This window comes from Doryrhamphus excisus, linkage group LG10, assembly GCF_037039965.1.
Source record: "Doryrhamphus excisus strain RoL-2023G ecotype Guam linkage group LG10, RoL_Dexc_Guam_v1.1, whole genome shotgun sequence".
Lineage (NCBI taxonomy): Eukaryota > Metazoa > Chordata > Actinopteri > Syngnathiformes > Syngnathidae > Doryrhamphus > Doryrhamphus excisus.
The window spans coordinates 5,163,709-5,285,604 of record NC_136366.1 but is presented as its reverse complement, the minus strand read 5'-3'; the positions used below and the strand labels follow the sequence as shown (position 1 = coordinate 5,285,604).

The 121,896-nt window shown below is 41.8% G+C and overlaps 4 protein-coding genes across 6 annotated transcripts; 2 read left to right on the top strand and 2 right to left on the bottom strand.

Annotated features, from left to right (window-relative positions):
* Positions 1-216: 216 nt before the first annotated feature.
* On the bottom strand, positions 217-2,717 carry LOC131119940 (cystatin-like). Its single transcript, XM_058064830.2, has 3 exons — positions 2,432-2,717; positions 414-515; positions 217-341 (listed from the first exon to the last, which is right to left on the bottom strand). The coding sequence occupies exons 1-3, from the start codon at positions 2,681-2,683 to the stop codon at positions 252-254; spliced, it is 444 nt and encodes a 147-aa protein (XP_057920813.2). The 5' UTR covers positions 2,684-2,717; the 3' UTR covers positions 217-251.
* Positions 2,718-4,789: 2,072 nt separating this feature from the next.
* xpo5 (exportin 5) lies at positions 4,790-28,658 on the bottom strand. The gene is made up of 33 exons (XM_058064640.2): positions 28,453-28,658; positions 26,622-26,743; positions 26,484-26,556; positions 26,283-26,420; positions 25,303-25,485; positions 25,195-25,221; positions 23,568-23,753; positions 23,411-23,487; positions 23,304-23,336; positions 23,135-23,225; positions 21,669-21,752; positions 20,236-20,361; positions 20,066-20,156; positions 19,862-19,978; positions 18,429-18,544; positions 18,194-18,349; positions 16,833-16,871; positions 16,670-16,759; positions 16,380-16,579; positions 16,213-16,315; positions 15,957-16,138; positions 15,772-15,872; positions 14,415-14,511; positions 14,199-14,334; positions 12,381-12,479; positions 12,259-12,305; positions 12,067-12,185; positions 10,389-10,448; positions 10,161-10,255; positions 9,975-10,082; positions 8,325-8,462; positions 7,301-7,465; positions 4,790-5,771 (listed from the first exon to the last, which is right to left on the bottom strand). The coding sequence occupies exons 1-33, from the start codon at positions 28,552-28,554 to the stop codon at positions 5,622-5,624; spliced, it is 3,651 nt and encodes a 1,216-aa protein (XP_057920623.2). The 5' UTR covers positions 28,555-28,658; the 3' UTR covers positions 4,790-5,621.
* A 2,935-nt stretch (positions 28,659-31,593) lies between these two features.
* tp53bp2a (tumor protein p53 binding protein, 2a) lies at positions 31,594-76,338 on the top strand. Of its 3 annotated transcripts, XM_078793885.1 has the most exons (21): positions 31,594-31,666; positions 31,928-32,101; positions 46,981-47,128; positions 48,505-48,618; positions 51,289-51,359; positions 51,915-52,016; positions 53,121-53,295; positions 53,539-53,720; positions 53,798-53,962; positions 58,763-58,810; positions 62,290-62,479; positions 64,125-64,175; positions 65,160-65,252; positions 65,339-65,460; positions 65,532-65,910; positions 69,265-70,094; positions 72,098-72,235; positions 72,322-72,455; positions 73,347-73,513; positions 73,604-73,803; positions 75,634-76,338. In XM_078793885.1, the coding sequence occupies exons 2-21, from the start codon at positions 32,057-32,059 to the stop codon at positions 75,673-75,675; spliced, it is 3,396 nt and encodes a 1,131-aa protein (XP_078650011.1). In that variant the 5' UTR covers positions 31,594-31,666; positions 31,928-32,056; the 3' UTR covers positions 75,676-76,338. The 3 variants fall into 3 exon arrangements, with proteins under 3 accessions (XP_078650011.1, XP_078650012.1, XP_057914451.2); XM_078793886.1 differs by lacking the exon at positions 58,763-58,810; XM_058058468.2 differs by lacking the exon at positions 64,125-64,175.
* Positions 76,339-83,596: 7,258 nt separating this feature from the next.
* LOC131108123 (semaphorin-4G-like) lies at positions 83,597-114,490 on the top strand. Its single transcript, XM_078793887.1, has 14 exons — positions 83,597-83,745; positions 91,870-92,021; positions 95,228-95,290; positions 95,413-95,511; positions 96,497-96,587; positions 96,656-96,769; positions 98,126-98,286; positions 100,115-100,290; positions 101,725-101,863; positions 104,670-104,892; positions 104,966-105,081; positions 105,160-105,314; positions 106,417-106,475; positions 111,640-114,490. The coding sequence occupies exons 1-14, from the start codon at positions 83,601-83,603 to the stop codon at positions 112,542-112,544; spliced, it is 2,598 nt and encodes an 865-aa protein (XP_078650013.1). The 5' UTR covers positions 83,597-83,600; the 3' UTR covers positions 112,545-114,490.
* The last annotated feature ends 7,406 nt before the right edge of the window (positions 114,491-121,896 follow it).

Genomic DNA, 121,896 nt, shown 5'->3' with positions numbered 1-121,896 from the left:
GCTTGAGAAAAATCACATCCAAAACCTGCTGTGCTTGCTTTGCCTCCATTACAAAAAAGGCACCACTGATATCAGCTGTAAAGAGCCACAATGTGTGCTCCACAAAACACCAAGAAGGCGCCAATAACATTTTTTGTACATCGACTCAAGTACTTTTCCATCTAATCCCTACTTTTTTCCGCCCCCCACGACAGCTTATATGAACACACACAAACACAGCACAGTGATAAGTTTACTTAAAAAGGCAGCAATCAAGACGTGAGAGGTTGACACTTGGTTTGAGAAAGCACATAAGAATCTTCCCAAGGAATTTCCGTAACAATGAAGCTGCACTGAAGCTCCTGGAATTGAACCACATTCATAAAAGACAAAACTTGTCTTGACTCGGTTGGAGTGTGTTGGGTGAAACTTGCCTTGATTAAAAAGTGGTAAGGACAGGCTTGGGTAGTGTTGGTCCTGCAGACCACAATGCGATCCAGTTGCATCACCAAGTAGTACTTCAAACCAGCCACCACCTGCCGGCAAAGGGAAAACATTCAAATAATATCTCCTTCGGGATTCACTGAAGCATAAATAAGGACTCAATGATCTACCCGGCACTTCCTGAAGTCAAAGCACATCTTAAGATACAGTGGAAACAAAATGTATGAAAATCAATCCATTCCAGATATTAAATATTAAACATTTGAGAATAGTTTTACATGTAAAAAAAGGTGAAATAATGAGGAATGGCTGGAACTTGATACAGACTTAAAAGGAAAACTGCACTGTGAGCATGTACATGTACATTCATAATTACATGAAATATGTAATTATGCCATTATTTGCCAATTTTTAGCATTAGCGGAATTCCTTCTTGGGTGCATTGATGGCACATAACCTAAAAAGGAACGCTACACAGTGTTACTTTTCCAAACTCCAAAAAAACCACAGCAACTCCAATATGTAGCGTTACTTTTGGCTAGCAGCCTGAGGCGGGGTGTCACTACACCAGTAACGTAGTTCTTGGGTGGAATAATTAAAATGTGGCTGTAGTAAATTCTCTTTTTACATCTTTAGAATGCACACAAAAGCAAAAGGCGTGTGTTCATGTCTCATAAGGATTGTGTTTGGGCGGCGTTTTGGGGTTTCTCACCTTCATCAAAGTGCTGGCACTCAACTTTCTTTGGCCCCATGGCGGGTTATTTAGGAGCCACACAAATGCATGCGGCACCGAGTCAGCAATGCCATTTTGCGGGACAACTAGCTTTCACAATATTGTACCAAAAAATGAAAGCGTAGGAAAACAGAGGTAACATTTTGGGCAAATTTGGCAAAAAATGTCAGTCGAAATCTAGCGCCTCTCTTGTGACTTCTGGAGTGACATGAAAGCACGTTATCGATCTTACGCCGTGTTAGGCTTCTACGGTGTCACTTTGCCATCCGGTCTGATACCACTTTGGTCCGTTTACAGCTCTTGGTCAGGGATGACACAAGGGGCATTTTTTTTTTTATGGCGCACCAATTCGACTATTTAGATTCCTTCATTGTGGGCAGACAGTGGCCATTAGAGACATAGGAGGTTGACGAACCTGGAATTAAACAATGCATTAGTTACTTCCACTGTAAATGTTCATTCAAAAGACATACGAGTAAATAAGCCATTAAAGCCATTAAAATAAAATTAATGCTTGTGTTCCCAAAGCGACCCGAATTCCCGATGGACAGGAAGTGACAGCTCATCTGTGTTATGGCCCAACAGTAGTCCATATTAAAAATTACTATTATGATTATGTTATTGTGTGAAATAATTTTAACTTACAATAACTTCCGGTTCTGGCGACATCAAGTGGCCAAGTAGAATATTTCTTCTGCTTTGTAGTTTATTCAGTGGACCATTTTATGCTTGAACATAATTTAGGCTAAAAATATGCATTTTTCCGTTACCAATAGGCCGCATTCCACCACAAAACAGCGGAATTATTATTTCCAAAAACCCCAATAGTGAGGAAGCAGTATTCGATTTGCAAAGTAGGTTTGAATAGACTATTTATATGAAGTGGTCATTTATTAAAACCGGATGTCCTTGAGCGACTTGGAGGGACTTTTAGACCAGCCAATCCCTGCTTTCCTTACTAAAGAGTGGTCAACACTGCACTGCTTGCCATTCCATGTAATTAACATTCACACAAATTAACAATTCAGAGGCTCCAATCACCCAAACGTGCATGTTTTTAGAACGTGGGAGGCATCCAGGCTGTCATATTTAAAAGAAAGGGATATAGTTTTGTTTCTCGTCACTTATCGTGTTATTTTGTGATCCTGTGATTAGTAGACAATCAGCTGCACGAGAGCCCCGTTTAGCTTACATGCTGGCAAGCTAGCATGAATAAGCCACGCCCATTACTTTACGTCATACAAACCGTCGGGAAACACCTGAACACTTTTTTACCTGAACTTCTGCTGACGTTATATTCAACATTCGGTAGAAAAAGTGCTGCTCCGGGTTGACTCTGTTGAATTCCGCCACGGCGAAATGAGCCGCCGCTAACACCTGGTGGTCGGTCACCGGCACCTGGCGGGGTTGGCCGGTCATCCTGGCTCGACCGTCGGTCTGTACGCCGAGAAAAGCCACAAAACACAAAACAGACGCCCAGACCATCATAGTGTGAACCCGCCGGGCGAGCTTCCAAAGTGGCTCCATGTTGGTCAGGACGGGGGAGGAGTTGGAAAAGACTCACCTGTTTGGCATCAGCTCATTTGTGACATCAATTGAAAGTGTGCGCGCGCGACCAGAAATGCCAAGTGTTGCGTAGCAACCGTTGTTGCCGTGCTGCCGTCAAGGTAGCACAAAGTGGCGTAAACGAGGCAAGGCTTGATTTACACGAACTTTCATCCAATTCGTCAAGTCACGTCCGTGTCTCACAAAATTTGGGGATATTCGGGTGACATTTTAGGGTGAAAATGCACTCTAATCTTTACATGTGATTCCCCTCTTTCAGTATCTAATGACATTTAAATGTATATGTAGATTCATGCCCCTTTATAAATGTTGCTGTTGGTGAAAATTAGAAGACCATTCTTGAAAAGATGTAACCAAAAACTACATTTTAGACTCGCCACAGAGTAGTAGTGTGGGTTGGATGTACATGGCATAATGAAGGTGGGTGTTGGAGGGCATTTACAAGAGATCTTTTTATAGACGTGTGAAAAAAAATCACCACGGCTAAATAATTGATTCATCCTTTGAATTAGCCATAAACTATCCTGAATTAGAGAATTTAAAAGTGATGCAAGGTACACTAACACTCAAAATAGTTACATGCCATACAACAAATAACTACCTTATTGTCACGATTGGGCTTCACCCCTTCGTGACAGCTCTTAGTTTCCCACTTTTCCTTATTTCCTGGTTCATGCCCTTATTTTGTATTCACTTCCTGTGTTGGTCTGTTGTGTTTTCCGTTGCTTTCCATTATATCACGCACCTGTTTACCATTTTGTATTATAACTATTCAGTTCAGGTGCGCGCTCCTTTCGTTGTTTGGGTCATTGTCGTTTTTATGTTGGTCGCAATAAATACATTTTTACCTGCAATTGGATCCTCATCTCTGCATCCTGGGGTACTGTACAATTTGTTAAAAACTAAGACTAAAATGTATTTCCACAGGAAATAGCAGTAGTGTGTTATTGTGGTAAGGTAGCTAGTATAGTAAATAGCTCCGTAGCGTCCCCAAAGGCCGGAAGTTGCAACGGACTTTGATGGTGTAACTAGCTTCATGCTAGTTACACCGTCAAAGTCCATCAAAAGTATCAAAGTATCACCATCAAAGTAAACCATCTTTCATAGATGGATTACTGTGATAATTATGTACTTGTATAATGTACATACAAACAAATGAGCAAATAGGAAACAAAAAGACTTGCTTGTGATTGTATTTTACAGTAGCTAGCAAAAGCAGATAGCTCACTAGCGCCCTCAACGATTTGGAGTAGTAACTGACTTCATCAAATTGGAAAAACACATTTAAATCATGTATGAAGTCGCTTTGTAATAAAATTATACATATACCGTGCACCCCCCCCCCAAAAAAAAACAGATAAGAACACTCTGAAGTTATTAAGTTCATTCATTCATTCATTAAGTTCATACCGCTTATCCTCACGAGGGTCGTGGGGTTGCTGGAGCCTATCCCAGCTGTCTTCGGTCGAGTGGCGGGGTACACCCTGGACTGGTGGCCAGCCAATCACAGGGCACATATAGACAAACAACCATTCACACTCACATTCATACCTACGGACAATTTGGAGTGGCCAATTAACCTAGCATGTTTTTGGAATGTGGGAGGAAACCGGAGTACCCGGAGAAAACCCACACATGCACGGGGAGAACATGCAAACTCCACACAGAGATGGCCGAGGGTGGAATTGAACCCTGGTTTCCTAGCTGTGAGGTCGGCACGCTAACCACTAGACCACCGTGCCGCCCCAATGCAAAATGTAAATGTTTTTTTTTATATTATTTTTCAAGTGTTACTGGGAAAAACAAACAAAAAAAAGCAAACAAAAAAGGATTGTATGCATATTTTGTGTGTATTTTTTTTTTTAAATATGTCTGCACCAACTTCACCACAACAAATTCCTAGTACATGTATGATCATAACTGGCAATAAAACAATTTTTGATCAGGAGTGGCGTTATGTGTCTCTTGACTTTTCTACAAAAGAAGTAAAAATCACAAGACATTTTAACAAATTATTCCTTTTAATATAAAAACAAAATACCAACCACACTACACTAAAAAAAAATGTTAGTGTTGAACAACGTTCGTTTTTTATTGAAAGAAAAAACTGACAATCCTTACAGAGACAGTGGAAGGTATTTCATTGAAAACTAATTTGAGTTCTAGGAATCTGAGGGACTTTGTTTTTTTTTTTGGTGCGGTATTGGAGCTGCCTGCTGCATGCAATGAAGTGAAAGTGGGGGCTACGTCTACATTACGGAGAGAAAAACCGTTAAAGTTAGATAATAGTAAAAACAATAGCTTGGACCGTGTAGGAATGTCACCATTGCACCTTTTAGGGCACATGTTGCTGACCATGACGCATTGGCACATGGGAACATAAACGATTTAAAAAAACAAAACAAAAAAAAAGTAGTTGGGCCTTCCACAGGGAACGTAAACTCACCTGGCCCTGACTGAGTACTTTGCATTACTCGCATTAATTCTAAAAACTTTTGAGCTTATCTCCACTTTAGCAACGTGGTGAAGCCACGTTCCGAAAAATTCCACCTGAGGTATCCAATACGATGAATCGGATTGAGTGGAGTCCACTCAGTCAAATTCAATTCATATTAAAAATGTGAGTGTTCTTCATCTATTTCTGAAATAATTGCTCCATTTTAGCTCGAGGGAATATTTCCTCACCAAAGATTTTGATGCAAAACATAATCAGGAGCTGAATGAGTGATTAGTGTGAAAATAAGACATTTGCGCTCTTGACTTGACCTTGTGAGACCTTGGGAGTCTCCGGTGTGATCGTATGAAGAACAAGGAAAGGATCAGCAGTCATGTCAGGTTGGTTGGTAGTGACACGCCTCTTTTGAGTCCCATTCAATGATGAAGAGGTGCTGCTCTCCGCTTACAAAGAGTTTTTCTCCGGGTCAAAGAGTGCCGTGAGCCCTGCCGACTCCTCGCTGCTCAGCACATCCTTGTCTGCTTTCACTTTCTTGAAAAGCGATGGAAGATTCCGGATATGGACTTCTTTCTTGAACTGCTGGCACAGAGCTTTCTGTTGGCAGAGAGATTTTTTTTTTTTTTTTTTTTGTGCTGATTATCACACAAAATTGTCCAACACGCCCTTGAATCAATCTGCAGAGTAATGACTTGGCCAGTGGTCTCAAACTTGCGGCCCGCGAGCCAAATGCGGCCCACAAGATGCTAGTTTGAGGCCCCCACCTTGATACCAAAGTTTAATGCACATCGGAGACAATTAACATGATTTTTGCCCCGCCCATACTGTTACCTTACCCTGTTACCCCGCCCTGTTTTGCTTTGGATTAGAAATGAAGCTAAAGGCTTATGATGTTGGGTACAAATAAATGCAGGAAATGATTTGGAATAAAAGGGAAAATAAAGCATCTCATCAAACATGTTGTTAAAGTTACGACGCTGCTCCCAGATGGAACTGAGTACGATGCTAACTTGCTAATTGGGTAAAATTATTAAGTTTCATTAATGTTCATGTTAAAGGTTAAATAACTGTTAATACGGTACATTTGAATCTGAAAAAAATCATTTCTCTACCAACTGTATGTGGTTTCTTACGTTTTTCTTATTTGCTGTTTTATTATTATTTTACTTATTTATTATTGATTAATTGATTTATTGTCTTTATTCTTAATTTATTTATTTATTTTTATCTTATTTTGTGTATAGAAAAATAAAAATTAAGATATTTGAGAACAGTGGAATGTTTTATCAGATATTTTGCTGTGGAAAACCGGAACCAAAGTACTGAAAAAGTGTAGGGTATAGCAGAAGCAAAAGCATTGAAGATGTTTTTTTTTTTTTAATTGATTTTTTTCCCCCAGTTTTTAATAAATGCGTTTTGGGGTTTTTTTGAAAACCTGATGCGGCCCGGCTTCACCCATTTAATGAATATTTTTATGTTTTTTTTATCATTCCTGTGACAAATTGTTCAACTACAATATATATTTTATTTTTTTTACATTATCAATTTATAATATTTTTATGTCATTTTTTCAAATGTATATTTTTTAATGATTCATTTCATGAATATTTTTGTTTTTTTTAATCATTCCTGTGACAAATTGTTCAATTACAATATATGCTAAAAAACATTTTAATGCAATATTTTTATTATTTTTTTTACATTATCAATTTATAACATTTTGTCATTTTTTAAATGTATATTTTTTAATGATTCATTTCATGAATATTTTGATTGACCTTTCTTGCTAATAATCTTGAGGTATGTTTTTTTTATCATTCCTGTGACAAATTGTTCAAATAAAATATATGATAAAATACATTTTAATGCAATATTTTAATGTTTTTTTTACATTATCAATTTAATTGATTTATTACAATTTCAAGGTATTTATGAGAATTTTTTTTTATAGATTTTTTTTCCAGTTTTTAATAAATGTTTTTTTTTTTTGAAAACCTGATGCAGCCCGGCTTCACACAGAACCTAGCTCCGGTGGCCCCCCAGGTAAATTGAGTTTAAGACCCCTGGACTTGGCATTAAAATGTAACAAGGCAACACTGCCACCCGGTGGTCATATGCGGCATTACCCCAACAGTTCCTCGGATGAGCTTCCTGAACTGGTCTTTCCTCTTCTTCTCGCCAACTTTCTGGGCGTTGGGGTCCAGCAGCCTGCGGTCGTAAAGCTCCAGGGCCTCCGTGTTGATGTCGGGGACCTGGTTCATCACCAATCTCAGCTCCGTGTAACGAGGACGCTGGGAGAGGAAGACGTACATGTTACTGATACCCGAGTCACACATGGGCCGTCAGAATGATAATTAACCCACGCACGCACGGGGAGAACATGCAAACTCCACACAGAGATGGCCGAGGGTGGGATTGAACACGGGTCTCCTAGCTGTGAGGTCTGCGTGCAAACCACCGTGCCAATTTAACATTAGTTTTAAGAAAAGTACTGAGTAAGAACAAGAAATCCCTAATTAATACTGGAATATTTTTACAATGGCGGCACGGCGGACGAGTGGTTAGCGCGCAGACCTCACAGCTAGGAGAACAGGGTTCAATTCCACCCTCGGCCATCTCTGTTCGGAGTTTGCATGTTCTCCCCGTGCATGCGTGGGTTTTCTCCCACATTCCAAAAACATGCTAGGTTAATTGGCCACTCCAAATTGTCCATAGGTATGAATGTGAGTGTGAATGGTTGTTTGTCTATATGTGCCCTGTAATTGGCTGGCAACCAGTTCAGGGTGTACCCCGCCTCCTGCCCGAAGACAGCTGGGATAGGCTCCAGCAACCCCCGCGACCCTCGTGAGGAAAAAGCGGTAAAAAATGAATGAATGAATATTTTTACAATGTGCTGTGAGACAATAAAAGCAGCTGCCTGTCACAAATGGCCCTCAAGCTGCAATTTGGACACCCGTTGAAGTGAGGAAAGAAAAGAGAGACACGTCCAACGGAGACTCAAACCCAGATCTTGTAGCAAATTATGAGACAATGGAGGTAAAAATGCATGCACCGCGTCACAGTACAGAGGTGCTGCATTCAAACCCTCTCCCAAATGTGGCGCCAATGCTGACACTTTTGTCCTTCTGGCCGGTCCTGCTTGAGGCTTACCAGGTTGTCGTAGATGTGCATGGCCAGCTGGGAGAGGCTGGAGTTGCAGACCTCGTGCTGCCCGTGAGTCTGGAGGCCCTTGAGAACACTGACGTAGAACCAAGTGACCGCCTCTGGAAGAAGATGACTTCCGATCACCTGAGCAGACAGCAAACACATGGAATGAAGATCCTTTGTTGTGATACTAATAGTGGCCAGGCAGCCTTTAGTAGTGGCCAGGCAGCCTTTAGTAGTGGCCAGGCAGCCTTTAGTAGTGGCCAGGCAGCCTTTAGTAGTGGCCAGGCAGCCTTTAGTAGTGGCCAGGCAGCCTTTAGTAGTGGCCAGGCAGCCTTTAGTAGTGGCCAGGCAGCCTTTAGTAGTGGCCAGGCAGCCTTTAGTAGTGTCCAGGCAGCCTTTAGTAGTGTCCAGGCAGCCTTTAGTAGTGTCCAGGCAGCCTTTAGTAGTGTCCAGGCAGCCTTTAGTAGTGTCCAGGCAGCCTTTAGTAGTGTCCAGGCAGCCTTTAGTAGTGTCCAGGCAGCCTTTAGTAGTGGCCAGGCAGCCTTTAGTAGTGGCCAGGCAGCCTTTAGTAGTGGCCAGGCAGCCTTTATTTACTCATCTGGATATAGTGATAGGTGTTTATTAGAGAGGAGACAGTACATTTGGGTTACCTGCAACATAACAAACCGTACTTGTTTCTTACAGAGAAGAGCCCATATTTCAACATATACTTACACCTAAATCTTTTTCATATTATGGATTCATATTCTTGCAGTATGTTGCTATATACAGTATGTTATACCATGAAATCAATCGGATTGTAGGGATATTTGTTATAAATTACAATATAATCTGCATTGTTTAAATATATACAATTACATATTAAATGTACTCTGAACCTTTACCATGAAATACATTTGATGTAATTATAATACAATATGATATTCATTAAATTATTTATTTTCGTTCAAATGCATTTGATATTGACTCTGTCTGTTTTTATGTCAAATATAAATTAATAATAATAACAACTATAATAATAATTTCAGTATATTATTATATATGTCTTTAATTTATTGTAACATTTATTCCATTACAAAAACTGCATTACAATAAAATGTTTATGTAATTTTTTAAATGTATATTTTTAATGATTCATTTCATGAATATTTTTGTTTTTTTTTAATCATTCCTGTGACAAATTGTTTAATTACAATATATGATAAAAAACATTTTAATGCTATATATTTTTTTTTTTTTTACATTATCAATTTATAACATTTTATGTCATTTTTTAAATGTATATTTTTTAATGATTCATTTCATGAATATTTTGATTGACCTTTCTTGCTAATAATCTTGGGGTATGTTTTTTTATCATTCCTGTGACAAATTGTTCAATTAAAATATATAATAAAATACATTTTAATGCAATATTTTTATGATTTTTTTACATGATCAATTTAATTGATTTATTACAATTTCAAGGTATTTAAGAGAAATTTGAGGGAATATATTTCTTTTTCCAAGTGAATAACACAGCCAACAATGAAATGAGGCTATGAGGGGCTTCCTTTAAGAGTTCAAGGTCACCTTAAGGTCACCTTTGGAAGAAAACAATGGAGTAGAAGACACACGTTTCTTTTGGCCTGTGCTGTCTGGGTGCTGCGTTACCTGACGCAGGAGTGTCCAGCAGATGATGGACGCCGTGCGGTGACAGTATGTGGCGTCTTTCCATGACAGCGACGTGAAGGAAAAGGACAACATGGTCATGTAGATGTTCTGCCAGAAGACAAAAAAAATCATAAGAAGTTGGAAGTTGATTCCATAAAGAGACAACATGAGACGAGCGTAACCGACCTCATCCTTCATAAGGCTTTTCCCCAGCTGGGTGAGCTCCTCTGTGGGCGGGGCAGTGGAGGACGCTTGCGGTGCATCCATCATGGCGTCCTCCTCTGCACAGCAATGGTACGTTTCATCCCAAACATTTCCAATATAGGATGATTTCAAACACGACAAGCACATATTCACCCATTCATAAATTGCTAATATCACACATAATATTTATAATATAAGACTCCATCTTACCGTCTATTTCCTCCTTGTTTGCAGCAGGTTCGGGTAGTTTTCGTGAAATACAGCTTACAGCTGGAAAGACAAAATAACAATGGATCAATCAGTCCTGGTGGGGTGAACTTGCGGTGTCAAGAATAGGGTTTGAGCACGTCATGATGCAACCCGTACCCGAAACGGCATTGGGTCTGCATATGTGCAAGACCACGGCAGTACTTCCGCGACGTCACATTATTCTTGAAATGTATGAACACAAACGCTCAATAACCATACGTTGAGATTTTTAAAAATATTATTATACTTATTTATATATATATTATTTATATATACTATACTTATTTATTTATACTATATACTTATTTAATTTAGCTTTTAACTCTTGCTCCTAGTATACTCTTTTTTTAACTTGACTTTTAGCTAATGATTATTTTATACCTTATACCTTTTGTTTTGGATCTTAACCAAATGTTTTTATAGTTTTACACATGCTTACTTTAGTTTTTATTAATGTTCTTATATATTTCATTTTTATGTTTATTTCTATATATACTTTCTATATTCTTATTTTATGTTTTTATATTTCTTATCCCATATATCCAGTGTTTCCTCAGTGGGGGCTCTCTTAAAAAAAGAATTAATTAATTAGAATTAGTCTTTTTAGAAAAGCTTTTACATAGTTTGCCTATTTTAATGCATATTTAATGGCTATATAATGGCTTTGGTAATTTCCACCTCCACTGCTATTCTTATTTTAGTTGTTCTTATTGTGTTATTGTGACTTTTGCTGTTAACTTTTATTCTTCTATTGTAACTGTTGCACTTTGAGCTCATTCATTTGATGTAAAGTGCGTTATAAATTAAATGGATTATTATTATTACTGTACTTATTCTGTGACAAAAAAACAACTTTAATTTAATTTTTTGCCAGCCTTAAAGGGAACCTCATTTCGCGACCCTTTATATCGAGTTGTTGACTTCTATAGAGCAGCGACACACAATAACACGCACAGAAAACTTTCTAGATCTTCCCGAATCTGCTTACCCACGCCGCTGTGATTGGCTACACTCCTAAACAACACTTTCCAATTTCACGGGTATGGATAATAAATGAATAAAGAGCAGTGTTTAGCTCACGATCTACTGGTTGGAGACCCCTGACTTACCGTGTATGAACTCAAAGAGCAGGCACCGCTGCTGCTCCTCTAACCTCACCTGCCCAAAGAGGAGGAGTACTCATTGTCGAGCGCACTTTGTCAGACGTCCGCTGGTGCCCTGGAGCTCAGGTGAACCGGGGTGGGCCGTGGTTACACAACATCGCGAGTGGAAATGTTTTTTGCGGGACTATCGTGTTCCAGTCAGTGAGCACTGTGGTTCTCTCAAAACGCTGTGGGTTTAATTTCGCTATAAATCTGTGTTAAATATTGATTACTTTAATTCATGATACATTTAAGCCACCATTTTTAAATTTGTGACATAGTTTCAATATTAATTTAGTTGCTAAACAATCAAAAAAACTTATTGACACACATATTTAATGCTCGGTTAGCTAACGGCGGATTAAGAATTGAACCTATGTTTAAATGTTAAGTAGCGGTTAAAATAACCGGGCTCAGATTTTCCCAAAACAAGAGCTCGTGCTATGTTCAGGGTCCTCCAATTGAAAAAGCAAGGAAAGGAAGAGAAAGAAACGTACTGATAAAGTCCAGCACCTCCCTGGTGAGCAGGCGTACCAGTTGCTCCTCCAGCATCTCCTGAGTCACCTGACTCTCCTGACACACCACCTCTTCCTCCTCCTCCTCGTTTTCCTCCCCGCTAGGGAAAATCAATCATGTCCCTCAATGTTAAGATATCTTTAGCTGCTTGCATTATTTCATGTCACACTTACTTGACGGCAGCTCTCTGGTTTACCACCTGCCACTTGGTGTTTAAACGCTGAAGAAATGATCATGTGATGAGAAGGATCGAGCTTCATAACGCCATAACGATTCATGCAAAAAAGGACAACACCTGAAGGATGTAGTTGAACAGAGGGCCGAGCAGCGGGCAAAGGAGACTTTCGTGATATTCCACGGGACACGACAGGACCATCTGCCTTAGAAACAAGCGTAGTACGCGTTAAGGAAATATCTTGACATCCTTAATTAATTATGATATCCAATTATTAGGCACACCCGCACAAAGTCATTTCAAATGACTACAATTTAGAACCTGGGATGACTTAAATATGCACCATGGATGTTACATTGCAAAAAACATATACAAAAATAGATTTTATATATATATATATATATATATTTAAAAATAAATATATGCTGATATATGCAGCAAATAAACCCACAAATAATAATTAAAAAAATAACATTTTTGTGGCTTTTGACCAAAAGTCCATGTGACAGAACACCATAATAAATATATATAATTCATACATAAAAAAAAATAATAATTACATTTATTTATTTATTTAGTCAAAACAAAATCCACTTTTTTATCGCCATTGGATAAGTTGAAGTTGTCAAGTTGAACTTAACACTTTTTTGGCTTAAAGTATATTGTTGTTATTTTGTGGTTTATATTTTTTGTTTGGATTTCTTTTTTCAATTATTATTTTATTTCCTTTTGCACTTTAATATTTTTTATTCATTATATATTTTTTTCTTTTGATAGTTTAGTATTTTTTAATGAATTTTTTAGTTAATTATTTTTTATTTTTTTTATTAGTGAATTAATTATTTTATCATTTGTAAGTTTATTTTAAAAAAATGTATGTATTATATATATTTATTATGGCGTTCAGTCACATGGACTTTTGGTCAAAAGCCACAAAAATGTTTGTTTGGGTTATTTTTTTAAATCGCTTTGGGGGGGATATATATATATATATATATATATATATATATATATATATAATAAGATATGCCTTTATTCGTCCCTCATTTGGGAAATTTGCAATTTATATATATCTATTTTTGTATATGTTTTTTGCAGCATTGCAATGTAACATCCATCGTGCATATTTAAATCATAATAATAATTTAATAAAGAAATTCAAACAAAAAATATAAACCACAAAATAACAACAATATACTTTAAGCCCAAAAAGTGTTAAGTTCAACTTGACAAGTTCAATGTATCCAATGGCGATAAAAAAGTGGATTTTGCTTTGACTAAATAAATAAATAAATAAATACAATAAAAATATCTAATAATAATACATACATTTAAGAATATATTCATAAAATCATAAACATTACTTCTAATAAAAATGCTTTGTGTGCACGCCCTCGTCAGTAGTGATGTGCGATACCGCTAATTTATTTTCCAGTTGGATACTGAATAAAATTCAGGGTGGTATCTGCGAAACCGATCCAGTGCCGATGATACTAATGTGTTTGGAAAATTGTTAAATATTGTCTATTTAGAATCAAACCATAACCCATAAAATGAAAAAAACATATTCACTTATTTCGACAAAGTCTCAGTGATTTGGTTACTTTGGTTTCCACTGCGTTGCCATTAATCCTATACATGATCTCACATGACTCAAGGATCCGAGTATTGATATTTTGCTTTGAGAATCGTTTTTACAGCCTAAAGATTTGTACAAATCTTTTACATTTGTGGGTGCCACTTCAATACTATATAATACAGAAATGAGGGTACATGACAACAATCCTATTGACAGTGTCCTACCAATGAAAATTATTATTATTATGTTGTCAGTCAGGCTCTTACATTAGATCTTATTGGCTTATGATTAGGTGTTTAGATTATGTGAACCAAATGAATCAGCAGGCTAATAAACAAAGCAAGCAAAAAGAGGATATGAATAATGGGGCGAAGTCTGTGATCCGGCACGTGGTCGAGGGAGAAGAACGCAGAGGCGGATATTTCTTCAGCCAGCTTGTCGATGTTGAAGAATTCCTGCTGTAAGGAAAGCCCTGCATTCCCCAGGAGGTGGAAGCTGCAAAGGTGAGGTATGATTACGTCTCAAACCATCATGGAATCAATACGGGAGGAAGAAAATGGGAGCGTTTTCTTTACCAGGCGTCATACTGCTGGCTGAAAAATCCCTGCATGCGCTCCAGGTTTGTTTTAAAAGTAGGAGTATCATAAGCGTCCACAAGAGGATGAGCCAGACCTGAAGAACATAAAAACAAGCACAAGGTTTGTTTAATGTTTAACCAAAAAGTATATCTTTTCAAGGGATGATGCTATAGAATACTATAGAACAGGCGGTCCCAAACTTGACCAACTCAGGGCCCACTTGAAAACCTAAAAAATTTCCAACCTTTGTCCTATAAACAGGATATAGACGAAATGCTGCGTTCTCAGAGTGCTTAACTTAATAATAATAATATTATATACAATAATAATATTATTATTTATATATAATAATATAATATATATCATTAATATAATATTATATTATACTAATAGTAATTAATGTTATTAATATAATGTATGTTATAATTATAATTTTATATAAATAAATAAATATTTAATATAACTAATTATTTGTCATATTATTATTATTAATATAATAATAATAAAATATATATAATAATAGCATTATTATTATTATTAAGTTAAGCACTGAGAACGCAGCATAATAAAATTATATATAATAATGTTATTATTATTTATATAATACTATTATTGTAATATGTTGTTATAGTGTTGTTATATATATACACATGTGTGTGTTGTATACATTCGTTATAGTTATTATATATTTTATATTATATTATATAATAATGTTATGTAACGTTATTTATATAATAATATACATATATTATTATTAATGATAATAATATTGTTTGTATAATAATAATCACTGTCATAATTATAATCATAATCATCATAATATTCATAATCATAATACGTTTGTGACCTTCTCTCCAGCACCCTGGAATAGGCTGAGGAGCGTGACCCCCCCCCCTTTATTTGAAACGCCCCTTCTTGAAAGGGGGGGACCACCACTCTGGTCTTTTTATATATTTTTTTTCATTCATTCATTCATTTTGTACGGCTTTTTCCTCATGAGGGTCGCGGGGGGCGCTGGAGCCTATCCCAGCTGTCCTCGGGCGAGAGGCGGGGCATTCCCTGGACTGGTCGCCAGCCAATCACAGGGTGTATATATTTTTTTTTCATTCATTCATTCATTCATCTTCTACCACTTTTCCTCACAAGGGTCACGGGGGTGCTGGAGCCTATCCCAGTTGTCCTCGGGCAAGAGGCGGGGTACACCCTGGACTGGTGGCCAGCCAATCACAGGGTATATATTTTTTTAATTAGCAAAAATCTGCTGAATTTGCACTGAATTGATGAGGAATTACTGTAGTAGTAGTAGTAGTAGTAGTAGTACTAGTACTAGTAGTAGTAGGAAAAAATGGCTGACCAAGAACCAGATTTCTGTCTCCGTCCATCACGTCGTGCGCTCTGGTGTAGGTCTCGCTGAGGCGAGCTCTGTTCTCCGGTGTAAACAAACTGTTTTGAGTTCTGTGGCGAGAAGGAAGCGTAAGTAACCAATGAGCTTAAGGAACATTTTGATGAACAGGTAAGTAAAGAACGCCATCCACGTACCTGATAAGAGCTAGTAGATTAGGCAGAAAAGCCAAAAACTGTGCGGCGCAGGGGTTTCTATAAATGGGGGCTCCTGATGGCGTGTAACCTACCATGAAGCCTCCGGCTTTGGCGGCATCAAGATCGGCAGGCCAGCGTGCCCGCTTGGCCGCACCCAGCATGGCGTTCAAGCAGAAGCCAAGCTGAGAGAGTGACGGATGTGGCGTTGAGACCCAAAATATTAATGTTTTGAAATGTTTTGCTTTGAGATGCGTACCCGCCCCCTGTTGAGGCCAGCTGTGTCTGAGTCTTTGCGCTGCTCGCCGACCACCTGATCGGCTCCCACAAAGGACAGGAAAGCCGCAGGGTTGCTAAGCACCCTGGGAGGAGATATAAATGTCATGCGGCGGCGTCAAAATAACCAAACAGAATCCATCAACTCACTGCTTCATCACGTCTGAGGTCCAGTCGGCCATCACGGAGGCCAACAGTTCATCTATGAAAGCCTTCTGCTTGTCAAAGTCCTTCAGCTCGTTACTTATTAGCACAAGAGACTCCATCAGTGCGCTTTTCTCCATGTGTGTCAGAGCCGTGTCGCTGGAGAACATCTCCTTGACGTGGTTGTAAAACATGTCAAAACAAGGCTGCAACAAGGGCAAGAAAATAAAAAAGAAATTAAACATTTATCCGTTTGGCTTAGCTTAAAGCGAGATGCTTTCAATGGCGTTAGCTACCAAAATGAACTGCGAGTAATCCCTGCATATTTTGATGATGGAAGAACAGGCGTGCCTCCTCACGTTATTCACGGCTCGGGTGCGTGGCCCCTGTGTCGGAGCAAAAAAAAAAAAAAGTTTGCATGCGGGAAGCTCAGAAAAACTAAATATTTTGGACACCAACCTTATTTTCCTGAGGCTCAAATGTAACAGTTTCAAACAGCTGCAGACACACAAGGAAGAGGAAACAGTTTAACACGCTTGTTGGACTTTTATACACAAGAGTACATCAGCATTGAAACACAATGCCCAAAACACAACCCTGAGGAACACCTCTCTTTTTACAGAAGAAATAAATATTGAAGGTATTTGCTCATATTTTGGCTAGCTAACATTCATTCATTCATTTTCTACCGCTTTTCCTCACGAGGGTCGCGGGGGATGCTGGAGCCTATCCCAGCTGTGTTCGGGCGAGAGGCGGGGCAGTTGTTTTTTTTTTAAATTTTTTTTAATAGTTGTTTTAAAAATTTTTTTGTTTTATTTTTTATATTTATATAAAATAAAATGTATATATTTTTATATTTACCTCCTCTCTTTTTACAGAAGAAATAACTATTGATGGTATTTTTAATATTTTGGCTAGCTAACATTCATTCATTTTCTACCGCTTATTCTCTTATTCTTTTTTATAGTTTTTTTTGTTTGTTTTATTTTTTATATTTATATAAAATAAAATGTATATATTTATATTTATTTTTTGTTTTGACAGTACAGTTATTGAATTTTATGTTTACTCTTATCACAGAATTTCCAAAATATATTCATCAATCATTGCTGCTTTTTTTCATGTTTCTCACAAACTCAGCCATGATGCATTCACTGTCTTTAAGAAAGTTGGTTATTTTTTTATTCATTCATTCATTCATTTTCTACTGCTTTTCCTCACGAGGGTCGAGGGAGTGCTGGAGCCTATCCCAGCTGTCTTCGGGCGAGAGGCGGGGTACACCCTGGACTGGTGGCCAGCCAATCACAGGGCACATATAGACAAACAACCATTCACACTCACATTCATACCTATGCACAATTTGGAGTGGCTAATTAACCTAGCATGTTTTTGGAATGTGGGAGGAAACCGGAGTACCCGGAGAAAACCCACGCATGCACAGGGAGAACATGCAAACTCCACACAGAGATGGCCGAGGGTGGAATTGAACCCTGGTCTCCCAGCTGTGAGGTCTGCGTGCTAACCACCGGGTCGCCAATGGACAATTTGGAGTGGCCAATTAACCTAATTGCAAGGAGAAGCTCTCCAATCTCGTTGTACATCTTGTATAATGACAATAAAGGCCATTCCATTCCAAACTAAGTGCGTTAAGGGTTCAACACGGTTTGAATAAACTTTGTGTTTCCTGACACATTTTGCATCAAATTTTTTTTTTTATAGCTTCGCCTGCAAAATATTATACTTATCTATCACCATGTACTGATTTTCTACAATCATGAATATTCATTTCATGCAAAGCAAATTCAATATCCTGGACTGACCTTGCAAAGGACTTGAGGCAGCACTTGCAGTCTGTGTTTGACGAACGGGAAGAGTGCCGACACGTTGGTGAGCACGCAGGACATGATGAGAGGATCTTTGGTGTTGTACTTGAGCACGGCCTGCAGCAGCTCCATGCTCTGATCCACGGGGAACTTCTACACAGGACGAAAGGACGCCGAGGATTTATCTAACTTGTCGTCCTGATGTTATTTCACACTTTCTGGTACTGGTTACCTCCTCCTCGAGGCTCTTCAGGAGCTGGGAAACCACACACTCCATGAAGACGCTCTCTGCGTCCCACTCCAGCACAGGAGGTGAGTGGAGGGAGCATGGGCCCTCATTGGTCTTAGCTGGAGGAGCAGCATGAGAGAAATAAGTTGGGAATTCACAAGAACAAAAAGAGTGTTTTACTAAATAAAAGCTCTGATTTGGGCTGCACGGTGGTCTAATGTTTAGCCCGTTCAATCCCACCCTCAGCCGTCCCTGTGTGGAGTTTGCATGTTGCATGCATGGGTTTTCTCCGTGGACTCCAACACAAAGCTGCCCAGCGGATGCCTGTCTGTAAATCATTCACATTCATTCATTTTCTACCGCTTATCCTCACGAGGGTCGCAGGGGTGCTGGAGCCTATCCCAGCTGTCTTCGGTCGAGACGCGGGGTACACCCTGGACTGCTGGCCAGCCAATCACAGGGCACATATAGACAAACAACCATTCACACTCACATTCATACCTATGGACAATTTGGAGTCGCTAATTAACCTAGCATGTTTTTGGAATGTGGGAGGAAACCGGAGTACCCGGAGAAAACCCACGCATGCACAGGGAGAACATGCAAACTCCACACAGAGATGGCTGAGGGTGGGACTGAACTCAGGTCTCCCAACTGTCAGGTCTGCACGCTAACCACTCAACCGCCGTGCAGCCAAATTTGGTATTATTATTCATTCATTTTCTACCGCTTAGCCTCACGAAGGTCTTGGAGGATGCTGGAGCCTATCACAGCTGTCTTCGGGGCGAGAGGCGGGGAACACCCTGGACTGGTTGCCAGCCAATCACAGGGCACATATAGACAAACAACCATTCACACTCACATTCATACCTATGGACAATTTGGAGTGGCCAATTAACCTAGCATGTTTTTGGAATGTGGGAGGAAACCGGAGTACCCGGAGATGCATGGGGAGAACCTCCACACAGAGATGGCCGAGGGTGGAATTGAACCCTGGTCTCCTAGCTGTGAGGTCTGCGCGCTAACCAATCGTCCACCATGCCGCCATGTGTGTAAATCATGCGACGGAAAAATACATCGGCGAACCCATGCGTGTATCGGCCGATACCGATTCAAGTAAAGAACGCAAATATCAGCCGGTCGATTTATCGGTCGATCCTTATTATCTAGCTCAGGAAATAGAATTGAATGGAAAATAAAATAGAATAGAATAGAAAATAGAATTTTCTCATATTGACACTTGTTAGTCGATGATAAAAAAGAAGTTTATAATATAACTCCAAAATAATAAATAGAAAAATACATTTAAAATGGAAAACAAGCTTTTGTCAGTGCAGTACAAGAACATGGAAGGCCCCGATGACTGGGTTTGCCTTGACCCCCCCAAAAGACGCCCCCGTAATAAACCCACAGAGTGACAAGGAGTATATACGTACATGCAGTACTGTCGCTGTCCAGCTGGAATTGCAACCACAGGGCGGCCATCTGGAAAGCCTGCGAGGGGACGAGTCGACACGCGCACCTCACGCCCTCCCCCAGCTGCGCCCGGAAGGCTACGGAGGGTGGGCGGAAGCACCAATACAGTCAATGAAACTTAGAAAGATACAAAGAAAGAACACTTGAAGAGCAAAACGGCTTACAGTTAAAGACCGAGTTGAAATCCTCATCGCTGTCAAAGTCCACACGGGAGTACTGACAGCTCGGGTGATCGTTCCTGGATGGGAAGCCCTTCTGCAAAGGAAGATGGGGAAAAACATGAACGGACCGCCGGTTGGGCTTTTGAGTGCTGAGGCGAGGGCAGCGCACGCACCTTGACGAGGTTGGTGGTCGCTGTTCTGAGGTATTTGACAGCCACGTCTAAGACGACGGGCTCCTGGGGGAGGCTCTCATGTCTGAAGACGGACGCCCAAGTGGGCAGCGTGGACAACTTCAGAAACTGGGAAGGAGAATGAGGCGGATTGAGGTTGATGGCTCACACTGCTTTGGCATACAGAAGCTGGGAATATTTACATCTGCTCACTACCAAACTATATATTTTTTTTTAAACTGCTTCAAAAAAACTACAGCAATCCCTCACCACTTCATGCTTAGAACCCCAATTCAAAAATACACTTCAAAAAAACTAAATATGCTTACTAGTAAATATGAACATTAAACTGAGCACTTTCAAGCATAACAATGGCAATATTAAAACTGCAAGTAGTGACGAGTGAGCTCGAGCACGCCGGTGCCGCTCGGGGGTACGCGCGCGAGCAAATTGGGCGCACAGACCATCGGGAAAAAAAACCCTGTGCGATCGGATAAGGCATAAAGGAGATACGACACTTATAATTTTCAACCAGGAGGGGGGGTGACACCGGTGCCGAGGCGGGTACGTGGTCATGTCTTGTTTGACGCCCCAACCAGCCATAAAAAAATTTTTGACGATTGGACTGTGCGGAAGGTACTTACTGCAGATATACATTTCCACCAGTGGGTGGCGCTATAGAGTCTATGCCAGGGGTCTCAAACACGTGGCCCGCAGGACACTAGTTTGTGTGTTCATATGGGATTATATCACAGGCCAGACTCATAACTCAACTCATATATAATATGTCTTCTAATAACATAAATCTTTTTAATTTGTTAATTATGAGACTCCACTATTTTATTGTTCAACGTGAAGATTAGGAATCATGCTATGCTAGTTGTAATTAGTAAGCGTACCTTCTGTGCCTGTCACATAAGAGCGAGATAGGATTGTTTCCCATTAGATTCAAAAAGCACCACAAATTGATTTCGAGTCCCAGGAGCTCTAGGACAGTGGTCTCAAATACACGGCCCGCAGGCCAAATGTGGCACGCAGGACACTAGTTTGAGGCCCCCGCCTTGCGCAAGTTTGATATGGATGCTGTATGGTATCATGTACCCAGAAAAAATTATTACGTTTGATTCATGTTCATGTTAAAGACTAAATAACTGTTAATAGTTATCCTCCCTATCCGTGTGGAAGTGGTAAGTTTTTGGCTATTTAAGTTTAAAGGAAATAACTTGAATGCTACCGTTTAGGTTGCTAGCTCTCTAGTAGCTCTCTACCAACAGTGATAAAGGAGGGATTGCTGAACCAGCTGGTGGAAAACTAAACATTAGTGAAGGTGTTATTTTTAACCCAACACTGGACAGTACAGCATAGCGAACAACGTTGTACTACGCTACCAATAGATGGGCTGTTTTGGACAGACATTGCCGGTGATTTTCTCTTACCAGGCTGGAATGTGTGGTGAAAGCCAGCAAAGCTTCAAAGTACTTGCTGAGATTTGCAGGAACCTCCACTTTGACATCAGAACCCTGCAAAGATCATTTGTTATTTGTGTGCTGGGAACAAACTGATTAAAAAAAGCCATACATCATTCCCGTTGTTTTAGTTTGTGAGGGCTGTTTTCCATCCCAAAATAAAACCTCCTACAATGGGATGGTACCAAGATGGTAGAGGTTGAGGACTTTTTGTGGACCTGTATGGCTACTGGAGCCTTTTGGAATCTACCTTGCCAAAAAATGCTACACAAACATTATTCGATGTTTTTTCTACATTTATTTTCATTCATTCATTCATTTTCTCACAAGGGTCACAGGGGGTGCTGGAGCCTATCCCAGCTGTCCTCGAGCGAGAGGTGGGGTACACCCTGGACTGGTGGCCAGCCAATCACAGGGCACATATAGACAAACAACCATTCACACTCACATTCATACCTATAGACAATTTGGAGTCGCCAATTAACCTAGCATGCTTTTGGAAATGTTTTTGGACAACATGTAAACTCCACACAGAGATGGCCGAGGGTGGAATTGAACTTGGGTCTCCTAGCTGTGAGGCCTGCGTGGTAACCACTTGTTCACCGTGCAGCCCCACTTTGGGGATTAATAAAGGTTTGTCTCAATTGTACTTAGATATACAGTATAGCCAATGAAAAGTGTTTTTTGGTTTGGAACGCTACCATGACATTTGAGTGTCAGCGCTCACATTCCCATTCCCAAATTGTCCCACTATGGACAATTTGGAGTGGCCAATTAACCAAGCATGTTTTTGGAATGTGGGAGGAAACCGGAGTACCCGGAGAAAACCCACGCATGCACAGGGAGAACATGCAAACTCCACACAGAGATGGCCGAGGGTGGAATTGAACACTGGTGTCCTAGCTGTGAGGTCTGCGTGCTAACCACTCGACCGCCGTGCAGCCCCCATTAAATGATTTAAAAAATGTACTCAGATAATCAGTTTTCAAATTAATTCATCAAGATGAGTCACCATTTGGAACTACGTTTGAAATATGCTCATTTTTACAGGATTATATGAAGAGAGAGATAAATGTAGGATACAATGATATATATATATATATATTGGTATGTTGTAAAAGCTCACAATCAAGTGAATATCGTCTCAAGTGTATTTACAGTATGGCAAAGTTATGCGTTAATAACAAGTTCACAGAAATTCCCTTTTTTTTTGACACGTAGTTTGGGAAAACGCTGTGGCTTTGCCGCTAATGTTGAACCACAAGCAACAACATTGAACAGAAAAGGATGAAGAAAAGGCTATTTTGGAAGGTTTTGAATAATCCACCGGATATCCGGTCTGACAAGCGATAGATGCGGTTGCATCGGCGGCAACCTCATGGATCTACAAGAATCAGCCACACAGAGCATGTCAAGACCCGCATTGGCAAACTTACCACCAGAGAGATCAGCTGACTTCCCAGAGCACACAGCACTTGACACAACCTCTTCAGGAAGACGTAGCGCCGCTCCACCACCTCGACCGTTCTACAAATACAACCGCACCACCTGATGTAGCGGGAAACATCACCGACCCCAACCTGTGTCCTCGTTTCGTCTACTTACTGTCCTTCCGAGGACGTGGGCCCGTCTGCTGACCTGTAAGGAGACAGATCCTGGATGAGGCCCTGGCAGGCATAAAGAGGCACGACTCGGACATAAGAGCTACTGACTGGGCTGCAGAGAGAATGTAATTGATGGCCACGTCATCAAACAGCAGCATGAAAGGCTTCCTTTCTTCGAGCCTGCCCTGTGAGACAATGACACAGTGATCAGCCACGACGACGCTAAATAACCACCATATCTTCAGAGTCCTGACAAGAGACAAACCTTGCGGCTGATGGCGATGAGGAGGCACTCGGCCGCCTCCAGCTGCAGCTCTGGCTCACTCAGCAGCAGACACAAGCTCTCCAGCAGACGGCAGTTTCCCGAGGTGATGTACACCAGAGATACCCAGTCGATGTAGCCGGCCAGCGTGTTCAGGGTCGCCACGGCAACTCTGCAGTAAGCTCTGGCCTGGAGAAAGACCGAAGAGGAACATTTAGTGACATTTGGACACGTTGTTTTGATAGCTGGTCATAGGCCCCTTTTTGGGTTGGTGGATAAAACATCCACATGGATGTAGCCTGGCTAACTTTTATAATGGGAAGTTAGCATCTGCACACATTGCTAATGGTTCGAGACGAGTTGCGTCCCTCTCGGAATTTTTCACTCACGTTGTCATCGGGAATTATAACGTTCCTTACATTGATGAAGGTGGTGAAAATATACTCATACAGCCCGAGTAGCACGCACACAACCACACGAGCCTGCTTAAAAGCTAACTAACCCGCCGCTAGCTGCCATTCACGCTCCGTGTTTGGGTCGGGAGGGGCCTGTTTAGTGTTTGTATCCTGCCACCATTGAGTCATCTGCTGGGGAAATACTCCCACCCCCCATGAACGCACCACCTCCTCACCATGACATATACTGGACATTCATGTCCAGTATATTGCCTTTTTATCCTTCAATTCCGTTATTCCGCCTGGAATTCTGTGAGCGGAAAACATAGGGCCCTAAATCGGTGTATTATTATAATTATTTATTGTACATTTACATAGTGTTATTTACATCACATGATGAACTGTACCAGTAACATGAAACGGCTACCCTGATTTAATGGACTATATCCCAACATAGTTACAAACGTATTGACAAAGAAATATTAAATGATATGTTATTAACATATATCAATAATTAATACACTTCAATTAATACATTAACACCTACATACTAACCTGTATACATTTACACAATTCATCAATAGTAATAATTATATTCATAAATAAAATACCTGTACATGGATCATTTTAAGATTACATCATTACTGAAAACATTCATTATTATAGCATGCTTATTTTACTACTACTAATAATAATAGCATTATTATAAGTGACTTCTTCAATAACAATAATATTTTAATAAAATATATCAAATTAATAAATATAAATATTATATATTATTATTATTATTATTGTTATATTATGATGTCATATTATTATATTAAGTTACTTAATAACATTACTCAATTACTCAATAACAATAATATAATATTTAAATATTATATATGAAATAAACATTATTTATTATTATTATATCATATATTATAAAATATTATATATTAATATAATTATAAAATATATGTCTACAATAATACTTAATAAAATGGTAATTGGGATAATTAAAACATATTTATATTTTCTAAAATGTTTATTGTTTAATAACATTTATGACATAATATTTATTCATCATTGCATTTGAACTTAAATATTCATTATTCATGATGTTATCATTAATAACTAATAATATGATATAAGCATAAAAAACAGTTAAGAATAAAAAGTGGGAATTTCGTAAATAAGAAATCAACAAAAATAAATAATAAAACCAAAGAAAACTGTAAAATTTAACTGCTCACCTTGAGTTCATGTTCTGGTGACCCTTTCTGGAAAAACAAAAACAGAACTCAGGACACGTGATAACCAAAGTGCTGAGTTGATATGCCTAGAAATGGATTTTTAATTACCAGTTTTCGGTAGTCTTCAATATTAAGATGGAGAATGGCCATCAGGAAGCTGAAGATGCTCTCCATGTTCTGCGAGAGCGTCTGCTGGATGTCTCGTCGCCGCTGCTGCGGAAGGGTCTGGAAGGTGATCACGTCCTCCGCCAGCCTCAGCAGGATCAGCATCACCAACTCCGTCTGCGCCTCCTGTGACGATGACCCATTACGGCTAAATGCTCCTACAGCGCAACCTCCAAACTTGCACAGTTGGGATTTGGAGGAGCAACATGCCTGGACAGCTGCACAAAACTTGGTGTTCAAGCCTGAGATTTGAACCTCTGATCTTTTTCTTTGGCTTTTCGTGCTTTCTTTGTAACACCTAATCCGCGTTACGTGACATCAAAGGAATGACTTTTGCTTTTTATTTAGCTTTTTTCAACACACAATAATGTGCTAGAAGTTAAAGGGGACCTATTGTGTTCATTTTGGGCCCTTTGTATTGAGTTGTGGACTCCTATAGAGCAGCAACACACAATAACTCGCACAAAGAAAACTTTCTACATCTTCCACAATCTGCACCTATCCCAGCTGTATCTCCTTGGATTTCCAAAACGGTCTGTTTCAATTTATTCCACCCACGGCCCACCTCCGGGCACGCGCACTCTGCTGTAATTGGTACCACTCAGCTTACCGGAACACGCCCATATAAGGAAGTCCGTGTTAGAAAAAAATACAACAAGAAAATACAACCAGATTACTACATTCAGGAAAGTGGAAAAGCATCATAGGTTCTATTCTTTTTACACTTACACAAAAGGTAAGCATGTTAATGCTTAGATGTTTTGTTATTACACTTGTTTTTCACTGTTGAACTACAGCAGTTAGCTTCTTTTTACACTTATGTACAGTTAATAAAAAGGGTTATGACAGGACCGTTTGACCCAGGAACGGATTGATCCTATTTCCATGATTTTCTGTTCTATTTTCATTTAGAGTGGACTCACCCCTTGGCCAGACAGGCTTTCCATCTCTTCGAGCATGTTGGGCCAATTCTGGGGCCATTCTCTCTTGATCATTTCCACGACCACGCGGGACAGAACATCTTTAATGTAGCTTTCCTCCTCCAAGATGGAATGCGTACCCTGGGTGCAAACAGGAGTCAGCTCAATCCTGACGTCCAAACAGTACTGCACACGTCCACTTACATTTAATAGCAGCTGCATGGTGCAGTCTTTTACTTGGACTTTTTCTTGTTGTTGCATATCGTTCCATCGGAACCTGCAAGGAATAATAATTCAATTCAGAGTGCTCATTGTCATCAAGTGAATATTCGATGCACTTACTTGATGACATGCTCCAAAATCTGCAGCCCAAAGTGCCTGATGACAGCTGGATGGGCTTTGTCTGCTAATCGTAAGCCACAGGGGACACACAAGGCACTTTTCTCTTTAAACTCCTCAAAAAACTGCAAAAGGAGACAACAACATTACCGTGAATGCATGTTGTGATGTAGCCCTACATGCACACACACACACGCTAGATTCCTATGTTTGTTGTCTGCTAATTCACTTAAAATATTGAGCATTATCAATTAGTTAATTTATTTTATAGTAATTCTGGAGGCAAAAATGTCTATCACTTTTTTTCATACACATTTCATGAACACTGACATCCACCATCTTTTATTACAGTCTGATGCATGAATGGGTTGAATTTGAGCTCCCCCCCTTTTTTGGTCCACTCAGGACTCAGTCTGCATTTTAATTTAACCCATGAGGTAACAGTTTTTTCAAGAAACTATTTACACCTCCTGGTGTAAACAGTAACTACATAATGCATTACATTTGGATGATGAGTCTAAGTTTAACCAGTCATGATGTGTTATATATATATATACTATATTATATATATCACTATATTGACAGTTACTATGGTATCACCTTGTACTTCGGTACAGGACAAAAAATAAAATAAAATAAACCCATAAACTATATTATGGAAAGCAGGAAGTGAACATATAAAGTTAAATAAAATAAATAAATAAAAATTATAAATAAGAAAAAATAAATAAATAGATAAATAAATAAATATAAATTAATTACATTTTTTAAATTAATTAAAACAACAACAACTTAAATTACAGTAGGAAAGCAGGAAGTGAACAAATGTAACAGTTACTGATTGTAAAAGTACCAGATGGAGGGGTAGGATTTAATAAGCTTTGCTTCTTCCTACTCCTTTTGGACATGTGGAACTGTGAACTGATTATGTGATGCATTCAATTGTAATCTGATGCATGTTCAAATGAAATAAAACCATGACCATTACCATTTATCCCTATGGTGTGTTAAATTCAGCAATGTTGTTTGTTTCGCAATTTTGCAAGGTTAATACCAAAAGGGAAGATTAACCGTCATGATAAAGTAAATAAAACCTTCAAGTTGAAACAGCCTCAATGCACAAAATAGTCATCAAACTTCCATGTTGGTCATATATAATGCAAACAAAGCAATGAGCAACTTTATGCTGAGGCTCCTTTCTCCTCGCGCCGTGAGGCGTTCAGGCACACTCGTAATTGTGTTACACGCCAAATGTTTATCGTTTTTATTCACGTACAGCCAAGCTAGGCCCTATGACAACCACATCATGACTCATAATTATCGGCTGCTTGTCTTGACACTGCCCTTGTTTACAGACATGTAAAAGGACAGCGATGGCTGACAGCCATACACGCCAGTTATCTTATTCGGGCCGAACGCACATTTAAGACATTTTTTCCATAGTTTTATTTCCTAATTACTAATTAAATCTGGTCAAATCTGTCTTTTAAACCATCAGTTGTTACATATACTAGTCGGGGTGGTGTTTTGATATGTTTGGGTTTCATTTTGAAGCGAGCTGAAAACAGTCCCTTTAATGCTAGCGTTTGAATGAATGTAAATCAGCATTGGGTGATGATAGCATGCCAGGCTAACTCACCAACATCTGCTAATCAACGCGTCTAAATCAGCCGTCGTAAAAAAGCTAATAATGTAAATACATTAAGCTCCCAAGCATGTTGAGACCGTATTGCTATTTACCTACGAGGTCATTTTCTTTTATAAGCAATAAGTGTAAAACACAAGACTAGTTGAGCATGCTAGCAAGACAGCTAGCAAAGAGTAGAGATGCTACCTTGAGGGCCTCCAGGCGGTAAATTTGGCTGGATTCTACGTCCATGGTCACATTCACAGCTTTGATGAGCTGCTCGCATATTGCAGCCACATGATCCGCCATGTTTCACGGAGCGTTGGGCACCGGAGGGTAACGATATGAGCCACGACCAACCACCTGCTGTCGGATGCTACTTGCACGCTCAAAGACACAGTCAACGTGCAAAAAATGTGTCCCTTTCGCTTGCCGTAGAGTGGCGTTTCTGGGAGTTGTAGTTCTGTGTACAGATCGTCTATGACGAAGAGGACTGCGAGTTGATGCAATGACTTTCTACACTTCAACCGTACAAAACGACTTCAGAATTACTACCCTTTAATGCAGGGGGGTTCAAACTTATTCCAGCCAGGGCCATATAGTGAAAAATGAAAATGTGGTCAATGTGATATTTTGTAAAGCAAAATATTGAGATATGCTGAGAAGTTATGCAGTATACAGTGCAAGAATGGTAAAATGGCCCATTAATAATGGGTCGCGCAGGTGCTGGAGCCTATCCCAGCTGTCTTCGTGCGAAAGGCGGGGTTTAATAGCATCAACTTTGCATATGTTTTCAATTTTCGCTATTTTTTTTAATTTTTTTTCAAATGTTTAAACTTTCTTCTTCAATAATATTTCGTTAATTGTCTTCCAATAATATTATGACTTTATTCCCATAATAGTCTAACCTCTTCCCTAAGTATTTTTTTGTTGTTTGTTTCTCACAATAACGAGTTTATTGTTGTAAAATTACATCTGTTTTAGGTGTTGTGTTTTCCCAAAGATTCTTGTTATTATGACTTTATTTCCATAATATGATATGAGGAGAAATATACAAATATATAGCAAAATACAAATTAATAAAATTAATAAAATAATGAATACATAAAATAAATTTGCTAAATACAAGGATGAAGAGTCTTGAACCAGTCATGATGTGCTATATATATCACTATATTGACACTTACTATGGTACCCATTATGTCATTGGATGGTCATATCACATCGTACTTTGGTATGTGACAAAAAAATTAAATTTTTAAAAACTAAATACAAATTAATAATAAATTAATAAAATAAATTAATAAATAAAACACCTTTGCTAAATACAAGGATGAAGAGTCTTGTACCAGTCATGATGTGCTATATATATCACTATATTGACACTTACTATGGTACCCATTATGTCATTGGATGGTCATATCACCTCGTACTTCGGTACGAGGTACATTATAAAAAAAAACTTAAACTGTATTATGGAAAGCAGGAAGTGAACAAATGAAACAGTTACTGATTGTAAAAGTAAACTGTATTATGGAAAGCAGGAAGTGAACAAAAGTAACAGTTAGTAATTGTAAAAGTACCAGATGGAGGGGTAGGATTTAATAAGCTTTGCTTCTTCCTACTCCTTTTGGACATGTGGAACTGTGAACTGATTATGTGATGCATTCAATTGTCATCTGATGCATGTTCAAATGAAATAAAACCATTACCATTCGCATATTTTGACTTCATTCTTGCAACAATGTAGCTTTTTTTCACAACCTATTATTTATTTTTAGTGGAATATTTTTGCGTGCCAATACTTGTTTCAGTATCAATGCTTTGACTTGATTATCAGTGACAAAGCCTAACGACAATGTTTTGGCTCAATTTCAATTACTATTTCACCCCCCCCCCCCCAAAAAAATAGGGCCCTCAATGTGTTGTGAAGTTGGTGATGTATAAGGTTGAAAACGTATTAAAACACTTGCTCTGTATTACTGTTGTCAATATACTAGTATTAATTGCTAAGGACTCCTACCACCCAGCGCACAGACTGTTTGCCCTCCTACCCTCAGGGAGGCGCTATAGGAGTTTACGGACAAGAACCACCAGGTTCAGGAACAGCTTTTTCCCAACAGCTGTCTCCTTGATGAACTCTGCCCCCCATTGCCCACCCCTTCCACTACTTACATCCCCCTGCTGATCTATGCCCCCCCCAATCACTTCATGCACTACTTCATTGCACTATTGTACATATTGCACTATTGTACATATTACTATCTTGTTGCATTCATTGATCATACTGTTTATAATTTATATAATCTGCAATAACCATACTCTAGTCCAGGGGTGGGCAAACTACGGCCCGGGGGCCACATCTGGCCCGCCAAGTGTTTGAATACGGCCCGCCCAATCTTTCCAAAGTATTTCATTTAAACTCAACATACAACCTGGCATCATGGCCTGAGCCAACCTTTTGATGGTTTTATCAATTTCGTTTTTTGACATGGTCTGTTGTTTACAAAGTGCTCCTGAAAAAAGGGACACGAGCACATAATAATAATAATAATAATTATTATTATTATTAGATTATTATTAAATTATTAGATTATTATAATTATTATAGTTATTATATTAATGCTAATTATTATATTAATTATATATAATATTATTGTTCTCTTTGCATATTTTACATAATAATAATATAATAATTATTTTTTTAATTTTATTGTAATTATTATAATATTTCATTATTTTTAAAATATTTAAATATAAATATAAAATAAGAAATAATAATAGCAGATTGCATGACAATTTTACAGATACAATAATACCAGGTGGACTGTTACGTGTAAAATATATAGTCTGCCCCCCCCTCCGTAAATTTTGTCATATCAATGCGGCCCGCGAGTCAAAAAGTTTGCCCACCCCTGCTCTAGTCACTTCACTGCAATACTGTACATATTACTGTTATTATATATTGTCATATCCATACTGTTTATAATCTGTATAATCTACAATAGCCATATTATAGTCATTTATATCCCTGTACATATCCTCACTGTATTATAGTCATAGCCTGTTATAGTTTTTTTACATAGATCTGTCCATTTTTTTCCTACATTTACTTACTACTAAGGTACATATAAAATTGCACTTCTGGTTGGATGCTAACTGCATTTTGTTGCCCTGTACCAGTGACATGAGCAATAACAATAAAGTTGAACCTAATCTAATCTAAACTAGTATATCCATACACATAAACAGTAGAGGGAGTTGTTATGGAGCGGAGAGGGGGCGGGGCTAGGATTCCACAGCGGCCTCCTATGCTCCTTTCCTCCTCCTCCCAACACGTCACTCTGGGATCGGCTGTGAGCTAACGAGCACCGCCATCCACCAGCGGAGTTTGTACCTCTTTACCTTCGCCTTCTTGTGGGTAAGTAACCCTTAAACACACCTAACGAAACCGGGTGTATTTTAATTCATTTTAAATATGTCGCTAAGCCGAAAAATGTTATTTTGAAAGCGTAACTTCACCAAGGTGACGAATGTGTGCGAAGTTGTTAACGCGATGCTACTCAACTCCAGCGGAAACTTTGATAGGCCTTGTTTGGTGTGTTGCAACAGGTCCGGTAGTGATTGTGTATGTGATTATATGATACATATCATTTGTTTTTGTGTGTTTTTATCATGGCAGAACAAGAGAATCCAGTCAGGATCCACACAGCCAGGAGAAAGTCGCCTTGCCCAAAGCGGCTTCAAAGAAGGCTGTGGGGATTAAAGTCGCTCCGCTTTCGTCGAAACTGCCAGTGGTGCGGATTCATGCATGATTGTTAGCTCAATGCGGTACGAAGCCAAAAAAATGATGCCGGTGAGTTTAAGACTTTTGTTGTCTACTAGCTTCACATTTAATTCCTTTTTTTGGAATATTTAACAACCTTAGGACGACATTTGTGTACACTTGACGTGGCGAATCTGCTCACTGCAAACACAGACAGTTGTGAGCTACCATTGACGTAACATCTTGTGGATGCCCAGCCACTGTACGTGACGTCATATATTTGTTTGGTGACATCATGTTGACAATGTCAATCTTTATTAATAGATCTGTATTACATAAAAATGTATTTTATTGTGGCAAAATGAGCAACCTTGATTGAACCACAGCAATCGACACATACAGTAGTTAGATTAGGGTTTCTCTGCTAGTGTCAATCAAAATTGAGTGTATTAGCATAAAGCATAGTATTGTTTCTGGTAAATGTGTCACTTGTTTGACTCCTCAGCAATGTTAAGTATGTTTGCATTTGCGCTAATCTGCTACATCAGGCTCATCTCCTTGGCAGCATTTTTGTCATAATTATCATCAAGGGTCCATTGGAGTTGCTGCAGTGTTGTCGTTGTGTGCTTAAGAACATTTCCATGAGGGATTTGTTGTTTTGAGATTATTGCAAGGAAATTAGTGTGTGGTTGTGAGCCCTCTTGTAGTTGTTGTATGCATCCTGAAGTAATTTTAGTGAAATATTACGCATTGATGTTTAATCAGTCTGTGTGAAACACATTTGTGAGAATTAACTTCGGTCGTGTGAAGCTTTACAGCGTTTCTCGTACTTATTTGTAGCGCACCGCCACAAATGCATTCCGACCGCCACATACATATTTGTTGCTACTTGGGGTATTTTTGGGTTCACGAGACGTGCCAATACACGAGATTGGTTCTCTGACGATGAGACAAGCTTTTACCATTACTTTGAAGAAAAGTACAATAAAAAATAATATGACAATTTTGGCTTTTTTGCCCAAAACTGATATGTCGATATTGTCCAACTCTCAAATTCTGAAACAGATATCAGCCGATACTGATGCCGATATATGTAACACAACATATCTCCTGTGGTGGAATGAACACGTGTTGTATACAGCATTTTTGTAAGCATTTTATAACAAATCTGATACCGATATCAACCGTTCTTGCATTTTTTAAGCCAATAATTATAGATACCGAAAATTATTGGACATCCCTAATGACAATATATTGCAATCAACTAATTTAATTCAAACTATATGACACTGTTCTACACTCTATGCCAACGGCCCCACTGAGACACTAGCCACGTATACATGGACCCAAATATTCCAATTGCATTCGGTTTATTTGCTCAAACGGAAAGAATGTAACCTTTGTATACACCTCATTCCCAAAGAAAAGTGCCAATCCGAATGAATATATAATGGGATTCACATTTCCCCAATCCGATTGAGGTATCTTGTACCCGCTCAAACGGAAAATTGTCAGGGTGCGTTCTTCTTTGTGGTGTTTTTCTTCTTCTGTTGTTTATTGGCGGTTGGCAAGCAGCTTTCGTGTGCATTAGCGCCATCTGTGGAACAGAATCTAAACCCTTCTATACTTTATTCATAAGTCCAGTTTTATTAAAAAAGAAAATATATATTTATATAAAACATGTCACGAGTTTAATTATAAAATATTAGCAAGATTGGTTCTTTCACGCATGATCAGATATGATGTAACACGCAACTTGAGACAATCGGCACTGGACTGCTGCGGAAAGTTTGTTTTTGATCCAAACTAATTTCAAGACTGGATGGACGAAAAACTGGCAATACGGAATTATTCCAACAAGTGAAAGAAAAACTTGGGGAAGTCGGTATCATGTGATGTTGGCGTTTATGTTTTACTGCGCATGCCCCATTGACTATTCTGGTTGATTATAGCGGCGCATGTAGACATGCAATTGGAATATTCCTTTCCATATGTACCATTGTTTTGGGAAAGGTCATTCGGAAAGAGAAAAACTTCTCATGTAAACATGGCTAGTGAGACTTTATGACCGACAAAAGGGCTCACTCCATTCATGCCCTTGTCCTATGGAACAAACATGCCAAGGTACCAATGCACAAACAGACAGGAGACGAGGAAAAGAGACACGCATGCATAAGGCAATATATTAAGCCTGGCAGAATTATCCAGTTCATTTTCATTTTTTTGTGTGATTAATTAGTGAATTATTATTTCAGGCCCATGAGGCATTTTTTAAATGTTTGTTTTACGAGCTTATGTGACACACTTAGTCGCTATCTGTTAGCTATGCAAGTGAGCTCCCCTGCCGTGCATTTTGTAGGATTCTCTTTTGCTCTCAGACTGGTGTTTCCAGTAAAACAGCTCAACCAGAGCGCAGCGACAAGCTTGTGTTTGCAGGACGACTTCCTGCTGTCAAATGACCTCTGCGAAGCTACTTCTACACGTCGTTTGTTATCGCCGAGCGTGCGGGCGGTAATAAAGATTGTCATCCTTTCAGGATTACTTTAATTGCCGGGCACATTTACCTTGAGGCCGTCAGTGTAGAATTTATTTAGGTGTGTTTAAATGAGATACAGCCTCTGGTTGTTACCTGATAAAAAAAACAAAATGGCATCTATATGGCCACGCTTGGTGTCATGTATTGTCTGGAGATGACATAGTCCTGCTTGTACAGGCCAAGGGGCTCGGAGCTGAGGAGAATGCAGTGTTGTAATTGCTGTCCCCGGGATGGTGGTAAATAGGAGGCGGGGGTTTGTCAACACAATGAGCTGCAAAGACTCTTCAGCTGTATATTGTAGAGGGCAGATTGCATGTGGTCCCTGATAAGCGACGTGCACCCCCCTCGCTGCACAATACCAAGTCATGTGCTTCTGCTGTAATGTCCTGTTCAATAATTATATCAATTTAATAATGTAAATAGGGTCAAATGATCACCACCATAAAACTGTACAGGCAGTTTAACGTTCTAAGACTAGGATGTCGGGCTGCAACAATCAAAGAATCGATGATTAATCAATTGTCCAATTGGAATTTGATTGTTTTTGTAATATCCTTGTGATTTATTATTATTCAATTTGCTTAGTCCATAACAGCAGACCTATTACCTTTGTGTTTTAAGCAAAAGAAGATATTCACACACAAAAGCTTTGGCTTTGTTCATGTTCTGCAAGTTCTCTATTTCATGTCCAAATATGAGCTGGAAACCCCATATTGCAAATATACAACATAAGGTGGCCAGAAATATTTCAGTATTGAACAAAGCAAAATTTGTTCTCTGGTTCTACCATATCTTACTTATTGTGTGGAAATATGGGCTATAAAAGCAATCTTCACTCGCTAAATGTACTGCAAAAAAGGTCAGTAAGGATAATTCAGAATGCCGCCTACAGAGAACATATGAACTCCTTATTTCTAAAATCACAAATACTTCAACTTACTGATATAATTCATCTTCAAACAGCTAAAATAATGCATAAGGCTAAAAATAACCAATTACCTAAAAATGTCATCCAGTACTTCTCTACAAGAGAGGAGAAATATGATCTCAGGGAAGAACTAAATTTGAAACACTTACAGTGAAGAAAATAAGTATTTGAACACCCTGCTATTTTGCTATTTCTCCCACTTAGAAATCATGGAGGGGTCTGAAATTTTCATCGTAGGTGCATGTCCACTGTGAGAGAGATAAACTAAAAAGAAAAATCCAGAAATCACAATGCATGATTTTTTAACAATTTATTTGTGTGATACAGCTGCAAATAAGTATTTGAACACCTGTGTATCATCTAGAATTCTGACCCTGAAAGACCTGTTAGTCTGCCCATTAGAAGTCCACCTGCACTCCATGTATCATCCTGAATCAGATGCACCTGTTTGAGGTCGTTAGCTGCATAAAGACACCTGTCCACCCCATACAATCAGTAAGACTTTAACTTGTAACATGGCGAAGACCAAAGAGCTGTCCAAAGACACCAGAGACAAAATTGTACACCTCCACAAGGCTGGAAAGGGCTACGGAGCAATTACCAAGCAGCTTGGTGAAAAAAGGTCCACTGTTGGAGCTATCATTAGAAAATGGAAGAAGCTAAACATGACGGTCAATCTCAATCGGAGTGGAGCCCCATGCAAGATATCACCTCGTGGGGTCTCAATGATTCTAAGAAAGGTGAGGAATCAGCCCAGAACTACACGACAGGACTTGGTCAATGACCTGAAAAGAGCTGGGACCACCGTTTCCAAGGTTACTGTAGGTAATACACTAAGACGTCATGATGTGAAATCATGCATGGCACGAAAGGTTCCCCTGCTTAAACCAGCACATGTCAAGGCCCGTCTTAAGTTTGCATATGACCATTTGGATGATACAGAGGAGTCATGGGAGAAAGTTTTATGGTCAGATGAGACCAAAATAGAACTTTTTGGTCATAATTCCAATAAGCGTGTTTGGAGGAAGAAGAATGAAGAGTACAATCCGAAGAACACCATCCCTACTGTGAAGCATGGGGGTGGTAGCATCATGCTTTGGGGGTGTTTTTCTGCACATGGGACAGGACGAGTGCACTGCATTAAAGAGAGGATGACTGGGGCCGTGTATTGTGAGATTTTGGGGAACAACCTCCTTCCCTCTGTCAGAGCATTGAAGATGGGTCGTGGCTGGGTCTTCCAACACGACAACGACCCGAAGCACACAGCCAGGAAAACCAAGGAGTGGCTCCGTAAGAAGCATATCAAGGTTCTAGCATGGCCCAGCCAGTCTCCAGACCTGAACCCAATCGAAAATCTTTGGAGGGAGCTCAAACTCCGTGTTTCTCAGCGACAGCCCAGAAACCTGACTGATCTAGAGAAGATCTGTGTGGAGGAGTGGGCCAAGATCCCTCCTGCAGTGTGTGCAAACCTGGTGAAAAACTACAGGAAACGTTTGACCTCTGTAATAGCAAACAAAGGCTACTGTACCAAATATTAACATTCATTTTCTCAGGTGTTCAAATACTTATTTGCAGCTGTATCACACAAATAAATTGTTAAAAAATCATGCATTGTGATTTCTGGATTTTTCTTTTTAGTTTATCTCTCTCACAGTGGACATGCACCTACGATGAAAATTTCAGACCCCTCCATGATTTCTAAGTGGGAGAAATAGCAAAATAGCAGGGTGTTCAAATACTTATTTTCTTCACTGTATATGCTAGGACTATGTTAAAAAGCCATAGCATTTCAGTATGTGGAATCAAACTATGGAATGGATTGAGTAAGGACCTCAAACAATGCACAACGATGAGCCAATTCAAGAAACAATACAAGCAGTTGATGTTTGCTAAATACAAGGATGAAGAGTCTTGAACCAGTCATGATGTGCTATATATATCACTATATTGACACTTAGTATGATAGTCATATCACCTTGTACTTCGGTACGAAAAAAACAACCTTAAACTGTATTATGGAAAGCAGGAAGTGAACAAATGTAACAGTTACTGATTGTAAAAGTACCGAATGGAGGGGTAGGATTTAATAAGCTTTGCTTCTTCCTACTCTTTTTGGACATGTGGAACTGTGAACTGATTATGTGATGCATTCAATTGTAATCTGATGCATGTTCAAATGAAATAAAACCATTACAAATGTTTTTTCCTCAAAAGTATTGACACATGGCTCAAATCTTGGCTATAATGTTGTGTATAATGTTTACCTGAGGAATAGTACTCCGATTATGTCTCAGAACAAGAGGTTGCTCGCCATGGGTGGCTCCAGGAACTATAAATGTAGTTTTTGCCTATTCACACTGCGTGACAAAAAATTACAAAATTTAAAAATTCAAAAAAACCTTAAATTATATTAGGAAAGCAGGAAGTGAACAAATGTAACAGTTACTGATTGTAAAAGTACCAGATGGAGGGGTAGGATTTAATAAGCTTTGCTTCTTCCTACTCCTTTTGGACATGTGGAACTGTGAACTGATTATGTGATGCATTCAATTGTAATCTGATGCATGTTCAAATGAAATAAAACTATTACCATTACAAATGTTTCTTCCTCAAAAGTATTGACACATGGCTCAAATCTTGGCTATAATGTTGTGTATAATGTTTACCTGAGGAATAGTACTCCGTTTGTCGTTTTTGCCTATTAACACTGCGCTTTCAAAAATTGAACAATGTAGAACTTGATTACAAACAAGATATAACATATAAGGAATGTCATCTTGAGAAAATAACATTTTTTGTACATGTCAGGTCAGCCAATGTCTTATCACTTCCGCATTCTTCTACCATGTAGATTCTGAAGTCGATAGACCTCCCTCTCCGAGTACATTATCTGTCCTTTCTGGTTTACCATGACACCGCAACAAATCTCATCAACTTAGTGACGGTGCGCCATGTTGGTGAGAAAATGAGGCGACTCTGTGTGAAGCCAGAGTTTGCTATGTGTGTGTCAACAGAAACCCGAGCTGGCTTTTTTTTCTCTGCAGGCTGTGTGGTGTTTTAGTACGTACTTCAGCAGACAGTCATCATGTTTAATCCACAACCATGTTGTGACTTTTTACCTGAAGAAGAAGAGTTGTCAGCATGGATTTTATTGATTATTTTCACGGAATTGCGAGCACTTATCAATATAATGTATTCTTTGCGCTGACTACTGTAGTATTTTTCGAACAACACAACAACACATTAGCTTGGTATCCAATTGAGAACTGGTCCTGCCTCTTGAATGCTGACTGGCTTGTACACATGTTGCCTGTAGTGGAAATCAGAGTGTAGCATCCATGTTGTACAAGTCTAGAGGAGGGCGAGATGACTCTCCGCCACCGCTATGATCAATTCTTTAAGTAGTATCGGTATCAGTAGTATCGGACCATCCTTCCATTTATTTAGCCGTATTTACCACTGCTTCAGTCATAGTGATGTGGGAAAAGATCCCTCACCAGCTGGACCAAAGTCAGCTATGTGAATCACTACACTACCAGGGGATCACGTCATTGTACAATGGGCCTAATTGGCCATGATGCCAAACTGTGTGTGTTTGGATGGGTAAAATGAAGCTTTTTGACTGTTTGTGTCAAAGGAACTGTAAGCCATTCTGATGCTTCTAAATCTTATTTAATAACAACACACGAAGCTGTTGGCTTTCAGGGTATTGGTTTTGTGCTGTCACAGTGTTATTGTACATGTATGGTTTTATTTTGAAGGTGTAACTTTACAAGCTACAGGAAGTGGGTGTTTGAGGTTGTGAATATACAGCGCACACTGAGGAATACGCCTTGTCGCCTGATCGAAGTCACACACACACACACACACACACACAAAATACACCAGGTTTCATTTTGCTGTATGATACACACAGGCTAATTAAAAAAACATTTGTGTTGTTTCAGGGTCTCCCGATTATGTGGGCACAGATTTTAAAGATAACATGTAGAGTTAAATATCACCGTATTGTAGCAGTAGCCATGTGACCCAGACCATTTAAAGGCTCAGGATACCTTTGCAGGTGTTTATGAGGGCGTGACACTATGACTTTCCAAGATTGAAGTTTTCTGAGACACTGCATTTTGAGTTTTTATTATCTATAAGCCACAATCATAATCATTTCAAGAAATAAATGTTTCACTCTGTGTAATGAATCTGTATAATATATGGGTTACACATTTGAGGTTCTCATCGAGAGTGACCAGGATGGATAGGATCATGAACGAGCACACCAGACGGAATCAGAGGCCAGACTGAGATGGTTGGGACATGTCCAGAGGAGAGATAGTGAATATATTGGTAGGAGGCGTTGAGGATGACCAAAGAGGAGGTTTATGGGATGTAGTGAAGGAGGACATGAGAGAGACAGATGCAGGGTTGAATGGAGGAGATTGATTTGCTGTGGCGACCCCTGAAGGGAAAAGCCCAAAGAAAAAGAAGACATTCTGAAATGAGTGACCAAAAATATCAAACCTTTTCATGATATTCTATTTTTTTAAAAATATAAACCAGAAATGTGTGCAGGAAGTGTGCAAAAGCTAATTGTTTTCTTGCATTTTCCTCCTCGACTTTCCCTCTGTTATACCCTTGTTGGTGAAGACAAAAGTCAAATTTCTGCCGTCGTGCCTTTTTTTTTTTTTTTTTTTTGAAGGACTCTTGATGATATGTTGGAAGACTGTCAACTCCTGAAGCTGTGACAGGGACAGCTGCGATGGCCGCCCAGGGAAATGATGCTGCACTAGCACTGACATGCAGTAATCACTTTCAGAGGTGACTCTCCCTGGCAAAGGACCTACTTGATTAATTTGCCGACCTCAGCTAGATCTAGAATGGAAAACGGCACCTTGAAGATCGGCCTCCTGAGGAAGCGACAAGGATATGGCTTTTCTCATTGCCACCACTTTCTTCCCCCAGGCCATATAGCGGATTTAATGTGTTTGTATGTGTGGAAGTTAGCCTTACTGAGGTTTTTATTAGGGTGATCCTCTGTTGGTTCTTGATACTAAAGTAAACTTTCCCTGTATGTTGGCAAAAATCAACTACCATTACGTCTTATCTCACTGGGCCCCGTTTTCAAATGCCATTTGAAGATAATGAACCACCTTCTGACATTGTGTTCTGAATGCCAGAGGATGGCCTTTCGTTTGCTAGTTATCCTGTTGTTGCAGAGTAAGTCAATTACCAAACAATCCCCTCGCATGGATCTATTCCTGCAAATGGGAAGCTGCGGCGTCAGGGAGGTTTAATGACTCTTAACTCAATATGCCACCAATTTTGGGATTGAGAGTCCTGAATGGTGCGGAGTTGACCCTGACAAGGAGAATGTGGGCTTCCAGGCTCGACAAATGGATTCATGCGATATTAGGATTGATATGGGTTTTGTTAGATCCGTGCTCTTTAATTTGTCTTTCAAACTCCGCTGATTCGCTCACTTTGCGACATAAATCATCTCTGCACCGTGTACGTTCACCGCGCCTACGCTCTGCTGCACGATCGGAATAACCGGAGAGATACTGCTACTGCACTCGTACAGAGCATTCCCTCCTAATTAGCAGCGGTTACACTGTTTATATTTGAAACTCTGATCGCCTCACAGTCAACAACAACAACCCGGAGAGCCTTGAAGAGCCTGTTCCCTGTTTGCCCCGCAATCAATGGCATCTGCTTCAGGCCTTCCAAGTGGGAGTTGAATGCCAAATATCCATCTGAAGCCCTTTTTGAAGGCCGAAGTGGCCACCATATTTGGCAAATGCCGGTCCCTACTCTGCATAATTGGCTTTTTAGGATGTTGCAAGATTGCCTAGAGCCTGTTTATGACCACCAAATGGGATAAAAATCTATCACCATCACTTCTTAGCCCACCACTTCATAGAGGGCAGCTTCATAAACAGCAGGCTTTGCTACACTTCTTAAATAAAGCCTGGAGTACTGCCAACTTTCAGTCAGTCAGCTACAGTGGTGGGAGCTGTAAGTTTGATTGTATTCTTCAGTGAATAGGCGAAGCTCACATCATATCACAAGCTCTTAGCATATTGGCATACATATAGACCTGTTACAATAACACATTTTACAGCTCAAAATTATTCTCAATAAGCGATGTTATCTGCAATATTTTTTGAGACCATTTTTCCATTATTGTCATGAGAGTTGGGTGGCACGGTGGTGGAGTGGTTACCGCGCAGACCTCACAGCTCGGAGACCAGGGTTCAATTCCACCCTCGGCCATCTCTGTGTGGAGTTTGCATGTTCACCCGTGCATGAGTGGGTTTTCTCCGGGTACTCCGGTTTCCTCCCACATTCCAAAAACATGCTAGGTTAATTAGCCACTCCAAATTGTCCATAGGTATGAATGTGAGTGTGAATGGTTGTTTGTCTATATGTGCCCTGTGATTGGCTGGCGATCAGTCCAGGGTGTACCCCGCCTCTCGCTCGAAGACAGCTGGGATAGGATCCAGCACCCCCCACGACCCTCGTGAGGAAAAGCGGTAGAAAATGAATGAATGAATGTCATGAGAGTTTGAAGCACTAAATAGTACTCATGTATAGTGTACCTGCGTCAACTCTTTACTTTGGAAGCAGAGTAACACGGCTCACAATTACAAACCCTATTGAAATCGTGCGAGGCCACCACTACATCACACAGCAACGCAACAGGTCGATAACAACAAACAAGACACGACCACCGAATAATGCAGAACAATAACCAACAACTACTCTATGTGAGCGCTAAACATGACTTCACAGCCATTTACAACAGTCAGCAAAGCATGCTAGTAGAGCTAGTACCCAAATCCCAGCATCAAGGCCTCTGTCTAACACACTTCCTTGTTGGGACTTCATGAGACTTAAGATTGTTACAAATCGTCACAATCAAATGGGAGCTTTTAGTGTGTATCCGGTGGAAGCCCACCCCTTGTTTCAACACATCAAATCTAGAGTGTGCTTGCTTTTTCCCTTTTTAGATGTGTTCTCACCAGCGGCGTCTTATGGCCTCACAGTTTGATGTCACAGCCTTTTATCTGGGAGAGAGACACTCTCTCGTCAACGTTATTGTTGTGTCGAACGGGGTCCTGCACATACATGTAAACACAGTTTGGTTTCATTTCCTACAATCTGTTGAATCCAATACAAGCTTGAGTGATTAATGAATGACTATATGATGTTGTTTCTACTGGTAAACATTGAGTGGAAAAAGTCCAAATGTCAATACTTGAGAGACTCCATTGCGGTATCTTTGTTGGTGCTGTTCTCGTAATGTTTACTACATGTTATCTAGTTGAAGCTTACTGTAGAAATACTGAGTCAGTGTCCCAGTGAACGGCTGTATTTTTATATTGCAGATTAATTTAATCCCTGAGATACGGTCCCAGTGCCTCAGCCTTATAGCGGCTCTACTTTTGAGAATATCTCGAGTGAGTTTATGACCACATCGCTGCATTATGATTGCCAGTTTGTTATTTTTAATCTGTCAAGCGCCGTCACAGAATGTCACAGAAGCTCTGGACGAAGTAGAAATCTACCTAAGGCGCTTCATTATCCTCGGCGTTTTAGATAATACGTTCTGTTCCAGTAATTGTTGCATAAATACTCTGCTTGTAGACAACCGCTTGTGCCAAATCAAAGTGCAGAATGACGCCATTGTTTGCAAAGCTTTTCCTCCTAATTAAATAGACCGTGGGAGGCAAAATATGATACAAACCATTCATTGCCGGAACTTCAGAACCTTTTCTTGATCGTACTTGACAAGTTTTTTCCATGTTTATGTTTTAGGGTTCAACATTTAGACTTACTGGCAAAATTAGCTTCTAGGTTGGAAACTGAGGGACTGTCAAACTGAGGCAAACCGCTGTGGTTGGTCCCCTTTTTAAGAAGGGTGACCGGAGAGTGTGTTCCAACTACAGGGTGTTTGCACTCCGTACGAGGTACGACCTTTTGTAGTATAAAGTCTTCCAAACAAGCCGTGTTGGGCACCGTGGCAGACTTTGATACGTAAGATGAATGAAATCCTGTTGTCTTGAAGAGAAGGAATATTTAGTATGTGGGAAGGTATTTACTCGGCGGACCAACCTCACTATAAACACTAAACTGGCGATAAACACCGGCGGAGGTTGGCGGAAACCTTGGAGCATGAATGGAAGCTATCAGGGTTGGCTTGGTTTAGCATGCTAGTGTGGTTGCGTGTGTGACTCGGAATGGGATGACTATATCTTCACCGCTTTAATGTAAGGAGCGTAACAGGATGCCCGATAAAGAGGTGCTAGTTCTGTTTGAGGACAGGAAGTATGTTTCATTCTTGTACCCAGCTCTTCTCAACACAAAGAGGACATATTATCAGTCTTCAAAATAAAAGTATTGTTTGCTGTCTGAGTAAACAAAATTTTCAATGGAATTGCATGGGTGACTACATCTTCCTTATTCACAAGCACAGGCATTACAGTTTGTAGTAATGTGTGCTGAAAATTTTGTTTTCAATTTCTCAATTTTCTCTATCTCTAATCTCAATGTTCTCGATCAGAAATCACTCCACACTCTTTATTGTTCTCTGGTTCTTCCATATCTTACTTATTGTGTGGAAATATGGGCTAATAACTATAAAAGCAATCTTCACTCGCTAAATGTACTGCAAAAAAAGGTCAGTATGGATAATTCATAATGCCGCCTACAGAGAACATACTAACTCATGAAGTATTGGCCATGGCAAATCTAGTAAGTAGACACTGCGCTGTGGAAAAAGTCATGAAGATTATTGATATTGATAATTAAGTGTGCATAACCACATTTTTTGCATCTTGATTTTCCCAGAAGCCAAACATTGAAATGTGTGTCAACATCATATTTGACTATGTGCATATACAGTTCTGCAGTGTCCTCAAGTAACAAGCTTAAATGGGTCAGACCTTATTCCTAGACACAATCTAATGTTTGTCCTTGAGGGTTAAGAATTGTCTTTCCACGCTGTTTTTTTCCCACCCTCAACTGCCCCTCCCCCTCGCTATGTTGTCTGCCCTCCACTCTCCAAATATTAACAAGGGTCATTTGAATGCCCTACATTGCTGGGTAGTTTGGATGATGTCAGCTGCCCTGCTGGTTTGGAGCTGAGTAAAACCAAATGAAATGAAATGAAATAACGTAAATGATTCCAGGGTTCTCAGGCTGCAATCTGTCAATAAAAGAACCGAGTCGTCAAGGCACGTATGCTCTGTTTGGGCAACCAGTTCCACACATGTTTGACAACCGAGACGGTGTACTTAAAGCGAGGCATGTTTTGGTGAAAATCTTTGATGAAAACTGAATCACTTTGGAAAAACTGAGGTTCCACTGTATTGTGGTTTGCATGGTTTTGTCATCGTTCTCTTGGGTGGCCGTCAACCAGTTAGCTATTTACGTCTTTCTCTGTCATTATATTACTCAGTGATGACTCACTGCTGATTCACGCTATCAATGGGGGGCCTTTATGCACGTCTTAACGGAGCAGACTGTTTTCAGTCAGGTACTATGTCTCATAGCCTTATGTCTTCTAGCGCTCTATAAGATTTGTTGCTGAGGAGAGAAAAAACATGACACTTTCCCTGCTCCATCGTCCAACCATCGTAGGGGGAAAAGCCACTCATCTTAAGCACAATTGCTCTTTTCACCGCACCGTTTAAAAGCTATCCAATTTACTTTTGTCTCCGGCTAATTCCTTCAGCTGCTCTGCATACCCACTCCCACAAAGCCTTTGTATCCGTGACCCCGTCGACCTGATGTTCCCACCATGGCCCCAGCAGGCACGGCCCCCTCACCGCACCGCGGCGTACCGAGAATAGAAACATGTAACACCTCCGACCTGGTGGTTGTGGGGGTTGTAGAGCTTGAGCGGATACTGAGCTTTTACACTGACAATGATGTGACTTCTTCCGCCGCAGTCCCCAGCAGTGTGGTGGGCTCCAGCACCGCTTTTTTTACTTTAGCCTCATCAAAGCTGTCTCCCCTGCCGTGTGATCAGATTACATCCGAGAGCATATTCCATCCAGCGTTGGCCCAAAAGCCTCTTAAGCATTTAGATGAGACTGGATTAGATTTGCTTTATTGTCATTGCACGATACCATGAAACGCAGTCTAACGTCTAACCTGGTGCACAGAGCCTTTTCAGCACGCAGACGTGAATAGACCAAACGGCACAAAAACACGCTTGGATTAATAAATAACAGCAATATATGGTCAAATGAGTATGTATAAGTATACCGTAAACATCTGCCAAAGCTATGTCGATGAAACAGTTGGCCCTCGCAATAATTGAAGTTTGATTATCACTCCCTCCCTATATTGTGGTTTTCACAAATGACTTATCAATAAATTCTTGGTAATGGTTTTATTTCATTTGAACATGCACCAGATTACAATTGAATGCATCCCATAATCAGTTCACAGTTCCACATGTCCAAAAGGAGTAGGAAGAAGCAAAGCTTATTAAATCCTACCCCTCCATCTGGTACTTTTACAATTAGTAACTGTTACATTTGTTCACTTCCTGCTTTCCATAATACAGTTTTTTTTTAATAATGGTAAATTAATGAATCATTATTAATTAATTGGCCAAACAGTTATTCTCCCATTATGTGTGGAAGGGGTACTTTTTTGGCGTCCTGAAGATGATAAAAAATAAATCAAGGCTAACTGGTTCGCTTTCTAGCTTGTTGGCTCGCTAACCCGCTTGGCAGCTCAAATCCCTGAGTCCCATTCATTCATTCATTTTCTACCGCTTTTTCCTCACAAGGGTCGCGGGGGTGCTGGAGCCTATCCCAGCTGTCTTTGGGCGAGAGGCGGGGTACACCCTGGACTGGTGGCCAGCCAATCACAGGGCACATATAGACAAACAACCATTCACACTCACATTCATACCTATGGACAATTTGGAGTGGCCAATTAACCTAGCATGTTTTTGGAATGTGGGAGGAAACCGGAGTACCCGGCGAAAACCCACGCATGCACGGGTAGAACATGCAAACTCAGAGGGTGGAATTGAACCCTGGTCTCCTAGCTGTGAGGTCTGCGCGCTAGCCACTAGGCCGCCGTGCCGCCCTCCCTGAGTCCGATTCATGTGCAAAAATACTTTTTTTCCATTTGTGTCATAAAGCTGCTCTTAATTCCTGTGCAAGAAAGTTTTTCTTTCGTCATGCATTTACTCATCAACAAGCCGTCATAAGAGTGGAAGTCTGCTGTGGGAGCGTTGGGAGAGTTGGCACAGTGGTGACAACACTAGTTAGCAGATGCATGGCACCGGGTGAAGTAGAATTCCGGGAGCTGGTCTCTTGATTCCTTCCAGGAATGCAGGCCCCACCTACTGATACTACTATCAGTGAAAGACACACACACACACACACACACACACACATAACGGCTTGTAAATAAGATGGCAATGAAATAATGATGTTGTTCTGTCTGCTTTGTGTTAATATAATTACTGAATTTGTTTCCCTGCAGATGTTCCTGACTGTTTACCTCAGTAACAACGACCAACACTTTACTGAGGTTCCCATCACCCCGGACACGGTATGTCGCGACGTGGTGGACCTGTGTAAGGAGCCAGGAGAGGCCGACTGCCACCTGTCGGAAATGTGGCGTGGATCTGGTGAGTGACATTAGAACCGATGCCGGAGGCATGCAGCTTTTCTGAAATGGCGCATAAATGGAGATCAGCTGTTTAAACTGCAAAGCAATTTATTTTGAAAGGCCTCTTGACGGTCTCAAATGCAAATTGAGTCCGTAATCCCTGTGACAAACTCAAGCACCCAGACCCGTCTCATGTGTTTTCTGATATTGAGGACACGCCAACATCGGGAACTCAAGGAAGGAGCTGCGTCTCTGTTTCCACGGAGACGCTGGCTACTACAGTGAAGAAAAGTGCCAATTATTGTGTTTGAGTACTCGCATAAGTAGCGTGAAGAGCGGCTGCTCGGAAGCCTTTTTCGCAATGCAGAGTGAGCTTGTTAAGATGTATGGCCTGGAGCCTCCTTTGTCTGATAATATTTCATGGACGTCTGCCTGACTGCGACGTGCAAGTCCATTTATATCAGGAGTCTCAAACTCAATTTACTTGGGGGGGCACTGGAGCTAGGGTCTGGGTGAGACTGGGCCGCATCAGGTTTTCCCAAAAAAAAAAAAAAAACGAAAAAATGAAAAAAACTTCGCTTTGGTTCAAATTTTCTACAATAAAAGCTCTGATAAAACATTCCACTGTTCTCAAATATCTTAATTTTTATTTTTCTGCACAAAATAAGATGAAAAATAAACAAATCAAGAATAAAAAAAAATCAATCAGTAATAAATAAATATAATAATAATAATAAAACGGCAAATAATAAAAACTTATAAAAACCACATATAGTTGGTGGGTAGACAAATTATTTTTTTCAGATTAAAATTAACAAAACATTATTAGAGCCCTGGGGACATGACAAAACACGACTATTGTCACGTTTTTTTTTAAATTTACAACATATTGCACAACTGCAGGGTCTTGAGACACATGCTAACTCGCAAACTAGAGAGCTAGCGACCTAAACGGTAGCCTTCAAGTTATTTCCTTTAAACTTAAATCGCCAAAAACTTACCACTTCCACACGGATAGGGAGGATAACTATTAACAGTTTATTTAACCTTTAGCATGAACATTAATCAAACATAATAATTTTTTCTGGGTACATGATACCATACAGCATCCATATCAAACATTAACATTAAACTTTCATATCAAGGCGGGGGCCTCAAACTAGTGTGCTGCGGGCCACATTTGGCCCCCGGGCTGCGTGTTTGAGACCCCTGATTTATATGATGGCGCAGCCTGAATGAATTGCTTCCTGAATGCATAATGATTATTTGGCTGGAAATCAGCATGAATAATTGACAGTTCATCAAATCTCTAGAGGTCATGCAGATTGAAAGCTATGCTAATGATGATGTATACGAGGCCCCCGCACTCCTAACACTCCCATGTTGTGTCCGCAGAGCGAGCTGTAGGCGACGGCGAGAGGATGCTGGATGTGCTCCAACGATGGGGGCAACACAGACCAGAGGTGCGCTTTTTCCTGCGTCACAACCGAGCCCCAAGCAGGGATTCGGGTAAGTCTAATGCAGCTGAGAATGTCCCACGCCCCCCCCCCCCACTCGCCGCTCACCCCTCTACACAGCACAAGAGGCCTTATTGAGTGCCAGGTGTCCCAGTTGAGTCGTCATAAGCTCGTTACATTTCTCTTTTCTTAAGATCACAGAAAATGCAAGTATTTTTGGTTGTGTGCGATCCTCTCAGTGCCTCGCTTGCGTAACTAAGCCCCTTTTTGCCCCTCACAGCTTGAGTCTGGCCGAGAGATTAGAGGCTTGTTTTCCCTTCCTGTTATCTTAGCCCCTCTTATTTTCCCACAGCAGGTTCGCCACTCCTCTCTGCCTTTGTGGCACAATCGCAGAATGCTTGTGTTATTTTTAAAAGTAACCGTTTTAGCGCTTCATGTAGCTCTGTATTATAGTCACCGAAACTAGAAATGGGTGCGGCCCCCGAGGGTTGCTCACAGAATGCTTACTGGCCTACCTAAAGTGGAGCCCCGGTGATTTACATACCCTTCACAATAAGTCAAATGTAGAATGAATGTTGAAGTATCCTAGAAATGTGTTCATTTATTAACTCACTAAGGATTCAACCGGCAACCTCAGGTTAGGAGACGACCACTCGGCCACCTGACCCCACCCACCTTGGACAGAATAAGTAGAATACCGCATGTAATGTTAGCTCCATTTTTGCTACCTATCCTCACAAGGGTTTCAGGTATGCTGGAGCCTATACCAGCTGACTTGGAGCGAGAGGCGGGGTACACCCTGGACTGGTGGCCAGCCAATCACAGGGCACATATAGACAAACAACCATTCACACTCACATTCATACCTATGGACAATTTGGAGTGGCCAATTAACCTAGCATGTTTTTGGAATGCAAACAACCATTCATATCTGTGGACAATTTAGAGTCAGTTAACCTAGCATGCATGTTTTTGGCATGTAGACAGAAGCTAGGGTACCCCGAGAAAACCCACACACGTACGGGGAATGTAATGTTGGATTTAAAAGTGATTTTTTTCAGCCTCTTTGTGGAGGCGGGGCTACTACTGAGTGGATACAGAGTACTTGCTGTTACCCCTCTTAAGTCAGCATACGCTAACATGATGAAGGCTCAGAAGGGATGGCTTCTAAGGTGAATGCCACAGCCGACAGCCACACTGTGGGGGTATTTTGGTTTTAAACAGAATGAACAAGAGAGCCGGTTGCACAACATTCGCATGTGTTGGAAAGTAGTGGAACACAACCAACTTGTATGTACACCTTAAACGCAACCATCCTTTTCGCTTTTCCCAACCGCGGAAAGAAAAGTACCACTGGATGTGCAGAAGAGCCTTCGTTCTGACATCCGGGCGCTGACTGAGGCGTTTGGTCGGCAATGTAAAGATAAAAAAAATAACGTCAAATGGTGCGCTCAAAGACTTGTGTCAATCATTATGTTCGATCATTATCATTATGTTCAATCATCATGAAAGAAATGCAACCTTTCAATACGGTTATATACTGTACAGTAGCCTGCATTTTAGGCCATATCATTCTTGAAACAATGTTGATGATATTGATTATCAGCCATAATTAGTAGCACGGTGGTTGAGTGGTTAGCGCACAGACCTCACAGCGAGGAGACCAGGGTTCAATTCCACCCTCGGGCAGTTTGCATGTTCTCCCCGTGCGTGCGTGGGTTTTCTTCCCACATTCCAAAAACATGCTAGGTTAATTGGCCACTCCAAATTGTCCATAGGTATGAATGTGAGTGTGAATGGTTGTTTGTCTATATGTGCCCTGTGATTGGCTGGCCACCAGTCCAAGATGTACCCCGCCTCTTGCCCGAAGACAGCTGGGATAGGCTCCAGCACCCCCGCGACCCTCGTGAGGATAAGCGATAGAAAATGAATGAATTAGTATCACAATTATCAAGCGGCAAGTAACAGAAAATGTCATCTTTAATGTGTTTTTATGACAAACCCAGCCAATTAGTGCAATTAGTTGCTAACCCATTTTGCTTGATGGCAGCCGTTTTTTTCAACCAATCCTGCTCAAATTTTACACACGTGCTTGTCAGTCCCCCAAAGAGGTGTACTAAACTGCACAGCGATTCGACTCAACGCCCCAAAGTTCTAGTGGGTGTTTTGTTGAGTGCAGATTGCAGCGTTTTTTTTTTGGCACATTTCCCCCCCATTTGTGTGCACAAATACATTTGTGCACACAACATCAGTTTGTGTTCTACAGCTTCCCTGTCTCTAAGAATGCTTTGCAATGAAGTGCAGGTTTCAAAATGTCTTATTTCCCTTGTGAAATGTCTTGTGTGTATCAGCCCGCCTATTTAACATCCATACATAATTGCAGGCCAAGGGTCATGTAAATCCATTATGCAAGCACAAAGGGGTTTGGTCATGGGGCGGGGCTTTATGGGATCTAGACAGGCACAAATGTATTCATGTAGGCGGACGTACGCTTGCGGGACCATCCCCACATGCCGCTTGGTTATGTATGAAGTCAAATCTTGAGATTATGTTACGAGGCACAAAGAATGCTGTTGTTTCCCTGAAGAGCTGCAGCAGCAGCAGCAGGTCGCCTTTACCTCGCTTTACACAGGAAGAGGCGTGCATGTCAAGGGGAGAAGTTACGGCAGTGTGCTACTCGGCCGCATGTCTGACTGGATGTTGCATGGTGTCTCTTCCTTAGGTGGGTCCAGAGGCTCGGAGGCAAAAAGGAATGGGGTGAAGGGCCCACCAGACAGAAGAATGGAGAATGGGGTGAGTACCTTAAATCTCTCTCGGCACTGTTTAATTATTATTATTAGCTGGGATAGGCTCCAGCATACCCGCGACCCTAGTGAGGATAAGCGTCATAGTTCATGTCCTGAACTCCTGCTTCCATGCCAGAGCAGAATTGTGCGGACCGGACTATACTCTGCTGGCTACAGATACGTAGTGCGCCCCATTTCTATAATTAACCGTCAATCAATTCTACAGAATTCTTTCCAGTCAATGAAGTGATATTAAAGTACTTTGTCCCTCATTAAAACTACGGTATGTTCACTGCTGAATGAGACCTAATGATGACTTTCCTTTTGTTGTTACAAAGCATGTGACCCACTATTTTGTTTCCCTACTCAGTACAATAAGGGAAGCGTTTCATTCAGCTTCCTCTCCACAGTATATACATGCAAATGAGTTACTAGCAAACAGGGCATACATACAAAGACTTATTGTTTGTTTAGGTAGTTGAGCTGAAGTGAATAGCTTTGTTTTCAATGTACACGTATATGACTTGTTTATGACTCATTTTGTCCATCCAATCCCGTGCAGGTGGCACCACCCAGGATGGACATGACTTTGGCCGAGCTGCAGGAGATGGCTGCCAGGCAGCAGCAGCAGATCGAAGCCCAGCAGCAACTCCTGGCTTCCAAGGTACAGAGAGAAAGAGAGAGAGAGGGGTGAGAGAGGAAGATGAAAGTCCAGACAGCAGCTGCTAGAGATGATTGGATACGCAGGATGAAGAGTTGAAATGGTGGTGATAAAAGTAACAATAATGAAAGGAGATTAAAGGAGGGCCGGCGTTTAAAGGAAAACACATCGGAAATTGTCTAGTTGCCGCGGTGTGGAGGTTGCGAAAGAGCGGTGAGATGATGGCTGCAGGTGAATTGTTTGGAATTTGAGAAGCCTGAGACATTCTCACGGTGCATTTTAAACCTCTACAGGAAGGAATACAATATAAGACGAAATATTACATGTAGTGTGCTCTATCCACATACAGTGGAACCTTGGTTAGCATCATTCATCTTTTCAGGAAAATGGTAATGGTTTTATTTCATTTGAACATGCAATTGAATGCATCACATAATTAGTTCACAGTTCCAAAAGGAGTAGGAAGAAGCAAAGCTTATTAAATCCTACCCCTCCATCTGGTACTTTTACAATCAGTAACTCTTACATTTGTTCACTTCCTGCTTTCCTAATATAGTTTTAAGTTCATTCATTTGTTTTCTTCCACTTTTCCTCACGAGAGTCGCAGGGGGTGCTGGAGCATATCCCAGCTGTCTTTTGAGGCGGGGTACACTCTGGACTTGTGGCCAGCCAGCACATATAGACAAACAACCATTCACACTCACATTCATACCTATGGACAATTTGGAGTGGCCAATTAACCTAGCATGTTTTTGGAATGTGGGAGGAAACCGGAGTACCCGGAGAAAACCCACGCATGCACGGGGAGAACATGTAAACTCCTCACCGAGGGTGGGATTGAACTCTAGTCTCCTCGCTATGAGGTCTGCGCGCTAACCAATCGACCGCCATGCAGCCAACATTTAAGATAGATTTGTAAAAATAAATGTATATATAATATTTACACTGGGCAGACTTGCGTTATCTGTGCATGAGGCATGGAACGTACTGTACCTTGAAGCCCTCGTGAGCGCCGACACGTGTTAAGTAAACCAACAATGACACTCCAGCACACATGTCCCTCAAACAGCGTCTCAGGACCTTGCGTTCCCTTTCTTGTCCCTTCAGGAGCAGCGCCTGCGCTACCTGAAGCAGCAGGAGCAGCGGCAGCAGCAGCAGGCCTCTGAGCAGGAGAGGTTGCAGCGTCTCCGCGACAACATCGACAACCAGGAGAGTCGCCTTAAGAAGGTCCGAGCCCTCAAGGGTCAAGTGGAGCAGAAACGTCTCAGCAATGGCAAACTTGGTAAGCGCCCCCCGTCCTGGGAATATTAACTGCTGAAGTTTGTTATGTGTACATGTACGGAATACAGTGGAAGCTCCCAAGTGCCTCTGGTGGAATTTTCTCATTGGGAATAATTTGTAATTGGAATTGATCTGTTCCAGGGTCAAGCTGTTGCCAGTATAAAAACTTCAGTACAATATATAGAGACTGAACAACGTACTTCATACCTCACAACGGTCAAACTTCTTTACACTTTACCCGCAGTGGAAGAGATCGAGCAGATGAACAACCTTTTCCAGCAGAAGCAGCGAGAGCTAGTGATGGCTGCCACCAAAGTGGAGGAGCTCAACCGACAGCTGGACTTGCTGAAAAACGGCAAAATGGAAAGCCTCCACGACAACCAGGGCTCTGTGGCCGAGCTCGACCGCCTCTACAAGGAGTTACAGGTGCGTCACGTGCATTGTATGGGGGCAGCGCCTTATTTCCAGTCGGTGAGCTTTCGGTTTCTGTTTCTGTGTGGTAGATGAGGAATAAGCTCAACCAGGACCAAAACTCCAAACTGCAGCAGCAGAGAGAGAACCTGAACAAGCGCAACATGGAGGTGGCCGCCATGGATAAGAGGATCGGTGAGCTGCGCGATAGGCTGTGGAAGAAGAAGGCGGCGCTGCAGCAGAAGGAGAACTTGCCTGTAAGAATCTCTCTCACACACACACACACACACACACACACACACACACACACGTTCTATTCACATAAAACCACCTGAGTGGGGTTTACACTTGCATGCATTTGGAGCCCACATTGTCCCGGAATTTGCATCGGCAGTATGGCTCATTTATTTATTTATTTTGTAAGCGTAAAGACTATTTCGCACACTGTTCGTGACCGCAAATGGCGTGCGTTGGCACACATTTCACACAACACACAATAGCCACGTTTACATGAGGAGTTTTTCTCTTTCCGAATGGAATCTTTTTCCAAAAGCAACGGTATACATGGAAAGGAATATTCCAATCGCGTGTCTACATGCGCCGCTATAATCAACCAGAATAGTCAATAGGGCATGCGCAGTAAAATGTAAACATCAACATCACGTGATACCGACTTACTCCAGTTTTTCTTTCCCTTGTTGGAATAACTCCGTATTGCCAGTTTTTCGTTTGTCCAGTCTTGAAATTTAGTTTGAATCAAAACCAAACTTTCCGCAGCAGTCCAGTGCCGATTGCTAGCCTCCAGTTTTTTAAATCAAAGAACGTCTCGAGCTGCATGTTACGTCATATTTCAGCATTCGCTGAAAGAACGCACCCGGGAACAGGAAAAGATAAAGTTCAATCTTGCTAATATTTTGTAATTAAACTCGGGACATGTTTTATATAGATATATATTTTCTTTTTTAATAAAACTGGACTTGTGAATGGCGTATAGAAGGGTTTAGATTCTGTTCCACAGATGGCGCTAATGCACACGAAAGCTGCTTGCTAACCGCCAATAAACAACAGAAGAAGAAAAACACCACAAAGAAGAACGCAGTTTAACAACTTTCCGATTGAGCAGATACAAGATATCTCAATCGGATTGGGGAAAGGAATATTCCATCCATATATTCATTCGGATTGGCACTTTTCTTTCGGAATGAGATGTATACAAAGGTTACATTGTTTCTGTTGGAATTGGAATATTTGGGTCTATGTAAACGTGGCTATTGATCTCGCATCGGTATGCATTGTCATCACCACTTCCCGCATCCCAGTCGTGGCATCATTTGGTCCGCTGTGTCCCCGTGTGACTCCATGCAGTAGCAGGTATCACGCCTCGCTTCTCACAGCTGCAGATAGAGAACGTGCAAAAAGCAGGAAGGCGGCAATAAACGAGAAAAAAAGAGGCAGCTTATAATATCAGAGAGGTAATTCCTAGTCGACTAGCAGAATTGGCTTTGGAAAAATTCTGATCAGAAGGAAGATCCATGATCATTTCTGAAGTCAATCCATTCATGCTAATGAGACGCTGATGCAGGCGGTCCGTTCACTTTACATTCACTACTAGTTAACGGAAATGATGCATGACAAAAAGTGATGCAGTGGTAACGCAGTCCTGCACCGTTTACACATACATTGCACATTTTACCACCAATTTCCTCATTAGCGCTCCAAATTTCACACCACTGCAGGGGCAAAGTGCATGCAAGTGTCAACACCCCTTTTACTGTTCATACTCTACTGCCGACCATAGCTTTGATTATAGCTCCGCCTAGTGGATGAAAAGCTGACATAAAACCGCCCCATGCCTCAGATTCCCCCCCTCAGAGGTGCCCAGTGCCAATTTAAGGCTTCATACACTTTCTGCGTTCCCTCGCTTAGTGAGAACCTCACAGTCTATGCGGCATTGTAGTGTTGCAATCTCAGGTTTGCTGAGCCGCACGCTTTCGAGTCCCATTTGGCAGAACCGACTGCTGTAACATGTGAGCGGACTTCCAAGTGCAGGGCTGACATTGCAGACAGGCCATAATGTCAGGGGAGATGCTATCTTCTCTACTTGAAAGAAAACAGGAAAGGGGCAGAGAGCGGCTGTTTTCTTAAAGGCACACCGTCATCGGCTTAAAAATGTAAACAACGTGTCTAACTTGATTTTGAGAGAGAGCATGGACACACGTGTACGCAACATGATGTTTTATATCCATTTCGTATGAAAAATGATCATGGATTTTCATGTTATGACGCTTATTCCTGCAATTCAAAGCTTTTAGAATGCAGAAAGCAGTGCTTCTCAACTGGTTTGGGAAGGTTTCATCTCAAATGTCTCTCATATTTTATATTTCACTAAAAAGAGTTGTTGGGATTTGAAGTAGCATAAAATAAATAAAATACAACAAATTGAATTAACATTTCAGGATCAATATGTTTTTAACTCCAAATTATTGTATCACGGCAGCACGGCGATCTAGTGGTTAGCGCGCAGACCTCACAGCAAGGAGTCCAGGGTTCAATTCCACCCTCGGCCATCTCTGTGTGGAGTTTGCATGTTCTCCCCGTGCATGCGTGGGTTTTCTCCGGGTACTCCGGTTTCCTCCCACATTCCAAAAACATGCTAGGTTAATTAGCCACTCCAAATTGTCCATAGGTATGAATGTGAGTGTGAATGGTTGTTTGTCTATATGTGCCCTGTGATTTGCCGGCGACCAGTCCAGGGTGTACCCCGCCTCTCGCCCGAAGACAGCTGGGATAGGCTCCAGCACCCCCCGCGACTCTCGTGAGGAAAAGCGGTAGATGAATGAATGAATGAATGAATGAATGAATGAATGATTGTATCAAATAGTATCAGTAAAGGTCTTCTGTTTTGCTCCCATTAACATTTTTTTCTTACTTGCCAGTTTAGGAGACAGATAACTTCTAATACAGACCCTTTCACAGCTTTAACTTGTTTTTTGCGACCTTGAACATAACCGAAATGTGTGAGGTCGATGCTAATTTACATTGAAAAGCCCATACAGCAAAGGCGTCAAAGTCGTTTTCATCCAGGACTGCATGGCATATTCATGAATAGAAGATGAATGATGACACAGTAGCCCATGCATTTAATTATTGCTTTTTTCTCTAACAAAATGATGGATAACTTGATTTGAAGGAGAAGTCAAGTGAAAATGTCAATTATCTATCTTTCATAAGAAAAATGCTTAATATTCCAGTTTAGAAGAACTGCGGGCTGTACCATTTGTTTGTCCAAATGAAGGTAAAATGCCTTATGATGTGGTATGTCCTCGAGATCGACCGATATGTTTTTTTTTTTTTGGGGTCCGATTCCGATTTTTTTCCATCAGCCTTAGCCGATGGCCGATTTTGCTTGTGCCGATATTTGTGGCCGATACTGCTTTTGCTGCCTCAATTTACATGAAAAAATGACAATGATAACAAATATTCCAGGTCTCAAGTTTAAAGAAATATTTATTGAAATATAAACACTGAACACAGTAAGATTATTTCAAGTTTAACTGTTAGAGGCGAATTCAAAGTTGAAAACGTACCCTTGTTGTGATTCATCATTGTTGCAGTGTGGGAGGGGCACCGCGACTGCGTGTGTTGCAGGGTCCTCCGGCAACACAAAGCTGCCCGGCGGATGCCTGTCTGAAAATAATGCGGCGGAAAAATACATAGGCGAACCCACCCACGCGCGTATCTGCCGATACCGAATCAAATAAAGAACGCAAATATCAGCCCGATATATCGGCTGGTCGATGTATCGGTCGATCTTTAGTATGTCCACAGGTATAAATGCTACTTGTGAGGTTGGGAGGTATAGAATCGTTATCATGTTGACATCGTAAAGGCTTTATTGCAGGGGTCTCAAACTCAATTTACCTGAGGGCCACTGGAGCTAGGGTCTGGGCAAGGCTGGGCTGCATCAGGTTTTCAAAAAAAAAAAAAAAAAAAACGCATTTATTAAAAAGTGAAAAATATACAAACTTTTTCAGTGCTTTGGTTCCGATTTTCTACAATAAAAGCTCTGATAAAACATTCCACTGTTCTCAAATATCTTACTTTTTATTTTTCTGCACAAAAGATGAAAAATAAATAAACAAATCAAGAATAAAGAAAATCAATCAATCAGTAATAAATAAATAAATAAACAAATATAATAATAATAATAATAATAAAACGGCAAATACTTAATAAACCACATATAGTTGGTGGGTAGACAAATTATTTTTTTCAGATTAAAATGAACAAAGCATTATTAGAGCCCTGTAGACATGACAAAACACGACTATAGTCACATTTATACTCTTTTTATTTACAACATATTGCGCAACTGCAGGGTCTTGAGACACATGCTAACTCGCAAACTAGAGAGCTAGCGACCTAAACGGTAGCCTTCAAGTTATTTCCTTTTAAACTTAAATAGCCAAAAACTTACCACTTCCACACAGATAGGGAGGATAACTATTAACAGTTATTTAACCTTTAACATGAACACTAATCAAACGTAATAATTTTTTCTGGGTACATGATACCATACAGCATCCATATCAAACTTGCACGGGCCGCACTAACATTAAACTTTCATATCAAGGCGGGGGCCTCAAACGGGCCGCATGTTTGAGACCCCTGCTTTATTGGAAACATCTGTGTCATTTGAGCTGCTATTTCTTTGGGAAAAAGCCTGATACTACTCTTGGAAGCTTATCATTATCACCATGAAGTAGGACTCGGAGTGTGACGCACTAGGATGGGAGGCCCTGGAAAGGCAAAAGGTGATTCACCCCGCCTGCCTGGAATGACAATGAGCACAGCTTTTTACCCAGCACAAAGACGCTCTCCATCCAACAAGTGTTTGCTAACATACAGCACACACTGCTGACTGAAGGAAGGCTTTTTCTCTGAGTTGGAGAAAAGATTGTACTTGACAGGAAGTATATATATCTATACATTTTTTTTAAAGGGGGAGTTATTTGCTCTTTTGAACTGTTGCATGTTTGTGCTTTTGTTTTCTCAAGAATGGCTACCCTGGTAAAGAGAGGGCTTCAAAAGACACACATCCTCAGGTAATCCAAACTAGCGTCGGCACGGAACATCTGTTCCATGTTTCCTCTTGGGCCTTCAGTGGTCACCTTGCACGGGGTTTTATTGACCATGGCAGGCATAGTGAGTGACGGTTGCAAGAAAAGGTATTCTGGGAGACATTTTCGAGTTGAAAGTCCATGATTATGAATGATCGCTTACAGCGGACTGACGTTTATGGATACAAGGTGTCTCTCGGGGGCCGGCTTTTAACCACACCATGGCTACGTACAAGTTGTATTCCTCGTCATTTCCTACAGTAATGCCTCCTTTATTGCATTAAATGACTTCTAGACCAGACCAGGACAAGTCCACTTCTGCAAAGTAGGGTTTCTTACATATAGATGAAATATGTTTGGAGTTAGAACATAGAAAGGCTGTTTACGACCTTGTAAAAACACTTTTAATTGTTATTCAAGCCCTCCTAGAGCAACACCTTAGACCAGGGGTGGGCAAACTTTTTCATTCATTGAGTTAACAAAATTGTCCAGGGGACCAGAAAATATATTTAACACAAAAACACTATTTTACACTTACAATTCTAACATCCGGCATTGAATTAGTTGTCTAATTTTATCTGTAAAACGCACTTTAAACATCCGACCACATCAAATTTATTCATTTATTTTTCTACTGCTTTTCCTCACAAGGGTCGCAGGGGGTGCTGGAGCCTATCCCAGCTGTCTTTGGGCGAGAGGAGGGGTACACCATGGACTTGTCGCCATCCAATCACAGGGCACATATAGACAAACAACCATTCACACTCACATTCATACCTATGGACAATTTGGAGTCGCCAATTAACCTAGCATGTTTTTGGAATGTGGGAGGAAACCGGAGTACCCGGAAAAAACCCACGCATGCACGGGGAGAGAGATGTTTGAGGGTGGAATCGAACCATGGGGTCCTAGCTGTGAGGCCTGCGCTAACCACTCGTCCAACAAACTTCATTTCACTTACCAATACAAATACCAATCCATCATTTACAGTATATCACACCACCATGTGACTGGTGGCCAGCCAATCACAGGGCACATATAGACAAACAACCATTCACACTCACATTCATACCTATGGACAATTTGGCGTGGCCAATTAACCTAGCATGTTTTTGGAATGTGGGAGGAAACCGGAGTACCCGAAGAAAACCCACGCATGCACGGGGAGAACATGCAAACTCCACACAGAGATGGCCGAGGGTGGAATTGAACCCTGGTCTCCTAGCTGTGAGGTCTGTGCACTAACCACTCGACCGCCGTGGAGCCCCCACATCAAATTACGACATTTATTTATTTTACTGATTAAGACATCCAACATGCAAGTCATGTTGCCAGCTGGGATGTTAAGTTAAAATACTGGCGGGCCGGATTCAATCACTTGGTGACCCGCATGTGGCCCCCGGGTCGTAGTTTGCCCACCTCTGCCTATTACACATATTAAGAGAAAATAAGATATGATGTAGACTCTCACGTACGCATGGGAGGATCAGGTTATTACTGAGTACTTCCTGCGGGGGAAATTGTCTCATCAATGGGACTTAGCAAACATTAGAGGGAGGGGGCGATGAACCTCGCTGTAGTGGCAAAGGAGTTTTGTGATGTTGGCTGATGTTTTTTGGGGCGGTTTGGTAGACAGCGGCGTGTTTTGCTTTAGCCATAAAGAGATGGTTAATGGGCAACTTCCCTGCCATCCTCACTACAGGCCAGTTTTATCCTTCATGCTATCCTTGTATTCTTCCGCTGTTATTGGCCAGTCTCGTGTTTACGGACCACAATTAAGGCTGACATTTCATAACTGAGGTTGATAACTGAGGAGCATCTGCATTCGTTTATCCTCCTCTTATGAACCGCTTTACAGATGCCACATCTGATACTACATGTATGTTCCGATAAAGGCGTTAGCCATGTCACGTGGCGGTGGCAGCCATCATGTCTGGAAGCTTAATTGTGGTCCGAAGGAGCACGAGAGCTTGAGGGTTGAAGTGGGTTCAAAGGTTGCCTAATAAAACCGTTTCTCTCCTTCTCACTCTGCCCTTTAAAACTACAACCCTAACGTTCACATTTCAGCACTCACCAATACATGGTTGGGATCAAGGCCAACATTTGCAATGTTTATTTATTTATTTTTTTAATTAATTATTGTGTAATTTTCTGACATCTAATTTAATGACATCTTTTTTTGTGCTCGTCTTATGCTCAAAAATTTGGTTCATTTCTCATGTTATTACTTTTTTTTTCTTTATATTTTACCTTTCTTTTTGGAAATGTTCTTATTGTAATTATGACTTTACTCCCAGCTAAATTTTTCAAAAATTATGATTGTTATAATATTACCATGTTTTAAAAAAAAAATCACCTCTTTTGCCTTTATGCAGCAAAAATGAAATTTTTTTCCTTATAATAATGAGTTTATTTTTGTAAAATTTTGATTTTTATTTTCTTAGTATTTTGACTTTCCCTTCATAAAATTGCAGCTTGTCTTTTATTGTTTTTTTCATTTTCAAACAATGTCCACTTTTTTGTTGTAATTATGACTTTACTCCCAGCTCAATTTTTCAAAAATTATGATTGTTATAATATTACCACGTTTTTTTTTTTTTAAAAACACCTATTTTGCCTTTATGCGGCAAAAATGACAACATTTTCCTCATAATAATGAGTTTATTCTTGTAAAATTGTGATTTTTATTTTCTTAACATTTTGACTTTCCCTTCATAAAATTGCAGCTTGTCTTTTTTTTTTCCATTTGCAAACAATGTCCACTTTCTCTTTGTAGATTTTCTTGTTGTAATTATGACTTTATTCACACAAAAGCTACTTTTCCTGAAATGACAGCTTTCGTCTTTTTTTCCCTCATATTACGACTTTAAAAAAAATAATGTCATTCTTTATTATTTCAGTTTTATGCTACTAAAATGTCATTTCCTCATTCTTATCAAATTCAGACTTTTTGTCATGAAATTACAATTTTTTTTTTACAACTTACTATTTCGTCCTTGGGATAATTATTTTTTTTCATTTTTGCTTTTGTATTTTTTTGTCAAATTATATATTTGGAATGTGCCACAGGCCGCACTTTGGACACCCCAATTTGTTTATCCTTTTTACAAAGTTAATATAAATATTAGGTGTCCTGCATCCTTTACCTTTCAGTATGCGTCTCTTGGTGGAAAATGTTTGAACCCCCCCTGCGCTAGAGGCTAGCAGTCTAGGAAGGCATTTCCCCAAACTGCGTCTACATAATTGTGCACTCATGTCACATGAATGAGATGTTTTTTTTCTTAAAAAAAAAAAAAAAATATATATATATATATATATATATATATATATTTTTTTTTTTAATTCTTGACCAAAGATCTGCAAATGCTAAATTATGAATATGCGGGGATCCGCTCTACTCCACCTAATACAGGATAAGAAGTTGACCGTAAAACATCTTTCTTGTGTTGCTGTTCCCCCCCCAGGTGCCGTGTGACAGCCCAGCCGGGCAGCAACAGTCAGGTCCATCTCGCGTGGCGGCGGTCGGCCCGTACATCCAGTCGTCCACGATGCCTCGCGGTGGCTCTGGCAGACACGAGCTGCTTGTAAAGCCGGCCTACCCCGACGGCACCGCCACCCTGCCTACTCACGACCTCCAAAGCAAGGCAGCAACAGGTGAGAAACAAGGACCCAGGATCAGGTTTTTCTTATTTAGGGCATTTCTGTGAGGGGAAAAAAAGGTATGTTTGTTTGTTTTTAATATGACAAGCAGGAGCAGCGAGATCTGATGCTGCACCGGGTTGTGACGTTACTCTGAGCTCAGAAGGTAGCAAAGAAGATATCTCATGGGTGCTGTGTTATGCCTGAACATCATCAGCTCTCCTCTTTTTCACTTCTTCTGAAGAGTGTCTTTTTATCTTGTTTTGCAGTGGCTCTTTTTTGCTCAACTGTTAGCATGTTTACTTTATCAAGGGGGTGGCAAAAAAAAATCCAAAAGCAAACCAGGGTACTCAAAATATTAAGACCTCAAATTTTCTCCAACAGACGCCCTCAGCCATAAAATAAGAAGAGGTAGCACGAGTTGGCTAGAGTTATTTTAACGTTACTCTGATTGGAAATACTGCATGTTCCACCACAACAGTGAAGTTGAATGCGAGTTTTATTGTAATACATAAACACCAAAACCAACACAGGAGTAAATGCCTTGCCCCGAATAATAGAAACCTGCTTACATCTGCACTAAATAAACATCACTGGCCACCACAGCAGAAAAGAGCCTTTTACCACACTTCATTGGTTTCAGACCCGACTGCGATAAGTGAATTTCTGCAATATTAAATTTAATATTTTGGTATTAAGAGTATAAATAAACCTGTTTAAAACCTTCTAAATATGCCTTTCAACATTATTAGAGCCCTCTAGACATAAAATAGCACCCCTATAGTCACCTATTACCCAATATAGTAGACATAATAAGATAAATTGACATAATCCTTGTTCTTTTTGTGTACTTCCGGTTTGTGTCCAGTATTACCGACACCTAGCGACCAGTGTAGAACACTCCATATCACAATGCGTTTTCTGAATGCCTTATATTTCTGTTTTAGTTTTACCATTTTTGTCCTTGAAAATGCTTACTTAAGGCCAGAAATGCATCACATTGAGTGAAATATGCACATTTTTGGATTAGTAGGCCGCATGCAACCACAAAACATCCATGATTTGTTTATATATTTTGAATATTTGCGGTGGAGTGAAGCTGGGATGCGGCGAGATTTGTTAGTGATTTGTTCCAGAAGTGTAGATGAAAACCAAGATGTATGTAAACCAAGGACATTTTCCCATAGGAAATAATAACACATGAAAATGTAAACAAAAAAATAGAGTTTTACATGCAGAAAAATAATGTGAAATAATTCAAAATGAAGCGTGGATGGAATTATTATTGTTATTGTTGATGTTTCGCCCATTCTTTATCTAATGGCTTCCACCTGCAGCTGTCTTTGGCCCCATGGTGGGTGATTCAGTAGCCACAGTCACTCAGTGGGTCAGCAGCTCATTGGGTGTTTTGTTTGGGCACTCCATTTTGGGAACAATACAGCAACAGGGCATTGTAGCAGTTGGTTACGTGCAATATTCCGCGATGGCTGCATTATTTTTTTTTCTTTGTTTTTGATTTTTTTTTTTCTCAGTTTGTTGTGTGCATTTTTTTTCATTTTCTTTTGGATTTGTAGAATAGTTTGATGGAACCCATGCTTCAACCAGCTTTAAGGCTGTATTGTTTTTTTTCCTCCCTTTATTCTGAATGCATCCTATCCAGAGACCATGTTCTTGCTGGAGCCTCTGAAAGCGCTCCGGGCCAAGAGAAAAGGTAGAAAAAATACCTTTTTGGATGTGCATTTGTGCTTTCTTTTGCTGCCAGTGTGGAGGTTGCCAGAGTTTATGTGTATGTTTGTGTTCACAATAACTTAAAAAGTTCGGAATGGATTTGAATTTGGAATTGACAGAAATAGGATATGGAGGAAGTAATGACATTTTGAGGGTGATCCGGATTACTGTCTGGATTTTTTTTTTTAAAGGATTCTTTAACATGCGTGGGTTTTCTCCGGGTACTCCGGTTTCCTCCCACATTCCAAAAACATGCTAGGTTAATTAGCCACTCCAAATTGTCCATAGGTATGAATGTGAGTGTGAATGGTTGTTTGTCTATATGTGCCCTGTGATTGGCTGGCCACCAGTCCAGGGTATACCCCGCCTCTCGCCCAAAGACAGCTGGGATAGGCTGAGGATAAACAATATAGAAAATGGATGGATGAATTAGTCTTTGACATTTCGGAAAACTTGTTGGAAACATGTCCTGTATCTTGTCCCCAAAAGTGGTCTGACCATTTTTTTGTGGATTTATATGCACAAATATCCACCCTCGGCCATCTCTGTGTGGAGTTTGCATGTTCTCCCCGTGCATGTGTGGGTTTTTCTCCGGGTACTCCGGTTTCCTCCCACATTCCAAAAACATGCTAGGTTAATTGGCCACTCCAAAAATTGTCCATAGGTATGAATGTGAGTGTGAATGGTTGTTTGTCTATATGTGCCCTGTGATTGGTTGGCCACCAGTCCAGGGTGTACCCCGCCTCTCGCCTGAAGACAGCTGGGATAGGCTCCAGCACCCCTGCAACCTTCGTGAGGATAAGCGGTAGAAAATGAATGAGTTCTCCTCCTATTTTGTGTGGAAGTGGTAACGTTTTGGCTTGTTATTTTGTCTTTCCCCACCCTCGGCCATCTCTGTGTGGACTTCAAACCAAAAGGAATGGCTCCATATTTTATGAATCCTCCGCTCTGGTTTTTTATTCCTCAGGGAACCAGTCATCCAAAGTGGAGTCCAACACAAACGGCCATGGTCCAGCGTCAACACTCCCACGGATGAGCTCTCACTCCCACAAAGTCCAAGGTCAGAAATCTACACATGGCTTTGCCGAGAAGACCAGATAGGATCACACTGAAAGCTAACTGTAATGGATTGTGGTCTGTGATTAGATGACGCTGAGCCCAAGCGGGACAGGAAAGTGCGTCCATTTTCCATGTTTGAGCCTACAGAGATTCCTGCCACTTCACTCCGCAAAAACCAGAGCAGTGACGACTTGGTCAGGGATGCTCAGGTAAAAAAAAAAAAATAATAAAGCTAATTCATCATGCCTATCTATGGGGTCTCACTCGCCTATGTTCTCAGTCTGCTCCCAAGGCTCCAGTCAAGATCCCGCCACCTGTCCCGACCAAACCAAAGGGCCCAAATGTCGCCCCTTACGGCAAGGCGGGCCTCAACACGGGCACCTTTCCTAAAGCCAAGCCTCACAGCAACCACCCTCAGCCCGCCCACAGCCCTCTGCCGCCCTCTCAGAGCCAGACACTCCCTTTGCCCTCCAAGCAGGACGCTCCACCCGCGGCCACCGTGCGACCCTTCACCCCGGAGCTACCCTCCTCCAAAGAGAACAACTTGAGCAAGCCGCAGACCGTCGCAGCCAGCTCCATTTACTCCATGTACACGCAGCAATCTGGCATCCAGGGGGCCCTCGGCAGGTCTCAGAGTCGCACCAACGGCTTCATCAGCAGTAAGAGGCTCCCCACTTGTCCACTCGCTGCTTCACATTGGCGTTGGATCTTTTCTGTGCCGTCTAAAGATATAACATTTACAAGAGGCAGCTAACTCATGCACGATGGGACACACTTATTAAAACGGCTTCAAAAACCTCCAACAAGGTTTTATGGCTTCATAAGCATGTAGTAACAACTACATTCATGATATCCTGTCATACTACAGTATTTTACTCCTTTTAAGCATTAGCGGAACTTCCTTCCTGGGTGCATTGATGTCACGTAGCAACATAGAAAGGAACGCTACACCTAGCGTTAACTGCTAACACAGCAGCAGCAGCAGTGGTGGCAGCTCCAATATGTGGCGTTACCTTTGGCTAGCGGCCTGAGGCATTGCAGTGTGGCACCACACCAGTGACGTAGTTGTGGGGCGTAACAATGTTAATAACAATAATAATAATAATAACAATGTGGCTGGAGCTTGGTTAGTATGCAGGTCACATGATGGAAATGGAGTGTTGTTGGTGCTTTTTGGAGGTTTTTTTTCCAGAAGGCTTTCTATGCGGAAAAGGTGCGTCCCATTACGTGGCTTTTTTAGCTGCCTCTTAGTTGCTGTTTTTATATCTTTAGAACTGAAAAGAGATCGTATGTGTGTACATGTGTATATATGTGTGTGTATACGTGTATGTGTGTGTATATACATATATATTCATATGTGTGTGTATATGTGTATATATATATGTGCGTATGTATGTGTATATATATATGTATATGTGTATATATGTATATATTCGTATATGTGTGTGTATGTATATATATGCATGTGTGTATATGTGTGTATATATGTGTGTGTGTGTATATGTGCATATATATATATATATATATATATATACACACACACACGTGTATGTGTGTGTGTATTTATATATATATATATATATACGTGTGTGTGTATATATATATATATACGTGTGTGTGTGTGTGTGTGTATATACAGTGAAGAAAATAAGTATTTGAACACCCTGCTATTTTGCTATTTCTCCCACTTAGAAATCATGGAGGGGTCTGAAATTTTCATCGTAGGTGCATGTCCACTGTGAGAGAGATAAACTAAAAAGAAAAATCCAGAAATCACAATGCATGATTTTTTAACAATTTATTTGTGTGATACAGCTGCTAATAAGTATTTGAACACCTGAGAAAATGAATGTTAATATTTGGTACAGTAGCCTTTGTTTGCTATTACAGAGGTCAAACGTTTCCTGTAGTTTTTCACCAGGTTTGCACACACTGCAGGAGGGATCTTGGCCCACTCCTCCACACAGATCTTCTCTAGATCAGTCAGGTTTCTGGGCTGTCGCTGAGAAACACGGAGTTTGAGCTCCCTCCAAAGATTTTCGATTGGGTTCAGGTCTGGAGACTGGCTGGGCCATGCTAGAACCTTGATATGCTTCTTACGGAGCCACTCCTTGGTTTTCCTGGCTGTGTGCTTCGGGTCGTTGTCGTGTTGGAAGACCCAGCCACGACCCATCTTCAATGCTCTGACAGAGGGAAGGAGGTTGTTCCCCAAAATCTCACAATACACGGCCCCAGTCATCCTCTCTTTAATGCAGTGCACTCGTCCTGTCCCATGTGCAGAAAAACACCCCCAAAGCATGATGCTACCACCCCCATGCTTCACAGTAGGGATGGTGTTCTTCGGATTGTACTCTTCATTCTTCTTCCTCCAAACACGCTTATTGGAATTATGACCAAAAAGTTCTATTTTGGTCTCATCTGACCATAAAACTTTCTCCCATGACTCCTCTGTATCATCCAAATGGTCATATGCAAACTTAAGACGGGCCTTGACATGTGCTGGTTTAAGCAGGGGAACCTTTCGTGCCATGCATGATTTCACATCATGACGTCTTAGTGTATTACCTACAGTAACCTTGGAAACGGTGGTCCCAGCTCTTTTCAGGTCATTGACCAAGTCCTGTCGTGTAGTTCTGGGCTGATTCCTCACCTTTCTTAGAATCATTGAGACCCCACGAGGTGATATCTTGCATGGGGCTCCACTCCGATTGAGATTGACCGTCATGTTTAGCTTCTTCCATTTTCTAATGATAGCTCCAACAGTGGACCTTTTTTCACCAAGCTGCTTGGTAATTGCTCCGTAGCCCTTTCCAGCCTTGTGGAGGTGTACAATTTTGTCTCTGGTGTCTTTGGACAGCTCTTTGGTCTTCGCCATGTTACAAGTTAAAGTCTTACTGATTGTATGGGGTGGACAGGTGTCTTTATGCAGCTAACGACCTCAAACAGGTGCATCTGATTCAGGATGATACATGGAGTGCAGGTGGACTTCTAATGGGCAGACTAACAGGTCTTTCAGGGTCAGAATTCTAGATGATACACAGGTGTTCAAATACTTATTTGCAGCTGTATCACACAAATAAATTGTTAAAAAATCATGCATTGTGATTTCTGGATTTTTCTTTTTAGTTTATCTCTCTCACAGTGGACATGCACCTACGATGAAAATTTCAGACCCCTCCATGATTTCTAAGTGGGAGAAATAGCAAAATAGCAGTTAGTTAGTTCAAATACTTATTTTCTTCACTGTATATATATATATATATATATATACACATACACGTGTGTGTGTGTATATATATATATATATATATATATATATATACACGTGTGTGTGTGTGTGTATATATATATATATATACACGTGTGTGTGTGTGTGTATATATATATATATATACACGTGTGTGTGTGTGTATATATATATATATATATACACGTGTGTGTGTGTGTGTATATATATATATATATACACGTGTGTGTGTATATATATATATATATACACGTGTGTGTGTGTATATATATATATATATACACGTGTGTGTGTATATATATATATATATATACACGTGTGTGTGTGTGTGTATATATATATACACGTGTGTGTGTGTGTGTGTGTGTGTGTGTATATATGTATATATATATATACACGTGTGTGTGTGTGTGTATATATGTATATATATATATACACATGTGTGTGTATATTTATTTATTTATTCATTCCCATCATATTCTAACTTTTTCTCCAACCTAATTTTTCAAAAATGGGACAATGGATGCTTTCACAGCCAGCCATGTTGGAAATCACACCACAGGCTGGCGCCCACATCTAATTATCTGCTCATGGGACGTCCTGCCACTGTCTATGAAAGCACACAATAAAATCCAAAGGCGGATAAAAGTCGGCTATTCCAGCAATTGTCCAGGATCTCTGTGTGAAAATGTGTTTTTACAGTGTAAATGATGCATTCAGGGAGTTTTTATGTGATATTGACAAATGGCTTCTGGTGTTTGTGTAGTGTACGGCAAGCCAGTGATTCCCAGCGGAGGCTCTCAGCACCCGGAGAACCCCTACATGGAATGCCGCTCCCCTGTGCCGGAATCTGAGGTGGACCACAACGGCGCCAACCCTGCAGGTCCCAGTCCGTCTGAGGGCTCCCAACCGGAGACAGAGCGCATCCCCAGACCCCTCAGCCCCACCAAGCTGCTCCCCTTCATTTCCAACCCCTACCGGCACCAGAGTGATGGGGATCTTGAAGCCCTGAGGAAGAAGCTCTACAACGCCCCCAGGCCCCTGAAGAAGCGCAGCTCCATCACAGAGCCCGAGGGACCTACAGGGCCCAACATCCAGAAGCTTCTCTACCAGAAAACCACCCTGGCAGCTATGGAGACCACTGTGGCCACACCGACCACTCCCAGCTTCCCTGCAGATGCAGAGAAAGGCGTGGAGATATCTGTGGGGCCACATGTTCCAGGACCCCCGAGTGGTTCCGAGAACCACCAGTCAGACAATCCGGGGGAGGTCCCAAGTGTAACTGTCCACATTCCAACCCCGGCTGAACAACCCAGACTAACGGTATCCATCCTCGACAGCGAAGACATCATCCCCCCTCCTCCTCCGTCACACCCGGCTCCCAGGCCGGAAGACGCTCTCTTCCCACCTCCGCCCCCTGCTGGTTTGGAGGACACAATCCCCAACCTGCCTCCTCCACCTCCTGAGGGCTTTCTGGAAGAGTTCCCCCCTTACCCACCACCACCATACCCCAGCGGAGGAGAGCAGGACAGCTTAGGAGAGGACACCTTTAATATGAAAGCGCCAGAGGTCACCGGTCAAGTGGCTTTGCCTCCCGTAAGAATCACTTTGCCCTTTCTGGTACCGTAAACGTTTGGATGCACTTTCTCATTCAATAGCATGAGTACGTATGTATGTCAAAAGCGTTGACTGGTACCGTCTACGTTTATGGAATTTTAGAAAAAAAGCCCCATGCGGTGGGTGATGTGGGAGTCATGGAAAAGCACAACAATCAACTTTCTGTTTTCGTATGCTTGGGTTTGTACAATATTGCACGTAACAAACTGGTCCCTTTGCCCTGTTCTGTATTGTTCTGCAAAAGCCCAAGTCCCCTATGCGTAGCAGACTCACATTTTTTTTAATCGAGTGTGACTGCAAAATAACCTGCCATGGGGCCAAAAAAATATGTTGCAATTGGATGAAGGTGAAAAACAATAGCTTTCATTCATAGGTTTGTAATTATTTATACCGTTTTCTGCATGCAAGACTCATGATTCTGCATGAAATGGCTACAAGGCGGCACGGCGGTCTAGTGGTTAGCGCGCAGACCTCACAGCTAGGAGACCAGGGTTCAATTCCACCCTCGGCCATCTCTGTGTGGAGTTTGCATGGGTACTCCGGTTTCCTCCCACATTCCAAAAACATGCTAGGTAAATTTTTATTTATCCTGTGGTTAATGGATTTATTGATTATCGGACAGGGTGGCACGGCGGTCGAGTGGTTAGCGCACAGACCTCACAGCTAGGAGACAATGGTTCAATTCCACCCTCGGCCATCTCTGTGTGGAGTTTGCATGTTCTCCCCGTGCATGCGTGGGTTTGTACACCGGTTTCCTCCCACATTCCAAAAACATGCTAGGTTAATTAGCGAGTGTGAATGGTTGTTTGTCTATATGTGCCCTGTGATTGGCTGGCTGGCCACCAGTCCAGGGTGTACCCCGCCTCTCGCCCGAAGACAGCTGGGATAGGCTCCAGCAACCCTTATGACCCTTGTGAGGATAAGCGGTAGAAAATGAATGAGTTCTCCTATTTTGTGTGGAAGTGGTAACTTTTTGGCTTCTTATTTTGTCTTTCCCAACCCTCGGCCATCTCTGTGTGGAGTTTGAATGTTCTCCCCGTACATGCGTGGGTTTTCTCCGGGTACTCCGGTTTCCACATTCCAAAAACAAAACATCCTAGCTTAATTGGCGACTCCAAATTGTCCATACGTATGAATGTGAGTGTGAATGGTTGTTTGGTTATATGTGCCCTGTGATTGGCTGGCCACCAGTCCAGGGTGTACTCCGCCTCTAGCCCGAAGACAGCTGGGATAGGCTCCAGCACCCCCCCTGCTACCCTCGTGAGGAAAAGCGGTAGAAAATGAATGAATGAATGAATATTATCGGACAAGATAGGCCTATGGGGAACACTGTTGTTCCGTAAAGCATCCAAGTGCCGAACCTGCTGCCTGCTCAGAGGCAAGAAACGAGCAGGCCTGCAAAAATGATCCTTTTTTGTACGTTTCGGTTTTTGTCTGACCTTTCTGGAACAAAACCTGAGGTTCCAGTATACGTGCGTTCTGAATTCCTGTCACATGTTTGTGAGGCGGTGATTTGTCAAATCAACAGTCGTGACCTGGGTGGATGTTATATAATTAGATAATCCCCATCAAGCACGGCTATTGTTTTTACAGAAAATGGGCCTTATTCTACTTAGACTAAGTACATTTTCACCCCAGGTTTCCACACTGAGGTGGACTTTGTGTTTAAAAATAAACACCAGTTTACACGTTTACATAATCCCACTGTCGGAGGAGGATTTGTGTTTTACCCCCAAAAAAGGCGACCAATTAGAAACCAATGTTATGGCCTACTTATCTGGAGTACTGTACCTACTAAGCAGGTTGCATAATCACCAATTAGGAGAAGTGAAATTGTTTCTTCAAGCTTTGGATTAGCCATGCAAAAAAAAAAAAAAAATAGCCCGTCCTTCCTCGTGTCCCAGTTGAGTGAGAACTCCCCACAGAGTGGACGCTTTCTCCCGAGCGACAGTGGGCTCACTTTCTTATGGTTTTGTCTTCAGGGGAAGAGGACAAACCTGCGCAAGGTAGGCTCGGAACGAATCAGCCACAACATGAGAGTCAAGTTCAACCCGCTGGCTCTGCTGCTGGACTCTTCTCTGGAGGGGGAGTTTGACCTGGTCCAGAGAATCATCTACGAGGTGACGGTTTCTCCACACTTTCTCTTTTTCTTCGACACGGTCTTTGGATTCACGTGTATTTGATCACCCTGCCGACCCCTCCAAAGGTGGAGGACCCCAGCCAGCCCAACGATGAAGGCATCACTGCGCTTCACAACGCCGTCTGCGCCGGACACACGGATATTGTCAAGTTTCTTGTTCAGTTTGGCGTCAACGTCAACGCGGCCGACAGCGACGGCTGGTGAGTTGAGGTTTCTTGTGATCCGGCCGCTGTAATGGAGAGCTTCAAGCGCTTTACTGTTGGTAGCCATGTTGTTATATTAGCCATATTACGTTATTAAAAACTGACCATCTTTTCAAAAGTACAGTCATTTTTTTGTCATATTTAGATTTCATTATTGTAACTCTGTCTGTTGTCTTGGTGGCACAGCGGTCGAGTGGTTAGCGCGCAGACCTCACAGCTAGGAGACCAGGGTTCAATTCTACCCTCGGTCTCCAATTCCACCATCTCCGTTTGTATGTTCTCCCCGTGCATGCGTGGGTTACCTCCCACATTCCAAAAACATGCTTGGTTAATTGTCCACTCCAAATTGTCCATAGGTATGAATGTGAGTGTGAATGGTTGTTTGTCTATATGTGCCCTGTGATTGGCTGGCCACCAGTCCAGGGTGTACCCCACCTGTTGCCCGAAGACAGCTGGGATAGGCTCCAGCACCCCCTGCGACCCTCGTGAGGAAAAGCGCTAGAAAATGAATGAGCTCTCCTCCTACTTTGTGTGGAAGTGGTAACTTTTTGGCTTCTTATTTTGTCTTTCCCAACCCTCGGCCATCTCTGTGTGGAGTTTGCATGTTCTCCCCGTGCATGCGTGGGTTTTCTCCGGGTACTCCGGTTTCCTCCCACATTCCAAAAACATGCTAGGTTAATTGGCCACTCCAAATTGTCCATAGGTATGAATGTGAGTGTCAATGGTTGTTTGTCTACATGTGCCCTGTGATTAGCTGGCCACCAGTCCAGGGTGTACCCCGCCTCTTGTACTGTTCTATGGTCCTCATCACACTTCTGGTCATAATCTTTGTAACCGCCCACATTTCAGTGCATGTTAAGAGTTCTCCTTTTTTTGTTGTCTCGTAAGGACGCCTCTTCACTGCGCCGCCTCCTGCAACAACGTGCAAGTGTGCAAGTTCTTGGTGGAATCGGCCGCCGCCGTCTTCAACACGACGTACAGCGACATGCAGACGGCGGCCGATAAATGCGAGGAGATGGAAGAAGGTTACACCCAGTGCTCCCAGTTCCTCTACGGTCAGTTGGACATCATCATTTACATTTTCATATGGTTTAGTTTGCCTTACTTTATTTTGAAAAGCAAACGTTTTCTGCCATCACGGCCAGGCGTTCAAGAGAAGATGGGCATCATGAACAGAGGCGTGGTCTACGGCCTGTGGGACTTCACGGGTCAAAACCCAGACGAGCTCTCCTTCCGCGAAGGCGACTGTATGACCGTCATCCGCAGAGAGGACGAGGATGAGATCGAGTGGTGGTGGGCACGCCTGGGGGACGACGAGGGCTACATTCCACGCAACCTTCTTGGGGTGAGACATGCACGAGAAACGATACCAGCTCAGATATCATGATCTCGCCAGTATCCAGCATCTCGTACGACTTTACTTTGAGGGAAGAGCTGCTACCGATATCAGTAGTGGTTGATATCGCCATGAGGGAAGAGCTGCTACCGATATCAGTAGTGGTTGATATCGCCACTATCCAGCATCTTGTATGATGTTACTTTGAGGAAAGACCTGCTACCGATATCAGTAGCGCTTGATATCGCCAGTATCAGCATCTCACACGACTTTACTTTTAAGGAAGCGCTGCTACTGATATCATTAGCGGTTGATATCATCAGTATCCAGCATCTCGTACGACTGACGTTACTTTGAGGGAAGAGCTGCTACCGATATCAGTAGCGGTTGATATCGCCACTATCCAGCATCTCGTACGACTTTACTTTTAAGGAAGAGCTGCTACCGATATCATTAGCGGTTGATATCGCCAGTATCCACCATCTTTTACGACTTTACTTTTAAGGAAGAGCTTCTACCGATATCAGTAGCGGTTGATATCGCCAGTATCCAGCATCTCGTACGACTTTACTTTTAAGGAAGAGCTGCTACCGATATCATTAGCGGTTGATATCGCCAGTATCCACCATCTTTTACGACTTTACTTTTAAGGAAGAGCTTCTACCGATATCATTAGCGGTTGATATCGCCAGTATCCACCATCTTTTACGACTTTACTTTTAATGAAGCACTTCTACCGATATCAGTAGTGGTTGATATCACCAGTATGCAGCATCTCGTACGGCTTTACTTTGAGGGAAGACCTGCTACCGATATCATTAGCGGTTGATATCGCCACTACCTAGCATCTCGTACGACTTTACTTTTAAGGAAGAGCTGCTACCGATATCATTAGCGGTTGATATCGCCAGTGTCCAGCATCTCATACAACTTTACTTTTAAGGAAGAGCTTCTACCGATATCAGTAGCGGTTGATATCAGTAGAGGTCGCTTCTACATAAGTTTGAATGAAGAGCTGCTATTGATATCAGTAGCGATTGATATCTATATTGGTTATGAAGTGGTGGACAGTCGGGTTAACAGTTATTAACCCTTCTTACCAGATATTGGTAAGAAGTCTCAAATAAGACAAATAGGACACAGCAGCATTATTAATATCATTAATGAAGCGCTCAAATATACGTATCAAATATCAGTAAGAGAACCAATATGGAGCATCTCATACGACATTACTTTTGGACGACCGCTGCTACCTATGTCAGTAGAGGGTGATATCGGTAGTGGAAATGGAGTGCTGGACGATATCAGTAAGGGAGCATCTCTTAGACATTACTGTCAGAGAAGAGCTGCGCCGATACGGCCATACAAGCTGTACCCAGACTACTCTAAAGCACATAGTGTGGAACTTGTGATACTGTAAGCCTTCTTGACCGCTGCTACCTATGTCAGCAGAAGTTGATATCGGTAGTGGGAATGGAGTGCTGGACGATATCAGTAAGGGAGCATCTCTTAGACATTACTGTCAGAGAAGAGCTGCGCCGATACGGCCATACAAGCTGTACCCAGACTACTCTAAAGCACATACTAATGTAGAACTTGTGATACTGTAAGCCTTCTTGACCGCTGCTACCTATGTCAGCAGAGGGTGATATCGGTAGTGGGACTGGAGTGCTGGACGATATCAGTAAGGGAGCATCTCTTTGACATTACTGTGAGAGAAGAGCTGCGCCATACGGCCATACAAGCTGTACCCAGACTACTCTAAAGCACATACTAATGTGGAACTTGTGATACTGTAAGCCTGCTTGACCAGTGCTGGTCTTGTCTTTCCTCTTGCAGCTCTACCCGAGGATAAAACCCCGACAGAGAAGCCTCGCTTAAAGGATTCCTGCACATTTCAAGCATGCACGCTAACACACACACACACACACACACACACAAATACACACACAGGCTTTACCAGTCCGGAAAGAGAAGGAAAGTGTTCCAATGAAGAAACACTATGAAGGATCAACTATGAAGTCTTTGTGGCCCAACTGGCACTTTTGTCTTCTCACGAGCGACATTTGTCCTCATCCTATTGCTTTTTTTTTTTCCTTTCTCATTGTCTGAATTGTTTGCTAACATGGCCTCCGACTCTGGATACAAACGGAACAAGCAGTATTGTAATAACATGTCAGGATTCGTGCCTAAACGGCGAGGAAGCGTCGCTTTGATTCTTTGCCTGTTCCAGTCTGTGGCCCATGACACCCACCATCAGCGCTGGGCCGAGACGCCGCAGATTGTTAATGTACTCAAATGATACAGGCACCGCTCATATACCCAAGCCGACGACCACAGAGAGATGTCTCACTCTTTCCAGAATTCAGTGACTGTTAGTCAGTAACATTGTTTTCACCTCCGAGTTCCCACTTCAAACATATCTCACAGTGCAGATATTTATTTTTGTTACCTTTTTGTTGCCCTAATGTGTCTGTACCAACTATAACCTCAAATGTACTGTAGTCTTTTAAAACTTTATAATAAAAATACTTTGTACCAAGCGTTTTACTGCTATGAACACTTTGTCCTCCTTTGTGGGCTCCCATATGGGTTACGGTTCCCCTTTGCTCCACGATGGCGGCCATGTTGTTCTTCAATTTTTGACACGTGCTGACCGCTCGCCCCAGTGGTGGTTCTGGTTTGAAGGACTCCTATCCCAGTCACTGATTCTCACTACTAGTTTTTCTTTACAATGACAATTAAAAAAAAAACTATGTACTAGGTTAAACATTACCCATACAAGTCTAAACAGATTATGGAATGGATTGAGTAAGGAACTCGAACATTTTTTTAAAACTTTGTAATTAAACTGAGGGCTTGATTAACCCCCCTCCCTTGTCCTTTGGTTTGATCCATTATGACGTGGTGGGTATTTGTACACGTCTGATCAACATGGGGGTGCGAGTGTCACTCCTTGATAAGGATATGATGAATGCTCAAGCATTAGTAAGGTAAATAGGATTAAAGTAAAAATATTACAGAAATAAACCCTCAAAAAAAACCCTCACGATTCATATTCCTACCACAGTGACGTGGAGGGCTCATGAAATAACACAGGTGTACCTCATATCTCTTTATAATAAATGTGCATAAACACAACGACGTGTTTGGCGGCCTCTGCTGGACAGAAGCTGAAGCGCTCAGTGAACCTTAAACCGTATTTAATTGGCCACTCCAAATTGTCCGTAGGTATGAATGTGAGTGTGAATGGTTGTTTGTCTATATGTGCCCTGTGATTGGCTGGCCACCAGTCCAGGGTGTATCCCACCTCTCACCGGAAAACAGCTGGGATAGGCTCCAGCTTGTGAGGATAAAATAGAAAATGAATGGATGGGAATTACTCCCCTTAACGCCAAGGCCAAGCAATGAAAACAAGCCAAAATGGGCAGATTTTATGAGAATAAACTTGTAATATTATGAATGAAAATACCACTTATAGTAGAGTAGAGTTGAAATATTAAACAAAAAAGGTTATTTTTTTTAAGAGCATGATATTAAGAGAAACAATGCAACAAAATCAGGTTGTCATTTTTGGAATGCTGGCTTGTGAAAAATGTTATACTATTATTGGAATAAAGTCAGAATATTAAAGAAAGAAATGCTACCCATGTATAATGTTTTTTTCTACTTTCTGTTTAATATACTGTGTGCATATATATTTGTATTTTTTACACACTTTTGTGTGTATGTGTATTCTTTTTTACACTTATTTATTTTTTTACACTTTTATTTTTTAAAGAATGAATTTTCTTATCGTTTACACTTCAAAGTAATTTTTATTTTTTATGTATTATTATTTTCTATATTATATTATATATTTATTTTATTTTTTCCATTTTATTTTTATTATTTTGGCAAGTTGAGTTCAATGACAGGAGAAGGTCCACTTGCTTTGATTCAACCTTTGTGCAATGCTACTTTCAGGAACTGAAATGATAATTCAAAAAAATTCAAAAAAATTTGAATGAATCGTTAAAAAAAAGAAAAAAAATTTAATATCCCAACAGCCAAAATGCATTAAATTGTAAAAGAGAAAAATAGGTCTTTTTTGTTGCAGGTAATATCTTGGCCAGCAGAGGACACTGTTACCCCATTTACTGTATCTTTTTTCCACATAAAGCTTTTCGTCACATTTTATGAGTATGAATAAGAATAAAACCTCATAAATAATGTCTACTGCCACCAGCATGTACCGTGTATCTGTACATACAAGGCTGCGGTTCCATCTTTGTCCTACAGGCGTCGCTGTTGCGCCGCCCAACGTCTTTTATATGAGGCACCTTTTTCCACTTTCCACTTTGCTAGCCAGCACACTCTGCTGGCAACCACTCACCCGCTTGCCGCACCTTTCCCTCGGATAAAAAAGGCAGCTTCTACCGGCCTGAATAAAGTGAAGAGAAGGGTAGAAACGAGGTTAGGAGGTGGTAGTGACCGTCGTGGGAGGCTTGGGTGTTTGTTCCTCTCTCGGCGACTAAAGTCCACTTGGATTATTTCTCTCTCCGGGAAACACACATTTCCTGCTTTCCGACGACTCAGGTAAGACTAAACATGACACCGCATATTATTATATTATTATTATTATTATAGTTAGCTACATTTTAGAAATAACCAAATCACCATTTTGAAATCCCAATTGTGTTACATTATTGTGCTATAGCTAGGTCTACAGGTGTGTATCGACCCAATGCTGTCATACATTAACCCGTTAAAAACACCAGAAAGTTTGCTTAAACTGGCACCGAAAAGAGTAGGCATATAAATGCATCTTTTTCATAATAGACAGTAAAATTATGGACGTAAAGATGTTTGTGAAGCCATTCATCACGTTGACATGAATATAAGACCACCTTAAATGGAAGACGACCCCTCATTGTCAGGACCAATTCCAACACTTGGCAATATTGTGGCCACTTTTGTCCAATTGAAATGCAGGAACAGTACAAAAATAGCAAAAAAAATGACACTCGGACTATTAGTGGCCATTTTTGGTCAAGAATACACTGAATTGATAGTGACAGAGAGTTAACTGAGTCACTGTCACGTGTGGTTAGTGGCAGAAATGCACCGTAAAAATCACATTTTCAACCTAAAAATACATACCACTAATACATACTACTATATTGACAGTTACTATGGTACCCATTATGTCATTGTATGGTCATATCACCTCGTACGAAAAAAAAACGCCAAAAAAACAAACAAAAAACCCTCAAACTATATTAGGAAAGCAGGAAGTGAACAAATGTAACATTTACTGATTGTAAAAGTACCAGATGGAGGGGTAAGATTTAATAAGCTTTGCTTCTTCCTACTCCTTTTGGACATGTGGAACTGTGAACTGATTATGTGATGCATTCAATTGCAATCTGATGCATGTTCAAATGAAATAAAACCATTACCATTACCAAAAATTTTAATATCCTTTAATTTCAGCTTCTCACATGTGATGATTTTGCCATTTCCTTAAGCATCCATGAAATTAGACCGATTATCTTTGTGTTTTAGGCAAAAAACTAGATTTGACAATAGAAATAATGGACATTTTTGCCCCTTGCCTGATATTAATTGCGGACCAAACCACTAAGTGTTTGTGTTTGGTTCCGGTTGATGAGGTCCGGGCCTACGCAAGACTCCATTCATGGAAGCAACAAGGTCCAAATGAATCGACTATGAAGTCATTATTGGAACCCAAGAACAAGCTAACCAATATGATACAATAGAGTTGTATCACTGCCAACTACCCATGGGTACCAGGATGCTTGGTACACAGATAATTGTGGTGTATTAACATTAACCCAATGATTTAATACTCCTTTTGTAAACCACCTTGGCTGCTGCCCCCTCAGTTAGACTTGTTGTCGTGAATAACTTCGCTGTTTGTACGATTAATCAGTAAAGACATGCATGCCAGTTAAAGAGCTCACTGTTCCGAAGTGGGCGACTACAATAGAACCAAAACAAAAATGCAATCAGTTTTGACTTTTTCTCCCCCCCCCCCAAAAAAAAAGGCTGATTAAAAGCTCTCAGTGTCGCACTATTCAATGCCGTGCACTGTCATCTTTTGTGCCGTTTGACTCCCACACAATCACAGTATAATGTATCCAAGTTGCTTTGGTACGGCTGTCCCGACTGTCTCTTCTGTTGATTTATTAGCATTCATTCTGTTTCAATCTGACCCGGGAGCCATTTTCCCCCTTTGGGCAGACATGAACACTGGAACCACAGATGGTTTCCTGATGGAACTGCAACACAACGTTTATTTTCTTCTGCTTGGAATCAACTGATGGCTTTGTTAATTTCCAATTTGGCATCTTTTGGAAACTCTGGAAAACCAATGCAATTTTTGCCATAGGAAATAATACTTATCCAAGTAATCTGTTCTAGACATCGAAAAACATTCCCAAAACATTTGAGATGGACCATATCTTTTAAGTCTAAGAAAGGCTGGAAAGATTTAAGATTTTAGGATTTAACCAACTGAACCTGTTGATTTGTCCTAATGAAATATAATGAAATCACTACTACCACATGACTGCTATCAGGAGGACCAGCATATAGAGCGGTGGGAGCCACCTGCTGTGGCCCAGGAAGGTGCACTGTATTTGGGCACATGCTCTGAGCAGCTGGTGTGACGCCGTGGAAGTCTTTTCAAACGCCACGGTGGCTGATAAGGTTTATTATGTGGTCAATGTGGACCGTTTGGTACAATGTTCTTTCTCTTAAAATGAATGTTTATTTACAAGTGAGCTTCGAGTAAGTTAGGACATGCCGCTAACATCACAGGTAGGAAAAATACACGCGTTGGACTGTATTGGAATGGCATTTACAGTTGTATGTTACCACACAATTATAGCTGAAAACATAACTTTTGTAATGGTAATGGTTTTATTTCATTTGAACATGCATCAGATGACAATTGAATGCATCACATAATCAGTTCACAGTTCCACATGTCCAAAAGGAGTAGGAAGAAGCAAAGCTTATTAAATCCTACCCCTCCATCTGGTACTTTTACAATCAGTAACTGTTACATTTGTTCACTTCCTGCTTTCCTAATATAATTTAAGTTTTTTTTTATTTTATTTTATTTTGTGTAATTTATTTTTTATTTCTTAATATCTCTTACTTAATATAGTTTGTTTGTTTGTTTGTTTTTTTGGCACGTACTGAAGTATGAGGTGAATTCAATCTTGCCAATATTTTATAATTGAACTCGGGACATGTTTTATATAGATATATATTTTCTTTTTTTTAATAAAACCGGACTTATGAATAATGGTAATGGTTTTATTTTATTTGAACATGCATCAGATTACAATTGAATGCATCACATAATCAGTTCACAGTTCCACATGTCCAAAAGGAGTAGGAAGAAGCAAAGCTTATTAAATCCTACCCCTCCATCTGGTACTTTTACAATCAGTAACTGTTACATTTGTTCACTTCCTGCTTTCCTAATGTAATTTAAGTTGTTGTTGTTGTTTTTAATTAATAAAAAAAACTTAATTTTTATTTATTAATGTGTTATTAATTAATTAATTAAGGCATTATTTATTTATTTATTTTCATTTATTTTATTTTATGTATTTATTTATTTTTGGTCACGTATCGAAGTAATATATATAGCACATCATGACTGGTTCAAGACTCTTCATCCTTGTATTTAGCAAACATCAACTGCTTGTATTGTTTCTTGAATTGGCTCATCGTTGTGCATTGTTTGAGGTCCTTACTCAATCCATTCCATAGTTTGATTCCACATACTGAAATGCTATGGCTTTTTAACGTAGTCCTAGCATAAGCGTTTCAAATTTAGTTTTTCCCTGAGATCATATTTCTCCTCTCTTGTTGTTGTTTAATGTAAGCAAGTGTTTATAAAAACAAACGCTTATAAAAACAGTGCTGAACACTTTTAATGTCCTCTTAAAGATTCCGGAGCGTATGACCATGCAAATATTTGACATGTCACACCTTAACAGCTGGTCCCCAGGTGTTTGTACAATGGCGGCTACAGGTCTCTAAACCATGCTTCCCATGCAGGGTGAATGTTATCCAACTCGAGAACGTGCACCTGAACATTCAACAGAAGCGGCACGGTGACCCCGGTGACACGCGCCGTGCGCCACTCTGTTGTCCTGCGCTCACTGACATGTCAAACGAGCATGTTCAATATTTACACACGCCGTACTCTGTTGTCATGGTGTCGGGTGTCTGCACGTGTCCTAAAGCGTCCATTCTTTTTGTCCTTAATGTTCCCAGTGTTCTCGTGGCGTATTCGTGGCGGCGTGCCACACACCTGGTAGCACGTTGGAACACATCTGTACAGAAACACACACACCATTTTACAGAAAAAAATGTTGATTCGTCATAATTACATGCAGCAGTAAACTGTGCAGAGATTGAAAAGACGTAGTAAAACCGTTCCTTTTGTTCCGTTCCTGGAGGGTCTCTGTCCTGGACATGGAAGCAGGAGACGGGTGAGTGGAGTTCAGGATTTATTAGGTCCAAAAGGAAGTTAAAAAAAGGCGATGGTGTCGAAAGGGAACACCATGGAAAACACGCAAAAGGGAGCTGGCTTAAGGTGAGCGCACTAAGAGTTCTGGGAAGCGGGTCAGCAACATGTGTAGCGCAACGTATGCTAGGCAATAGTCCGGCGTTCCTCAGCTGTCAGCTTAAATGCCAGAGGAGTAATCAACCTCAGGTGCAAGACGGGGGCACTGAGCAGGGGCACCAGGATTTGACACCTTTGTGTCATCACAGAGTAGTTTCCTTATGTAAACTCTCTGCAAGCTAGCCTACTTGCTAGTTATTAAAGCAGACCGTTTTTGCAGGAAACCCGGAAATCCCAAAAAATACAGCTGAATAGGTGCAGATTCTGGAAGATCTATAACGCTTTCTGTGCTGGTCCTGCTTTCCTAATATAGTTTAAGTTTTTTTTTATTTTAAATACGTTATTTATTTTTTTTGTCGAAGTATGAAGCTTTTTATATATATATATATATTACTTTATTTTATTAAATTTCTTAATTTTTTTAATTTTTAATTTTTTTGTCACGTATCGAAGTACAAGGTGATATGAGTATCCAATGCCATAATGGGTACCATAGTAAGTGTCAATAGTGATATATATAGCACATCATGACTGGTTCAAGACTCTTCATCCTTGTATTTAGCAAACATCAACTGCTACTGTTACATTTGTTCACTTCCTGCTTTCCATAATACAGTTTAAGGTTTTGTTTTTTATTTTTTTATTTTTTTTAAATAATGCACCTCGTACTGAAATGTCGGCTTTGAACATACAGCCATATGTGTTGGATCTGGATTTTGGAAGTAGAGACTGGACTGTCCCAAGTTTCTCAAGAAATGAGGTTACTTCAAGATGTCTCAATGGTAAGTAGCTTCAGTATTTTAGCATCGGTAAACATAACATGTTTAGCGGGACTACCAGTGTGGAAAAAAAAAAGACTTGGGACCTCCTTAAGCTCACATGACCTTAAGCTTTTGATCAGGAGTGTGTTTATGGATTATTGACATGGAGTTGCTTCAGGTCCGGGTTTCTAACCCTTTAACATCAGTGCCATAATTGGCCATAATTGTCCTGATTGTGTCTTTTGTCAAAGAAGAAAGATAGTTGGTGAATTTTGGTGTATTCTTCTTTTTTTGCAGCTCCCTGCGGTCCTTACACTGAACCCGCCTGTTCCTCTGCGATGTTTTGGTGAGCCATCCTCTGGTGCTTGCGCCCCCCCGGTCAGGAGGAGAGCATGCCGGTGGAGATGAAGGCGGGCCTCTCGTCATCACTGCGGCTCCTGCTGCTTGGCTGCTGCGCTTGCGTGGCCACCCGGGGTTACCCCTTCAGACCGCCGCTGGACCTGGACGTGACGCCGCGCGTCACAGTGTTGAGCAGCAGTAAGCAGATTTTTGTTGTCATTCTCGCTCACTCTCACGGCACACCAGTAGTGCACCAGTGGACTCAACATTAGGTACACCGGCAGTCTCCAAGTCAACAATTACAATGCAATTGGTCTGATATTGTTATTGGAGTTTATGTTATTTAGAGCTGTTTGTTGTATTTTGGGGCTGCACGGTGGTCGCGTGGTTAGCGCGTAGACCTCACAGCTAGGAGACAGGGGTTCAGTTCCACCCTCGGCCATCTCTGTGTGGAGTTTGCATGTTCTCCTTGTGCATGCATGGGTTTTCTCCGGGTACTCTGGTTTCCTCCCACATTCCAAAAACATGCTAGGTTAATTGGCCACTCCAAATTGTCCATAGGTATGAATGTGAGTGTGAATGGTTGTTTGTCTATATGTGCCCTGTGATTGGCTGGCCACCAGTCCAGGGTGTACCCCGCCTCTCGCCAGAAGACAGCTGGGATAGGCTCTAGCACCCCCTGCGACCCTCGTGAGGATAAGTGGTAGAAAATTAATGAGCTCTTCTCCTATTTTGTGTGGAAGTGGTAACTTTTTGGCTTCTTATTTTGTCTTTCCCAACCCTCTGCCGTCTCTGTGTGGAGTTTGCATGTTCTCCCCGTGCATGCGTGGGTTTTCTCCGGGTACTCCGGTTTCCTCCCACATTCCAAAAACATGCTAGGTTAATTGGCCACTCCAAATTGTCCATAGGTATGAATGTGAGTGTGAATGGTTGTTTGTCTATATGTGCCCTGTGATTGGCTGGCCACCAGTCCAGGGTGTACCCCGCCTCTCGCCCAAAGACAGCTGTGATAGGCTCCAACACCCCCTTGTGAGGAAAACTCTCTGCCCTTGTTCTCCGCTTTTTTAACACTCTCCCGACGCAGCTCCTCTCTTTGTGAATCCACTCCACCGTCTGTGACGTTTGTCCCACTGGCTTGCAAAGATACACCGTCTCCTGTCTCGCCTGCGGTGCCTTTTTTTTTTTTTCTCTCTTCAAGTCCTCCTGCTAAGATCCCTGCAGAGCATCTGTGAAGACCGATGCTGCCTCAGCTACTTGAGGGAGGCACCGTAACCATGACAACTGTCCTGGTACGGTGCTCGGCGGCCACAATATGAAGCACACCTTCTTGCAACACTTGCAAGAACAGCGGGTTGGGATAGCGGGGCTTTATAGCCGCTGCCTGGCAGATGATCACATCGCTAGCCTCGAACTCACCACCGCCCCTGCCGAGTGCTCGCCCCCCCCAAATCTAAAGCCACCCCAGCTGGACATTTTTTTAAGCAATTTTTTTTTTTTTTAGATTAGATTCAACTTTATTGTTATTGCTCATGTCACTGGTACAGGGCAACAAAATGCAGTTAGCATCCAACCAGAAGTGCAAATTTATAAATACCTTATTAGTAAGTAAATATAGAAATAGAATAGAGCTGTAAATGGACAGATATACGTACAAACTATAACAGGCTGTGACTATGATACAGTGTGGATAAATACAGGGATATAAATTACTATAATATGGCTATTACAGATTATACATATTATAAACAGTATGCACAGTATGAATGTGACAATATATAATAACAGTAATATGTACAGTAGTGCAATGAAGTGACTATGATACCGTGTGGATATATATAGGAATAAAAATGACTATAGTATGGCTATTGCAGATTATACAAATTATAAACGGTATGCACAGTATGAATGTGACAAGATATTCATTCATTCATTTTCTACCGCTTTATCCTCACAAGGATTGCGAGGAGGGGGGGGGGCTATCAAACAACCATTCACACTCACATTAATACCTATGGACAATTTGGAGTGGCCAATTAACCTAGCATGTTTTTGGAATGTGGGAGGAAACCGGAGTACCCGGAGAAATCCCACGCATGCACGGGGAGAACATGCAAACACCACACAGAGATGGCCGAGGGTGGGGAAAGACCAAATAAGAAGCCAAAAAGTTACCACTTCCACACAAAATAGGAGGAGAACTCATTCATTTTCTACCGCTTATCCTCACGAGGGTCGCAGGGGTTGCTGGAGCCTATCCCAGCTGTCTTCGGGGCGAGAGGCGGGGTAACACCCTGGACTGGTGGCCAGCCAATCACAGGGCACATATAGACAAACAACCATTCACACTCACATTCATACCTATGGACAATTTGGAGTGGCCAATTAACCTAGCATGTTTTTTTTTGGAATGTGGGAGGAAACCGGAGTACCCGGAGAAAACCCATGCATGCACGGGGAGAACATGCAAACTCCACACAGAGATGGCCGAGGGTGGAATTGAACCCTGGTCTCCTCGCTGTAAGGTCTGCGTGCTAACCACTTGATGCACAATTTTGCATTTTGTGCAGAACTTCTACCACTCTCACAAAGACAGGAAGTCCCACACATGGTAGACGTGTGTTCTGGATGCTGCAGCGGCCGATACCGATCTGTGGTCGACCAATCGGAGCAGTCGCATCTTTGGGTGACAATTTGTGGGCACCTGCATTGTTTTGTGACTTGGCCCAATAAAAAGGGGTTGGTCCAGTCATATTTTGCTGATTGTACTTTTCTTAAAATCTTGTCTCGTATCGGGAGTTGGGTGTCTAACGACACGCTTGCGTATTAGACTGTGCAGGTGTACCTAATGAAGTGGCCAGTGAGTTTCATTTCTTTGTGCAGCTCATCCGAGCAGCTTCGTTTTTTGTTGATCCTTAGCGGTGCGAGAGAAAGCCTCCATATCGTACCGTCTTCCTTTCTTCGTCAAACACGTTCAGAAGCCGATGTCGGTCGGTGCGCGAGCCTTGCCCACGGACCGTCCTCCATGACTCTCGGCTCTGCTCCAAGAACACGGCAACAAAGCATCAATACATACTTTTTTTTTATCATGCGTCCTCCTCCTCCTCCCTCGCTATATCGACCTTGCTCCTGTGAGAGGGTTTTCAGATGCAAATGTACTGCAGCTCTGTCATGGCTTCTATTTCTTAGCAACCTGATAAAAGTGGAAAAACTCCCCTCTCCTAAATGACTTTCATTTTACTTGTTGATTGCAATATCTTTCATCCGAGAAAGGATATTCTGTATGCGTGCACATGGGATCAATTCCACCATACCTAACATTCAACGTTATTATTCAATGAGCCATAATGTGATGTGGGGATGTAACTTTCATCTTCATCTGAGGATCATCACGCCTCGTTTCGTCCCCCCCCCACCCTGCAGAGTTCATGAAAACCTGCTCTTTCTAGCAGTGATGTGCTGCGGCTCATTAAGGCTGAATTATGCTACAGCGGTACCTTTTGGCAGCGTCTTGATCCTGTTCAATTCTCTTCCAAAATGCTAGGGGGCAGTGTTTTCCTGGTTCCACGCCTTACCGTGATAAGTGAATTTCTGTGAAGTAGGATTCCGCATTTACAAAATGGAATATTTTTGCAGTTAGAGCATAGAAAACCTGTTTAGACAGGAAACTTTACACTACATGCAAACTCCACACAGAGATGGCCGAGGGTGGAATTGAACCCTGGTCTCCGAGCTGTGAGGTCTGCACGCTAACCACTTGACCACCGTGCTGCCCTGCTCCTATGTTTCATTCTAAATTTTGATCGTTGTGTTTTAGTTTTACGTCAGGTTTTCAGAATTAACATGCAATGTCTGCTGACATGGCAGCCCGGTGGACGCGTGGTTAGTGCGCAGACCCGGGTTTGATTCCTCCCTTGGGAAGGGATCTCTGTGTGGAGTTTGCATGGTTTCCTCCCACATTCCAAGAACATGTTAGCTTAATTGGCCACTCCAAATTGTCCATAGGTATGAATGTGAGTGTGAATGGTTGTTTGTCTATATGTCTGATATTGTTATTGGAGTTTATGTTGTTATTTAGAGCTGTTTGTTGTATTTTGGGGCTGCACGGCGGTCGAGTGGTTAGCGCTAGACCTCACAGCTAGGAAACAGGGGTTCAATTCCGCCTTCGGCCATCTCACAGGGTATATATAGACAAACAACCATTCCCACTCACATTCATACCTATGGACAATTTGGAGTGGCCAATTAACCTAGCATGTTTGAGGAATGTGGGAGGAAACCGGAGTACCCGGAGAAAACAGATGCAAACTCCACACATAGATGCCCGAGCGGGAAATCGAACCCAAGTCTCCTACCTAACTGCCTTTATGAAATTGCTGCCCCTTGCTACTTTCTTTGGCCCCATGGTGGGTTATTTAGAACAGACAGTGAGTCATTATCAATACAAAGCTATTATCTGTATCAGATCAATACTAGTGGGGCTGCACGTTGGTCGAGTGTTTAGCGCGTAGACCTCACAACTAGGAGACAGGGCTTCAATTCCACCCTCGGCCATCTCTGTGTGGAGTTTGCATGTTCTCCTTATGCATGCGTGGGTTTTCTCCGGGTACTCCGGTTTCCTCCCACATTCCAAAAACATGCTAGGTTAATTGGCCACTCCAAATTGTCCATAGGTATGAATGTGAGTGTGAATGGTTGTTTGTCTATATGTGCCCTGTGATTGGCTGGCCACCAGTTTATGGTATACCCCGCCTCTCGTCCAAAGACAGCTGGGATAGGCTCCAGCACACCCGCAGCCCTCGTGAGGATAAGCAGTAGAAAATGAATGAATGTCTGCTGACATTGCATCATCTAGTTGTGGAATATTTTGGAGGTTCTTGCTCTGCCGTGGACTTTGAAAGGGGGAGGAGCCAGCCGACGTTTCTTAAGCACAATGACGCCTTTGCTTCCTCAACATATCACCTCCATCGAATCAAATGCGCCTGTGTCGCTCTCTCAGCTTTTCACCTTCACTTTCACGCGTACTAATGAGAAGTACCTTAATACTAGGATTGCACAGAGCCAACTTACAGGGATCCCATTGTCTCCTTCCCACAATGAGCCACTCGTAGTGTGTGCACTCACGTAGGCAAAGATATTGTCCTGGAAATCCCACGCAGCGTTCCACTAATACTCCTCTCCCTCCTGCTGAGAAGCAGGCAGGACACAGCGGGGGTGAAGACGCCGCTTTTTTGTGTTGCACATTTTGGAAAGATGAACCAGGAACGGTGTTGTTGTGATCATCATCTTTCGAACTGAGACGTTTGCACAGAGGTCGATACCCTTCTTGTGCATAGTTTTATTGTTAGGAAAACACATCTTTTCTGTCCCATTGTTAAAAAGTGATCTTCCAATGGAAAAATCTGTCCGTTGTGACAGGGGTGTCCAAACTTTCTCCATGGATAGCTGCATACCGAAAAAACAGCGCTTTGTGTTATCAGTGATAAAACCTATTTTTTGTATATACTTTTTCTCTATACATCATTTTTTGTTTGTTTTCGTACTCTTTTTTTTTTCTTGTAATATTTATATTATATATTATATATTATATATTATATATTATATATTATATATTATATATTATATATTATATATTATATATTATATATTATATATTATATATTATATATTATATATTATATATTATATATTATATTTTTACTTAATATTATTATTAATATAATATATTTATTATTTATTTATTTTTTCCAGCCCAATTTTCAAAATATTGCAACTTTATTCTTTGTTTTGTTTGCAGGGCTCTCAAAAATAGTGGGCTAACGGCTAATTTATTTCATTAATGCCCCCGTACTCCCTCCCTCTGTTTTCTTTTTTTCTTCTTTTCTATCCCCTCATGCTCCGTTTCATCAGCTCCAAATTCATTCATTTTCTACCGCTTTTTCCTCACGAGGGTTGTGGGGGTGCTGAAGCCTATCCCTGCTGTCTTCGGGCGAGAGGCGGGGTACACCCTGGACTGGTGGCCAGCCAATCACAGGGCACATATAGACAAACCACCATTCACACTCACATTCATACCTATGGACAATTAGGAGTGGCTAATTAACCTAGCATGTTTTTGGAATGTGGGAGGAAACCGGAGTACCCGGAGAAAACATGCACAGGGAGAACATGCAAACTCCACACAGAGATGGCCAAGGGTGGAATTGAACCCTGGTCTCCTAGCGGCCGTGCCGTTCTTGCTCCAAATTTGCATAACAAAATCATAATAAAGACAAATGATACTGCATATAACAGGAAGGTGTAGCTTATACTTTTCCCGGTACATACTGTATGTAGTATCTAGTATATGACATAGCTATATATATATATATATATATATGACATACAGTATATTCATTCATACAATATTCACTTATTCATTCATTTTCTACCGCTTATCCTCACGGGGGTGCTGGAGCCTATCCCAGCTGTCTTCGGGCGAGAGGCGGGGTACACCCTGGACTGGTGGCCAGCCAATCACAGGGCACATATAGACAAACAACCATTCCCAGAACGGTTGTTAAACAAAAAATACACCTTTGTCCAGATCATCACCAAAACTATGAAGCCTAATTTGGCTGTATGGTTTTGACGTGATGCTAACTGCTGCCGTCATGTTTACCCAATGCCAAGGGCTCCCTGATAGATGCTCGCTTTAGCTCATGCAAGCCTCGGGCGTCACCTGACGACAGCATACACCTGTTTACGATACGACAAGCCGCACTGTGCCTTTTTTGCTCCGAGCCTCATCAGTGCAGTGCCTTGGCAGCAAACCCCCAACCGCCGTTAATGTCTCACTCTTTTCATTGTCTTCCGTCCTCGGTGGAACTGCGGTGTGACGCACACAACCTCTTCTCTTCCGTTCTGTATATGAATATCCATTACGTGAGGAAAGATGATTTTCATTGCAGCATTCATACTGAGTCCAGTGAATGGAATTGACGGAGGGACATAATGGCAAGCCACGCGGGGGAGAGAGAGAGGGGGGGGGGCACATGTACACACACGGAGAGTCCAAAGGCATTCAAGGAGACGTATAAACCAGTGGGGGCATTTTAGAACATGATCAATACTGTATTTTCTCAAATAGTGACCACAGGCTACCAGGCTATTGGGATGTTCATTCATTCATTTTCTACCGCAGGGGTCTCAAACACGCGGCCCGCAGGACACTAGTTTGAGGCCCCCGTCTTGATATGAAAGTTTAAAGCAGCATCAGCCACAAATATCGTTCCAAGCAAAATCGGCAGTCCATAAAAGGGTGATGTAAAAAAAATCGGTATCGGCATCGGCCCGAAAAAATCCATATCGGTCTATCCCAAGAGCCACTACCTGGTTTTTGAGACAGGACATGAGATGACCATCCCATTGTAAGCAATCAGCAATGGCATGTCCCGACATGATAGAGCTCTCCTCCCATTCCATGTGGAAGTGGTCTCCTAGCTGTGAGGTCTGCGCGCTAACCACTCGTCCGCCGCTCAGCCCCAGTTATAAACATATAGCAGTAAATAGAAAATATAGAATGTACGTAAACTCTAGAGCAGGGGTGTCAAACACGCGGCCCGCGGGCCAAATGTGGCCCTCAGGACACTAGTTTGAGGCCCCCCCGCCTTGATATGAAAGTTTAATGTTAGTGCGGCCTGCACAAGTTTGATATGGATGCTGTATGGTATCACGTACCCAGAAAAAATTATTACGTTTGATTAATGTTCATGTTAAAGGTTAAATAACTGTTAATAGTTATCCTCCCAATCCGTGTGGAAGTGGTAAGTTTTTGGCTATTTAAGTTTAAAGGAAATAACTTGAAGGCTGCCGTTTAGGTCGCTAGCTCTCTAGTTTGCGAGTTAGCATGTGTCTCAAGACCCTGCAGTTGCGCAATATGTTGTAAATAAAAAAAGTATAAATGTGACTATAGTCGTGTTTTGTCATGTCATTTTGTCATTTTTCTGTTTTTAATAAATGCATTTTTTTGGGGGGGGGAAACCAGATGCGGCCCAGTCTAACCCAGACTCTAGCTCCAGTGGCCCCCAAGTAAATTGAGTTTGAGACCTGTGTTCTACCGCTTATCCTCACAAGGGTCGCGGCGGGGGTGCTGGGGCCTATCCCAAGTCAGCTGAGGTTACATTCAAAGCTTAGCGCCCTCCCTTGTTGGATGATGTGAGGAAATCTGCTATGGTGTGTTCAAAACATCACGACTTCACAACATTATTTTCAGTGTGTGTGTGTTTACGACATTGCGGCGCGCCTCCTCGTATGAATAAATAAGTGATGATTCTGCCCTCTCAGGTCTTCATGGCTGCAGGCGTTTCCGCTCCTCCGCCGTCAACTACGGCACCATGCTGCTGGAGGCTGACAGTGAGCAGCGCCTCTACGTCGGGGCCCGCGGGGCCGCATTCGCTCTCGACGCTTCTGACATCTCCGCCGCCTCTGCTCTGACTGTGAGTGTTGCTTGTTTGCCCGTGTTGCCCCACGTTCCGTGGAAAACGTCTTTTTTAGTCTACCTGGGGCATCATTTGCATTCCACATCTTTTTTTAGGAGATGCTGTTTCAATTTGAACAGACTCGTGTGTGCAAATGATGAAGTCCATCATATCACAATATCACACTGATAAGGCTTGAGACTTCAAAATAAATTAGCATTAGCATGACCGTGCCTGAAGCAGGATTCCAGCATATTCCCGACTTTGTGAGGTTGCTCACGTGTCATAATCATTCTTGACTCTAAACAGATGTAGACCAACCCTGATTAGATATACAGAAATTCCTTGTTTATTACAGTATATAACTGGTTCCTGACCTGGCTGGGATAAGTGAGTTTTTGCAAAGTAGGATTCCTTATTTATAAATGTTATATTTATTTAAAACTGTTTATGACCTTCCAATTACAATTTTTAATTTTATTTAATTATTTTTATTTTTATTTTTATTTTTATTTTTATTTTTATTTTTATTTTTATTTTTATTTTTATTTTTATTTTTATTTTTATTTTTATTTTTATTTTTATTTTTATTTTTATTTTTATTTTTATTTTTATTGTTATTTTTTAACCTTTCGGGCTGATTTTTTGTGTGTGTGATTTTTATGAGGATTTAGTATTCAAACCTGCAATAAAAGCCTTATTTTTATTTTTATTTTTATTTTTATTTTTATTTTTATTTTTATTTTTATTTTTATTTTTATTTTTATTTTTATTTTTATTTTTATTTTTATTTTTATTTTTATTTTTATTTTTATTTTTATTTTTATTTTTATTTTTATTTTTATTTTTATTTTTTAACCTTTCGGGCTGATTTTTTTGTGTGTGATTTTTATGAGGATTTAGTATTCAAACCTGCAATAAAAGCCTGTTGGTCTGGCAAGGCTGGTGCTTGTGTATCCAACACTGCATATGAGAAATACGTAGAAAACTACCTATCGTTACATCCTTGGATGTGTCTTCTGAATGCCTTATTTTCATACTTCAATTTTCATCATTTTTATGCTTGAAAATGTTCAAATAATGCATATTTTTATCAACAATAAGCTGCATTCAGCCAGAAAAACATGATTAGTATATATTTTTTTAAACCGTGACAGTAAGGCAGCCAAATCTGGGTAATGTGAAATGGCAAGAGAGGGCTGTACAGTGGAACCTTGGTGGACATTCTCAGGGAAAATTATTGTATAATTGCATAATTTATTAAACTAAATATACAGTATGTCTGGGTTATGGTATGGCCAAACAGTGCGCCTAACAATCTAATCCGCAGAATCGAGTACCCAATCAAAGCATTCAAGCATTGGTGACTGTGAAATATGGATAGTGGTTCTTTTAGAGTTAAGACACCATAGACGGATTCCGAACAAGGAATCCATTGATCATTGTTATTGTGTGTGTGTGTGTGGTTTATTTATTTATAGAAGGCACACAGCACGATGAACAACTCGTATTTGTCTGCTTTCTTCTCTCGAACAAGAAGGGGTGCCTCTCACTGATGAGGCGTTCAAGCACACCGTGTCAGATGAATCTGCGTGTCTCTTTTTTTTTTTAAATTAAAAAAAAAACCTTGCAGATGCCAGACGTTTGATAAAGAAGGTGAGAAACATGATGGAATTCAAGATAGAAGTGGTAGCAAAGTACAAGGTAACGTTTGCTGCAGTAGGTTATATCAAGATTCCTAGTTAACGCAGGATTAATAACAAAAATGACAAAAACTGAGGTCCATCCATTTTCTGTATCACTTATCCTGACTAGGGTGGGGGTATGCTGGAGCCTATCCCAGCTGGACTGGTGGCCAGCCAATCACAGGGCACATATAGACAAACAACCATTCACACTCACATTCATACCTATGGACAATTCGGAGCGGCCAATTAACCTAGCATGTTTTTGGAATGTGGGAGGAAATCGGAGTACGCAGAGAAAACAGATGCAAACTCCACATATAGATGCCCAAGCGGGAAATCGAACCCAAGTCTCTTACCTAAACGCTGTGCAGCCCGCAGTGAAAGATGGACGTTATTGTTGACTTTATGAAATTGCTGCCCCTCACTACTTTCTTTGGCCCCATGGTGGGTTATTTAGCACAGACAGTGAGTCATTATCAATACAAGGCTTACAAGTGTTTAGCGTAGCAGACCTCACAGCTATGAGACCAGGGTTCAATTCCACCCTCGGCCATCTCTGTGTGAAGTTTGCATGTTCTCCCCGTGCATGCGTGGGATTTCTCCGGGTACTCCGGTTTCCTCCCACATTCCAAAAACATGCTAGGTTAATTAGCCACTCCAAATTGTCCATAGGTATGAATGTGAGTGTGAATGGTTGTTTGTCTATATGTGCCCTGTGATTGGCTGGCCACCAGTCCAGGCTGTATCCCGCCTCTCGCCCGAAGACAGCTGGGATAGGCTCCAGCACCCCAGCGACCCTCGTGAGGAAAAGCGGTAGAAAATGAATGAATGAATGAAGATCAATACTAGCATGATGAAATCCATATTTTTCACCTCTATTCTTCACTTTCACAAATGCTGCCTTTTTTTGACATGTTCCTGAAATACACGGTAGTACTTCCCTTTTTGTTCATTTGTTCCAATTTTTCCCCCCACGCCCAAATCCAACTAATGTGTTTCAGATACCCAATAATATTAAAAAAAACATTTTATAGAGAATAATTATTGTTTGACATGCATACATTAATGATAAATGAGGAATTAAATGGATAAAGGAACATTTAACATCACTTTGACCTTTTTTGAAGACTTGTTGGAGAGGAGCAGTGATGGATGAGGACGCCATTTTTGGACTTATGTGTTTTTTGTTGAATTCAAATTGTCGCCATTCACAACTTTTTGGCCCCATGGTGCGTTATTTAGCAGTCTCATGGACAGTGAGTCAGCAACACCAGGGTGTTTTGTGTGGGCACCTGATTTGGCTACACAGTACATGGGAAACGGTCTAGTTTGTGACGTGCAACATTATACGAAAACCCAGGAAACATTTGGGTAAAAATGTTTAACCAAACAGAAACCGGAGTTTACTGAATGTTCACGATTGTTCAGCTATGAGTTGCGTTCAAGCTCAGATGGTAGTTGATATTTGAGTAAAATAACTGCTTGACATATAACCACCTGTTCTCTTCTGCCTTCCTGTATAATGCATTGCATCAGATCGAGTGGGAGGCCTCCCCCGAGCTAAAACGTCAGTGTCTTCTCAAGGGAAAAGACAACAAGGTGGGCATTCAACATTCCCATCGTTTTACTGCAGTGCTTTGATGTCCTCACTAAACATGTCTTTTTTTTTTTATTTCTCCCTCTCGCTCTCTCTCTCTTCTTTCCTCCTGCTGCTCCGGCAGACGGAGTGTTTTAACCACATCCGCTTCATGCAGAGGTTCAACGCTACACATCTCTACATGTGTGGGACTCACGCCTTCAGTCCGATGTGTGCATTCATAGTAGGTTTGACCTTTTGCTCAGTCAAGCATTTTTACTAAGTGCAACTCGCCTCCAGTCCATGCACAAATTCCCCACAATATCACATTGATAAGGCTTGAGACTTCAAAATAAATTAGCATTAGCATGACCGTGCCTGAAGCAGGATTCGAGCATCTTCCCGACTTTGTGAGGTTGCCCACGTGTCATAATCATTCTTGACTCTAAACAGATGTAGACCAACCCTGATTAGATATACAGAAATTCCTCGTTTATTACGGTTAACTGGTTCCTGACCTGGATATCTGAGTTTTCGCAAAGTAGGATTCCTTATTTATGAATGGAATATTTTTGTGAAGACCTCTTTTTCAATTTTATTTTAATTTAATTATTATTTTTTAATTATAAAAAAAATTGATTTTGATATAATTATTTTTTTAATTATTAAAAAATAATTTTAATTTTGATTTAATTATTTTTTTAATTATTAAAAAATATTTCTAATTTTAATTGTAATTTTTCTTAGTTAATTTTAATTTTAATTTTAATTTTAATTTTAATTTTAATTTTAATTTTAATTTTAATTTTAATTTTAATTTTAATTTTAATTTTAATTTTAATTTTAATTTTAATTTTAATTTTAGGGTAGATTTTTTTTCTGTGTGTGATTTTTATGAGGATTTATTATTCAAACCTGCAATAAAAGCTTGTTGGTCTGGCAAGGCTGGTGCTTGTGTATCCAACACTACATACAGTGACCAGTGTAGAAAACTACATATCATTACATGCTTGGATGTGTCTTCTGAATGCCTTATTTTCATACTTCAGTTTTAGCCATTTTTATGCTTGAAAATGCTCAAATAATGCATATTTCCTATCAATAATAAGCTGCATTTAACCAGAAAAACATGATTAATATTTTTTTGGAAAAAGCCAAACCTACTCGAAAGCCCAGTTTTTTTGCAGTACAACGCCGTAGGAGCTAACTCCTCTTGCGTCCTGTCACAGGATGCTGAGAGGTTTGTAATGTCTACGCCTGAAGAGGGCCGAGACAAATGTCCTTACGGGCCAAGGACGGGCTACACCGGCCTCATCGTAGGTAGGAACCATCACTTGTTCCCTGCAAACGTTCAGAGAACTCCAGATGACTTTGTTTCTCCTCTCCAGACCAGGAGATGTACACCGCCTCCCAGTATGAGTTTAGAAGCTTCCCGGACATCCGCCGTAACTCTCCGTCTCCCACGCTGAAGACGGAGGATGCTCCCACGCGATGGCTGAACGGTGAGTAGAACCGTCAGTGGAGACCTTTGATATCAGCTAATCCTGCTGGAGCAGTGGAGCCCAAACCTTTTACAGTCAAGTACCCCTTCAGAAGTTTGACCTGAAGCCATGTGCACCCTACTCCTGCACACTTCAAAAACATCAACTTTATTATGTTCATTAACTTGGAATATTGGTAATAATTCAATGCTTCATTCTTTTATAGTAATTCCAGGGAAAACATTAGGATAATTTTCATTTTCAACATTCATTTTCTACCACTTTTCCTCACGAGGGTCGCAGGGGGTGCTGGAGCCTATCCCAGGGCACACCCTGAACTGGTGGCCAGCCAATCACAGGGCACATATAGACAAACAACCATTCACACTCACATTCATACCTATGGACAATTTGGAGTGGCTAATTAACCTAGCATGTTTTTGGAATGTGGGAGGAAACCGGAGTACCCGGAGAAAACCCACGAAAACTCCACACAGAGATGGCCGAGGGTGGAATTGAACCCAGGTCTCCTAGCTGTGAGGTCTGCGCGCTAACCACTCGACCGCTGTGCAGCCCAAATAGATCAGTTATTATCCTACATATCTTTTATTCCACTCCGATGTTGGCACCCTTCACTTTGCATCCATTTCACTGGATTTGCTGCTGTGATTTACAATTGTCCTTGAAGGCAGCAGCAACTTGTTGCAACGTGTTAAGTGATGCACATGAATGCACCATTTTAGAAAATTCTGGCGGGGCAGTGACAGCAGTTTGCTAGTTTGGATCCTGTTTGATGTGTATGAAGTGTCCATGATCTGACTGGAATCTGTCCATGGTGTCCCAACTCGAAAAGAACCAGTACCCCCTTCTTAATAGTATCTGAAATACAACAATACATCCAACCAACGATTTCCGGTTGAATCGCCATCACAGTTGCAGGTTTTCACCACGTGGGCCATGCGGTGATGAATGGGAAGGCCAATATACCGTAATATACCGTAATATACCGTAATATACCATAATATACCGTAATATACAATAATTTACCGTAATATACCCCAAATGAAATTCAAGATGAAACTCTTATCATGATCATCGTCATCATTAAAACATACTTATTTGTTGATATGATGCCCACAGAGCTCCTTCCTGCTGCGGTCCCCTTGCACTGTGAGGCATTCAGGCGCACTCGGAATTTTGAGTGGTAGATGCTAATGTTTTTTTTTTTTCATTTTTATTCACGTAATTGACAATTGACGTACCCTTCCGGGGTGTGCGTACCCCACTTTGGGAACCACTGGTCTCAAGCATTTAGTACACTCTTTTTCTTCAACACAAACTTGATTTTGTGCACGCATAAACATCTCTTCATTGCAGAGGCCAACTTTGTGGGCTCCGCCCTGGTGAGGGAGAGCATGAGCGGCAGCAGCGGCACGGGCGACGACGACATGATCTACTACTTCTTCACCGAGGGGAGCCCGGAGCAGGCCGGCACCTCCACCCACGGCAGGGTGGCGCGAGTGGCACGGATTTGCAAGGTGAGCGCGAAGGCTTGACTGAAAGGCCGTGCCCCTAAGAGTTGATGGAAGGCAGCTGTTTCAAAGCCCTGGAAGAGAGGGGGAGGGATTGGGGGATTAGAGGATCTGGCTGGCTGTGTGGCGGATAAATGTCTTGTAGCAAAAAGGGACGGAGAGCCGAAAGGTGCTGACAGACTCTTTAGCATTTTTGTCACCTTCACTGGGACTTATTTACAATGACTTTGTTTACGGAGCTTGAATGACAGCGGCTTATTTTTGTGGACAAAAGTATTGGGACACCTCACCGTTACAAAGGAAGCAAATATATATTCATTCATTTTCTACCGCTTTTCCTCACGAGGGTCGCAGGGGGTGCTGGAGCCTATCCCAGCTGTCTTCGGGCAAGAGGCGGGGTACACCCTGGACTGGTGGCCAGCCAATCACAGGGCACATATAGACAAACAACCATTCACACTCACATTCATACCTATGGACAATTTGGAGTCTCCAATTAACCTAGCATGTTTTTGGAATGTGGGAGGAAACCGGAGTACCCGGAGAACACCCAACACGCACAGGTGGAATCCAACACCTGTTTCCTAGCTGTGAGGCCTGTATCCTAACCACTTTAACACCGCGCAGCCACAAAATAAAGTCAATAGTGCAAAATAAAATTAACAAAGCAAAAAGTAATCCTTTGGCTTTTTGACTTAAATTGTCATGATAAACATCCCAGTTCTTGTATGGTTTGGTTATTAATTTTTGATGTAACAAAGTAGTCCGTTTGCCCTGTATTGCATTGTTCCGTAGAATCGAGTGCCCAAACAAGGGTTCAATTCCACCCTCGGCCGCCACCAGTTTGCATGTTCTCCCCGTGCATGTGTGGGTTTTCTCCGGGTACTCCGGTTTCTTCCCACATTCCAAAAACATGCTAGGTTAATTAGCCACTCCAAATTGTCCATAGGTATGAATGTGAGTGTGAATGGTTGTTTGTCTATATGTGCCCTGTGATTGGCTGGCGACCAGTCCTGGGTGTACCCCGCCTCTTGTCCAAAGACAGCTGGGATAGGATCCAGCAACCCCTGTGACCTCCTTGAGGATAAGCGGTAGAAAATCAATGAGTTCTCCTCCTATTTTGTGTGGAAGTGGTAACTTTTTGGATTCTTATTTTGTTTTTCCCAACCCTCGGCCATCTCTGTGTGGAGTTTGCATGTTCTCCCCGTGCATGCGTGGGTTTTCTCCAGGTACTCCGGTTTCCTCCCCCATTCCAAAAACATGCTAGGTTAATTGGCCACTCCAAATTGTCCATAGGTATGAATGTGAGTGTGAATGGTTGTTTGTCTATATGTGCCCTGTGATTGGCTGGTGTACCCCGCCTCTTGCTCGAAGACAGCTGGGATAGGCTCCAGCACCCCCCCGTGACCCTTGTGAGGAAAAAGCGGTAGAAAATTAATGAATGAATAATATTTCTTACACAAAGTCATGCAAACCTGCCTTCATGGACGTCGCTTTGTGTTCTGCTGGATCAGGGTCCAAACGTCTTGGGGAGATGAATAACGAAGCATGAATTAATGGTTATGGTTGATTCTTCTATGGTTGATTCCCAGTATTTTGCCTTCATAGAAATGCTCAGATGTTCAAATATAGACTGTCCTTGCACCCTTTGTGTGTCCACAGTAGGAAGGTGCAGACGATATGATCAGGGCTTGTCCACAGGTGGCCAAAACCAACGCTGTTGCTTTCCCTCGCCATCTGCTGCTCTCTTTGAGGGGGGGTTCTTCACAAGTGCCACCTTGAAGCCGAGCATCTGCTCTTATTTTGATTCTCTCTCTCTCTCTCTCCATCTCAGGGGGACCGAGGAGGCCGCCTAACTCTACAGAAGCGCTGGACGTCCTTCCTGAAGGCCAGGCTGACATGTTCCCTGCCCGAGTACGACTTCCACTTCAACGAGCTGCGCAGCGTGTTCGTCATGCCCGGAGACACGGCGCAGGATACGCTCTTCTACGGCATCTTCGGCCTGGGCTGGTGAGCGTGGTCTCCAGAAGGAGACAGGACAAGATGTTGGGGAAGGAAACTCTAGTGGCGGAGAATAGATTTAAAAACATGCAGGTTTTCAGGTTAGCAAACATTTGCTACCGTGTTCTTCGTCCTTTGTGACATTGTGGGGAACGCTCGACGCATCGGCGACGGGTTGGTGACGTCATTGTTTTCATAAAACAGCCAATTCCTTGTCTATACAGAAACAACTACTAAAATGGAAGAAGCACAAGTGAGACCCAAACTTACCACTTCCACATGGAATAAGAGGAGAAGCTATTTTCCACTCGATTGGCTCAATTACTAACATGTTCGTAATATAAGTAGTATGTAGTATTCTACTGAAAATATAGTTGATTAATTGAGTAATCAGAAAAAATATCATTTTTTTTCATCATAAAGCGTAATAATAAATTCATGAGAAAAACAATGAATGTCCAAAAAGACGTAATACTAAAATTTGATTCATGAGTTCATTTCAGGTGTTTGCAAACATTAAATATAGGATAAGATAAACATTCATTCATTCATTTTCAACCGTTTATCCTCACACGGGAGCGCTGGAGCCTATCCCAGCTGTCTTTGGGCAGAGGCGGGGTACACCCTGGACTGGTGGCCAGCCAATCACAGGGCACATATAGACAAACAACCATTCACACTCACATTCATACCTATGGACAATTTGGAGTCTCCAATTAACCTAGCATGTTTTTGGAATGTGGGAGGAAACCGGAGTACCTGGAGAAAACCCACGAAAACTCCACACAGAGATGGCCGAGGGTGGAATTGAACCCAGGTCTCCTAGCTGTGAGGTCTGCGCGCTAACCACTAGACCGCCGTGCCGCCGTATTGAATTATTGAATTCATGAATTCATGCTATTGAATTCATGAATTCATGCTATTGAATTCATGAATTCATGCTATTGAATTCATGTAAGAGCCCCGTTCCATACCGCTTCTCTACTATTTGGAATGTGGGAGGAAACCGGAGTACCCGGAGAAAGCCCACGCATGCACGGGGAGAACATGCAAACTCCGCACAGAGATGGCCGAGGGTGGGATTGAACACAAGCTCCACAACTTCTTAAAATTCGACTTGTCCGACTTCTTAAAAGTGTCGTTTGTCTCCATTTGTCGAAATCCAGCATGTGAAGCACAAACAAGGTGTATGAATCCTGTTTTGTTGAGAAGCTTTCGAACGCCTACTGTCCACCTCTGACTCCTATTTCATACTTCTTTCCCTCCTACTCTGTAATCTGCTCCTTCCATCTCTGCCAGAACTCATCCTCTGCCCTCCCTTTTCTTCTTCTTTCTTCCCATTTGTCTTTTTTTTTTCATCTTCGAAACTAGGTGAGCCTACTGTACATGTGCTGCCGTCGCCATAGTAACGCCGGCTTTATGTGCTGTGTGTGTGTCTTTTAGGAAGAACATAAAGGCGTCTGCATTGTGTCGCTTCTCGCTGTCTGACGTCCAAGAGGCCTTCCAAGGACCTTACATGGAGAACCAGGACTCCAACTGGAGGGAGTACACTGGAAAGATCCCTGACCCGCGACCTGGAACTGTAAGCGCACACTCACTCATGCACATGTTTACACTTATTTGCAGCCTTTTAAGAGACTGTTGCTACTTCTTGCTCCTTCACCAATGTTTTTTTTCCATATGTGGTAGCTTTTTATTTCTGTCACTTATGCAGAAGTACAAGCAAAATAGTGCAATCATCCGTCCATATATATACAACATACTATGCAGTGAGACAAGGGGTGACAGGACGGGATGATTGGGCGATGAAGGGGTGAAGGGGGGGTGCACAACAGGAGGGGGGGGGGACCTCAGCCTACAATTTGGCATACAAGTAAAAAACATTGTTCATGCTCCCTGCAAGCCGTTGTCCCCATCATGCCCGCACCTCGGGGGAGGGGGGATATAGCGGCGAAGGCGTTGGATGAGGAGGGGGGGTTGAGTGCAATGCATATGTGTGTCTTTGGATGCATGAGTGCATGACGCTTCCCCCTTCAGGTGCCCAAACCTGGAGCTCAGTTCGCTGGGTGTCATTGCGATACACAACAGTTATCTTCAGGATGTGCGTTCTAAAGATATAAAAACAGCTAAAAAGAGGTAGCTAAGAATGCACATCATACGACACAACTATTCCTCCTATAAAGCCTTCCGAAAAAACTCAAAAAATAATAATGTGACCTGTATATTAACCAATAATAACCATTGTTGTTCATTCATTCATTTTTTACCGCTTATCCTCACAAGGGTCGCAAAGGGTGCTGGAGCCTATCCCAGCTGTCTTCGGGCGAGAGGCGGGGTACACCCTGGACTGGTGGCCAGCCAATCACAGGGCACATATAGACAAACAACCATTCACACTCACATTCATACCTATGGACAATTTGGAGTGGCCAATTAACCTAGCATGTTTTTGGAATGTGGGAGGAAACTGGAGTACCCGGAGAAAACCCACGCATGCATGGGGGAGAACATGCAAACTCCACACAGAGATGGCCGAGGGCGGGATTGAACCCTGGTCTCCTATCTGTGAGGTCTGCGCGCTAACCACTCGACCGCTGTGCAGCCATTGTTGTTGTTATTATTCATTCATTCATTTTCTACCGCTTTTCCTCACCGCGTTTTTATTATGAAAGCCAAAATGTGCTGTTTTGTCAGCCGTGTGGTGATGGAGAAGACAAGCTGTGTGCTAATAAAAAAGGCTGTCGTCCACTTAAGACACTAACCTACACAGATTTACAATCTCGGAATGAAGTCCACACCGCAGGCATGTAGAACTTAGGACATTATCACTCGTTATCACAGACAAAACCAGCCTATGTCTTCTTTTTATGCCATATGATCCTAGAAGACGTCTCAAATAGAAGATTATAATATGAAGGGTGGCTGATAACGAGGATGACTGTCTCAAAGGATAAAAAAACCACCCCAGCCGAAGCCCATTTTTTTCCTCTGCAATTAACAGCGGCCTCCAGCTTTGGCTTAGCGTGACGGCCGACCCACGCTGCGGTTAGCAGACTTTATCCACTGTCCTGTCACTTTTGCAGGACTTAAATTAAACCTTGGCTGTTAAACGGAAATTGGGGGGTGAAACGGTTACGAGCGCGGGAAAGCCGCTTAGATGAGTCAGCCGCACTGGTTGGAGGAGGACAAAGACGGAAGTGGAGTCAGGTGCTAAGATGTGATGACATTTTTCTCTCCTGTGGGCGGCTTTGCGTACTTTGCTGGACCCTAACTCACCCTTCCGCTTTTTAAGCTCTCAAATTGCACACTTTGCTCCTCATCTAGCTTTTTCAGTATGTGGAATCAAACTATGGTATGGATTGAGTAAGGACCTCAAACAATGCACAACGATGAGCCAATTCAAGAAACAATACGAGCAGTTGATGTTTGCTAAATACAAGGATGAAGAGTCTTGAACCAGTCATGATGTGCTATATATATCACTATATTGACACTTACTATGGTACACATTATGTCATTGGATGGTCATATCACCTTGTACTTTGGTATGTGACAAAAAAAACAATTTTTAAATGTTAAAAAAACTAAATACAAATTAATAAAAATTAATAAAGTAAATTAATAAATACAATAAATTTGCTAAATACAAGGATGAAGAGTCTTGAACCAGTCATGATGTGCTATATATATCATATATATATATATTGACACTTACTATAGTACCCATTATGTCATTGGATGGTCATATCACCTCGTACTTTGGTACATCACAAAAAAATTTAAAAAATACAAAAATAAAATTTTTCATTAATTCATTCATTCATTTCTACCGCTTTTTCCTCACAAGGGTCGCGGAAATTAAATTTTTCAAATTTTTACATTTTTACATTTTTACATTTTTACATTTTTACATTTTTACATTTTTACATTTTTACATTTTTACATTTTTACATTTTTACATTTTTACATTTTTACATTTTTACATTTTTTGCATTTTTCATTTTTTTGCATTTTTTACATTTTTACATTTTTACATTTTTACATTTTTACATTTTTACATTTTTACATTTTTACATTTTTACATTTTTACATTTTTACATTTTTACATTTTTAAAATATAGAAATGTAATAAAATAAAGTTTTATTTTTTTATTCTTTAAAAAAAAAACTAAATTATATTAGGAAAGCAGGAAGTGAACAAATGTAACAGTTACTGATTGTAAAAGTACCAGATGGAGGGGTAGGATTTAATAAGTTTTGCTTCTTCCTACTCCTTTTGGACATGTGGAACTGTGAACTGATTATGTGATGCATTCAATTGTAATCTGATGCATGTTCAAATGAAATAAAACCATTACCATCTTCATCCCCCCTTCTTCTTCCTGCAGTGTATCACCAACGCCATGAGAGCCAAGGGCATCAATGCGTCCACCTCCCTGCCCGACGACGTGCTCAACTTTGTCCGAAGACATCCGCTGATGTCCCGCCAGGTTGAGGCTTTAGACGGACGCCCTCTGTTGTTCAGGAGGACTACGGACTACACCCGCATGGCAGTGAGCGCCGTTCAAGGCTTGGATGGAGAAGCCTACCATGTGTTGTACATGGGGACAGGTGTGTGTAAGCGCTGTGATCTTGTTGACTGCACGGAATCCACACTTGACTCCTGACCTCGCTCGCTCTGCAGATGAAGGCTGGTTGCACAAGGCCGTACACGTGGAGGGTCACCTGCACATTATCGAGGAGCTGCAGCTGTTTGAGGAACCGCAGCCGGTGGAGAACGTGCTGATCTCTGAAAAACAGGTTGTGTGTCCTGATCACATACATACACACACACACACACGTGCTACACGACTTCCACGTGTCCTCTTCTCTTGACAGACGAGTGTTTACGTCGGCTCGCCGTCCGGCGTGGTGCAGCTCCCCCACTCCAACTGCCGCAGGTACGCTTCCTGCTATGACTGCATCTTTGCCAGGGACCCCCACTGTGCCTGGAGCGGAGCCCACTGCGTGGATATTGCCGGGTACCCAGACAGGTACGGTGTGTGTGTGTTTGTGTGTGTGTCTTCAGTCAAAACACAGCCGCCGCCTTCTGCCTCAACACAAACAAAACTATGCCCTGTTTCCCAGAAGTGTTACGTAATTCCCGTGGTAGCAAATAGTACAAGGCCCTCGCTGCTGACCGGAGCGTCACCCTTATCATATCCCATGTTCAATACCTCAACGCTGCTCAGGTCTGCTGCACCTTATCACTATTTGCTCTAGAGAAGGGGTCTCAAACTCAATTTGCCTGGGGGCCACTGGAGCTAGGGTCTGGGGGAGGCTGGGCCGCATCAGGTTTCCCCCCCCCCAAAAAACGCATTTATTAAAAACAGAAAAATATACACATTTTTTCAGTGCTTTGGTTCCGATTTTCTACAATAAAAGCTCTGATAAAACATTCCACTGTTCTCAAATATCTTACTTTTTATTTTTCAGCACAAAATAAAAATAAAATAAATAAAAATAAAGCCAAAAAGTTGCCACTTCCACACAAAATAGGAGGAGAACTCATTCATTTTCTGCTCCAGCAACCCCCTGCAACCCTCGTGAGGATAAGCGGTAGAAAATTAATGAGTTCTCCTCCTATTTTGTGTGGAAGTGGTAACTTTTTGGCTTCTTATTTTGTCGTTCCCCACCCTCGACCAACTCTGTGTGGAGTTTGCATGTTGTCTCCGTGCATGCGTGGGTTTTCTCCGGGTACTCCAAATTGTCCATAGGTATGAATGTGAGTGTGAATGGTTGTTTGTCTATATGTGCCCTGTGATTGGCTGGCCACCAGTCCAGGGTGTACCCCGCCTCTCGCCCAGAGACAGCTGGGATAGGCTCCAGCACCCCCTGTGACACTCGTGAGGAAAAGTGGTAGAAAATGAATGAATGAATGATATTCCGGGCTGCCCGGGCCACACTTTGGACACCCTGGGGACGCCCGATGACACCATTATTCTACTCAACATGGACCACACTGGCTTTGGAACCAGGAGTTCAGAACATTCAAAGACAGATATCCTTCCAATTTGGTGAAAAGCTAGATTTAAAAAGTACGGTGACACTATTCCTAGTCGAGGAATCATGTTGTTTTTCTCTCTCTTGTCACAGATCCACTCTAATCCAGGACGTCCAGCGAGGCAACAGGGGGTGCGCCACCACTCAAGGCGGTACGTCCCAATTCTCACCTGCTTCCTCCCAACTTTGCTTTTCATGAAGTGAATAATAACACAGAGATGAAAAAGAGAAAAGATGCATGGTTGTCATCATCTGGCACGAGGACCCCTTTGAAAGTTGATTATGTGCCCAGCCCCCCTCTGACACCCCCCCCTCCTGTTCTTTAATCCCATTCTGGGGAGAAATCTGTTTGATATTCACCGCAGGCAAAGCCTTACCTTCCACTTCACAATTTCATCCTGATCAAAAGTGGCATCTGCTTTTGTTTTAGCCGTGCAAGGTGATATGATGGCTGACTTTGGACAGCCTTTGATATAAAGTCATGTCAAAAATTAGGGCACCCCAAGGTGGAGCTCTTGGCAACTTCAGGGGACTGGCGAGTACACGTGAGGAAAAGTTGAGCAACATTGATCCAAAAAAACATGGCCATTTCCATCCAATATAATGAAAGTTGCACCTCCGATATGTGTCCGAGCAAATCAGGAATCAGCTGACTGATTTACGCCGGAAATTGGCGTTCAACACGATGGGTACCCGCGCTCTAATTCCGGTAAAGATTTGAGGATGTATGTATATTACATGGTAATAGTTATGGTTTTATTTCATTTGAACATGGATCAGATTACAATTGAATGCATCACATAATCAGTTCACAGTTCCACATGTCCAAAAGGAGTAGGAAGAAGCAAAGCTTATTAAATCCTATCCCTCCATCTGGTACTTTTACAATCAGTAACTGTTACATTTGTTCACTTCCTGCTTTCCTAATATAGTTTAAGTTTTTTTTTTTTTTTGGTAATGATTTTATTTCATTTATTTCATTTGAACATGCATCAGATTACAATTGAATGCATCACATAATCAGTTCACAGTTCCACTTGTCCAAAAGGAGTAGGAAGAAGCAAAGCTTATTAAATCCTACCCGTCCATCTGGTACTTTTACAATCAGTAACTGTTACATTTGTTCACTTCCTGCTTTCCATAATACAGTTTAAGGTTTTTAATTTTTGTTGTTTTGTTTTTTTTTTAAATAATGTACCTCGTACCGAAGTTACATGTCAGCGTGTCTGACAATTATTAGGATTAGGAGTATTATTATTAATTAATTTAGAATTTATTTATTTAATTAATGTATTATTAGGGCTCGAGCACTGACCAGTGCGAAAGCCCTATTGTAATCGTTCCGTTTTTTATTCTGACGAAAGGACGGACATTTTGAGGGCCTTAACATGCCCGAAAACTCACCAAATTTTGCAAGCGCGTCAGGTCTGGTGAAAATTTCGATCTGGTGGGGGTCCCGAAAACAATGTTCCAAAATTGACTCTCTAGCGCCACCTTTAATTTTTGAAAAAATTGGCCCCCGCCACCAGTTTCACCTATCGTCACGAAACTTGGTGGAGACGTCTATCGTGACAGGACGGACCAAAAAGTCTCAAGAACCCATATTGGAAAACGAACAGGAAGTCGGCCATTTTGGATGGCGGCGGCCTTTTTCGTGCCAGAAGTTGGGGTCGTATCTCGACGAACTCCTCCTAGGGGGTTTGACCAAATGAATCCGTTGTTGCATCAACGGACACTAGACGGATGGCCGACGTTAAATTGCGAAGGATTTTGGGATATTCCATACGATGTGGGCGTGGCACGCCCCCAAATTTTGCCCATTTTCATATGTCCGGGCCTTGCACGCTGAGCGTAACTGTAGACGTGAATAACTTGGCTCCACGTGGTCAGATCTTCATCATACTTGGTACATGTGATCATGGCCCCGCCCCGAAGGTCCCCGTAGGTCACTTCCTGATTTCGTCGCAGCGCCACCTTTTGGCGACAGGCTAAAGGCGTGTCATCTACATGAGGCCTTTTCTGCCAGGAGATTCATCAGATGAACATCAGGGTCACAAGGTCACTGCCTGACAGCCTGGTGAAGCCTGTTGATGGACCATGATGCAGGAAAAGCACACGTGGTGGGCGTGGCCTGGCGGCGAATGCTCAGGCCTCGCCATTTACATAGAAAAGGTCATCATTCGCCCGCAAAAGGTCGCATGGGCTTGAAAGCTCATAGGGGGGGTCAGAATCCAGGCCTGAGCGGCCTGGTGTGGCCCCCATATGAAACCAAGCCAAATTGACTCACTAGCGCCACCTAGAAGTTTTAAAATAATTATCCCTCGCCTCCCGTTGCACGTATCGGCATGATTTTCGGAGGAGACATCACTCGTGACAGGACGCACAAAAAAGTCTCAATAACCCATGTTCTAAAACCAACAGGAAGTCGGCCATTTTAGGTGGCGGCGGCCATTTGGGGGCGGATGTATGGGTCGTATCTTGACGAACTCCTCCTAGGGGGTTTGACCGAATGAGTCCGTTGTTGCATCAACGGACACTAGACGGATGGCCCACGTTAAATTGCGAAGGATTTTGGGCCGCTCCATAGGATGTGGGCGTGGCACGCCACCAAACTTTGACCATTTCATATCTGGCCCTGCCTGGTGTCTGGCCTTGCCTTGAAGCAATGTACATCAAAGTCAATACACAGTTTGACTGACAGACTGATGATGTCAGTTGATGGACTATGATGTGTGTAAAGCACATGTGGAGGGCGTGGCCACGGCGAATGGTCAGCCTTCGCCATTGACCATCAAAAGGTCATCATTTGCCTGCAGAAGGTCACAGGCTGCTGAAATCTTAAACGTGAGGCCTTAATCCAGGCCTGAGCGCCCTGGTGGTGCTCCCATGTGACACCAATCTAAATTGACACACTAGCGCCACCTAGAAGTTTCAATTCATTATCCCTCGCCACCCGTTACACGTATCACTATGATTTTCGGTGGAGACGTCTATCATGACAGGACGCACCTAATGCTCCAGAAGCCATGTTCAAAACACAGCGCCACCAACTGGTGGAAATGTATATCTGCCGTAACTTCCTGATTCATGGTCAGATTGTCTTGAAATTTTTTTTGGTGTGTTGGGTCAATCTCTGGTCTGTTATACTGTGTGTACATAGACTCTATAGCGCCACCAACTGGTGGAAATGTATATAGCCGTAACTTCCTTCCACATGGTCGGATCAAGCCCAAATTTTTTCTGGTGGTTTGGGGTACCCTCTGGTCTATGACTGTGTGTGTACATAGACTGTATAGCGCCACCAACTGGTGGAAATGTATATAGCCGTAACTTCCTTCCACATGGTCGGATCAGGCCCAAATTTTTTCTGGTGGTCTGGGGTACCCTCTGGTCTATGACTGTGTGTGTACATACACTGTATAGCGCCACCAACTGGTGGAAATGTATATAGCCGTAACTTCCATCCACATGGTCGGATCAAGCCCAAATTTTTTCTGGTGGTTTGGGGTACCCTCTGGTCTATGACTGTGTGTGTACATAGACTGTATAGCGCCACCAACTGGTGGAAATGTATATAGCCGTAACTTCCTTCCACATGGTCGGATCAGGCCCAATTTTTTTCTGGTGGTCTGGGGTACCCTCTGGTCTATGACTGTGTGTGTACATACGCTATAGCGCCACCAACTGGTGGAAATGTATATCTGCCGTAACTTCCTTACGCACGGTCGGATCGGCCCCTAATTTTTTCTGTTGGTTCGGGGTACCCTCCGGTCCGTTACCGTGTGGGCCAACCACTCTATAGCGCCACCCACAGGCGGAAACGTATATCCGCCGCAAGGACCTACCGCGTGGTCCGATCGTCGTGAATTTTTTTATGGCGGTTCGCGGTGTCGGACGGGACGTGACCGCGCACCCGCCTCGCCGCCGCTGTCGCCCCCTCCTGGCGGAAAATTGCAAGTGCCGTGACTCCCTTACCGCTTATCCGCTCGCCGCGGTTTTTCGTACGGCGCGTCCGCGCGCCCGTCCGGTCGCGCGCGCGACCCCGACCCGCGCGTACCCCCGACCCGCGCGTACCCCCGAGCGCGTCGGGGTGCTCGAGCCCGCTCATCACTGCTTGCAGTTTTAATTATTATTATTATTATTGTTATTTTGCAGTGGATCCCTGCACATTTGCCATTCACGGACGTATTTGTATTAAGGCCGGATTCACACAGGGCCGTGTCGCGTTGGACTGATCTGAAACATTAAACCGTGACAAACACCCAGGTTCGAATCTCCATTAGTAAGCATCATCGGTGTTCATAAGGAAGGGCATCCGGAATATGTAAAGGGCTCAAACCAAAAGTCAGTATGCGGATCAAAAGAGCCGCTGTGGCGACTCCGTAATCAGGAAAAAAGCTTAAAGACAAAAACAAAAATAAATAAGAAAAATAGGATGGGGGGGTAGGGGGCAAGACGTTTTCACACCACCGTATGTTTTAAATTGCTTATTGTCTTTTGATGTCTACGATATTGGGTGTAAAAGTCACTATAGGGGTGTTATTTCATGTGTAGAGGGCTCTACTGGTGTCTGTGGAGGGTAGTAAAGAGGTTCTAACTCTGATCATTGATTTTCTATCACTTATCCTCACGAGGGTCGCGGGGGTGCTGGAGCCTATCCCAGCTGTCTTCGGCTGAGAGGCGGGGTACACCCTGGACTGGTGGCCAGCCAATCACAGGGCACATAGAGACAAACAACCATTCACACTCACATTCATACCTATGGACAATTTGGAGTCACCAATTAACGTAGCATGTTTTTGGAATGTGGGAGGAAACCGGAGTACCCGGAGAAAACCCACACATGCACAGGGAGAACATGCACACTCCACACAGAGATGGCCGAGGGTAGGGAAAGACAAAATACTAAGCCAAAAAGTTACCACTTCCACACAAAATAGGAGGAAAACTCATTCATTTTCTACCGCTTATCCCCACGAGGGTCGCGGACATGCTGGAGCCTATCCCAGCTGTCTTCGGGCGAAAGGCGGGGTACACCCTTGACTGGTGGCCAGCCAATCACAGGGCACATATAGACAAACAACCATTCACACTCACATTCATACCTATGGACAATTTGGAGTGGCTAATTAAGCTAGCATGTTTTTGGAATGTGGGAGGAAACCGGAGTACATATTCTATGAGGGATTACTCATAAAGTACAACTTTTTAGTAAACATCTAGCGTAGTAGTTTCTCATGGGCAGAATTGGTGTCTTTTTGTGGATTACTTCGTTTATTTCTGCCATCGGACTTTGGACTTTTCCTTTCATTCCAGACGTCACCATTCGCAGTCGCTTCGTCCGAGTCGGCGACGACGTGCTGCTGCAGTGCGAGCTCAGCTCCAACCTGGCCACGCCTCTTTGGACGCTGGACGCCGACGAGCTCCACGGGTACGGCCTCAGCTCCGGGTTCAGGACCGGCATCGACGGCCTGCTCATCATCGAGGCCCGGCAGGACCAGAGCGGCCTGTACACCTGCTACGCTCTTGAGAATAATGTCAAGGTCGCCGTGGTTACCTACAATGTCACCGTTAGTCCAGACCTGGCTCCTCCTCCCCTGGTTGAAGAACAAGCTACCGCCTCACCGGTGCCCACGGCTCCGCCCTTGGCGCCTCTGCCCCCCCACTCGGAGCTGATCTCCTCCAGGAGCATGGAGGCCTTGTACCTGTCCCTCATCACCATCCTGGGCAGCCTTTGTGTGGTTCTCGCCGTGGTGCTGTTCTACGTCGGCTTCTGCCTTCGAGTGGGCCACGGAGGGAAGTACTCGCTACGGGCCGCCGCCGCCGCCTACCCCAGCTGCAAGAGAACCAACCGAAACAGGAAACAGCAACGAAACTCCGCCCTTATGGAGCTGAAGACCATTTCCGGCCACTGCAACGGGGTCTCGAAGCCTCCTCACGACGGAGGCTTCCTCCAAATTGTTCCCGGTGAAGCTCACGCGGAGACACCTCCCCGGCCCCCTCCTCCGCCTCCCACGCCGCCCGAGTGCAACTTCCCCAACGGCTTGTCCGCCACGTTACCCAGCGTCCTGCGCAGGATGAACGGCAACAGCTACGTGCTGCTGAGGCAAAGCGACGCCGAGAACGCGTCAACGCTCTGCTCGCCCTTCGCGGACGAGCTCAACAGGATCTTGGAGAAACGCAAACAGCTGCAGCCGAGGCCGGACGAGAGCTCCGTGTAGCGCCCCCCGGTGGTGGGAGGATGACATTCAGGACATGATCTTGCACTCAAATTTCCTAAAGATGTGAACAACAAAGACATGCTAGCATGGGCATGGAATGGAAAAGCTTTCTACCTCACCTCGTGTCTGTGCCCTGAGGGACACCTGCAGCCTGGAGCGAGGAGAAGAATATCGAAACACACGTGAAGACTTCCATATTTGGCTCGACTCAGCGGACGTCTGCGTGCGCTAACGCCTATGCATTTTTTCCAACTGAACGCATCCTTTTTCACTAACCTTTAACACTCAAAGTACAGTACAAGGTACAGTACAAGGTACAGTACAAGGCAAAGTACAAGGTACAGTACAACCTCGCTTTTCCTCGTTCAGTTCTATCAGAATTCTGTGTGAAAGGCATATTTGTTCCTGTCACAAATACACAGTGCGCTTGAACGTGCCATCAGTGCATAACGCACAGTGCTTTATAAGAAAGGAGTCGTTCATGATTCTTAAAGAAACAGAACCAGAGGCCCACCTCTAAAACAAGTCATCAACGTGTGGACGCTTTATTGTCCCACTCCACTCGTTTCGAGAGGGGGGGGGGTGAAAACCAAGGTACTGCTGTAGTTGGTATTCACCAGTACAGGGGGGGGTCACATGAGCTTGTCGCAAGATCTCACGAGATTCAAACGTGACAAGATTTATTGTTCAGAAAAAAACTGTGTACTGGTGTGTGCTGGTGTGTGCACATCCGGAAGGATAATAAATCCATTCCGTAATCCCACCATGTTTTTCCTCTTGTGAGATCAAATGACTTATTTTATCTTGATGAAGCCGTGGCCCAAATTCAAATGAACAAACCGTGAATCCATTGTCTCTCCTACGAGGTTTGCATTGCGATATGCAAATCAATCCATGACGCCATCTACACTTTTAAAAATGGTGAGTTAAAAACAAACCAATTTGGGTATTTTCCCAACCCAGCGTTGGTTAAATATTGGACCCGACAAATTGGGTTGGTTCCCTTAATACAACAATTGGGTTGTTCGTACAAACCACTTTAAACCCAAGTCAGGTTGCTAATAAGCAATTCATTCATTCATTTTCTACCGCTTTTCCTCACCAGGGTCGCGGGGGGTGCTGGAGCCTATCCCAGCTGTCTTTGGGCGAGAGGCGGGGTACACCCTGGACTGGTCGGCAGCCAAATCACAGGGCACATATAGACAAACAACCATTCACACTCACATTCATGTAAAAGGCACCAAATGATCTGATAACATCCTGATTTGGATTCTGTGTAAAAGGCACCAAATGATCTGATAACATCCTGATTTGGATTCTGTGTAAAATGCACTAAATGATCTGATAACATCCTGATTTGGATTCTGTGTAAAAGGCACCAAATGATCTGATAACATCCTGATTTGGATTCTGTGTAAAAGGCACCAAATGATCTGATAACATCCTGATTTGGATTCTGTGTAAAATGCACTAAATGATCTGATAACATCCTGATTTGGATTCTGTGTAAAAGGCACCAAATGATCTGATAACATCCTGATTTGGATTCTGTGTAAAAGGCACCAAATGATCTGATAACATCCTGATTTGGATTCTGTGTAAAATGCACTAAATGATCTGATAACATCCTGATTTGGATTCTGTGTAAAAGGCACCAAATGATCTGATAACATCCTGATTTGGATTCTGTGTAAAAGGCACCAAATGATCTGATAACATCCTGATTTGGATTCTGTGTAAAATGCACTAAATGATCTGATAACATCCTGATTTGGATTCTGTGTAAAAGGCACCAAATGATCTGATAACATCCTGATTTGGATTCTGTGTAAAAGGCACCAAATGATCTGATAACATCCTGATTTGGATTCTGTGTAAAATGCACTAAATGATCTGATAACATCCTGATTTGGATTCTGTGTAAAAGGCACCAAATGATCTGATAACATCCTGATTTGGATTCTGTGTAAAATGTACCAAATGATCTGATAACATCCTAATTTGGATTCTGTTTAAAATGCACTAAATGATCTGATAACATCCTGATTTGGATTCTGTCTAAAAGGCACCAAATGATCTAATAACATCCTGATTGGGATTCTGTTTAAAATGCACTAAATGATCTGATAACATCCTGATTTGGATTCTGTGTAAAAGGCACCAAATGATCTGATAACATCCTGATTTGGATTCTGTGTAAAATGTACCAAATGATCTGATAACATCCTAATTTGGATTCTGTTTAAAATGCACTAAATGATCTGATAACATCCTGATTTGGATTCTGTCTAAAAGGCACCAAATGATCTAATAACATCCTGATTGGGATTCTGTTTAAAATGCACTAAATGATCTGATAACATCCTGATTTGGATTCTGTGTAAAAGGCACCAAATGATCTGATATCGGAATAGCTGGTATCGGAAGTATCGTCTTTCAGTATCGATCCACACATCACTACCACGTCATCATAATAATCAGATCCAGCCAATATACCCCCCCGCCCCCAGAATGTAAATGATCTGATCAATAAATAAAAGTCCCGCCCTTGCTTCTTCCCGACTACTTCATGGCGCCTCTCGCTGCCTGGCTGGTTCAGTGGTTGAGTGGTTGAGTGCGACCTGACGCCCACAATGATTAGCTGATGCAGCTCCTGCTTTGACGTGCCTTTTTTTTTGATTGAGACTAACGAGGCGGCGGCGTCAGGTTTGAAAAGGTGTGCTCCCGAGCTTTCCCGTCAGTGGTATTGATCAAAACCACGGAGGAGGGAGCTCTTCGCGCGTTTAAACGCCGTCATTAAAGCTCTTTCACCTCATTTGGAAGACGACCCGGCGCATCTCCGGGGCTTCTTTGGAGGTGTCAGGCTTTTGCGGCGAAGACAGCGCCGAGCTCTTCGTATTCCCTCTAATTGTCTCTCTTAATCCTGCAAATGCGATCTCCTGCAGGCGGATTGTAAAAATCACCGATACTAAAACCCGAACCTTCTCCTAATGAGCAGGGAGACACAAACAAGTCAGACGTTCTTATTCAGCAACTTTGTTCTCGCCCTGAAAAACCCGCCTTTTTCTGCCTTTTGTCCGTGGCAATGTTTTGTATAAATGGCACCAACGCGTACGCCGTTTGTCCAGCTATGTTCTGCCTTCTGAGGCCGTACCACAAGTCCCTTTCACAGTGCCACTAAAAGTCTGCATTTTCCTGCCTTTTTTCCTGTCATTGTTCTTTATAAACTGCACCGACACAGGATGGCAAAGGATGATGTTCTGCCTTCTGAGGTGCTGTCAGCATTCTTCTGTATGAACTACACACGGGTAGAATCAGAGAATCGAATGGATTATCCTGATTTGGATTCTGTGTAAAATGCACTAAATGATGTAATAATATCCTGATTTGGATTCTGTGTAAAAGGCACTAAATGATCTGATAACGTCCTTATTCAGATTCTGTGTAAAACGCACTAAATGATCGTGGTAGAATCAGAGAATCAAATGGATTGTTGACAAAAACATTTTCTTATCTTATCTGATAATATCCTGATTTGGATTCTGTGTAAAATGCACTAAATGATGTGATAACATCCTGATTTGGATTCTGTGTAAAAGGCACTAAATTATCTGATAATATCCTGATTCGGATTCTGTGTAGAAGGCAGTAAATGATCTGATAACATCCTGATTTGGATTCTGTGTAAAAGGCACTAAATGATGTGATAACATCCTGATTTGGATTTTGTGTAAAAGGCACTAGATGATGTGATAACATCCTGATTTGGATTTTGTGTAAAAGGCACTAGATGATGTGATAACATCCTGATTTGGATTCTGTGTAAAAGGCACTAAATTATCTGATAATATCCTGATTCGGATTCTGTGTAAAAGGCACTAAATGATCTGATAACATCCTGATTTGGATTCTGTGTAAAAGGCACTAAATGATGTGATAACATCCTGATTTGGATTTTGTGTAAAAGGCACTAGATGATGTGATAACATCCTGATTTGGATTTTGTGTAAAAGGCACTAGATGATCTGATAATATCCTGATTTGGATTCTGTGTAAAAGGCACCAAATGATCTGATAACATCCTGATTTGGATTCTGTAGAAAAGGGACTAAATGATCTGATAACATCCTGATTTGGATTCTGTGGGAAAGGCACCAAATGATCTTATAACATCCTGATTCGGATTCTGTGTAAAAGGCACTAAATGATCTTATAATATCCTGATTTGGATTCTGTGTAAAAGGCGCTAAATGATCTGCTAACATCCTGATTTGGATTCTGTGTAAAAGGCACTAAATGATCTTATAATATCCTGATTCGGATTCTGTGTAAAAGGTGCTAAATGATCTGCTAACATCCTGATTTGGATTCTGTGTAAAAGGCACCAAAAGATCTGATAACATCCTGATTTGGATTCTGTCTAAAAGGCACCAAATGATCTGATAACATCCTGATTTGGATTCTGTGTAAAAGGCACAAAGCCCCATTGTCGGGAATTGTGCAGCATCTCTCTGTACAAAGCTACTGATATGGCCTGGACGTCTCCATTTTCTGGGGCTTCTGTGTGAAAGTTATTCGACTGTGGGATGCTGACAATGCATCCGTATTCCATTTTGTAACTTTGTATCACGTCTGTGTGAAAGAGGCTTAATGATCTCATTCTGGGACTTTGTGTTGCTGTATGAAAGTCCTCACAGTTGCAGCAAGATCCCATTTGCCTGACAGGCAAATAAATGCCGCGTCTACAGTTGGCGTAATCTCCCGGGAACAAAATGGCGTGTTGCTGTATGAAAGTGTACACTGTTGTGCCAATACTCACTTACGTGTGTATGTGGTTCCCCATTGTGCACATTTTGTGTAAAATGGGTTTTTATTTTGTACTTGATGTGAGACAGCCTGTCACTGAGGGCTGCTCATTTGCTTGAGTTGCACAATTAATGCATGAAACGTTTACCCACAGAAAGTCACTAATGTATTGCATCTGTAGGAATATACACAATATACACAATATACACAATATACACAATATACACAATATACACAATATACACAATATACACAATATCCAGGCTGCGTTATGACTTTTTTTTTCCTGTCACTGTTGTTGTGCATGTTACACCACTCTTCCCTTTTCCACTGGAATTGGCTTCAAATAAACTTTGTACTTCAACCTTCCACCTTTTTCCTTCTTATTTCTCTTCCGTGCTTTTCCTTGCTTCCCGACTTCACGGACTTGGTAATGGTAATGGTAATGGTAATGGTTTTATTTCATTTGAACATGCATCAGATTACAATTGAATGCATCACATAATCAGTTCACAGTTCCACATGTCCAAAAGGAGTAGGAAGAAGCAAAGCTTATTAAATCCTACCCCTCCATCTGCTACTTTTACAATCAGTAACTGTTACATTTGTTCACTTCCTGCTTTCCTAATATAGTTTGCTTTTACAATCAGTAACTGTTAGATTTGTTCACTTCCTGCTTTCCATAATATAGTTTACTTTTACAATCAGTAACTGTTTCATTTGTTCACTTCCTGCTTTCCTAATATGGTTTAATTTTACAATCAGTAACTGTTACATTTGTTCACTTCCTGCTTTCCTAATATAGTTTACTTTTACAATCAGTAACTGTTTCATTTGTTCACTTCCTGCTTTCCATAATACAGTTTGTTTTTTTTATTACTTTTTTTAATAATGTACCTCGTACCGAAGTACGAGGTGATATGACCATACAATGCCATTATGTGTACCATAGTAACTAGTAAGTAACATAGTAAGTGCTACACTGTGTGTAGCATTAGTTAACTTTTCATTTTATATTGGGGGGGGCACAATCCTTGTATCATTCTGTCATTTGTTGTTTCCTTTGAAACTCATCCATGCATTTTCTATGCCACTTATACTCAGTTATACATAGAGTGGCGGCTATGCTGGAGCCTATCCCAGCTGGTTTTGGGCAAGAGGCGGGGTACACCCTGGACTGGAGGCCAGCCATTAGCCGTCATTTGGTGGACCACATTTTGCACACAAGGACGCATTGTCAACAAATGTGCCGTTGGGCATACAGCACCAAGTTAGCCTGAGGCTAACCTCTCACCCGTGCACCAGGTAGTGTAATGCTACAGCTGCTGCCTTTTACATAGATCTTTTAGGAAAATGTTGTTTATCTTATTTTGCACTCCAAATCTATTAAACATGTATTCGTATTGGGCTGCACGGCGGTCGAGTGGTTAGCGCGCAGACCTCTTCGAGACCAGGGTTCAATCCCACCCTCGGCCATCTCTGTGTGGAGTTTGGGTTTTCTCCGGGTACTCCGGTTTCCTCCCACATTCCAAAAACATGCTAGGTTAATTGGCCACTCCAAATTGTCCATAAGTATGAATGTGAGTGTGAATGGTTGTTTGTCTATATGTGCCCTGTGATTGGCTGGCCACCAGTCCAGGGTGTACCCCGCCTCTCGCCTGAAGACAGCTGGGATAGGCTCCAGCACCCCTCTGAATGTATTGGTATTACTCTAGAACAGGGGTGGGCAAACTACGGCCCGGGGGCCACATCCGGCCCGCCAAGTGTTTGAATACGGCCCGCCCAATCTTTCCAAAGTATTTCATTTAAACTCAACATACAACCTGGCATCATGGCCTGAGCCAACCTTTTGATGGTTTTATCAATTTCGTTTTTTGACATGGTCTGTTGTTTACAAGTGCTCCTGAAAAAAGGGACACAAGCACATAATAATAATTATTATTATTATTATTATTATTAGATTATTAGATTATTATAATTATCATTAGAACTATTATGATTATTATAATTATTATATTAATACTAATTATTATATTAATTATATATAATATTATTGTTATATTTGCATATTTTACATAATAATAATAATTATTTTTATTTTATTGTAATTATTATAATATTTTATTATTTTTAAAATATTTACATATAAATATAAAATAGCAGATTGCATGACAATTTTACAGATACAATAATACCAGGTGGACTGTTACGTGTAAAATATATAGTCTGCCCCCCCCCCCTGTAAATTTTGTCATATCAATGCGGCCCGCAAGTCAAAAAGTTTGCCCACCCCTGCTCTAGAACATGCGCTGCCGCTCGATCTACGTTCCTATGGTCATGAGCTTTGGGTGGTGACCAAAAGCACAAGATCACGGTCATCTGGGAGAACTGCTGCTCCCCCTGATATCCACCCGGACGATCCGGACGGAGTAGCCAGGGAGTGGGAAGTGGCTGCTGCCTCCATGGACGGATGAAGTACTAGCATCATGGTGATCCCAAAACACAATTGGAAGAATGTGCATATGTCATTGTGTTGTTAGTGACGTCTCCGACTCGACAGGATCAGCAGGAAGTGCCGGTTCGGACGCGTGTTTTGTTTTGTCGGTCCTGGCACGTCTAGATTGCATTTGTTGGACAAAAACAGTTGAAGCCTTCTTATTCCATTTGATTGTTTGTTCGTTGTGAAACAGTGACGGAAAAATGACGGAAAATGAGCATAATAGATCGACTTTAATATATATTGCTCCCTTAACCCAAAGATTCATTTATTTTGTAATTGCGCCCTAAACGTGCAGAACGTTTTGTTGACATTGTGGGGTTTGTCAGGGAGAATTAGCAAACATACAAAGACCGCTAGCTTAGCACGCTAGCGATGACACAGGAGCAGTAGCGGTTCTAGCTATGGGTCATATGGGTAATTGCCTAAGGCGGCATTCTCCGAAAATAACTGATCTGTGCTATAGTTATTAATGATAGCCCCCACCTTTTACGTATATTGCCAAAACGTTAGCAAATTTACACCTGTCCAAAAGATAAAGTTGGAGAACAGGTCTTCCAGGGGGTTAGTCAGGGTTTCCGTTCATTGTGGATCAGCGTGTTTACCGAGTCAACAAAGCGGGCCGCGTTTCACATCGGGACTATAAAACAAACACGTATTGTCGCAGCATGCATGCTAACTAGGAGCTCTTCTGCGTCCTCCCCGACCGGTTTGATGGCCTTCAAAGCCACGCGCCTGTGCTCTCTCTCACACACACACACACACACACACACACACACACACACACACACACAATGTGCTTCATCCTCTGGCTGACAGAAGAAACATAAACAAGACGGCTGACTGGAATTACACCAGGGTGCAACTTCAATCCTGCGTTGCCAAATAACAAATCAGGATTTGAACAGTAAGCAACAGTCATTTGTTCTACCACAAATATCCCAGATCAAGAAAAAAAAAGTAGCCAATATGTGTTGAGATGGTTGTTAAAGAGGAAGCAATAGGCCACAGTTGGGACACACCCAAGTCACACAAAAGCAAAGCAACACACACACTCATTGCAAAACACCAAATGTTGGTAACTTCCAATTCCTGGCTTCCTGATTGGTCGTGCTCACCTTTACCAATTATTTATTGAAATTAGCAAACAGACAAATATCCTGCCTTTTTAATGTTTGACCTCTCCCAATATTGACCCAGTGTTATTTACACTGGTGCATGTCACGTTGTTTAAGTGGAAAAAAACTGACAACAGAGACGTTTCATTCTAAAGTCTCATCGTAATGTGGGCTTTGGGGGTGTTAAGCTTTTAAAATGTGTGTGTGTGTGTGTGTGTGTGTTTGTGAGTGTGCGTTGCCCAACGTACCAACTTCCATGTACACAAAGACAACGAGAGCACACGCTCACATGTTTCATGCGCTTTTGGCGTCACCTAGCGGTCGCTGCCTTGCATTTCTAGAAGCCGTACTTCTCCAATTGGCCGCTAGAGGTCAGTAAAGCCTTGTTTATTGGAAATGATACACCGTATCAAAGAATAGGGTTTGTTTTATTGGAATTTGTCCCACTATTCACAAACCTTATGCGAGACATAAAAAAACAGGTATTTCTTTTTCTAAAGATACAAAAACAGCTAAATAAATGCAAATGTCAGCAATTATTTGAATTTGAAATTAAAATCCCCAGAAAAATCAACCCTCATTGATATCTTATTAATTAATATTCCCCATAAATATATGATCACAGGCAATATGAGGTTCTAAGACAAGGTCCTGCTGTATATAAGCAAGGTTTTTAATATGGTATGTTGTATTATGACTGGAGCAGGACCAGACTTATTCCTGATTCCTTATTCCTTGAATTGTCTTGGGCTTTGGACCTTAGAGGTCATTTCCTAATCATTACAAACAAGCATGTTCCCATAAGAAGTTATAGGATGAAAGGTAGGGAGGATCCTTGGTTTTCTGGAAAACTGGCTGAACAGTACATGAAAGGACCCGATCTGGGCCAACGCTGGAATAAATAGCTCGATTTCTGGCTGGACTAGATTTA

What these genes read in the sequence shown, in the direction of transcription:
- LOC131108123 (XM_078793887.1), top strand. Translation starts at nt 83,601, where the DNA reads ATGCCGGTGGAGATGAAGGCGGGCCTCTCGTCATCACTGCGGCTCCTG. An exon ending in TCAAGGGAAAAGACAACAAG is followed by an intron (nt 95,291 to 95,412) that starts GTGGGCATTCAA and finishes CTGCTCCGGCAG; the next exon opens with ACGGAGTGTTTTAACCACAT. An exon ending in GTCCGATGTGTGCATTCATA is followed by an intron (nt 95,512 to 96,496) that starts GTAGGTTTGACC and finishes GTCCTGTCACAG; the next exon opens with GATGCTGAGAGGTTTGTAAT.
- xpo5 (XM_058064640.2), bottom strand. Translation starts at nt 28,554, where the DNA reads ATGGCGGATCATGTGGCTGCAATATGCGAGCAGCTCATCAAAGCTGTG. An exon ending in CCCACGTCCTCGGAAGGACA is followed by an intron (nt 23,226 to 23,303) that starts GTAAGTAGACGA and finishes TTGTATTTGTAG; the next exon opens with AACGGTCGAGGTGGTGGAGC. An exon ending in AACCAGAGAGCTGCCGTCAA is followed by an intron (nt 12,186 to 12,258) that starts GTAAGTGTGACA and finishes GATTTTCCCTAG; the next exon opens with CGGGGAGGAAAACGAGGAGG.
- LOC131119940 (XM_058064830.2), bottom strand. Translation starts at nt 2,683, where the DNA reads ATGGAGCCACTTTGGAAGCTCGCCCGGCGGGTTCACACTATGATGGTC. An exon ending in TAACGTCAGCAGAAGTTCAG is followed by an intron (nt 516 to 2,431) that starts GTAAAAAAGTGT and finishes CTTTGCCGGCAG; the next exon opens with GTGGTGGCTGGTTTGAAGTA. An exon ending in CTTACCACTTTTTAATCAAG is followed by an intron (nt 342 to 413) that starts GCAAGTTTCACC and finishes GTTCAATTCCAG; the next exon opens with GAGCTTCAGTGCAGCTTCAT.
- tp53bp2a (XM_078793885.1), top strand. Translation starts at nt 32,057, where the DNA reads ATGATTGTTAGCTCAATGCGGTACGAAGCCAAAAAAATGATGCCG. An exon ending in ACAGAAGAATGGAGAATGGG is followed by an intron (nt 51,360 to 51,914) that starts GTGAGTACCTTA and finishes AATCCCGTGCAG; the next exon opens with GTGGCACCACCCAGGATGGA. An exon ending in TCTCAGCAATGGCAAACTTG is followed by an intron (nt 53,296 to 53,538) that starts GTAAGCGCCCCC and finishes CTTTACCCGCAG; the next exon opens with TGGAAGAGATCGAGCAGATG.